The sequence below is a fragment of the Crinia signifera genome, chromosome 19, assembly GCF_055691185.1.
Source record: "Crinia signifera chromosome 19, ASM5569118v1, whole genome shotgun sequence".
Lineage (NCBI taxonomy): Eukaryota > Metazoa > Chordata > Amphibia > Anura > Myobatrachidae > Crinia > Crinia signifera.
The window spans coordinates 25,375,447-25,505,028 of record NC_139226.1 but is presented as its reverse complement, the minus strand read 5'-3'; the positions used below and the strand labels follow the sequence as shown (position 1 = coordinate 25,505,028).

At 46.9% G+C, this 129,582-nt stretch overlaps 1 protein-coding gene across 2 annotated transcripts; it reads left to right on the top strand.

Moving 5' to 3' along the window:
- Positions 1 to 50,267: 50,267 nt before the first annotated feature.
- On the top strand, positions 50,268 to 129,090 carry LOC146042250 (Fc receptor-like protein 5). 2 transcript variants are annotated; one of them, XM_083162176.1, is made up of 13 exons: positions 50,270 to 50,471; positions 51,706 to 52,020; positions 86,211 to 86,492; positions 88,471 to 88,755; positions 91,061 to 91,360; positions 97,124 to 97,363; positions 99,315 to 99,644; positions 102,271 to 102,387; positions 112,031 to 112,055; positions 114,112 to 114,137; positions 121,894 to 121,935; positions 123,679 to 123,713; positions 125,623 to 129,090. In XM_083162176.1, exons 1-13 carry the CDS (start codon positions 50,408 to 50,410, stop codon positions 125,731 to 125,733), a joined length of 2,172 nt encoding a protein of 723 aa, XP_083018302.1. In that variant the 5' UTR covers positions 50,270 to 50,407; the 3' UTR covers positions 125,734 to 129,090. The 2 variants fall into 2 exon arrangements, 1 of the variants encoding a protein (XP_083018302.1); XR_014463809.1 differs by lacking the exon at positions 112,031 to 112,055 and having other exon boundaries at positions 50,268 to 50,471; positions 125,623 to 125,641.
- The last annotated feature ends 492 nt before the right edge of the window (positions 129,091 to 129,582 follow it).

Here is a 129,582-nt window from a genome sequence, read left to right as displayed (position 1 = left end):
AAGTAAATCACACGGACACATGACCTGAAATAACTCACACGGACACGTGACCTGAAATAACGACACGGACAACCACTGCATAAGTTTAAAAGGTCAAGGGTATTTATTGTGGTATGACCCTATTGAAAAGGGATGGCCTGGAGAGCGCTTGGAGACCAGCCAGTCATAAAACGTTAACAATGGCGGCGACTAAAACGCCCTAACTTGTAACCAGGGCGATGAACCGCCCCCATTGAATTCAAAGCCAGCCTGCGCTGTGACTGTCTTGCCGCCCCTCCTAGGGCATGGTGAGGACAGTTCTAAAAGTGTCCGACGTCCCCCCTCGGGGGCGGGACTCACCAGCCTTCCTGGCAGAGGGTGGCAATACCTCACAGTGACCTCCTGTACTTCAAACTGGACTGCTGATCGAGAGCGCCCTCCCGCCACAGCTGGGTTCAAAAATTGCCACTTAAAGACAATTACTGTAGAACCCAAGCCCGCCAAACCAATCAATAAGCTAAGGCAACCAGAGTAAAACAACTAATCCCCTATCTGCAACAACTAAACAAGTCCTGAAGGAGAACGGCCATGCCTGATTCTGACAAATGGACACCATCACTTCTGTAGAAGTATGGGGTCTCCAGTGCTAAAGAGGTGTGTCTAACCGCTGTGCCTCCCATGGACGTGGCCACCTTGGAGACCGCAAAGTTAACCTTGTGTCTGATCTTTTCTAAGGACTTAGGGTTCCAGCAGCCTCTCCAGTTGAAACGAGGCACTATGTCAGACCAAACTATCCGCAATCCAGGCCAAGGCCAACCAGAGTCTTAAAATCAGCCTCGATCCTCAAAATGAGGCCCATGCTGGTTCCCTGGCCTAAGTCGTTACCCCCTAGGTGGACCACCAAAACATCCGGGCGACCCCAACGACGCTCTTTGTCTGACAACAATGGTAAAAGACCATTCCACCGGAGACCCCTGACACCGAAACCAATGTACTGCCCTCGCCCCTAGCTCTGCCCGGGCCCTGACAGCTAACTGATGATTGGATGCCCAGAAAATGAATGAATGCCCGACGAACCAGACAGTGGCATGAGTCGTTGAAGGGGGGGGGGGAGGGCTAAAAAAGAAAACCCTAACCAGTTAGCATTCAAACTTAAACTGTATAATGCACAACGTAGGGTTAGACATATAATGCACAACATAAATTAGTACACTAGAATCCAAGTGAAGGGGAAAACCTTAAAAAAACTCCGGTGGACTTGAGGGGGGGAAGCCAATTGTAATCAGCCCACTATCGGAGGAAAAAGTAAAAAATTCCCTTCACACCCTCGATTCCGTAACGCTGCCGTTACAGAACCGAGTGTAAACATCGTTTTTGGATCCAGCGCCAAAGGCGCGTGCTAAACCTTATCTAAACGAATATAAGATTTATAAGCGGAGGACTTCCAGCGGCCGAGTTCTTGTATGGCATTCACTGGAAGACCCTCCGCTGCTGCGTTGGTGGCCGCACCAATACAGACCGAATGCGTCCCGCAATCGGCGACCTCCAAACCCAACGCAGCCACACAACGCTTAAACACAGCAGTGCACAGTAAGCGCGTCACGGCCATGTATCAGCATGTGCGAGGAACTGGGCCGGAGCGGCAGGCCTCAAAGGCAGATATGCCGTGGCCAGCCGCACGGTGCAGATCCCCTTTCCAGCTGGGACTTAAGGGATACCCAGCGACCTCTGCCCAACTGATCGGTCTCAGACCGGCGGAGCACACAAAGGATGACCCATCCTGGAAGACCATGTCTTCGAACCGCACCTAAATCAGTGGCATTCTTGCCGGCCGCAACCAGCTCGCTGACCCTAAAGTCCCTAAAGAACGCAAAAGAGAACGCCACCCGAAAGAGTGACGTCTCTTCTGTGCTCTCCGCTACACTCTGAACACAGGCTACAATTTCCACCGTATCTACAGCTCGATGGACTTGCGGGAATCCGCTGTCATAGTCTGCACTCTCGCCCACCAATCAAAGCCCTTGCTAGCCCAAAGGCTTTGGTGGGGTCCCGTTCTCCGCGTACTTAGCACGGAATATATCTCGGCTAATGCCGCAGCCATGGCAGATGGACAGGCCCGCGCCATAATGCCCACGCCCGAAAACAGCAACGGTCATCGACCGACTTCCGCTGTTCCCCGGGGACTCCTAAAAAGGCCGCCCAGTCCTGCAGCGTGGCTGCACATGCCCTACTGGTGGAGGGGGCCAGGGATGGCAAGGTAATGCACCCATGTCTGCTCTACAATCTGCCCTACAGGACATGGATAAGTGAGCCCAAGGGGCGCAGCGATCGGTACCAACTCGCGAAACTTCGCAAAGTAGAACCGCGACAGGGCATCGGCGATGCCATGGTCAACCCCTGTAACGTGCTGCGCCATGAAATGTATGTTGCCCTGCAAGCAGCGTAATACCAAATGTCTGAGCAGTGTCAGGGGTGAAAAAAGGTGCCCTGGTTGTTAGTTGTGTGTACCCCTCCTAGGTTATATCACCATAACCTCCCGTCTGGCTTGCCAATATATATACTACAGCGATGGGAAAGAACTCTAATAGCAGCAAATTGGCTGTGAAACCCCTCCCAATCCATGATTGAGGCCATGGGGCTGCGCACCATTCGCCCTGAAAAAATGCCCCGAAACCCAAGGACCCCGGGGCCTGCATAAATAACTGAAGCCTGGCCATAGGCGAAGGCTCTGCGGTCCAAAGAAGTTCCCCATTAAAGTCCACCAGAAATGGAGACCAGACGACCAGGTTGTAGCGTATCTCCCGGGACAGCCTAACCATGTAAGGGGAGCCTTAGTCCCCGCTGTGGCCCCTACCCGCTTGTGGCAAAACACCGCCCCTGGGGGCGGCCCAGCACTCAAAGTTAGGGGACCCCCAGTAATGACTGGACCTGCCTTAGATTGGCCTTCTTCTTGGCCCGGCAGCCCTGGATAAGGACCTGAAACTTGCAGGCTCGGTCAGCCGGCAGGCTACAGCCGCCGGCCGCAGTGCCAATCTCTAATCATGGCCAGATATGACGCATGTTGGGCCCTCGGTCCTGGCGTAGGCCACCGATACCCCTAAGTTAGGGTGTCACGGAAGGAGGCAGAAAGCAGACTCCATGCCCGACTTGGCCCTGAGTGCACAGTGCCCAACTTATGGACTAGCCAGGGTATTTTATCAAACAGCTGATAAAGCACTTGCACGCCTACTCAGTAATAGCATCTTTAATGGATGCCCAGCGAGGGCAAGCGGGTGCTGGATTAACCGGTATTTACCCAGAGCCTTCTTGGGTACTACTCCCAAGGGCGAAAAACACATGTTGGGCAATGGTTCGGCAGTGGTGACTGGCCCCCCAATTCCAGGATCGGCGGCGAAAACGGCATTTGACGCCTCTATCGCCCTTTGAATCATTGAAGGCAAAGCACTGGCCTTTAGCGGCTGGCTTCGTACCCTACTTGCCAGGGGGAAAATGGCTTCTTGGGATGGTACTCAGAAGTAGCGTGGCCTTTACCCATGACCTGCAATCATATTCTGACGCGCTTAAGGCCCACGGGCGTAACCCGTGTGTCGGCGTGGGTCAGACGAAATTTCTCGTCCTAATCCCTCCGAGCCGTACCCTTGTAAGCGAGAAAAACCCGTGCCCAAGGAAAATGCACCGCCTAACGCTGTTGCGCTCCTTGAGTCTAGAGTTAAAATAGTCAGATGGAATATAAGGAACTGCTTAAGCTAGGGTGAAAACTCCGATAAGAGTTTTCACCGACACCGGCTGATTTCTTGGCCTTGTCGAAATCAGTTACATGTTGCTAGCAACGTGAAACATCCACAAACTCCCCCTTGGCTATTTTACCCTTTGTGCCCATATGAGCCCCCTGGACCCTGCAGTGTCGCTGCGATGGACCATGTCAGAGGAAATCTGGGACTCAGTGACAGATTTAGTCTTGCTAGCCCGCTAACCCCTTCCCCTGCTCGCTGTGCAACTGCGCGCACTAAGCTTGGCAAACCTGCGGGGGCGTCTAATGGTTCCTGACTCCTCGCAGCCGGCATAGGAATGGCCCGTAAAAGACTCAGAGGTATCATAATCATCATGCTCACCATCACCCGGAAAGTCAACAGCCTCCCGAGACCTGGCCTCATGCGACGCCCCTGCTGCAGCTGCCTGGAGAAGCGATCGCCATCGTTGCCTGTTCGCCTGTCGACCACACTTCAGCGCCTGCGGCACCTGCCGTAACGTTCTCTCCAGAATGATGATCCACTTCCGCGGCTGCCCTCCTGGCAACCGATGAGACCATCGATGGAGGAGCCTCCGTGCTCGCCAGCAGACGTAGCCGGGATTTCTGTTTCGGCTGAAGGTAAAGGAGCTGGCATGCCGGATCCACGCTTTGCGAGGTCGGTACCCGTGCTTGACATGGCCGCTTTGGGGAGCGCTTGCAGCTGCCGGGATGTGGCCTCTGTGGAGAATCTGTGGACTCCGCCCCCTGTTCGACTGCTGACGTCACCCGGGTAACTGCAGCCTCCGACACGGCAGGCACCGAAGTCCAGTGGTGATGGCTCAGCCGCAGAGGAAATACGATCTGCACCAACTGTGACCTTGAAAGAAAAACACAGGCATGAGACATCACAGCGCTAAAGACCCTGGGAAACAACATGGTGGGTGGTCGCCTCGACTGAACAACGGCCCGCCCCTCAGGGAGGGGTGCCCATTGGGAAACTAGGGTAATGTGTAGAGACCCTAGCTGAAGGGAAACTAGCCCAGAAAAGCTTGAGAATGCACCAGACTACCAAACGAGGGACTGCAGCGGGGATGTACCAGCCCACACAGGTACGTACAACGCACCCTGTAACCCCTTGTAAGGGGCGTATTTCTGATATGGAGCCGGCTGCAATGGAAATGCCTGGAAAACAAACTACTGTAGGCCAGTATAAACAAATAGGTGCCCAGCGGTCAGAGGTGAGGTAAACGACCATGTATTCTGCCAAATGGTGACCCACCAGCAACAAAAACATCGCTGGTAAACTCGTGGTAAAATTAAGAGGCATAAGACCCTGTAAGCAAGGCTGCTCAGACTGGGGCCCGGCTATGCCAGTGGGCAGGGAGGCCACATGGAGTGAGCCCTGGAGGGCATGATGGTTCCTGTAGTGCCACAAGGAGGATTTAGGGGTAACTCCTGATAGGCTGGCTCTCAACTCAGATATATTAAGTGATGTTATCATGTAGCCTTACAGTAAGACAAATATATCCGGTGTAGGACTTCCGGCATCAGAGAAGCCGTGACGAGGCCTGGAAGCTTATCATATCTTCTGCAAAATATATGTAACTAAGATCTCTGCATGACCCTCTATTATGTTGGTTTTTCATATCTTATTACTAATGCCCTTTGGTGTGCTGGGGGTTAAATCCCCCTTCTTTGCAGCACCCGGGGGGGGGGGGCATTACTAGTTTCATTGAGCAGCTCTCACCACTGTTTTAGCTAACAGAGAGGGGCAGAAATGGTGGACCAACTGTAACAGGCATGGCTGCACCATCACAAGTGAGGCAGGGAGCCCACAGACAGAAGGCCTTGTGCCTCAAAGACACCCCCCATTTTAAATGCCACAAGTGAAATCAAACCTAGTAACCAGGGCACCAGCAGGTGGTGCTGTAGTATCACCACTGCCAGCATGGAGATCCCCAGCCCTGACACTGTCTACATGTGGCTGTGATACAGGACAGGGTATTCTGTGCAAGCAGGAGCAGCTAAGGTACACAGACAGAAAAAGCAAGCTGTACAGGGAGGAATGAGAGAGAATGTGAGCACTTGAGAATAACTTATCTGCTTCTGCTTCCAGATTTAGCTGTTGTGCTTCCAGACTAATCCAGAATCCGGACTCAAGAGGAATATGGATCACCTGACTACCTCTTATATACCTCCACCTAAGCTACCACCCCTTCTACACCTGATTGGCTACCCCATCTACACTGCACTTCTATGGGTAAGTGACACTCTGATTTCTAGCTTTTGTCATACCATCCCAAACTGCACAGACTCTTATATACCCTCATGCCTAGGCAGCCCTCGCTCTCTCACATCTCACATCTTCCCACATACAGACCAATACACTGAGTACTTCCAGAAGGAACAAGGTTAGCTACTGGGACATTGTCACCACTGACAGTATTCCATAGTATTGTATATGTTTGGAATAGGAAAGTCACATGAAAGGTAACCGATCCCCCGAGAGCTCCATCCACCACCTGAGCAGCGGCAGCACCTGCAGGGGATAATGCAGCACATCAGCATCACTGCGCTTACACAAAAAAATACAAATTACTGGATTATTGTCCAATAGTACAATTACTGTGACAGGAGGTGTAGGCGGTGTTGGCAGTGCCTGGGTGCTGGCAGTGTCCTCAGAGCAAGGTGTCAGCAGTGGAGGAACGCTGGCTGTGTTAGCAGTACAGGTCTACCGGTTTTGTTGGCAGTGCAGGAGAACCAGTAGTATACACAGTGTGGGGGGTGAAGGTGTCGGCATTGCAGGAGAACCAGTAGTATACACAGTGTGGGGGGTGAAGGTGTCGGCATTGCAGGAGAACCAGTAGTATACACAGTGTGGGGGGTGAAGGTGTAGGCATTGCAGGAGAACCAGTAGTATACACAGTGTGGGGGGTGAAGGTGTCGGCATTGCAGGAGAACCAGTAGTATACACAGTGTGGGGGGTGACAGTGTCTGCATTGCAGGAGTGACAGCAGTGTCCTTAATACTGTATGTAGGTGCCTGCAGTGTCAGTAGCGCAGGGGGTGGCGACAGTGTTGACAGGGCAGGGATGCTGGTGGCCTTGTCCCCGGTGCAAGAGGAAGGGGTGGTTCTATCTTCCGCACGTTGTCCCATTAAAACCAATGGGAAAATGCTGATTGCCTGAGAGCACTGTCAGATTGCTCTCTCAGTCAATCAATGCTCGCCCATTGATTTTAATGGCCATTTTGAAAGTGGCACCACTGTCTTAATCCCCAGCCTGCCCGCTGCGACACCACGATTTTCCCATAGAGAACAATGTTAAATGAGTTTTAAAGTTAAAATCGCGTCGATCGCATCGATCGCATCGATCGCATGCCATTATAATGGCATGCAATGCGATCGACGCGATTTTACATAGGGAACAATGGGAAATGGGCCAAAATGGCCAATTTCTCATTGTATATGCCCCCTCATGGGTATTAAGTATGCTTAATGCCCCCCCCATTGTTAATGCCACCCCACTATTGACGCCAACCCGAAACGTGGCGAGCGCAGCGAGTCCTATGACCTTTTCATACCCCCACTATCCACGTCAGCGTGGAGTTGATGTTATAAAGTGTGGCGAGCGCAGCGAGCCACCGAGCTCGAAACGTGGCGAGGGGACGCGTATACCTGTGAAGTTATGCGCGTCCCCTCGCGGGGCTCGCCACGCTGCGCTCGCCACACTTTATAAAATCAACTCCACGCCGACGTGGATAGCGGGGGTATGAAAAAGGTCGGAGGACGCGTACCGCCGCTCCTCGCGGGCTCTCTGCACTCGCCACGCTTCGAGTTGGTGTCAATAGTGGGGTGGCGTTAACAATGGAGGGCCATTTCACCCATGAGGGGGGGTTTGCAATGAAAATGGGGGGTTTTGGGGCTTTTTACATTGAAATCAATGTAAAATTGGATCTCAGGGACCAGTTTACATTGATTCCAATGCAAAAATCACGTTGATCGCATCGCATGCGATTTGGTTGGCATGCGATGAACACGATTTTTGCAGCCGCGATCAATACAATCAAAATCGCGGGCGCCGTGCTAGGAAACAAGTACCAAAAATGGAAATCTGTGGATTATTGATTATTATTTATTTATTTACAGTCTCTTATATAGCACAGCAGATCCCGTTACAGTCTCTTATATAGCACAGCAGATCCCGTTACAGTGTCTTATATAGCACAGCAGATCCCGTTACAGTGTCTTATATAGCACAGCAGATCCCGTTACAGTCTCTTATATAGCACAGCAGATCCCGTCACAGTCTCTTATAATAGCACAGCAGATCCCGTTACAGTCTCTTATATAGCGCAGCAGATCCCGTTGCGCTTCACAATTATAAACAGAGATAAAACAAATTGGATAACAACAAACAGATTTGGAGGTAGGAGGGCCCTGCTGCAAGCTTACAATCTATAGGGATTTAGGAGGGAAACATAAGGACAGGCACCAGTAATAGCATAGCTTGTAGGTCCAGAAGGGAAGCTATATAATACATAAGTGCCTCAGAGGGTTATGTGTGCGGTATATAAATATGATAGGCTTGCCTGAAGAGGTGAGTTTTCAGGGAACACTTGAAAGTTTGGAGGCTAGTGGAGAGTCTTATTGTGCATGGAAAGGCATTCCATAGGATGGGAGCAGCCCGATGAAAGTCCTGTAATATTGAATGGGAGATAGTGATCCATGCTGAGAGAGATCTTGTGCAGAGCGGAGTGGTCGTGATGGGAGATATATTGTGATAAGTAAAGAGATATATGCTGGTGCAGTGTGGTTAATAGCTTTATATGCGAGTAGAAGTGTTTTATATTGAATATGGTAAGATACACCTGTGGCTGTCGCGTTCGAAGGAGTGAGTTAGGCCCGCTCCAACCTCGATGCAGCCAGGTCTTATGGATGGACAAAGGGTGAGCGATCGTCAGGGGTAACTCAAGAGGAAGAACTTACTAACGGGCCTGACTGCAAAATACCCCTGTCTGCCGGCACCAGGCCAATGACGGGAATGCGACCCAGTCGCAGGCAGAAGAGACAGATTACGGAGAATCTCCATACAACAAAATGACAAGGCTAGGAGGCGACTCCCCAAAACAAAACCAGGACGGAAAGGAGAGGCCCTGCCTATAAACTAAAAGTATAAAGGTAAGGAGGAAAAAAGGAAATAACGTAATTTACTGGTAAATACCAGAGATGGGAAAATGGGCTAAGCCCATGGCGGGGCCAAGTCCTGAACCCTAAAAAGAACTAATGGAACTGGCAGCTCTCCAAAAGAACGAATGGAAGATAACCAGGCTCCACAGGAGCACTTACTTGACCCGGGATGAAATACACCAGTGGAACTGGGCTGGGGCATGGAAGCTGAACACTGCAGGCTGACTCCCACCAGGAGACGAGGACTGGATGCCAGAACTTGAAACAGGAGGAAATCCGGCATATTGATAGTGGTAGCTCACTGAGTGGTATTAGTAACCAATCTTGAACACTACATGATAATAGAAAGCAGAGATATATTTTTTTTATCTCTCTCTTTATATATAGCTTCGGCAGGGCCGGTGCAAGACACCGGAGCGCCCCAGGCGAGTCGGGATGGGGGCGCCTCGGTGCCGGGGGGGGGGGGTGTGTACCTGTCCTGCGTCTGTGTATATAAAGCTTGCGGCGGCAACGGGGGGTCCCTGCAGTCAATAAGAAATAACGAGCGCTATCCGCCTGGCTACGCGGAAGCACTTCTGTTGTGAAAACACTGTCCGCACGGCGCACGCTGATTGGCTGAATCTCAGCCAATCAGCGTGCGGCCAGTGTTTCCACAAGAGAAGCGCTTCCGCGTAGCCAGGCGGATAGCGCTCGTTATAAAATTCTTATTGACTGCAGGGACCCCCGCTGCCGCCGCAAGCTTTATATGCACAGCCGCAGGACAGGTACCCCCGCGGCACGGGGGGGGGGGGGGGGGCGAAATGCCGCCCTCCAGTGGCCGGCGCCCTAGGCAAATGCCTAGATTTGCCTAGTGGTGGCGCCGGCCCTGAGCTTCGGCTTTCTATCACTAATTATTAACACTTAGTATCTCACTGGCATGCCGCACTGGGCTTTCTAGCTTATGACAGTTTTTGGGGTGCTGCACCCTGCACCTAGATATAGCGCTAGGGACCCCCAATATACAGAGAAGCCTTGACGTGGCTTGGGGGCATAGCATACACCTGCACAGGTATATGTAACCAATATCTCTGAATTCTATTATCATGTAGTGTTCAAGATTGGTTACTAATACCACTCAGTGAGCTGGGGGGGGGGGGGGGGGATGTCTTGTTTACTTAACCAGTATTAACCCCTCCCTCATGCACCTGAGTAATATTACTGAACTAATTGAGCATCTACCACTATCTGTATGTATGTTGTTAGAGGCAGAAGGGAGCCCATATTAGGAGGAGATGTGGGTCCTGATATGCCACATGGAGTAGTCTGGGGTTCAGGGCCGGCGCTGACCGCTCAGCAGATCCTGCAAAGCAGGGAGGCGCCAGCTGGAGAGGCGCTCCCCTACTCTGCTGAATCTGCTGCTGTGCACTGCTGCTACTGCCCGCGCCATGGCTGTCAACCTGTATGACAACGCCGAGAAGGCACAGCAGCTTGAACCGCTGTTCCCCCTTTTTGTCACTGCTGGCGCCATCCCCCCTTCTACCTCTCCACCCGGCGCCTACTGTCCGTGAGCAGCAGCCTACATAGCTCTGTGTAGGCTGCGGTTGACATCCCGGACCCTCCCCACAGCGCAGCTCAGCAGCACTATGCTATTTGCGCTTGAGCTGAGCCGGAGGAGAGAGAGCAGCTCTGCGCTGTATGGCAGCGCAGAGGACTGATGAGAGAGACCCAGCGGGATGAGCGTAGAGGCTGTCCGACGACGGCTCAGGCTCCTGTGCTGGGTGTAGTGGCAGGCAGGGCTGGGGTTGTGAAGTGCTTCGGTTTGGGGCTGCAGCCTGCAGGTGCACTGTGATCCACATAGCACACATCTTGCGGCCGGGAGGCATTATTCTGACTACACTTCCTGCCGCATTGGTCCCCTGGGAAAAGCAGCTTGACAATGATATTAACTAACGCTGGCTTGCCCATGGGACCAGCCATAAAAGCTGGACCCTCCTACCTCTCTGAATCAGGTGAGTGCCTGGAGGTGAGGGTGGGTGGGGGAGTTTATTGTACCTTCACATTTTATTTATTTGATACTGTAGGCATAAATAAATGCATACCTGTTCAATACATACATACATACATATATATATATTCTAATTGCATTGCCCTGCTACAGTAGCCGGCCTGGTGCTGCCACACCCAGGAGCCACAGTGTCCTGATCCAATGACTGCCACGTGAATAGATTCCATGTACATGGGCACGGCATCTATTTACGCTAAGGAAAGTCCAGCACATACAGAAGTGCTGGGCACACCTCCAAGACTGACATCTATGGTTCTGCCTTCCCCTCCCCAGCTGGCCATGCCCCCTTCTAGGTCACTCGAGTAGCAATTGGCATTAAAAGCTAAGTGCCATACTGTACATAATCATCCCCTGATGATGGGCTGCATCCTTAGCCTGGTTGTGCCAGGTACATTGCCGCCAGCCTGCCCACTCCAGCCATCTTCTCCTGCAGGATGGCACTGTACTGTGTATACCAGCAGGGAGATGAGGTGCACCCAGGCATAGCAGTCCCATGTCTGTAGTCTTGCAGGCATGGTGCACATGGCGATATATGATAAGCCAAATAGTGTAGGTGATTAAGGATACATTCAATATCCCTGAGGTGGCAATGGCAGCGGTCAACAGACCAATCCCAGAATCCCGATACGGAGAATCCCGACCCTTCTTACCCTAACCCCCCTTGTAGCAGCATAACACTCTCTGCTAGTGCCTATCCCTAACCCCCATAACCTAAACCTAGCAACCCCCACCCCGCAGCCTAACCCCCTTCTAAGTACCTAAACCTACCCCCCCTCCCCAAAGCCTAAGCCTATCCTCCCCTTTTCCACAGAGCCTAACCCCACATTGCCCCCACTAGTTCCTAAACCTAACCCTCCCTTCGCCGGCCGCCTGCTACTGCGCCCCGCATACTTACTGATCAGGATGCCCACTGTTGGTATTCCGACGTAGGCATCTTAATTCGTTTTCTAGTTGTTGGGATGCCAGTGTTGGTTTATAGAATGCCTGCATGATGCTGACTATATCTCAGTGATTGTAGCAGTATAACTGTGGATGGTGAGAAGCTAATATCCTGGTGTAATGTTCACACTCTTCCAGTATGTGTGTATGTGTATGTGTGTGTGTGTGTGTGTGTGTGGAGGGGGTTGCCATGGCTCCATGCAAGATATATAAAATGCTTTTGCATAGACGACGTGGACCGCACAGTACTGGAGGAGGCATGACCAGCTGTCCACATCTGCTCCAAGCTCAGCCAGGCCACACATGGTCCCAACTGCCCTGATCCATTCCTCCTCAGCTCACGTTTGACTTTCTTCCCCTACATGCTGGCTGGGTGTCTAACTGAGCTACAGTGGCAGATTGTGGTTCTTGGCTCTGACTTGGCATCAGTGGCGTAGCTACGTTTTTGGCGCCCCCCCGCCGTTAGGGGGGGGCGCCCATACCCACCCCCCGCCGCCCCGTAGCGGACCCCCCCCCCCTGGCCGCCCTGTCGCCCCGCCGCCTATGCTAACCCCCTCCCCCGCAGTCTTACCTATCGCGCTGGTCCCGGCGGCTCCGTCCGTTCATCTGCTGAGGACCACCACAAAATGGCCGCCCCCATACAGCAGACAGTTTCAGAGAACTGTTTGCTATATGGAGGCGGCCATTTTGTTGTGGTCCTCATCAGAAGAATGGAGCCGCCGGGACCAGCAAGATACGTAAGTCTGCGGGGGATTGGGGGGGGGTAACTATAGCACCGCAGCCCCCGGCGCCCCCACGTGCTACTGTGTGGTGTAATATGAAACGTGAGTACTATTGTGGCCATGCTTCTTGTAAGATCAAGCTCTTTTTTTGTTGCATGTGCCGAAAGTATGTAAGGGTGCATATTTATATTTCGCAGGAGGGTGCCAAACACCCTAGCACCGGCCCTGCTGGGGTTGCTCAAAGGTAGGTAGCTCTTAGTTCAGATATACCAAGTAAGGAGCCATTATGATGTGGCTCCTTGCTGGTTAATTGTAGATCTTATTTAGGGTAGTGGTGTGGGGTGCGGTGCCCCTGGACTGGTTGGGCTGGGTGGCTTTAGTGCGGCATGCCCTTACATTCTATAAACACTTTTCACTCACTAACACTATCTCCTATTTTAATTACACTTCATTTTTTTACTTTATATATAGCTTTGGCTTTCTATCACTAATGTATTAACACTTAGTATCTCACTGGCATGCCGCACTGGGCTTTCTAGCTTATGACAGTTTTTGGGGTGCCACACCCTACACCTAGATATAGCGCTAGGAACCCCCAATATACAGAGAAGTCTTGATGTGGCTTGGGGGAATAGCATACACCTGCGCAGGTATATGTAACCAATATCTCTGAATTCTATTATCATGTAGTGTTCAAGATTGGTTACTAATACCACTCAGTGTGCTGGGGGAAAAAATGTCTTGTTTACTTACTCAGTATTAACCCCTCCCTTGCATGCACCTGAATGGTATTACTGAACTAATTGAGCATCTACCACTATCCATACGGTTATAATGTTATGGTTGCCACCTGGGCGCTGAGTGGAACTACAGGAGGCAAGGAATTGGAGGTCAGGCGTGAGCCCGTAGCTGGGACCGCTGGTTAGGACGGCCACAGCGAACCCTACTCTGACTCTATTGAGTACCCCGGGCAGATGACAAACCCCTGCGGGAACTAGGCTTCACCTATGGCCGCCGCGTTCGAAGGAGCGAGTTAGGCCTGCTCCAACCTCGATGCAGCCAGGTCTTATGGATGGACAAAGGGTGAGCGATCGTCAGGGGTAACTCAAGAGGAAGATCTTACTAATGGGCCTGACTGCAAGATACCCCTGTCTGCCAGCACCGGGCCAATGACGGGAATGCGACCCAGTCACAGGCAGAAGAGACAGATTACGGGGAATCTCCACACAACAAAATGATAAGTCTAGGAGGCAAATCCCCAAAACAAAACCAGGACGGAAAGGGGAGGCCCTGCCTATAAACTGAAAGTATAAAGGTCAGGCGGAAAAAAGGAAAAAACGTAATTTACTGGTAAATACCAGAGACGGGAAAATGGGCTAAGCCCACGGCGGGGCGAAGTCCTGAACCCCAGAAAGAACTAAACAACGGGCTGGACAGCCTAATAACAAAAGAGCTAGGCAGCTCTCCAAAAGAACGAATGGAAGATAACAAGGCTCCACAGGAGCACTTACGTGACCTAGGATGAAATACTCCAGTGGAACTGGGCTGGGGCACGGAAGCTGAACACTGCAGGCTGACTCCCACCAGGAGACAAGGACTGGATGCCAGAACTTGAAACAGGAGGAAATCCGGGGGCTGGGCACAGACGCTGAGCCAGAGACCGGGACTTAGCTATAATGAAGCTATAACCGGCGTCTGTGCCGAGCAGACGCCGGCTCTTTATTCAAAACCCCCGCCGCCTGGCTGACGTCAGCTAGTGACGCAGGGAGCCACCGGGCAGAAGTTCAGGGACGTTGCCGGGCAACGCCCCGACACCCGCCTCAGAAAGAGGCTTGGGAAATTGCCCGGCAACGTCCCCGAAGCCCCGGTGCTGCGTGACATCTACAGATGCATGTAACATGATTTGGAGACAGATTGAATGTGGGGAACAAAAGACAGTTCAGAGTCGAGGATGACCCCAAAGCAAAGAGCTTGTAGGGTAGGGTAGATTGTCGAGTTGTCAACAGCGATGGAGATATCAGAATGGTAACTGTTCTTAGTTGGTGGGAATATAAGTAATTCCGTTTTGGAAATATTGAGTTTGAGATGGCGAGAAGACATCCAAGATGAGATGGCAGAGAGATATTCAGAGACTCATCATTGTACAATGTAGAAGCTTATCAATGTACTGTCACAGGGACATATGCCTGGGGCTGAAGGGGATCAGCTATTTCTCCCATGGGCAGCTTTACGTGGCTTGCTTAAAAGTTAGTAGCCCTAGTGGCAAATGCAGGATTTTTAGAGGGGGGTTTCCAAATGTAATCCAAAGTCTCCCACTCTGCAGCGCATTGGAGTAAGTACGGGAGTCTGGGGGAGAGGTAACAGCCCTGAAAATTGGTATTTCTATACACTGGATACTGTATGGAATACAGTATTAATATGTAACAGTACAGATGGTCTATATAGTACAGGCCGTTTCAAACATTTAAATAAGATAAGTGGTCAAGAAAAGGTTAAACATATCAGAATAATACACAAACATTATAGAACCAGTACTGCACTTTCTAAGCTCACAATCTCCCACTTCATGGTAAGGCTCCTGTTTCTTCCTCCTGGCAGCTGCTCTATGGTCTAGTGCAATGTTCGAGGGCTCAGATCCACACACACAGTAAATGCGGTAGAAGAAGCTGGTACACTGGGCATGTGCAGCTGCTCCGCTTTGTCCCTTACACTGAGATATTGTTATCACAATTTAAGGCACTTTACAAGAGGAGGGGGTTTCCGGTCAACCACAACCCCCCCCCTGTGTTTGCCTATGAGCCCCAATGTGTACAATATAAAATATACAGCACAATATAAGAGCCACTGCTGTGTTTGCAAAATGAGTTCCGCTGAGCAATAGCAGACATCAACGCGGGGGCTGCGGGCAAACCCTAGTATGTAATAATACTGCAACATAACCTGAGGAGTAATGATCTTATAGTCCAGTGGTTCCCAAACTGTGTGCCATGGCACCCAGGGGTTCCTCAGGACACCTGCAGGGGTGCATTGGGTTAGTGGAACAGGACCAATTCACGTTATTTATGTTAATGTAATAGGCAAAACCTGTGCTGATGGCTGTCAATCATTTTATATATATATATATATATATATATATATATATACTGTATATATGTGGACAAACGGAAGCAGATCTTAACCCTCATTATACATAGTTAAACTTAACGATGACATCTAAACACTATTCACTTTATTTAATATTAATTTCTCAATAATTTTAGCCTAGGGGTGCTGCAAAAGAAAATTGTGTTACTAGGATGCCAAGATTCAAAAAGTTTGGGAACCAGACTCCATGTTAGTAATCACCGTAGATGTTCAGCTGAATCTGTTGTGTGTTACTCTGTGAAAAGTCGTCAATTTGAGCATTCACTGTGTATGTCCCCTGATCAGTGTACAGCGGGTGTGGCCAGACATTTGCCACCCAGGATCTACTTTTTGTACACTTACTTAATAAGGATCTACCAGCATCTTCCCCAGTGTACAATATACCCCTCCAAATGCAATACGTCCCTGACACATTGGCAGGTATTCAATGCTGTTTGCGAGTAGTGACAGCGAGCAGGGCTTCCTGCTCGCTGTCACCACTCACCCTGACAGTATTCAACACACCCTCCGCATACGCCAGTTCCCCCTCGCTCCGTTTCTTGAGCGAGGGAGAATTGGCGGATGCGGCTCCAGAAGCAGCGAGACTCGCGGCTAAAAACAGCGATTTCCCCAGAACGTTGAATAGAGCGAGCGGCCGGCGCAGGGGTTAAACAGCGAGGATCGCTGGTTTTCTGCAATCCTCGCTGTTTAACCCCCTCGCCGGCCGCTTGCTGCAGCATTGAATACCCCCCATTGTGCCACATGGAATGAGACAAACTTCACATTACATTATGCCACACACGATGAGCCGAAATTCACATTATGCCAAACGGAATGAGCCAAAATTCACATTCTGACACAGAGAGCTATAAAGCAACATCCCATTCAACTGGGATCCAGAGAACCTGTCCCTGTCGTGTAAACCCCCCTCCCCACTGCACCATACCAACCACATTACATACTGTAATGTTAAATCTGTCCATGGCTGCCGCTCATCCTTCCCACCCCACCATAACCAGCACATTATAGTCTCACAATTTATTCTGGCTGCCGCTGCCCCTCTGCCTTCCCGCCTCCGCTGCTCAGCTCTCCCGCCTCCTCCACACAGCTTTCACGCCAGACAGCTCCTCGGTCCTATATTGCGCTGGTGCACGGTGATGTCACCCGTGCACCCGCGCAATGCACTGCTAGGAACACTGAAGCCAGAAGAGGCTTCTCACATCTTCCCACAGACCGACCATAACACTGAGGATCTCCACCAGGAACAAGGCTAGCTACTAAGACATTGACACCAGTACCACTGACTGACAGTATTCTATATCATTGTATATGGTTGGAATGGAAAAACCACATCAAAGGTAACAGATCCCCAAAGAGCTCTGTCCACCACCCGAGCAGCGGCAGCACCTGCAGGGGATAAGCACATAAATGTTACCTGTGATTACTGTCCTCAGCAGCAGCAGCATACAGGGGAGGATACACGTATAGAGACCCATTGGCGATCTGCCTCTGTGCCCCAAACTGGAACCTTTGTCCTCTACTCTCCAGGTCCCAGCCGGCTTCATCTCTGCTAAAGGGAAGTCTGTGAGATATTAATTAATAACCAGATGCTGTGGATAATGCAGGGTAATATCATATACAGTTCCTGGTAGCTCTGCCAATAACTCACATCCTATGTACATAACAGTAACCACTCAGTGATGTGTGGTCTGGGCCGGCGCTGGAGGCAGAATAGTTTGGTAGTTTGCTTTCATAGCTTCTACGTAATCAGCATGGTGACAGTGAGGTGCAGTGAGGTAATGTCACCCCCCCCCCCCCCCCCGTAGTGTCCTATATCTGTACCAGTTTTACTTGCTACCGATCTGGCTGGTGCAATCACCAAGTGGCGCTGCTGAATGGCTGTATGGGTGCTGTGCAGCTCAGTAAATATGTTTCCCATGTCCATGTCGCTCAATAGAGTACAGTACATCTAGTATATATCTGTACGTGTCCTATATCTGTACTGTATTCCTTGTCTACCTATCTGGCTGGTGCAATCACCATGTGGCACCGCTGAATGGCTGCCTGGGTGCTGTACAGCTCAGTAAATATATGTTCCCCATGTCCATGTCTCTCAGTAGAATGCGTCTAGTGCATATGTGTATGTGTGATGTATATCTGTACTGCCATTGTTGCTTGTTCTGATAACCCTTTGTGTTACAGTATGTGCATTATTATTAATGTCCGTAAAGCGCCTTGAGTCCTGTTGGAGAAAGTGCGCTATATAAATGAAACTTACTTACTAATGGCTGGGGAGGCACTGGCTGGTATCACAGCCACATCTACATACACACGAGTGGTTACAGTGAGGTGCAGTGAGGTAATGGCTGGGGAGGCACTGGCTGGTATCACAGCCACATCTACATACACACAAGTGGTTACAGTGAGGTGCAGTGAGGTAATGGCTGGGGAGGCACTGGCTGGTATCACAGCCACATCTACATACACACGAGTGGTTACAGTGAGGTGCAGTGAGGTAATGGCTGGGGAGGCACTGGCTGGTATCACAGCCACAGCTACATACACACGAGTGGTTAAAGTTAGGTGCGGTGAGGTAATGGCTGGGGAGGCCCTGGCTGGTATCACAGCCACATCTACATACACACAAGTGGTTAAAGTGAGGTGCGGTGTGGTAATGGCTGGGGAGGCACTGGCTGGTATCACAGCCACATCCACACGAGTAGTTACAGTGAGGTGCGGTGGGGTAATGGCGGGGAAGGCACTGGCTGGCATCAGAGCCACATCTACATACACACGAGTGGTTACAGTGAGGTGCAGTGAGGTAATGGCTGGGGAGGCACTGGCTGGTATCACAGCCACATCTACATACACACGAGTGGTTACAGTGAGGTAATGGCTGGGGAGGCACTGGCTGGTATCACAGCCACATCTACATACACACGAGTGGTTACAGTGAGGTGCAGTGAGGTAATGGCTGGGGAGGCACTGGCTGGTATCACAGCCACATCTACATACACACGAGTGGTTAAAGTTAGGTGCAGTGAGGTAATGGCTGGGGAGGCACTGGCTGGTATCACAGCCACATCTACATACACACGAGTGGTTACAGTGAGGTGCAGTGAGGTAACGGCTGGGGAGGCACTGGCCGGTATCAGAGCCACATCTACATACACGCGAGTGGTTACAGTGAGGTGCGGTGAGGTAATGGCTGGGGAAGCAATGGCTGGTATCACAGCCACATCTACATACACACGAGTGGTTACAGTGAGGTGCGGTGATGTAATGGCTGGCGAGGCACTGTCTGGTATCACAGCCACATCTACATACACACAAGTGGTTACAGTGAGGTGCGGTGAGGTAATGGCTGGGGAAGCAATGGCTGGTATCACAGCCACATCCACACGAGTGGTTACAGTGAGGTGCGGTGAGGTAATGGCTGGGGAGGCCCTGGCTGGTATCACAGCCACATCTACATACACACGAGTGGTTACAGTGAGGTGCAGTGTGGTAATGGCTGGGGAGGCACTGGCTGGTATCACAGCCACATCTACATACACATGAGTGGTTACAGTGAGGTGCGGTGATGTAATGGCTGGGGAGGCACTGTCTGGTATCACAGCCACATCTACATACACACAAGTGGTTACAGTGAGGTGCGGTGAGGTAATGGCTGGGGAGGCACTGGCTGGTATCACAGCCACATCTACATACACATGAGTGGTTACAGTGAGGTGCGGTGATGAAATGGCTGGGGAGGCACTGTCTGGTATCACAGCCACATCTACATACACACAAGTGGTTACAGTGAGGTGCGGTGAGGTAATGGCTGGGGAGGCACAGGCTGGTATCACAGCCACATCTACATACACATGAGTGGTTACAGTGAGGTGCGGTGAGGTAATGGCTGGGGAGGCACTCTCTGGTATCACAGCCACATCTACATACACACAAGCGGGTACAGTGAGGTGCGATGAGGTAATGGCTGGGGAGGCACTGGCTGGTATCACAGCCACATCTACATACACACGAGTGGTTACAGTGAGGTGTGGTGAGGTAATGGCTGGGGAGGCACTGGCTGGTATCACAGCCACGTCTACATACACACAAGTGGTTACAGTGAGGTGCGGTGAGGTAATGGCTGGGGAGGCACTGGCTGGTATCACAGCCACATCTACATACACACGAGTGGTTACAGTGAGGTGCGGTGAGGTAATGGCTGGGGAGGCACTGGCTGGTATCAGAGCCTCGTCTACTAACACACGAGTGGTTACAGTGAGGTGCGGTGAGGTAATGGCTGGGGAAGTACTGGCTGGTATCACAGCCACATCTACATACACACGAGTGGTTACAGTGAGGTGCGGTGAGGTAATGGCTGGGGAGGTACTGGCTGGTATCAGAGCCACATCTACATACACACGAGTGGTTACAGTGAGGTGCGGTGAGGTAATGTCTGGGGAGGCACTGCCTGGTATCACAGCCACATCTACATACACACGAGTGGTTACAGTGAGGTGCGGTGAGGTAATGGCTGGGGAGGCACTGGCTGGTATCACAGCCACATCTACATACACACGAGTGGTTACAGTGAGGTGCGGTGAGGTAATGGCTGGGGAGGCACTGGCTGGTATCAGAGCCACATCTACATACACACGAGTGGTTACAGTGAGGTAATGGCTGGGGAGGCACTGGCCGGTATCACAGCCACATCTACATACACACGAGTGGTTACAGTGAGGTGCGGTGAGGTAACGGTTGGGGAGGCACTGGCTGGTATCACAGCCACATCTACATACACACGAGTGGTTACAGTGAGGTGCGGTGAGGTAATGGCTGGGGAGGCACTGGCTGGTATCACAGCCACATCTACATACACACGAGTGGTTACAGTGAGGTGCATACCTCACAACTGTACCAATTTTTTTGGGCTGTCCTGCATTCCATCTGGGGCTGGCAGGGGAGAGGGGTGCAGTTGGGAGTCCACAGCATTAAACAGAGAGGCTGGGGGCAAGGCCAGCAGCTAACAGAGCCCTGCTCATACCCCCACAGTGGCAAAGACAAGGGCGTGGCCTCACGGGAGTTACATGGTTTGTAGGTCATGTCCTCTGACGCTAGGCTGCCCAATGTCCCGGCCGACATATAACAATGTTTGGGAGGTACGAATTTATGATTTGGTATGGTGTTTTGACTATAAAAATGATTATAATAGAAGCTATCACCGGCAACTACAAAACTACTGGGACAGGGTGACCAGTACTGCAGAATAGGTTTTCTCTTTGATTCCAAGTGAAAGACTCACAGTTGTTTTCTATCCTTTCTAGATCTCTTATTAATTATGGCAATTGTCATAAACACCAAGATCATCCCATCAATTAAATTAGATGTCTCCTCCCAGGTTATCACCCCCATGTTATCTCTTCATGTTACATGCATCTAAAAAACATATCCAAAATACGACCGTATCTCACACAAGACACTACCAAATCTCTTATCCATGCACTCATTATATCCCGCATTGGTTATTGCAATAGTCTCCTAACTGGTCTTCCCAAGAACAGACTCTCACCCAGGGCCGGTGCTACCACTAGGCAGCTTTAGGCAGCTGCCTAGGGCGCAGGCCACTGGAGGGCGCACCATTTCAGCCCATCATTTAAATTAATTGTATTTATGTGTGGCAGCAAGTCCCTTAAGCCACCGCATCAGTTTCCAGTCCAGTTTCCAGAGTAGGATAAGCGCCTCAGCGATAGCGCTGCCTGCACTATGGAGCCGCCGGCAGCAGCAGCAAGATCACCAACCAGCGCTTCAGCGGATGCACACACTAGTTAGGTGCCACCAACACTATGCACTGTGTGTGTGTGTCACCTCTCACCTGCTGCTGTGAGGTGCTGTGTATGCCATTGCCCGGGACTGCTACTGATGCGGGTATGCCGGCCATGCTGCTTCCTGTCTCCCCAGCACCCGGCCACTCGTCCTGATGCTGGCCACTGCCCGGACTGCGCTGCTTCAGTGTGGACTTGCTGGGGTGCTCCATGCTGCCTGTCACTAGGGGATCCCAGCAGACCCGCTCTGGTGCTACAGCCGCGCTCCGGCCGCTCTGTCATCCGGCTCAACACCAGCAGCACACACAGTGTAGGGGCTGAAATCAGTGTGTGCTGCTGGCTGTGTAGCGGCGGGGAGCAGGTGGAGAGTGCACTCCGGGGCAGCAGTATAACGCTGCTTCCGACCGGTCACCAGATGTGCCGAGGGAGCTGGACCGGCGTGTGGAGGGCTGCTGCTCGCTAAAGCGCTGGTAAGTGATCTTACTGCAGCCGGCGGATCCATAGTGCAGGCAGCGCTATCGCTGAGGCTAACTGCTGAGAGCGCCCTTTTGCCTGGGGCGCACAAAGACCTTGCACCGGCCCTGCTCTCACCACTGCAATCCATTGTAAATGTTGCTGCTAGGCTGATATTCCTAGCAAGATGCTCATCGTCTGCTGATCCGCTCTGCCAGTCCCTCCATTGGTTGTCTGTATCTTACCGTATTCAATCTAAAACACTTCTACTAGCATATAAAGCTATTATCCATACTGCACCAGCATATATCTCTGCACTTATCACAAAATATCTCCCATCTCGACCACTCCGCTCCGCACAAGATCTGCCTCTCTCTTCTACATGGATCACTAGCTCCCATTCACTATTACATGACTTTCATCGGGCTGCTCCCACCCTATGGAATGCCCTTCCATGCACAATAAGACTCTCCACTAGCCTCCAAACTTTCAAGCGTTCCCTGAAAACTCACCTCTTCAGGCAAGCCTATCATATTTAAATACCACACACATAACCCTCTGAGGCACTTATTTATGTACTGTATTATAAAGCTTTTCTTCTGGACTTGCAACTTGGTGGGAGTGCCATGCTGTTACTGGTGCTATGATGTCTTTGTGCTTCCCTCCTATGCATTCTACTATGAACAATTATCATGAACCCTGATACTGCACAGCCTATCAGAGTACAGCATCTAGATGTGTGTCTGTGTGTGTGTGTATGAACCCTCATGTTTTGTTTTTTAGTTTTGGCAGAATCCGCTCAAGTGTTTTGATTTGGTGCCAATTATAATTGGGTGCGATTTTTTTTTTTTTTTTTTAGCACAAGCCCGAAATCAATTGCAATTTCTGTCGATTTGTAAGTAATGTGGAATTTTTTAGACCAGGTGCAGTTTTTAGTAACAGGAGAGTGTGGTGTTTTGGTAAAAGTAAAAAATAAAAAAACAGTGCGGGTCCCACCCCCCCCCCCCCCCCCCCTTCCCCCCATGAGCTTAATGAGCCCCCGGCTCTTTGTGCTGGTCCTGTTTCCAGAAATACAGGGAAAAATTGGTGTGGGGTTCCCATTATTTCCAAAACCAGCACTGGGCTCTTGGACCAGTCCTGGTTCAAAAAATAGAGGGGACAAAAGGAGTAGGGTTCCCCTTATTTTTTAAACCAGCACAGGGCTCCAACAGTCATCAGTGTAATGCCACAGACAGGGGGACACTTTTTATGCAAGGTGGCATGGCCAAAGCAATTCCTAGTGACTGGTCAGCCCTGGACCGGGTCTGTGGGGGAGTGGGGACCCCCTCAATAAAGGGGTTCCCCGAAGGCTACCCAAGGCTAGAGATAAAGCCTGGGGCTATCCCCAGCAGCTCTGGGCAGTGAGTGCCCGGTTGATAGTTTTTAGTGTAAAAACAGAATTTAATAAATAATATTGGGTTATTCCTAAAATAATAATTCTTGGAAGAATAAGTACCCACAAGTCTTCTCGCATGTAGGAGCAACCACAAGTACCAGCATGTGGGACATTAAAGGGCCTGCTGGGACTTGTAGCTCCACAGCAGAACCAATACTAAAATAAACAAACACACCGTAGACAGTATAATTTTACTAACATACATGCACTCACACTACGTACATAAATACATACAAACATATACTCACCTATTTTGCCATGTAGATCAGTCCCCTTGTCCACGTAGAATCCACTAGGTAGGTACCTGTGGAAAACAAATCTAATAAGGCTCCTAGTGAATTATGTTGTTGTTGTTTATCTATACCATAACTTAACTCTTAAGCCTAGAAATAACTGGACAAACCTTATCTGAAATAAGACACGGACACCAACTGCGTAAGGTTAAAGGTCATGAATATTTATTTAAATGGTATGACCCCTATTTGTATAAGGGATGGCAAAGAAAGCACTTGAGACCAGCACCAGTTCCGGGTGTTGCCATGGCAGCGACCGTAGCGCCCCAATCTAGCAACACCCCTTCACGTGGGGTACAGCCCGCGCTGTGACGGACATACCGCCCCCTTCTATTGCATGACGCGGACCTTCCAGGAAGTGTCCGACGCCCCCAGCCGGAGCATGGGGACTCGCCCGCCTTCTTGGCAAAGGGGGGGCAATACCGCACAGAGACCACCTGACACCCCACCTGACTGCTGGTCGAGAGCGCCTTCTCGCCACAGCCTGGGTTCCTAAGACCCAAGGGGTCGTCACCTGGAACGAGGCCCCGCCATCCAACAAATATCTAACCTACGCTAAACTACCCTAAACTAGCAAAAATGTTCTGCAGAAAAACTGCCATACCGGTGTCCGACAGATGGACCCCGTCAGGCCTGTACAAACCGGGGGACCCGGTTACTATGGAGGGGTGCCTAACCGCCGTGCCACCTATGGCGACCACGTGCCTGGTAACCGCGTGGTTCAACTTCCGCCTGGCCCTTTCGATTGCCAATACATTCCGGCACCCACGCCAGTTAACGCGTGGAATGACGTCAGACCAAACCAGTCTCAAACCCGGCCAGAGTTCTAACAAACGTGACAAATCTTTCTTGATCTTGATCGTCAGATCAATACCCGTACTTCTCACCAAGTCGTTGCCACCTAAGTGGATGACCAGCACGTCGGGACGGCCCCACCTACGGGCTTTGGCGGACACAAGATCCCAAAAAACGTCCCACTGTAGGCCCCAAACCCCAAACCACCGTGTTTCTGAAGCCTTTGCTATGACAGGAGCCCCGGAGGCTAATGGGTGCCTAGCAGCCCAGAAAATAAATGAATGCCCTACGAACCAAACCCTACCCAGAGTCAATTCGGAGGGGGGAGGGGCTGAAAAAGAAGAAACCTAGAGGTTAACATCATGATATACTGTACACACAACAGAAATACATTACTACGACCCAAGTGAAGGTGAAAAACTTAAAAAACCTCCTGTGAACTTCAGGGGGAAGCCAATTGAATTAGTCCACCATAGGAGGAAAAATTAAAAAATTCCCTTCACACCGTTGATTCCGGAACGCTAGCCTTCCAGAACCGATTGTAAACAATTGTTTTTGGGCCTGCGCAACAGGCGCCTACTCTACTACTTATCTAACTTATCTAACCTTACATATTTCCTATAAGCGGAAGACTTCCACCTGCCAACCGCCTGAATAGCGGAAGGTGGAAGCCCTGCCGCCGCTGCGCAAGTGGCTGCCCCAATTCGGAAAGAGTGCGTTCCGAAATCCTGCTCCCGCAGACCTAATTCAGCCAAACATCGCCGAAACACAGCCGAAAACTGGAATCGGGTCAGCGGTAGCCCATCCGCATGTGCTAGGAACTGCAAGGCAGCCCCCGGTCTGCGGGAGCTATATTCCTCACACAAGGAAACTGGACATGTAGCAGCGTTAGCCTGCGCTCTCAGGGTAACCCAATGGCCCCTGCCCAATTGGTCCGTTTTGGACCTCCTGATTTTGCACAATACCTGTCCTCCTCGAGAGATTACATCTTCCTCGAGGAGTCCAGTGGGGGAGTGCTTGCTAGCTGCCACCAGCTCGCCGATGCGAAATGTGCCATAGAACGCAAATGCAAATGCAACCTTAAATAAAGACGCCTCAAACTCGCTCTCTGCTACTGAGGCTAAACATCCTATCAGCTCACCCAGCAAGCTCTCGTCTATGGGTTTGCGTGAATCCGGGGGCACCGGACGCACTTTAGCCCAACCCTTCATGGCTTTAGATAGGACAAAGGACCTAGTGGGGTCTGGGTCTCCGCGCAAGCGCGAATGAAAAGCGATGCCTGCCAAAGCCGCCGCCATAGCCGACTTTGACCTGCCTCGCCTATGATGACCCCAAACGAAAGCGAGTAACCGGTCGTTGACCGACTTACCGCTGGCTTCGGGAGAGCCCTGAAATGCCGACCAATCCTGCCAAGCAGCCCCATAAGCTCTACGGGTGGAAGGGGCCAATGACAATAAAGCCAGGTCCGTCATGCCGGCTCTATGATCTGCCATACAGAAGGGGGACACTTAAGCCCCAGTGGTGAAGCTTTTGGGGCCAAGTCCCTAAACCTTCCAAACTGAAATCTAGAAAGAGCATCTGCTACACTATTATCCACCCCCCGGACATGCTTGGCTCTAAAATGAATGTTGTGCCGCAAGCAGAGTAACACCAAATGCCTTAGGAGGCGCAAAGCCTCGGGAGATGCCGTTCGCTGATTATTGATGGCATGCACGACCCCAAGGTTGTCACACCAGAACACTATGTGCTGGTTCGCTAAACGCAAGGCCCAGAGTTCTGCTGAGACTATGATCGGGAAAAGTTCCAGCAGCAGCAGGTTGACAGTGAGACCACGGTCAACCCACGACTGAGGCCACTTTGCAGCGCACCATTCCCCATTGAAGTACGCCCCGAAGCCTGTTGATCCCGCCGCGTCCGTGAACAACTGCAGCTCAACGTTGGAGGCGGGGTCGGAAGGCCAGATGAGTTCCCTGTTGAAGTGTTCCAGGAATTTGGACCACACAAACAGGTCATCCCTCATTTCCCTGCACAGCCTAACGGTGTGATGGGGGTCCCTTACCCCAGCCGTGGCCCTTTCCAGCTTGCGGCAAAACACTCTACCCATGGGGATGATCCGGCATGCGAAGTTGAATGACCCTAGCAGAGACTGCAACTTGCGCAGCTGGACCCTCTTCTTCACTCTGCATTCCCCTATGAGGGCGAGTAATTTAACTACTTTATCCTCCGGGAGTCTACAACATCCCGCTCCCGTATCTATCTCTATGCCTAGATATGACAGAACCGTGGTAGGGCCTTCTGTCTTATCTGCTGCAATGGGGACCCCTAGGGCAGCCATGATCTCCATGGCTGCCGCTAGTATGTTCCCGCAAGTGCTCCGGTCTCCTGGCCCCATGAAGAGAAAATCATCCAGGTAGTGCGCAACTCCTCGACAGCCTGTGTCGGTTTGAATGCACCAATGTAAGAAGGAACTGAATTTCTCAAAATAAGAGCAGGAGACCGAGCACCCCATGGGCAGGCACTTGTCTATGTATATCCCCCCGTCTAGCCGGAAACCCATGAACTTAAATGACTGAGGGTGTAACGGGAGGAGGCGGAAAGCCGACTCTATGTCTAGCTTAGCCATGAGGGCACCCCTGCCGAAATCCCGGACCATGACGAGAACCTCATCAAATAATTGATATCGCACACTGCAATAGTATTCGGGAATGGCGTCGTTGATGGACGCCCCGTGGGGGTAAGACAAATGCTGAATTAGCCTATATTTGCCGGGTGTTTTCTTGGGGACCACCCCCAGAGGGGAGAAACACATCCCCGGCAATGGTTCAGTCTGAAAAGGCCCCGCCATGCGGCCTAGACCTATTTCAGCTTTTACCTTAAGTCTTACCACCTCGGGGAAGTCCCTCGCTGACTTGAGGTTCCTGTGGGACACCACTGACACTGACTCAGGGATGGGTAAGTGGAAACCGTGGGTAAAACCTTGGCCCAGGAACGATGCGTCGGCCCTGTTGGGATAACTGGCCAGGCGGCGCAACAGTTCCTGTACCACTATCGGAGAGGGGGCCTTATTTACTGCTAGTTCCTGCGTCGGCCTGATCGGCGTGGCGCCCGGGTGCTCGACACGATTTGCCCGGGTGCCCTGCCCCACAATGACGGCATTCGTGCCTGAAGCGGCATTTTGCGCCTCGCTCACATTTGCCGTCGTTGAACGCAAAGCACTTCCCCTTGCCGCCGGGTTTGGCCCCGGGTTTCCCCCCTGGAAAGGACTTCTTTGAGGAGGACTCCGTGGAGGGCTGCCCCTTGCCTATCACCTCCAACCATATCTCGACATGTTTGCACCCCATGGGCATCACTCTGGACCCGTCGTGGTTAAGCCAAAATTTTTCGTCATATTCACGCCAAGCATTAGCCTTGTAGGACATGAATGTCTCGTTAATTAAAAACAAATAACGGATGACATTCATGTGTTCCTCGGGCCTGGTGCTAAGGTAGCACGAGGCGAACACCAGGAACCCCTTCAGCCAAATGTGAAAACTCTTAAAGGCGAGCTCACCATTGCCTGGGGCCTTTTTGGCTTTGTCAAGGTCCTTCTTCATGTCCGTTGTGAGTGCGAACAGGTCGACAAACTTGCCTCTTCTAATCCTGTCCTTGACCCCCTTGCGCAAACCTCGCGACACAGCTGTGTTAGCGCAATGTACCATGTCCCCAGAAGGGGGAGCCTCAGCCGAGGCGGTCTCCCTCCTGGGGCGCTTGGTGCCCTTGACCCTCTTTGCTACCGCGCGGGCTACTAATTTGGCTAGCTTACGCGGGCGCCTGGGGGAACCAGACCCGTCACTACTGGCAGACGAGTGATAAGACGAAGCATCACACATAGAAGAACCAGAATGCTCACCACCCGTAGATGTCTCGCCCTGCTCAACCGCGGCTGATGTAGACGGTACTGTGTCGGCAGCCGCTGATGACACGCCCAGTGCAGGGTGATCACTTGAAACCGAGCCGGCGGATTCCATGCCTGCAGAGGCCGGTTGTGTGGGAGGTCGAGGTTGTGGAGCTGCTTGTCGTGCTGGCTCGCTGACTGTCCTGCGGGATGGCCTTCTAGGCACTGCATCCGGACCAGCACCTGCGTCATGCTCGGGAGACAAAGGCAAGATATTACTGGCTGAACCGTAACGTGAAGCCTGCGCCTGGTCGTACCCCCCAAACTGCCCGCCCGAAGCGCCACTAGCGGATGAAACTTGGTGCTGGGCGGGTACTACGTGCTGCTGCTGCCCCGTGGGGTAACTGGCACCCTGATAAAAGTGCTGCTGGCCGGTCGGCCAATGCTGAGCTGGCTGTGGAGGGTACCCCTGCCAGGTTGGGCCTGAAACCCCGCCTCCCAACCCGCCTGTGCCGGGGAAATATGGGAAACCCGGGGAGGGGCCCCAGGCTGGCTGCTGAGAGAACTGCTGCGGTATGGGCTGGTAGCCTTGGTTAGCACCTGCCGCTGGAGTGGCCCCGGACCACACCTGGGAAAATTGTCCCTGGGCCGCGTGGAGCTGAAAAGGACTAAACCCGTGGGGCCCTGCACCGGGTGCACCTTGCTGCATCTGGGGGGTGCCCTGGAAACCCGCGGAGTAGCCCGCCCCTGGGCCCATGCCCGGATACCAGGGCTGTTGATGTGGGTATGTGGGAGCTGTGGGAGGGGCAGGGGCTGCGGCCTGTGCCTGGCCCGCGCCCCCTGGCTGCACCTGGATTAACATGGCAGCTAGTGGAAAAACTCCGGGGGCTGTCCCCCCGCGGCCAGTGACGGGGATCCCCCCACCCCTGGGCAAAGAAATAACCTGGCCAACCCTGAGTGGTATGGGGCTGCTGGCTGGTCCCCCGGTAATGAGCTGGATGGGGCTCCCTGCGGGGGTGGATGTCACCCGATTGACCTGCGATGGACCTGCTGGGGAACCCGGCGTCTGTGTGCCGGCTAGGCCCAGACCCTGCCGCTGGTGGGGGCTGGAGTATACTGCCGTGGGTGCAAGCTGGGCGCCTCCGGCGGCGGGGGGGGTCCCCCACGAGGCCCCCGGATAGGCGTCTGCGCCCGCTGAAGTGCCGCTGTCGCCTGCTCCGCCGGCCGCGTGACTCGCGGCCTGGAGCAGGGACTCGGCGCCATCTGTGATGCTGCTGCGGCCGCCGGGTGAGCCAGGCGCGTGGAGCGCGCCTGCACCCGGCGGCAGCGTGTATGATCGCGCCGGCGAGCCGGCGCTAGACGCTGAGGGCGGAGGCCCTGTAGCGTATCTGGGACCGGCTGGCGTCCGCCCTCCACCCCGCGACGCCGCGGAGGATAGCGGGCGGGCGGCATCCGCGAGCCAGCGAGGGGGGGGGGGCGCTGAGCGGCGTGGGCGGCCAGACATGGTGCAATGAGAATGGAAAAAACTACTTAGCTGCGGAACAGGTCAGCTGCAGGTGATCCAGGATCAATCCAGACTCAAAGAGGCTCACTTCCTGGCTGCAATCCCAGATATACCCCTCTCTAAGCTGACGCCCCCTTGCACCCTGATTGGCAGGTCTACCTGCCACTCTCTGCTATTACCTACGGCTATGCACTGCTGTTGCTGCTACAATGCTTATGGACAACAAATTCCCAGGCTCTTAAATTCCCTCTGACCTATGCGGCCCTCGCTCTATCTACTCACCTACTTCCAGTGTAGATCACATTCCCTTCTGTCCATGTAGAGAATCAAGTGTCAAATCAAACAAACCGAGTGACCCGAATGCAGCGGAAAGAGGAGCCGCATGTGTGTTTACACTTGAGCTCCTCCCTGAAACTGAAGGGGAATCCCACTGACTCCAGAAAAGCCCTGCGTCTGATGTCTCATGGAAGCCTATGTTGGCGGTCTAGTCAAATTCATAATGTCAGCACTGGAAAAAATGGCATCATATTCAAAATGATGAGACATGAACAGTACGGTCAGGCTAACATAGGAATGTTGACCTTCACAAATGCCAGCATAATAAATAAGTCAAAAGTAAGTCCACATGTCAATTGTAGACATTCTGAACATGTCGGCATCCTGAAAGTCAACATGTCACAGCACACTGAAACAGGAACAAGTTATTTATTCTTCAGCTTGTTCAATGAACTTTGATTAAATGTAGAGGAAGTACCTACCATACAATGTCATGGCCTCTGATATGTTTATAATGCAAATGTTTTGCAATGTGGAACAAAAAAAAAATTCTTTGACGTGGTGCCTGGGATCTGACTCTGGGTATCTGTGTGCTGCTGATTCTGGTGATTCCATCCATTTTGTTCTACGAGCTCTGGCTTTTAAGATATTGTTGATGTCATTACACATTATTCGGTACTTATGTATTATCTGGGCTCCCATGTTAAATGCACCCCATTTTTTCATACCCCTACTATACAACTACGCATGGAGTTGATTTTATATAGTGTGGCGAGTGCAGCGAGCCACCGTGCCCGAAGCGTGGCGAGCGCAGCGAGCCCCGCGAGGGGACGCGGTCTCATAAGAAAAACGGGAGCCCAGATATTACATAAGTACCCATTATTCTTATGATTACTTAATATAAAAGTATGATTTTCCTGATGTTCTGTTGATGTTTGCATGGTATAGGGTCGCTAAGTTGATCACTTAAGGTCGACAGGGCTTAGGCCCAGAGTAGAGGTCCCATCCCCCTCCTTCCTCCCACATGTACAACATTTGCCATATCACAGAGCAGAGAACCTAACACTGCACACCTTCATCTAATACCCCTTTCACACCAGCCTGAATTCCCGTGTCGGCCCCGGGAACAACTAGCGCTGGTGTGCAAGGTTCCCGGACCAAATTTACCAGGATTCCACTGTGCTAGATAGTAAGGTTGCTCCCGGGACCAGCCTGGAAAACAGGCCGTTGTGAAAGGTACTTACCCTGCATCCTGGCTTGCTGCCATCTGGGCAGCGGGGTCCAGGCTGTGGTGATCTGTCAGCAACAGCTGGGCGGACTGCAAGCACCCAGCCACCGCTGTCGGATCCCCGCAGTCTGAACCCCAGACCCCACCCCCTGCTGCCCGGACCCCAGACCCAGCCACCCGCTGCCCCCTCACACCAGAAAATGCAAGGACTAGGACGATGTGAAAGGGGCCAACCCGGGAATGTCCTTACATGATCCAAGGACCATATTCCTGGGTTAAGTCCCTGCATTTTCTGGTGTGAAAGGAGTATAAGGCAGGTGCTCATCTATAACCATCTGTTATAGGGGCAGGAGTGGGTGCTATGTGGGGATTTAACAATTTCGGGGGTGTTTCTGGGCTGCACTGGGGGAAGGGTGGGGATATTTGGGGGATTATGGATATTAGTTGTTTTTTGAAAGGTGGTTTTGGGATCTGTGTTCAATCTCAGTGGGGGGGGGGGGGTATTTGAAATGTGGAGGTTTGTGTTTTTTTCACTGCAGTTTATAGGTCACTAGACAGTGTAGTGATGTGTTAATCCTGCCTATCTTTGTGTTGGCTCTGCCTACATTTGATTTGATGCCTCCCACACTTGTAGAATTTTTTTCAGGCCACGTTAGTTTGCAATCTGCCCCTGCAACTAGGTAACAAGCATGTAACCCCTGGGTAATGAGCATGTAACCTCAGGCAGGATCTTGGTACTTTGGGGGTGATTCACGTTGGTTCAGTAATTAGCATACATTTGGTGCTTACCGAGTTGTTAGATGGCGCCCGCCAGGTGTGTGAATGCACGCCCCTTTCCCTGTGTGTGTGTACACTCACATATCCATTCGAATGCGAGTGTACAAGGAAAAATTGTTGATTGTTCCAACCATTTGCAAATAAAAGTTACTCTAGACTGACTTTTATTTACGATCTCCTGGACGTACACAGTGTAGGCGGCTGACGTCCTATGACGTCAGCCGCCCACCCTGATCAGGCTTTGCCACGCCTGCATTCACATGGGGACACCCAGCCCTTCTCTGGGCGCACCCACCGTTTTTCTAGGAATGCACAGGAAACGCTGGGTATCGCCATACTTCAGTTCCCTGCCCACCCCCTGTCTGCACCGCTGTGTGTGAATGTATCGGTGAGTATAATACTCAATACAACAGAATAAAAGAGAGCGCACTGTGTTGATCTTTGTTATTATTTTCACTAAATAATTATTTAATACAGTAAATACACAATAAAAATAAAAACTATAAAAAACATACATTTGCACAATAAAAAATTGAATCCGACTAATGCTGTGTACACACGGTCCGATTTCCTTTCCGATGTTGATGATATAGTCAACATCGGATCGGCACCGGATCGGAATCGGATGCAGATCGCAAGGGTTTTAACCCTTGCGATCCCGATCCGATCCCGATGCGCATTCACGTATCGGAAGCCAGAAAGTCTTGGCTGCCTTGTCTATATAGTGCAGATCTGCACTATATAGTCAAGATAGGATGCAAATCGGATGTGCCTTAAGATCCTATCCACGATCCTATCTGATCAGATCGTGGATAGGATCTTAAGGCACATCTAACGTGTGTACACACCATTACACCACTTAAGGGCCCTACATATGCAGAGATGTGTGCCAGAGATACATAACGGGAGATTCAGCACAAGAGATTTCACTCTTGTGACTCATTTCAGACAATGAGCCACATACAGAGAGATTTGTGTCAGAGATTCATAATAGGAGATTCAGCACGGGAGATTTCAAATCTGTCACAGAAAGTGAAGTAAAACACTGCACTTCATCACAAAAATGTTATTATTACTGAACACATCTAGCACATAACTAATGTCTTCTTTAATAAGTATTCTTTCACCTCCCCTAATATGCTACCCCCCCCCCAAAAAAAAAAAATTAAATCACGGTGGCTAGTGGTTCCCCCTGAACCGAATGCAAACCCATATGCAAACTATTAAACGTTGGTGGTACAGTGGGAGCTGACAAAAAAAATACTTACCAAGTCCGGGGTCCAGCGTCTCATCCTCTGTCACACAGACAATAATTTTGTAAAAAAAAAAAAATGGCATGGGGTCCCCACACCCAGGCATGACCAGCCCCGGGCTTTTTGAGTGGTCCTGGTTCCCAAAATCCAGAGGACAAAGTGCGTGGGGTCTCCCGGATTTTGGGGACCAGCACCAGGCTCTTGAGCTGAGCCTGGTTTCCAAAATACGGGGGACAAAATGAATAGGGGTCCCCCATATTTTGGAGACCAGCACCAGGCTCAACTAGTAGGGGGTGTAATGCCATAGCCAGGGGACACGCTTGATGGTGTCCCGTGGCCAAAGCATTACCCACCCTAACTAGTCAGCCCAGGCCAGGAGTTTTTGGGGAGGTGGGGACCCCCCAAATAAGGGGGTCCCCCCTCTCCAGGGCACCCCAGGCCTGGGCTGCAGCCCGGGGCTATCCCCTGCACCCCTGGGCGGTGGGTGCAGGGTTGATAGCTTATTTAACAGTAATATTGTCTTTTACAGTAGGACTACAGGTCCCAGCAAGCCTGCCCCACATGCTGGCACTTGGGAGAGCCACAGGTACCAGCATGTGGGGCATTAAAGGCCCGCCGGTACCTATAGCCCCCCTGTAAAGGAAATATTAAAATAAAACAACAAACACTGGTTTTAAATGTTTTATTTAATAAAAACACAAACACAGAGTTTTTAGTATTTTATTAAACTGCATCTGGTCTTCACCTGGGGGCAGCGGCCCCCTAAGCTCTTTTGCATGGCCGCCGCCTCCCAGGGCTTCTGCCTCTTCATCTGTGTTCTTCACCTGGGGGCGGCGGCCTTTTAAGCTCTTTTGCATTGGCCGCGCCTCCCAGGACTTCAGGAGCTCTTCTCTCCTCCGCCGTCGGACTGACTGCCCCGACCCTGTCTCGAGCTGCGAGCCGTGATTGGCTGGCCGCGGCCATTTTGAAATTTGAATTTTTTTTTTTTTTTACATCTCCGTCCTGATGCCGCCGCGCTGCCGCCGAGGTGAGGTGGGGGTGGCGATGGGTGCTCCTGCTGGTGGGGGAGGGAGGTCAGGGGTGGCGGCGGTGGCGGGTTCTGCGGTGCGGGGTGCGGCGGTTCTGCGGTGCGGGGTGCGGCGGGTCTGCGGCGTCCGCAGTCGCTCGGTCCTGCTCATCTGCCCGCAGCCACACATGCGGGAGATGAGCAGGAGCTTTCTGAGCGACTGCTCTGAATTGTACAGCCCGTCCGTTCTGAATCTTGGACAGATTCAGAACGGCGGGTGCGCGCATGTAAATCGCTGTGTGGGCTATATACACAGCGATTTACATGCATCTTCAGGCATTTTATGAGCGATTTGTTAGAATCGCTCAGAAAATGCCTGAATATCGTGCTGTATGTGGGGGCCTTTAGAACCTATACTGGTATTTATGTGGCCAATAATAAATATGAGAGAGTTCCCAATTAATTGATAACAGTGTAACAGTTCCCTTTATAATAGAGTTGCTGTAGTGAGTATAATACTCGGTGAAGGCCTTTGCACTACAGGTCTGCACATGCGTATTTTCCCCGATACGCATTCGCAGACCCGAAACATCGGACCCCGGACCGAATTTGGCTCTTTACGAGCCAGCGTGAATCACCCCCTTTATTGTTTCACTGTGAATCTTTGTAACTTTCCCATTGTGACACTAGCAGCTAGCTGGACTCTGATACTAATTGGTAAATATTAATAATGCTTGTTACATTGTTGGCTTCGAGGTATCATTATGTGTACCTTCATTGCCTGATAAAACTTGTTCATGGTGTTGTCCTGATTGGTTAATGAAATTTTGGGTACTTATGTATTATCTGGGCTCCCATGTTAAATGCACCCCATTTTTTCATACCCCTACTATCCAACTACGCATGTAGTTGATTTTATATAGTGTGGCGAGCGCAGCGAGCCACCGTGCCCGAAGCGTGGTGAGCGCAGCGAGCCCCGCGAGGGGACGCGGTCTCATAAGAAAAACGGGAGCCCAGATATTACATAAGTACCAAATTTTGTTCTGTCATAGTTCCCACCCATCAGTAATGTTTTTGTTACTGTATTTTTATGCCTCAGAAAGAAAAAAATGTGCGCAGAATTAAACACAGATCATTTCTATTGAAACAATAGTTATTAGTTAGCAGAACATGGAACTGCAACTAATAAATGGCAGCTCTTTTGTAGCTGAACTCTCCCCCTGCTCAGAGCTTCTGGACAGGGCCATTTTAACGGCATTGTGGGCCCTAGGCAAAGCAATGCAGTGAGGTCCCTACTTAAGTAAATCCTTACTTCCCGCGGTGTCTCCACGTGCTATCAGCCATCCTACAATTAGCAGCTTACAGCCAGCAGCTAGCTCTGATTTTGTACAATTTACAATCGAAACAGCCGGGCAGCAATATCTACTAGAATCACAAGTAACTCCAGATGCACCAGCAAATCCTTGCTCAGAGGCCCCTAGAATTGCTGGGCCCTAGGGCAGCTGCCCTGTAAAGGGCCCCATACATCAGCAATTAATTGTGACAATTTTCAGATATGGAGATGATTGCCACAATTAATTTTAGATGTGTGGGCTCCCCCTTTTGGCAATCCCAATCAAAATCGCCAATCGATTGCTTAATCAGGTTTTTAAACATGTTTAATAATCTGGTATTATCTGCGGATCTTTTTTATATGTGTGGGCATTCCCAATTCGTCTTCTTCATCTATTTAAATTATGAACAGCAATCAATTGGGCAATTTCCCGATATGAAGATGCAATCTTTAGATGGAAAAATCTGCCGATCACTGAAATACATCTGTAATGTGTGGGCAAAGTCAGATAGATTGTAAAATCCATTTATCTGTCCAAAAAATCCCTGTATCTGGAAATCCATAAATTGTGATTGCTGATGTATGGGGCCCATTAGTTCATGCTTCTAAACCCTCTTCTCTGCTCCCCTCCTCTTGTCCCCACACTCCACTAGGGAGGTGTACTGACTGGAGGTGCTCTCAGGTGCACAGTAGAGCGATTTAAACATGCTTGGGATATTAATATCCTTACAAAGAAATAAGGATCAAATATGGTTTGAGGTAACATCTATATAATAAGTTGAAGAGTATATGTGTGTGTGTGTGCGTGTCTGTCGCAATGCAGACACACCGTGGCACTTAGAGCCACCAAATTCAGCAACAAGGTACCTCTGGACCCGGTGGTGTGCACTTCAAAGCTGTTTTTGGGAAATCTCACTTAGAAATTTTAAAAACACCAAGATTTAATTTGCCTTGATTGATGATCTGGGAAACAGATGACTAAACAGATGATGAAAATTTCCCATCAATTGGGGACCCCCTATAGATTTGTTTCTCAACCCACCCCCATCCAAACAGTTATCAATTTGAACTTATTTTTTAATCTTACTTTCATTTCTTGGTTGTATTTCTATGTACACCTATATTTTTTCACGATTTATTGAGAAACTTGGACACTTTAACGTGACAAATCTTCATCTCAGTTTTATTGCTCAAATTCTTACACTCATAACATTCAAAAAAATACCTGCAGCGCTCATGCCCATCTACCAAACATTATCAATGCATCTGTTGATGCTTGCAATGGCTGGATCGGTGGATTGGCCTGGCGGGTGTAGGGAAGAATTTGGCCCATTGCGTCGCGTCGTGACGTCACGTGGCTGGGCTGCTCCCGCACTCAGGAGCTGCCCCACTGTTTGGTAGAGACGCCCGATGCATGTGCTTTACTGATCCACAGACGTCAGACTGCTGCAGCAACTCTGTGAGGAGAGCAGTGAATTTTTAATTAGTTATGACGTGGTAACACCCACCCTGGTCTCCACGCACTCAGTGCCTGTAATTACACACCCTAGAAACTGTACCATTGAAAGTATAGAAATGGAGATGTGGCCACACCCCCTTTCCTGTGGCCCTGCCTCTTTCTGATTTTGTACCGATTTCTGACCCTCAGATGTTGGAGGGTATGTCATAGGTGCTAAATCTCAGGAGAGGATGTGGAATTCTTCAACACACACAAGTTATCAAGTCAGGAGCGGTGTGTTTCAAACAACAACACCACACCTGATTTCATTGCTGGCATTGAGTATCAATGCAAACACATTCTAACATTATGGTGGAATCTATAACAAATTACAATCTTAGGTCTTTGGCACAGCATAAGATGACATTTTACAGCAATTTTACAGCAAGGTTTTCTCGGGCAATACCGGGCAGTTCAGCTAGTGTTTAATAAAAGGGCAGACTAGATGGGTCAAGGGGTTCTTATCTGCCGTCAAATTCTATGTTTCTATGAGTGTTCCTATTTGGCTGGTGGAAGGAAGAGTACCTGCTCTTCCAGGTACTTTTTGAGGAATGATATTTTGAAGCTGAGAATGCTTGACTTGACTCGTCTCCATCATTGTAAACTCAAGTCTCTGTACACCTGTGCAGTTAAACACGCTGCAGATTCCTACTATTGTGCCCTTACAGTACATTTATGCAAATCAGTGGTAATGTGGAAAAACAGCTGTTGAGCATGTCGGCATCTTGTATGGATTGTACCTTGTATGGGGTTGAATGAAACACTTATAGAAACTGTTTTTTTTTTTTTTTATTGAAGCATTGCAATTGTACAATCACATTTGTTTTTCCAGTGCAATAAACAGTTTCAGCAAAGGTGCATTAGTTACATAGAAACATAGAATTTGACAGCAGATAAGAATCACTTGGCCCATCTAGTCTGTCCCTTTATTAAACATTTTACCTCAAACCATATTTGATCCTTATTTTTTTGTAAGGATATCAATATGCCTATCCCACCTCTGATGGGAGGCTATTCCACTTATCTACTACTCTTTTTGTGAAGTAATTCTTCCTCACATTTCCCCTGAATCTTCCTCCCTCTAGTTTCAGTGCATGTCCTCGTGTTCTGTTGCTCCTCTTTCTGTGAAGAATGTCTCCCACCTGTACCTTCCTCCCTCTAGTGTCAGTGCATGTCCTCGTGTTCTGCTGCTCCTCTTCCTGTGACTAATGTCTCACACCTGTACCTTCCTCCCCCTAGTGTCAGTGCATGTCCTCGTGTTCTGCTGCTCCTCTTCCTGTGACTAATGTCTCCCACCTGTACCTTCCTCCCCCTAGTATCAGTGCATATCCTCGTGTTCTGCTGCTCCTCTTCCTGTGACGAATGTCTCCCACCTGTACCTTCCTCCCTCTAGTGTCAGTGCATGTCCTCGTGTTCTGCTGCTCCTCTTCCTGTGACTAATGTCTCACACCTGTACCTTCCTCCCCCTAGTGTGAGTGCATGTCCTCATGTACTGCTGCTCCTCTTCCTGTGACTAATGTCTCCCACCTGTACCTTCCTCCCCCTAGTATCAGTGCATATCCTCGTGTTCTGCTGCTTCTCTTCCTGTGAAGAATGTCTCCCACCTGTACCTTCCTCCCTCTAGTGTCAGTGCATGTCCTCGTGTTCTGCTGTTCCTCTTCCTGTGACTAATGTCTCCCACCTGTACCTTCCTCCCCCTAGTATCAGTGCATATCCTCGTGTTCTGCTGCTCCTCTTCCTGTGAAGAATGTCTCCCACCTGTACCTTCCTCCCCCTAGTGTCAGTGCATGTCCCCGTGTTCTGCTGCTCCTCTTCCTGTGAAGAATGTCTCCCACCTGTACCTTCCTCCCCCTAGTGTCAGTGCATGTCCTCGTGTTCTGCTGCTCCTCTTCCTGTGACTAATGTCTCCCACCTGTACCTTCCTCCCTCTAGTGTCAGTGCATGTCCTCGTGTTCTGCTGCTCCTCTTCCTGTGACTAATGTCTCCCACCTGCACCTTCCTCCCCCTAGTATCAGTGCATATCCTCGTGTTCTGCTGCTCCTCTTCCTGTGAAGAATGTCTCCCACCTGTACCTTTCTCCCTCTAGTGTCAGTGCATGTCCTCGTGTTCTGCTGCTCCTCTTCCTGTGACTAATGTCTCCCACCTGTACCTTCCTCCCCCTAGTATCAGTGCATGTCCTCGTGTTCTGCTGCTCCTCTTCCTGTGAAGAATGTCTCCCACCTGTACCTTGGTAAAACCATTGATGTATTTGAAAGTTTCTATCATGTCCCCCCCTTTCCCTTCTCTGCTCTAAACTAAGAATTAGAAGAAGAAAGAAGATTTGTCTCTTTAGTGGTGCACCAAAGAATAATTTCAAGACTTAAAATATACCTTTTAATGGTTTAATTATTAAAAAGCTGCGAGATATGACAGACTACATAAAACATGAAACAAGGACAAGTGAAAAATAGTGCAAGTTAAAAACTTGGGCTCATGCGGTGTCCCTTAGCACTTTATTCCTGATAGGCTTTATTATAATATTATTGCTTCTCTACCCTATGTGTCGGCTATGTAGCCTGTATATCACTCGGGGGACGTGTTACACGTAATTGTATAAATAAATCTTGTAGATTGATACCCTCCTGTCTGTGTGCAGTGTCTCATTTTTGTCACAAAATAACACCATAAATAAACTTACATCCAGTATGAGATTGTGTCAGTTTGTGTTTTTACTTGGCAAATGCATCTGCAGAAAATGAAACATATGTCACAAAGTGCTGCAGTCTCTGTTGCAATTTTAGTTGAGTGGCAATGCTAATAATTTTCACTGTGTAGCGTATAGGTCCTGCTATTAGCCCAACACAGTGATTAGCGGGTGAGTTGTACTCAGGGCAGCAGGCAGATATCGACTGGTGTGTGCTGCTCAGCCTTTTTATTGCTTGTAGTATCTGCTCAATTCATACATTGCAAAGCATAGATTGCTGATAATTATATAAACTGTCTGGTGGACACAATCCCACCCGAGGTGGGTAGGTACGGCAATATACTGGGGCACGTGGCTATAACCCAGTCTGTGCCAGATAGTAGGGTTATCTATGCGGGTTACAGTTCCCATAACCGTATGCAGGGATGTGCAGGGTGACCTTTAATCAGCTCCGGTCACCGTGCCTGATGCTAGAGGTAGCGGTATCTGACAAGGAGACATATGCACAATATTCAACAAAACATTAGAGTCCTTAAAAGGACTAAGAATCAAACAATCAGACAGTGGTAAAGGAAGGCTGAGGGAGCGACCGCACATCTGTGGAGGCCGGCATACGCTTTGCAGTTCTTCTTCAGGGCAACCCTGAAAATTAATATCGTAATAAAATGATTTTATTTTATTCTATTAATAAATTCATATAAACAATGTAAATCCATGCATTAGAAACATTAGAATAAAAATAAAAATGAACATACACATACATACATTCTCTCAAAATTTGAATTGTGGTTGTCAGGGAAACCAATAGTTCTGAATGGAGGTTCCAATTTTACGGTCCCCTGTTGTATAGTAAATATAAGTTCCTTAGGGCCAGATGTATCAAGCTTCAAAAAGTGATTAAGTGGAGAGTGATAAACAGCCAGCCAGTCAGCTCCTGCTTGACATTTATCAAACACAGCCTGTGACATGGCAGGGAGGAGCTGGATGTTTATCACTCTCCATTTTATCACTTTTGAAGCTTGATACATCTGGCCCCTAGCCCTTAGCGGTTCATCCATAGCGGAAAAACGCATGGAGAAGTTGGGGTCTGCACATACTCCCTTGTCTGCAAAAAGTGCGGTTGTACCTGACTAACCACTTTTGACTGTACTCCATTTACATTTACAGAAACAATGAAATATAAAGTAAAGAATTTGTTTGCTGTACATTCAAGTCACGAGTTTGTAATCACAGTTGAAATAAAATACACTGTGAAAATTAAAACAAGGGTATCTGGTGTGATTCTTTCTGAGAAACCATTCAACTGTAGAAATAACTGGGAGCCCGGAGTCTTGAAGGGCCACAAACCAAGCCTAAGATTAAGAGTCTGAGACGATAGGGGGGTTACCAAGTAATCGCCTCACCTCATACCATTCAGTATTTTTAAGCATAGCCGCAATCCTTTTCTGAAGGAAGGGTGGACACATAACTGTCGCAAGTTTAAAAAATGTACTGGTACGTTTCTTCCTATCTAGGGTGGTCTCAAGCCAATCCCTCTGAAAAATATGATTGAATTTAGTTTTGAAAAGATTAAGAGAAGGGGGGTGAGGTGAGATCCAGTCCTGCAGTATAGTCTTGCATGCTGCAGCACGTACGGTTGATAACAATCCCTTTGTTACTGTACTCTCTGAGTTTCGGGAACAATCCTGACTAAAGCCCGTTCTGAGTTAAAGGGTATGTAATTGACTAAATGTTCCAGGACAAAACTACAGACAATGCAATAGTCCTGCATTTGGTTATGAGCACTGTTTTATCGGCAGGGGGATGTGCTCCTGATCATTTTCTTTGGGGGTGCAGCTGTCTGATACTAATGTGATGTGTTTGAAGTTGAATAAAAAATTGTTTGATTGTCATATTATGATAAAACTATTATTTGCATGTGGCAACAATGTATACAGTCAAAAGGTCGACATGGGTTTTTCACTTTTTTTGTTCCAAATGTCGACATGGACACCGTATCATACCCTCCTCCAACATGGCCCATTCTATTAGGTACAACATGCTCTGTTCCTGGACTTCCCTGCCAGTGGCAGTTACAGAGGTGAGGCTGCAGCACAGTCCAATATTCAAAAAGGGGAGCCACACCTACTGCCACCCCAAACATCACTGTCCTGGACTCACTGGCAGTTGATGTGTCCCCCCTATTTGAATATTGGACTGTAAGGAGTCCAACCTCTGTAACTGCCACTGGCAGGGAAGTCCAGGAACAGAGCATTTTGTACCTAATGGAATGGGTCATGTTGGAGGATATGCCGTATTGGTTCACAGCATCCCATATTTCATGTGTCAACTTAAGCCATGTCGACCTTCATTGGTTGACCCAATGCATGTCGACTTTATATGTGTCGACTCCAATGACCGTATACTGTTTGAATAGTGCCCCTGCATCTATAATTTTTCCTAAGTGGAATTTCCAATTCTTCTTTATTCTGGTTAATTCTCTATTTTATTGTAAATACAGGTTGAGTATCCCGTATCCAAAATGCTCGGGAGCAGGAGAATTTTGGATAACGGATTATTCCGTATTTCGGAATATTTTTATATTTCAATGATGTATTTTGAAGTATCTTGCATTTATGCTGTATAAACACATAAAATACACACAACTATATTTTATTACCACATAAAATACACATAAATATATTTCATTTGTATAAAAAACAAGGTTTCAAAACATGAAACAAAATGTGTGTACTATCTCAGATAGTGAATTTGAATGCCAAGCAATCATTGTCAGCACATATTTAGTGCCAGTTACATATCATGTCCTCAGTAGTGCTGTTACATATGTCCCCAGTGAGTTTTTAGCAAAAAAAAATTTTTTTTCCCACTTTCTGAAAAGTATGGTTTTCGGAATAATTCGGATAACGGATATTCGGATACGGGATACTCAACCTGTAATTGATTAGTTTCAATGCTTCGCTCAACTTTATGTATTTGTATGATGATCCTATTGTGACATCTTGTGGTAGTCTTTAAAATTACACCTCATATGAGGGAAGTTGTATATTGTATATACTTTATAGTATATTGCAGGGGAAAATTTTGAGATAATATAAGTGAAAATGGTAAAGTAACATAGAAACACAAAGGATAGCCCAAGTTCTATATTAAATGCAGACATGGAGCTACACTATACTGTAGTTCCTCCATTTCCAATTGTGTCACAGTGAATTGCCCCAGTTTTTTTTATGTAACATTATAGTTCCCTCCACGTAAGTTCGTTCCAGTTGCCCTGAGGCAAAATATATATTGGTGCCACCCCAAACACACACACACACACACACACACACACAACCCTATATAATCTTATATAAAGTATATATTTATTTTAATATAGATAGAGACATAGAGAACACATATATATTTCAGATCTCAGCCACAGAAGCAATACGTTGGCTTTTAAATAACATTTCAGAGACCCCTGGTCATATTGTTCCACATTCCGGGGGCCCCCAGCTTAAATTATGCTACAATGGAAGAAGGGGGGGGGGGGGGGCTTTGTCAGTCGCACAAGACTCAGATAATAGATCAAAGATCCCTTTAATATATCCTTCTACTGTCAGGGGTGTGCTACTGTAGCGCTCTTTCTCCAAAAGGACTCAACAACTGTCTCCAAGAGTTGATCTCCCCCTAAATGTACCCAATTATAATCTATCTCTGCATATAACTGGAAGTATGGTGGACACTCACACACAGAGAATATTTAATTAAATCACTTTTTATCCAGCAGTTCTGTTATTCATAATACCATTTTACTGTCCTTTAAGCATCCAGCTTCCATGGTCAACATTTTCAAAAGGTCAACACAAGCAATATGTTGGCATGGTGTAAGAGGTAGTGCCTGCTGCCGTGCAGTTGAAGACAGGCCTCTTACCTGGCACTGCACCCTCAAACCTTCAGACCATGAGATGAACCAACAGTCCTGATACACCGACTGGACATGATGACCTTGGAGAAAAGAAAAAAGGTGAATGCTGTACTTCCGGCATACTGACCGAAGCACCTACCATCCCAAGACGTATCTCCAAATAGGACCTTCGTTTTTAAGTGTTGGTCATACTCGACACTCTTGGCTACAGACCCAAATAATCACATACTGGTACTCGCACTGCAGGTGAAAAATAAACCTTGCGCTAGGGTGCAAGGTTCACTGTTCAACCAGAAAAAATGTGGATAGATAGAGACACACAAACACTGAGACAACTGGACAGAGTTGATACTCACCATCGCTTATCTTGTACTTCAACCACAACTCCCTGTACAGGTCCTGGTAAGGAGACAAGAACACCACAGCCGTACAGGGCCTACACCTAACTAAATGTGACACATGACTACAGGAAGTTCAACACCGAGCCCTAGAACAGACAATGTGTGTGTAGTGCGACACAAACTTTAACTAACCGTTCCAACCAAACTTTGCTCTGCACGGAAACATCAACCACTGTAACGCCACAGTACAAAAAACAGTTCTGTCCCTTTAAGTCGCTGCCTATCTACCCAGCTAGAGCTGGCCAGCCTGTTCAGAGCCCTGGATATTCCCACTATTATCGTGTGTGCTACGCTGATTTAAGTGGTGAACTGAACCACTCCTCCACCTAGAGGTTATACGTGGAAAGGTGACAGCCGCACAACCTGTTCACTTTACAGCACATACACATGAAGTAACTTACTGAGCCTGTTGTGTGCCGCCGTCCGGGACCCCCAGCACCCGGACGGTCGGCGGATGCTGGGCAGCGATGCGGGGCTAGGGACGCTGCCGAGCAGCGTTCCAAGCCTCTTTCTGAGGCCGGGCGTCGGGACGTTGCTCTGCAACGTCCCCGAACTTCCGCCCGGCGGAGCACGCGCGTCTGACGTCAGAAGCGGCGCCAGATTCGGATAAAAAGCCGGCGTCTGCCGTTCAGCTTATATATCCGTTCAGGTTATAGCGTTCAGCTTATATATCCGGTCCCCGGTGTCGTTGGTCCCCGGTTCCTTTGCCTGGATTACCTTTTCCTGTGTGTTCCTGTCTCCCAGCTTCTCGTGGGTGCCTTGCATCTCATCTAGTCCCGGGCCAGAGCCTGCGTCTGATCCACGTTCTCCATCTCCCCGTGGGTCACGTAAGTGCTCCTTTGGAGCTCGGTGATTCTTTCAGTTACATTGTTGCCCTCCGTGGCCTCGTTACCCTCCGTGGGCCTGTCATTGCTTCTTTTTGTCATCCTCCCATCAGTCCCCTCTGTATCAGTCCTTTATCTGTCTCACTAGTCCCTGTTAGGCAGGGGTTCCCCCTTCTTTTCTGGACCCTGCTTTGGGGAATCACTATCCTTTGTGTGCCTCTGTTTGGAGATTCCCCATTTGTTAGTTGTGTGTTGCGACTGGGTCGCATCCTGTCTTTGGCCAGGTGCCGACAGTCAGGGGTTTACTCCCAGATAGGCCCGTTAGTTAGTTTATCCTCTTGGGCTACCCCCTGACGATTGCTCACCCCTTGTCATTACCTAAGACCTGGCTGCATCGGGGTTGGAGCTGGCCTAACCAGCTCTTTCGAATGCGGCGGCTACAGGCGAAGCCTAGCTCTTGCAGGGGTATTGCATCTGCCCGGGGGACTCAACAGAGTCAGAGTAGGTTTCACTGTGGCCATCCTAAACAGCGGTCCCAGCTGCGGGCTCACGCCTGACCTTCCACCTCCTGTCACCCATTGTCTCACCTTGTGCCTCGGCAGGCTGCCTAACAGAGCCTAGCACCTTGTTTAGAGGTGGTAATGGAGTGATCTGGGCCTAGTGCCCAGGGTTAATGATTATTTGGTAGGCTCCAGCCTATTGGGCCTGCTCAATTGGGGACAAACTGAGTGACCTGGACCTAGTGCCCAGGGTCACCATAAAATGGTAGGTTCTATCATGTGGCCTTTCTAATTGGGGCCAGATCACCCTAATTGACTGGATGAAATCACTATACTGGGTCTAATGCCCCCTACTGGACCACAGGCCTAAGTATTGACTTGAAGCCCCGGGCCTAGTGCCCCCCTAAAATGAGATGTGACTTGAGCCTAGTGCCCAAAGCCACCTGTATATATGCAGATGGCCCCCAAGGCCTAGCGCTTTTTATGTGGCCACAGGCCTAGTGCCTGAATGTCCCCCACAGGCATATTTCCAGAACCCTGGTGGCCTAGGAAGTGGTAGAGGACAGGTGCCTTCACCGAGGGCCTCCCTGTTTGGTTGGGAGAGACTACAGTGGGGAACTTCCAGGGCTTTAGGCAGCTGCCTAGGGCGCCGCCCACTGGAGGGTGCTCTTTGTTCAGCTGGTGGTCCCAGGTGGTTTCGTTTCCATCCGCCCAACCTCATGACCACCCGCCGTCCAATCTCCCAACCTCACCACCGACCGCCCAAGCTCATGATCACCCACCCAACCTCACGATCGCCCGGCCGTCCCCAACCTCACACCCGCCGCAGCACATAGCGGGCATAAGGAGTGGAGGATAGAGGCGTGGGCATGCTGCAGCTACTCATTGTGCCGGACACATGTCTGGCGCGACGGCGCACAGGTTACACTCTGCCACTGGGCACTCCTTGAGGAAGCTGGAACTGGAAGGAGGAAGCAGAGTGAAGCTGAGCCGGTACAGGATGCTAGAAGGAGCAGCCTGACACTGTAAGCTCCTCTTCTTGTTTTACTAACCCTACCTGTGGTCCGTGGCAGGCAGCTATACCTGCACCAGACACCCTGTCTTCTACTCTGAAACCAGTGTTGTTTATTTATTTTGCCCCCCACAATTTGCTGCACACTGGACTAGTATAATACTCCTTAGTAAAGTGTAATTAAATCCATGTTTCAGCACTTTATTGCGCTTTTTAGCACAATAAAGTGCTGAAACATTGACTTAATTACACTTTTTAAAGTGGCCCAGAGTGCCTTCAAGCCTTCAATTGGGGGGGGGGGGGGGGGGTGGGTGGGCATGAATCAGCATTTTTGCCTAGGGTGTAAAATAACCTAGCACCGGCCCTGGGAACTTTGTCAGCTCTGTTGCATCCCACCACTGTAAGTCTCTCGGTCCTCAGCTTAGTTTTTCGGACACTGGCCAATCTTGGCCAGCAGCACTGCCTTTTCTTTTCTTCTTTATGTTGTCACCGGGCATCTTTCTTGAGCCTGGCATTATCTGGCCTCTTCCGCTGCCTCTTCCACGAGCATCTTCTCTCACTCTACACCTCTACCAGACTCTATCCTGCCCTTCCCTTTGCATCTGATATCATAGGGAAGTGGCCGCAGTGAGCTCCCCATTGGCTGCTGCTCTGCAAAATGTGATTGGCTCATGGAGGGCATTAAATGAAAAATGGCAATATTGCGGCGCTACCTGTCACTGCTTACTGTCCAGCATCATGAACCAATAGGTAGCTCCAGACCCTGGACACCTGCTGCTGCAGCACAGTCAGCACTGGGATCAGACAGTTGATTCCAGCACTGATTAAAGCTGTGTCCCACTGTGGATACAGATCCCCTGCTGCTCTTACATTGCTGTTAGAAAACATGCTGCCCCCGCATGTTCAGGAATTATGGAATATATGTGAATTTACACAATAGGCCAAATGTAATAGTGTGCGATTTTGTAAATGGTGCAATTTTATGGTCAAATCATCACAAATAGCATGTTTTCCGCAAATTGCACTCGTAATAGGGTGCGATTTGTGGTAAAAAAAACCCGCTCGTTTTGCCATGACCAATAAATCGCACAACAATCGCATCCAGATGTTTTCACATACAAAATCGCAAATATCATTTAAATCGCACACCAAACACTAAAAATTTGGCCAAAAATAGACCTACTTATGGCAGTTGAGATTGACAGAAGCCTGCACAGATCAGAGAGATCCATGCATGCTTCTGTCTGTGAAGGGTGTAAGTGTTAAGAATAAAAAAAAAAATGGTTTGGGTTCCCCCCTACGAACATAACCAATCTCGGGCACTTTGAGCTGGTCCTGGTTGCAGAATTATGGGGGAAAAAATAATAGGGGTCCCCTGTATTTATAAAACCAGCACCGGACTTTTGGACTGGTCCTGGATCAAAAAATAAGGAGTAGGGGTCCCCTGTATTTTTTAAACCAGCACCGGGTTTTAATAGCCAGCAGGGTAATGCCACACACATTCCTGGTAGTAAAAAAATGCCAGATTTCTGGCTTTTGCAGGGAAAAAAATTGTACCCTACTACATTTGGCCCAATATGTCCTTTAAAAATGCAGAAAGTGAAGAATATGCCTCTATGTTCCTTCATGACTCAATGTAATTGACATTTTTTTATCATGTGTGTTTTCCAGATAAATCTTTTATATCCTCTTGTCCCTGATACTGCTTTGGCCGATAGTCTTTACCATGGTATCCAATTAGCGTCTGACATTAGGGTCCAGACGAAAATGTCCCTTATTCCATATGTTATCGCAGGTCCTGGTTGCTGCTTCTTGGGGATTATGCTTTGCGTGCTTCAGGCACGCAAAGCACAATCCCTGATAACAGTGGGAATTGGGGCTCTACTATGTAGCATAAGATGTATAAGGGGTACTACTTTGTGGTGTAACATGTAGCATAACTTGTATAAGGCATAGGCGCCGAAACCGTGGGTGCTCCGGGGCCTGAGCACCCACGGAAAGTGAGGAGCACCCACGGCACGGGCAACGGCAGCGGGATCCCTGCGGCAGATGGGAAGTAGTAGCGGTATTAATACCTCTTTGAACTCCTACAAAGAGGGACTTGTAACAGACATCTAACTATACACATTGTTGATTACGCAGGGCACCTCTTATTAAGAATTTAGTGCCTCTGTATATAACATCATAACTCAATCGGTGACTGTTTTTATGTATTGAAGTGAGTCTTAGACACAAGGAGTTCAAAGAGGTCACATGACCCACTCCTACCTGGCACCAGACATAAGGATCTGGCAGCAGTGATTGCATTGATCTAAAAGACTGCAATAATTGCACAGACCTAGGTAGTCACACACTGCTCAATTGTGACACACATTAAACATCCAATATATTGGATTATAAAGAAACATCTGCCTGCCACCTTAGTTTTAAATGTGTGAACCCCACCTGTGATGTCTATTTTTGTTGCTTTTAATATTTTCGCAGCCTTTTAGAATGACTAAATTAAAGTTACATTTCACTTTCTTTTTTTGTGGTGCACCTACATAGGACATATCTTCTTTTTTCTTTGTGATTTGTTCAATTTTCTGTGTCCAATGGTACAGTATATAAATAAAATTATTATTATTATGTGAAAAGAGATAAAGTATTAACCAATCAACGTCTGTCATGTCTAAATCGACCTCTAACTTTAATTTTACGCACTGTGTTTCAGGAATGTCAGGTACTGTAGAAGCTGATTTTGACCTAATTTAAAAAAAAATCTAGAAACGAATATGATAAAATAATGGGTGTTTCATGAAGACACAGAAAACATCAGGATAGGATTATGGTTTCGGGGTCTGTGACAATTAAGACAAGGGGGGCTTGCATAAAGAGGGGAAGTGTATATTAGATTGTGCACACATGATGGCAGGGCAGGATTAAGATTTAGGGGGTCTGAGGCAATTAAGAGGGAGTCCAGGTAAAAATGATTTTGTCCCCCTGGAATGAGTCATTGATGTGATGTAAAAGGGGTAGGGGCGGGGCTTACAACAAAAGTACTGAATTGGTCAGTACGATGGTGTCACCATGACCACGCCCCCACAATACAATGTGGTATTACAGGCATTGCACATCCGTGGGTGAGGCTACTATGCCGCAATTCACGTAATTTGGTCCCTATGCCCCCCCCCCCCCCCTGCTGAGGGTGGGGAAGACAGGTGGCAATGCCGGGGGAATTGCCCACTTTTACTTGGGGCTGGTAGGTGGACCTGGTTTTCGGGAGCCTCCCAGCCATTCCAGGAGGGTAGGCAAGTATGATTTACCCCAAAATACATACGGAAAAATAAAATCTACCGTACAGTCTGTCTTGTCACATGCAGGAATAGCAGCAGCCTCTGTACTACTCATACACTGGGAAAGGAATCAGGAGAGCCAGTAATGTCACTGTGTGAAAGTCTGTCTGTTGCTGAGATAGTGGGGCCTGGGGTACAGTATCTCAGTATCTCCTGCACCCCCCCTTATCTAACTATGAAATAGAGTATGCCCAGCCCATGGCAGTTGTTATTACCAGTGAAGATGAGTTCTGTTGCCTGTGCATACTGTGGGTAGTGTTATGTACATAGGATGTGAGTTATTGGCAGAGCTACCAGGAAGCTGTGTACGATATAACCCTGCATTATCCACAGCATCTGGTTATTAATTAATATCTCACAGACTTCCCTTTAGAAGAGGTGAAGCCGGCTGGGACCTGGAGAGTAGAGGACAAAGGTTCCAGTTTGGGGCAGAGAGGCAGAGACTGCAGCACCAGACCCAGACAGGAGGCATCGCCAATGGGTCTCTATACGTGTATCCTCCCCTGTATGCTGCTGCTGCTGGGGCTGAAGCTGCTTCCAGGTAACGATTACTGGGATTTATTGTGTGAAAGTGTAACTTTGTTGTTTAGTGAACGTTTTCTGTCCTTACCTACTGTATTGAAAACTGATCAATATTCAGCAAAGTAAAGTAGTTACTTCAGTTCTGTATTCCAAATCAGATACAATTACACCAGGTTGTACAATAATTCAGTTTTATTTCTGTTTCAATTGACATTATGGGAAATTTACTAAAGGAAATGTGTAAAAAATAGGTGTAAAAATAGGTGTATTTGTATCCAGAAATACACTTAATTTTGACATTTTCTATCCCGAAAATACGGCAATTGGTATTGATAGCACATCAATACGAATTGCCGTATTTTCGGGATAGAAAATGTCAAAAATAAGTGTATTTCTGGATACAAATACACCTATTTTTACACCTATTTTTTACACATTTCCTTTAGTAAATTTCCCTATCCCGAAAATATGGCAATTCGTAGTACAGGTCGAGTATCCCGTATCCGAATATCCGTTATCCGAATTATTCCGAAATACGGACATTCCAGAAAGTGAAAAAAAAATTTTCTTTTTTTTTTTTTTATAAAAACTCACTGGGGACATTTGTTACAGCACTACTGAGGACATGATATGTAACTGGCACTATATATGTGCAAGACAATGATTGCTTGGCATTCAAATTCAGTGCTGATATAGTACACACATTTTGTTTCACGTTTTGAAACCTTGTTTTTTTGAACAAATAAAATATATTTGTGTGTATTTTATGTGGTAATAAAATATATTTGTGTGTATATTATGTGTTTATACAGCATAAATGCAAGATACTTCAAAATACATCATTGAAATATTAAAATATTCCGAAATACGGAATAATCCGTTATCCAAAATTCTCCTGGTCCCGAGCATTTTGGATACGGGATACTCAACCTGTAGTATTGATGTGCTATCAATATGAATACCAATTGCCGTATTTTTGGGATAGTATAGGGTGAAATGTAATAGGATGAGAGATTCAGAAAGTGAGAGATTTGGGAAGAAATCTCCAGTTTTTTTAAAGCGGCAATCATTTACACTGCAAAACCAGTGTGATTTTGCAGTGTAAATGATTGCCGCTTTAAAAAAACTGGAGATTTCTTCCCAAATCTCTCACTTTCTGAATCTCTCATCCTATTAAATCTCACCCTATAAATCTTTTTTTCTGATATGTTTTTTTAATAAGTGATGCTGATGTGCTGCATTATCCCCTGCAGGTGCTGCCGCTGCTCAGGTGGTGGACGGAGAGCTTGGGGGATCGGTTACCTTTCATGTGGTTATCCCATTCCAACCATATACAATACTATGGTCTTTTGTCAATGCTACTAGTGGCAGTATCCCAGTAGCTAACCTTATTCCTGCTGGAAGTATTCAGTGTTATGGTCAGTATGTGGGAAGATGTGAGATGTATAGGAATGGAAGCCTGAGACTGGATAATGTCACATATACTGATCAGGGGGCGTACACAGTGACTGCTCAAAATGCCGACATTACACAGAATAAAGCAGAAACTTATCAGCTCAACATCTACGGTGAGTACTAACCATAAATAAAAGAGTAATCATGTAATTTTAGTTTATAATATCTGAACAGAGACAGACTCATGCATTTGTTTTAGCAGACTATTGTAGCTGTTAATACTGTGTGGACCAAAATCCCATATACTGTACTATGAATTAAGATTTGATCATTGTGTGATCCAGAGGCGCAACTCTGGGAGACAATGGAATCATCTGCCGCTGGGCTCCTGCTCCCAAGGGGGCACCTCTCCTCCCCTGCCAGTTTGAATCAGCTCACTGAAACCTGTCATATCGCTTCTGTGGCTGACTCCTCCTCCTAGCAGGATGATAGATGTCACAGTCTCTTTATTTTTAACAAAATATGCATAAGATACATACATACACACATGCATACACACACACATATCTCTTATATATTTGGCTACATCTGTCACTCAAAGTGTGTGAGTGTGAGAACCATCCCAGTGAGCCCACAGACAGTGCCAGACACCCTCTGCCTCCCCATGTTGCCCAGCACTGCTACTCCACAGCCACCAGGTGAGCGCCCCCCCGCCGACCCCCCCGCGACCTCCTGCGATTCGCAGCAATCCCCCCGCAACCCCCCCTCCCGCGATTCGCGGCCAAAACACCACCTCCCCCGTGACCCCCCCTCCCGCGATTCGCGGCAAAAACACCCCCGTGACCCCCCCTCCCGCTATTCGCGGCAAACACACCCCCCCCGCGACCCCCCCTCCCGCAATTCGCGGCAAAAACACCCTCCCCCGCGACCCCCCCGCGTGATTCACGGCAAAAATACCCCCCCGCATCCCCCCTTGCACAATTTGCGGCACACCCCCCCTGAGCCCCCCTCCCATGATTCGCGGCACCCCCCGCAATTCACAGCAGCCCCAGGATTAAATGACACATGCAAAACACTGACATGGCTATGGTCGACAATGAAAAAGGTTGACATGAGTTTTTGAAGATGTATTTTTCATTTTTTTTATGTTTTCATATTCATTGTCATGTGTCGACATGGACACCAATGAAGTGCCACACTTATGTCAACATTTACATGTGTTGACCTTTCTGTGTTGATTTTTTCCTGTGGCGATTCGCGTAACACCCCCCCCGCAACCCCCCCTCCCGCGATTCGCGGCACCCCCCGCGACCCCCCCTCCCACAATTTGCGGCAACCCCCCCACCGGAACCCCCGTAAACCCCGCCCTCCCGCGATTCGCGGCACCCACCCCCCGCGACCCCCCCTCCCGCAATTCGCGGCACCCCCCTGCGATTCGCGGCAGCCCCAGGATTAAATGGCACATGCAAAACACTGACATAGCTATGGTCGACAATGAAAAAGGTTGACATGAGTTTTTGAAGATTTATTTTTCATTTTTTGAATGTTTTCATATTCATTCTCATGTGTCGACATGGACACCAATGAAGTGCCACACTTATGTCAACATTTACATGTGTTGACCTTTCTGTGTTGATTTTTTCTTGTGGCGATTCGCGTCACACCCCCACCCCCCGCAACCCCCCCTCCCGCAATTCGCGGCACCCCCCGCGACCCCCCCTCCCGCGATTCGCGGACACCCAAGTTGCAATACAGGGCATCTTTCATACAATTCTAGCTGCACAGTGTCCCCCACCCTCCTCTTTAGTCCCCCTTATGCCCTATCACTACCCAGCCTCCTATTTTCCTGTGTCGTGACCTCCGCCAGTGGGGAGCCGCTGACTCAAAAACACCCTACTATACTATTGCACACACACACACACCTAAACAACACGCACACACAGCCCCCCCCCCCACACCCACAAATGTCACTGTACCATCCACACTATCAATGTACATCTTACTCTGTAACCGCTTTTTAATTAAACAAAACAATACACACCCCCTTCCAAATCATACGCTCTCTATTTAACACATTTCACCTATAACTCAAGTTGCAATACAGAGCATCTTTCATACAATTCTAACCATATTTCTCACAATACTAATTTCACAAATTAAGGGGGCGCAGCCCCTTACACCGGTGTGAAGAGCGCCCGTAGGGCGCGATAAATCACCTAGTAGTAACATAAGTTATCAGAAAATAGGAAGAACTGTCAGAGGAAAATAGAAAAGGGAGTGAAAGAAATACAGCAAAATATGAGAGAGGAAAGTACATGAAAAATACCATTAGTACCTTCTCTTATATATTTAGCCAGATCTGTCACTCATCCCCTGTGTATATAACGTTCCCTCCCAGCGGGATACACAAACCTGCCCCTCTAGGGAAAAGACCAGTGTTCTATGTGTATAACGTTCCCGCCCAGCATTATACACAAACCCGCCCCCCCCCCCCCCCAAGGAAAAGACCAGTGTTCTACTCACCCCACCCCCTTGACATCACCTCCCCCCGCCCAGCCAGGGCTACAGTACACACCCACCATCCACCATTTCTCCACATCCACCATCCACCATTACTCCCGCACCCCCCTCCTCTCCCAGACACCTGCAAGCCCCCCTCCCGTGATTCGCGAGCCCCCGTGACCCCCCTCCCGCAATTCACGGGCCCCCCGCGACCTCCCGCTATTCGGGGGACCCCCCCAACCCCCCCTCCCATGATTCGCGGGCTCCCGCAATTCGCGGCCCCCGCGACTTCCCGCGATTCGCGGGCCCCGCAACCTCCTATGATTCGCGGGCCCCCCGAAACCCCCCCTCCGCAATTCGCGGCACCCCCCAGTTCTGTATAGGTCACTGGTGCAGCCTTATCTAGAGCACTGTGTCCAGTTCTGTATACTGTAGGTCATTGGTACGGCCTCATCTAGAATACGGTGCCCAGTTTTGTATAGGTCACTGGTGTGGCCTCATCTAGAATACTGTGTCCAGTTCTGTATAGGTCATTGGTACGGCCTCATCTAGAATACTGCGTCCAGTTCTGTATAGGTCATTGGCACGGCTTCATCTAGAATACTGTGTCCAGTTCTGTATAGGTCATTGGTACGGCCTCATCTAGATACTGTGTCCAGTTCTGTATAGGTCATTGGTACGGCTTCATCTAGAATACTGTGTTCAGTTCTGTATAGGTCATTGGTGCGGCCTCATCTAGAATACTGTGTCCAGTTCTGTATAGGCAATTGGTACAACCTCATCTAGAATACTGTGTCCAGTTCTGTATAGGCCATTGGTGCGGCCTCATCTAGAATATTGTGTCCAGTTCTGAATAGGCCATTGGTACAACCTCATCTAGAATACTGTGTCCAGTTCTGTATAGGCCATTGGTACAACCTCATCTAGAATACCGTGTCCAGTTCTGTATAGGCCATTGGTACAGCCTCATCTAGAATACCGTGTCCAGTTCTTTAGAGGTCACTGGTACGTCCTCATCTATAATACTGTGTCCAGTTCCTTATAGGTCATTGGTACGACCTCATTTAGATACTGTGTGCAATTCTGTATAGGCCATTGGTACAACCTCATCTAGAATACCGTGTCCAGTTCTCTATAGGCCATTGGTACAGCCTCATCTAGAATACAGTGTCCAGTTCTCTATAGGCCATTGGTACAGCCTCATCTAGAATACCGTGTCCAGTTCTCTATAGGCCATTGGTACGGCCTCATCTAGAATATCGTGTGCAGTTCTGTATAGGTCACTGGTACGTCCTCATCTATAATACTGTGTCCAGTTCTGTATAGCTAATTGGTACGACCTCATCTAGAATACTGTGTCCAGTTCTGAAGGATATAAATACATTAGAGATGGCACAAAGAAGGATAACTAAAATGGTGCATGGCCTACACTACAAAACCTTCCCCCGAAAGACTAAAAAGAAAAAATCGCAATATGTATAGTTTGGCGCAGAGAAGGGAAAGGGGGGGCATAATAGACACTGTCACATATACCAAGGGTTTTACCAAGGTCCAGGAGGGGAAAATTCTTTAAACGAAGACAAGTACTAGAACTCGAGGACATGCACTGACACTAGGGGAGGGAGGTTCAGGGGATACCTGAGAAAAATTATTTCACAGAAAAGGTAGTGGAATAGCCGGGTGATGGACGGGGTCCCAACAGTCGGGATCCCGACAGTCATTAACCCGACGTAGGGATCCCGACTGTTAAAACAGCAACGGCCGGGTTTCCGAAGGCCGTCGGCTATTTTCCCTCGTGGGGGTCCACGACCCCCATAGAGGGAGAATAGACTAGCTGACGAGCTACGCCCGCCACCGTGCCCGCGCTGGCCACGCTGTCTGAGAACGGCCAGTCGGGATAATGACTGCCGAATAGCCTCCCATCAGAGGTGGTAGAGTCTAAGACAGTAGAACAATGAAATCATGCTTGGGATAGGCATAAGGATCTCATTACAAAGTAATAAGGATCAATAGGGTTGAGATCATGCCTGAAGGATACCAAAAGGGTCAGACTAGTTGGGCATAGTGGTTCTTATCTGCTATCACATATGTTTCTATGTTTAAGAACTGAGCTGTAATGAACACTGATTTTTCAGATGAATAGAAAAATCTACCTGCATGTACATTATGGACCCTATTCTAGTTTACTTGCATGGGAGTGATTTTTCGAGACTGCGCATGGGCATAATCATGTATGTGTGTAGATGGGGGGGATGGGATGGGGGCGTGGGGCGGCCCGGGGGATGCACCCATGGAAACACCCAACGTTTTATGGGTGTTCCCATGAAAATGCTGGGCGTTCTCATGGTGATTCCCAGATGACGCGGGTGCTGGGGGCGGGCAGCTGACGACAGTGGATGTCAGCTGCCCGCCCGCTTTCCGCACAGGGCGCACACAGACCTAGGAGGTGTCTTAGGTCTGTGAGCGCTGTAGAAATCATTAGATGTTCGGCAACCATTGAATGATTTCTCCCCGCATTCAACATGCGAATGGATGTTTATGCTAAACATCCATTCACATGCCTGCGGGGGAGCGTGGCATGCAAGGGGGGGGGGGGGGTCAGGCAGACGTGTGGGTGGAGTTTGGTGGACTTGCAAGGCTGCAAAATTCGCAGTCTTGCGAGTCAACCAGAATAACCTGCTATATTAATTAAATATGGAGGGAAAAAAATAGTCTTTAATATTGATTGTTTTTATTGGTACTGCTTTCCTAGCACGGCGCCCATCGCATTAATCGTGTACATTTTTATATGGCATACAATCTGTGCGATACCTGCGATTTTGGTTTTTAAATCGCAGGTATCGTATGAAAAACAGTAGTATAGTAAGCTACGATGCGTGCGATGCGATGACTGCGATGTATGCGTTTAAATCGCATGCATCACACTCATCGAGTCAATTGTATGGATTGTATGTAGTTTTATATGTACAATGAATACGATGGGTGCGATGGGTGCGATATACTATGGTGTATGCAGGGGCGGGCTGGGCCGGGGGGCAGGGTGCCATCTGCCCCCCAGGCCGCTCTGGCTGGTGTGCTGCGGGCCGCGCCACCGCGGCCGTGTCCGAGGCCGCCTTACCAGGTTTTTTTTTCACTGCCGGCGGCCATGTTCCTGTGGTCTTTTAAATTATGTCTCCGGCCACAGGAACATGGCCGCCGGCCTCCACGGCTTCGTGGAGGAGGGCCCCGGCAGCCTGTTCCCTCTTATCCCCGGCGGCAGTGGCAGACCGTAGACGCTGGGTGGGGACGTCATGACGATGACGCCTCCCACCCACGCGTCAGCAGAGACTGGAGGAAGCAGGGGCGGATTGGCCATTAAATGCACCGGGAAGTTTCCCGGGAGGCCGATTAGAGTGAGGCCGAAATATGCAGGCTGGTGTGTAGCGCACCAGCGCAGCCCACACAATTCGGCTGGACCACACATCATTACACCTTAGCTCAGCGGCAGTCTGGGTGCTTAGGCGGCCCCACCTCCTCTGACTGCATAGAGCAGTGGTGGCCAATCTCCAGTCTCCTTATTGAGCTGCGGCTCTTCCATCACCCTCCCCGGCCCTTTCCCCTGTCGCAGAAGCAGTGCGCGCTTTTTCCCGATCACTGACACTGTAGGCAGCAGTGATCGGGCAGCCCTCCCCACATAGTTAGCGGCTGCATAGCGGGCAGCCGCTGGCCGCGACCTGCGGATTACACCCCCCTCTCCACATTTGGAGAACGCCCGGCGTCACCAAACCCCCCCACTCCCTGCACAGCATGCGGTCAATGCACGGCATCCTCCTCCCCTCCCGAATGCAGCAGGTCCACTAATACGACTATCGGCAACAGAGCCCGCGGCAGAATTGAAAGTGCCAATGATCATCTATCAGTAAGTTACTGTTTTTTAGCTGGCCATGTGGCAGGGTATCCGGGGGTTGTGTTAGGGGGGAGGGGCTGAATTTAAACATGTATGGATAATGGAGCCGCAGGAAAGCTGCGGGGGGGGGGGGGTTAGATTTTGTAGAGAAAGCTGAGCTATGTTGTTTGGGTAGAGTTTGTATATGTATAGTGTTGGAGGCAGTGTATGTATGGATATATGTATGTATGAAGAAGGCAGTGTATGGATAAGAGTGGTGGTGTATAAATGTATGTATGTATGAGGGCGGTGTATAAATTTATGTATGTATGAGGGTTCCGCGGTGTATAAATGTATGTATGTATCTATGTATGAGGGTGGCGGTGTGTAAATGTATGTGTGTATGAGGGTTCCGCGGTGCATAAATGTATGTATGAGGGTGGCGGTATATAAATGTATGTATGTATGTATGTATTATGGTGGCGGTGTATAAATGCATGTATGAGGGTGGCGGTGTATAAATGTATGTATGTATGTATGAGGGTGGCGGTGTAAATGTATGCATGTATGAGGGTGGCGGTGTAAATGTATGCATATATGAGGGTGGCGGTGTAAATATATGTATGTATGTATGTATGAGGGTGGCGGTGTATAAATGTATGTATGTATGAGGGTGCCGCAGTGTATAAATGTATGTATGAGGGTGGCGGTGTATAAATGCATGTATGAGGGTGGCAGTGTATAAATGTATGTATTATGAGGGTGGCGGTGTAAATGTATGCATGTATCAGGGTGGCAGTGTAAATGTATGTATGTATGAGGCTGGCGGTGTATATATGTATGTAAGAGGGTGGTGGTGGTAAAATCGCATGTATGTATGAGGGTGGCGGTGTATAAATGTATGTATGTCTGTATGTATGAGGGTGTGTATTGTACAGGGGGAGCAGCCTGTGGTGTCATGGCATTATGCCATGACACCACAGGCTGCTCCCTCTGTATAATAATAATGCCATGACACCACAGGCTGCTCCCCCTGTATAATATAAAAGTAATGCCATGACACCACAGGCTGCTCCCTCTGTATAATAATAATGCAATGACGCCACAGGCTGCTCCCCCTGTATAATAATTTGTGTCATGGCATTACAATTGTTATATTATACAGCGGGAGCAGCCTGTGGTATCTTTGCATTATTATTATACAGCGGGAGCAGCCTGTGGTGTCATTGCATTATTATTATACAGAGGGAGCAGCCAGTGGTGTCATGGCATTACTTTTATATTATACAGGGGGAGCAACCTGTGGTGTCATAATTATTATTGTACAGGGGGAGCAGCCTGTGGTGTCATGGCATTATGCCATGACACCACAGGCTGCTCCCTCTGTATAATAATAATGGCATGACACCACAGGCTGCTCCCCCTGTATAATATAAAAGAAATGCCATGGCACCACAGGCTGCTCCCTCTATATAATAATAATGCAATGACACCACAGGCTGCTCCCCCTGTATAATAATTTGTGTCATGGTATTACTATTATTATATTATACAGCGGGAGCAGCCTGTGGTGTCATTGCATTATGATTATACAGTGGGAGCAGCATGTGGTGTCATTGCCTTATTATTATACAGAGGGAGCAGCCAGTGGTGTCATGGTATTACTTTTATATTATACAGTGGGAGGAACCTGTGGTGTCATAATTATTATTGTACAGGGGGAGCAGCCTGTGGTGTCATGGCATTATGCCATGACACCACAGGCTGCTCCCTCTGTATAATAATAAAGGCATGACACCACAGGCTGCTCCCCCTGTATAATACTAATAATGCCATGACAGCACAGGCTGCTCCCCCTGTACAATAATAATAATGCCATGACACCACAGGCTGCTCCCTCTGTATAATATAATAATAGTAATGCCATGACACAAATTATTATACAGGGGGAGCAGCCTGTGGCATCATGGCATTATTATTATACAGGGGGAGCAGCCTGTGGCATCATGGTATTATTATTATACAGGGGGAGCAGCCTGTGGTGTCCTGTCTTACGCAGAGGTGCAGCCTGTGGTGTCCTGTTCTTTATTTATGCAGGAGAGCAGCGTGTGGTGTCCTGTTCTTTATATATGCAGGAGAGCAGCCTGTGGTGTCCTGTTATTTATTTATGCAGGAGAGCAGACTGTGGTGTCCTGTTCTTTTCATATGCAGGAGAGCAGCCTGTTGTGTCCTGTTATTTATTTATGCAGGAGAGCTGCCTGTGGTGTCATTGAATTATTATTATACAGCAGGAGCAGCATGTATTGTCATTGCATTATTATTATTATACAGAGGGAGCAGCCAGTGGTGTCATTGCATTATTATTATACAGCGGGAGGAACCTGTGGTGTCATAATTATTATTGTACAGGGGGAGCAGCCTGTGGTGTCATGGCATTATGCCATGACACCACAGGCTGCTCCCTCTGTATAATAATAATAATGGCATGACACCACAGGCTGCTCCCCCTGTATAATAATAATAATGCCATGACAGCACAGGCTGCTCCCCCTGTACAATAATAATAATAATGCCATGACACTACAGGCTGCTCCCTCTGTATTATATAATAATAGTAATGCCATGACACAAATTATTATACAGGGGGAGAAGCCTGTGGCATCATGGCATTATTATTATACAGGGGGAGCAGCCGGTGGTGTCCTGTCTTTTACGCAGGGGTGCAACCTGTGGTGTCCTGTTCTTTATTTATGCAGGAGAGCAGCCTGTGGTGTCCTTTTCTTTATATATGCAGGAGAGCAGCCTGTGGTGTCCTGTTATTTATTTATGCAGGAGAGCAGACTGTGGTGTCCTGTTCTTTTCATATGCAGGAGAGCAGCCTGTGTTGTCCTGTTATTTATTTATGCAGGAGAGCTGCCTGTGGTGTCCTGTTATTTATTTATGCAGGAGAGCAGCCTGTGGTGTCCTGTTCTTTATATATGCAGGAGAGCAGCCTGTGGTGTCCTGTTATTTATTTATGCAGGAGAGCAGCCTGTGGTGTCCAGATAGTTATTTATGCAGGAGAACAGCCAGTGGTGTCCTCTTCTATTTTTTATGCAGGTGAGCAGCCTGTGGCAGGGGCGGAGTGGGATGGTGGGAAGCCAGGCACATTATCAGTGTGCCGTGTCCCGCACCTCTCTCAGTGCCCATTCTCCTACAAAGCCGGGCTGATACATACAAAACCTCGGCTGCCACAATCGGAGCTTTTGCACTTGCGCAAAATCTCAGTTAACCTGGAGCCACATGACAATAATGTGCTAGGCCAGGGGGTAGTGTCACTAGTCCCCCTGCATAATATATTAGGCTTTTAATTTTTTTATTTAAAAACCTGCATTTAACAATGCGCTACCTATGGGCCACTTATGCGCTACTTATGGGCCAGTGCTCTAGACTTGCCCCCCAGGCTAAAAGTTGCCAGCCAGCCCCTGGGTGTATGTATGCCCCCTATACGTATAAATTGTATAATCACCCTAAAGGGTGCTTTTAAGCACCCAAATGGCTGCTTATGATGTTAAATGCAGCACCACGCCAACCCCCCGGGTGCTTTTAAGCACCCAAATGGGTGCTTACGATGTTAAATGTAGCCCCACGCCAACCCCCCACTATTAACGTGAATCCGAAGCGTGGCGAGGGGTGGCGGTACGCGTCCTCCAACCTTTTCATACCCCCACTATCCACGTCGGCGTGAAGAATAGAAAGTGTGGCGAGCGCAGCGAGCCACCGAGCCCGAAGCGTGGCGAGCGTAGCGAGCCCCGCGAGGGGACGCGGATACCCCTCGCGAGCTTCACAGGTATTTGCGTCCCCTCGCGAGCTTCACAGGTATTTGCGTCCCCTCGCGAGCTTCACAGGTATTCGCGTCCCCTCGCGAGCTTCACAGGTATCCGTGGCCCCTCGCGGGGCTCGCTGCGCTCGCCACGCATCGGGCTCGGTGGCTCGCTGCGCTCGCCACACTTTCTATTCTCAACTCCACGCCGACGTGGATAGTGGGGGTATGAAAAGGTCGGAGGACGCGTACCGCCACCCCTCGCGGGGCTCGCTGCGCTCGCCACGCTTTGGGTTCACGTTTATGTATGAAATGTATGAAATCGCGTAAATCGCGTCCATCGCATACATTGTATGTATGTTTAAGAGTATACAATGCATGCGATTTAAAATGCCCAAGATAAAAAAATACTTTCATCGCATCAATCGCAATCATCGCATGCATCTTATGACATTAAAACAGTACGACTGATGCGATGCATGTGATAAAAATAGGTACGATGAAAAAATCACTGTAGTCGCATTAATCGCAAGCATCGCATGCATCTTATGGTGCAGAAACACATTAGATGCATGCGATGCTTGCGATTAATGCGATGCTAATCGTGGGCGCCATGCTAGGAAAGCAGTACCTTTTTATTTAACAATTGACTACTGCATTATTTGAATTAGTCGTCTTTCAGGGTATAGGGTTTACGGGAAGGTTGCGCCATGGACGGTGGGAGGTTTCCTAGCTGCAGAAGTGTGAGGTACACTACCAGTACCTATTGAAGTATAGAAGGGGGGGTTTACACCTTGCGGTGTCACTCTGCGCCTCTATTATTTGAATTAGCACTGATAATCAATAGAAATAGTTTTTTTATATGCTCTTTGACATATCGGTCCAATCAGATTCTCAAAAGTGATCAGTATAGATTCTGGTAACTGAAGCAACCAGGACAGTTTCATTCAGAATCATAATCACTAGTAATTGTATCTAAGTGAATTGTATGACATTTTCATTTTGAAGCATGATTTAATTTGACACCAGGGATGCGTTTGATCTGCCAAATTGGCCCTCAGACTAAAAACTCTACATATCATGCCTTATATAAATGACATCATTTTTTTAGTTCATTGATATACAGTTATTTACTGTACCTTATGTTCCATTTGTAGACTAAAGCACCTCTACCCTACCTCAAATGCAATAGTAGCAGATAAGTTGCCTCAGCTTGGATATACTCCCATCATACAACATTATATTATGACAATCCCCATAGATAAAATCTACATCAATTCCCTCCCCCTAGAGTGTAAGCTCTCAGGAGCAGGGCCCTGTTCTCTCATGTGTCCTTCCTTCTCTTAAGAAGCTGTCTTCTACTCCATATTACTCCCTCCAACAGTATCTAATCCCCCTGTTTTTTTAATACCCTGAAACTTATTTAAGTATCAACTGCTGATGCAGATATGTTTGTATACCCTGTACTTGTCCTATACTGTCTTGAATATTATGTCATGTGGTTTTGGATATCCAAAGTTTTTTATAAATTATATAATATTTTATTGCATTGTGTTATGTACAATAAATTGTTCTTTTTAGAAGAAACCATCCCCCGTACTTCGATTAGCCAATCACTTTTTTTTTTGTCATAATAATTACTGCCAGTGTGTCACACCAGGGAACTAAGTCGACAAGACTGAGGCCTCTGGTGGGGACCTGGACCGGTACCTGAACCGGGGAGGTTGGAGAGGACCCTTGCGCATGGAGTGCGCGACAGTGCACCCAGAGCCAATAAGCAGTCAGAGGTAAAATACAACCAGAGTTTATTTGCAGATGGTTGTAATATAAACAGACAGTAAAGTATGCAGGAGAAATAACAGAGTTCATGCAGATTGCAATACTTTACAGATGTGATGTGATGTGGGATCGATGGTGGAACATCGGATGTGAAGACTGTGGGTCCGGAATGCCGGACGGAAGACTTGAGCTTGACTGTGGGTCCGGAATGACGGACGGAAGCTTGGCTTGGAGATCCGGAATATCGGACTATCGATGATGATGTGGGAACATCGGATTCGGGTATCGGATATGGAAGGAGACTGTGGGTCCGGAATGACGGACGGGAGATGACTGTGGGTCCGGAATGACGGACGGAAGCAGGAGATCCGGAATATCGGACTAGCGATGAAACATCGATGGTGGATGATGCTGGAGCATCGGAAGGACCAGAGTCCCGGAGCTAGGCTTGGTCGCTGGGCTGAAGAGGCAGGATCACAGGCGGTGGAATAACCTGGACTTCACAGGAGATGGTACAACCTGGAACACACTGCAGCATGGAAGACAACACCAGCAGAGAAATACACTTGCACGGAGACAAGGACAGCTGACCATACACTGGAGACAACTGAAGCACTAGCAATGGTTCTGAGAGCTCCCAGCATACTTATCCCCACTGGGTGGCCAGGATTGGCCGAGGAAGTATGACAGGGAGATCAGAACCAACAGGATTGGACAGCACAGACATGTGACTGGAAAGAACATGGCAGCCCCCATGTCTGCTATGGCGGGAAAGTGTGTTTGTGCACACCATGCTGGATACTGGGAGCAATGGCGGCGGACAGGTGGATTGCCGTGCACTGGGGACTGTCACTGGGAGACAGGAGGCCAGCAGAGATGACGTCTGGACCGCAAGCTGAACCTGCGGAGGCACTTAGCCGGTAAGAAAGTCTGTCTGACAGCTCGGATCGTGACAGCACCCCCCCCTTTAAGGGTGGCCCCAGGACACCTTTTAGGCTTGCGGGGAAACTTGGAGTGGAACGCCCGGATGAGTCTGGGAGCATGGACATCGATGGCATTGGTCCATGATCGCTCTTCGGGGCCGTAGCCCTTCCAATCGATCAGATATTGCAGACGACCATATCGGATGCGAGAGTCCAAGATTTTACTGACCTCATATTCTGTTCCACGCTGGGTGCAAACCTTAGGAGCCTTGGGGAGCTTGGAATGAAAGCGATTCAGAACCAGCGGCTTGAGCAGCGAAATGTGGAATGTAGCTGGCACTTTCAAATAGGGCGGCAACTTGAGCTTGTAAGCTACTGGATTGATGACTCGCTCAACTGGGAAAGGACCAATATATCGGGGAGCGAACTTCATCGATGGCACTCTCAATCGAAGATTCTTGGTTGACAACCAGACACGATCTCCTGGACGGAGGGCTGGCACAGCTCTGCGTTTCCTGTCGGCAAATTTTTTGTACCTGCTTGAAGCCTTCAGAAGTGAAGAACGAATGAGCTTCCAGGATTTGACGAACTGCCGGATGGTCGTGTCGACCGCTGGAACAGAGGACACAGGTTGCAGAGTGAAGTCAGGAACTCGAGGATGAAACCCATAATTGGCAAGGAATGGAGTGACATTTGATGAAGAATGATATTGGTTATTATGGCAGAACTCTGCCCATGGAAGGAGTTGAGCCCAGTCATCTTGGGAAGAAGAGACATATGTGCTTCAAGGTCCTGATTCACCCTCTCCGTTTGGCCATTGGTTTGAGGGTGGTAGGCTGTGGAAAACTTTAACTTGATTTGAAGCAGGGAGCACAGGCTTCGCCAGAACTTGGCTACGAATTGGACTCCTCTATCGGAGATGATTTCAAGAGGCAGCCCATGAAGCTTGAATATCTCTTTGATGAAGAGCTGGGACAGCTTGGAAGCTGACGGAAGACCGGTGAGGGGAACGAAGTGAGCCATCTTGGTGAACCGGTCAACAATCACCCAGATGGTGGTGAACTTGTCAGACTCTGGAAGATCAGTTACAAAGTCCATAGAGATATGCGTCCAAGGACGATGTGGCACTGACAGTGGCATCAATTGCCCAGGAGGAGACTGACGACTGGTCTTGTGCTGAGCACATTTAGCACAAGAGGAAACAAAGTCCTGTACATCCTGTTTGAGGGACGGCCACCAGTAGGACCTGGTGATAAACTCGTAGGTTTTCTGAATGCCTGCATGGCCAGCGAATTTTGAAGAATGCGCCCAACAGAGCAACTTCTTTCTTAGAGCTGGCTTTACATATCTTTTCCCTGTAGGGGGCGTGAGATTTGAAACTCTCGTTGCGGAGAAGGCCACTGGATCAATAATGAAATGTTGATGTGTGGACTTAGACTCACTTTCTTTCTCCCATGAGCGGGAAAGGGCATCAGCTTTTCGGTTTTGTGTCCCTGGACAGAACGACAGCTTGAAACGGAACCTGGAAAAGAAAAGTGTCCATCTGGCTTGACGGGGATTTAAACATTGAGCAGACTTGAGATACAGAAGATTCTTATGGTCTGTGATAATTGTGATCTCATGAACAGCGCCCTCTAGAAGATATCTCCATTCTTCTAATGCCAACTTGATGGCGAGGAGCTCTTGGTCACCGATGGCATAGTTACGCTCTGCAGGCAGGAACTTACAGGAGTAGAACCCACAGGGATGAAGACGACCATCGGGCGCTTTCTGCGAGAGGACTGCCCCAACACCCACGGAGGAGGCATCAACCTCGAGAATAAAGGGCAAGGTGGTATCAGGTTGTCTTAAAACAGGAGCGGAAGTGAACCTCTCTTTCAACAGATGGAAGGCTTCGATGGCTTCTGCCGGCCACTTCGCTGGATTAGACCCCTTTTTCGTTAAGGCAGTGATGGGAGCCACAATAGACGAGAAATTACGAATGAATTTTCTGTAATAATTGGCAAAACCCAGGAAACGTTGAATACCTTTCAGCGAAGAGGGAATTGGCCAATCTTGGATGGCCTGCAGTTTTCCTGGATCCATTTGAAGACCAGAACCGGAGACAATGTACCCTAGGAAGGGTATAGACTTCACCTCGAAGACACACTTCTCCAGTTTACAGTAGAGATGATTTGCTCGCAGCCGGGACAGAACCTCTTTGACCCAATAACGATGTTCTGTGATGTTATTGGCGTAGATTAAAATGTCATCGAGATATACAACTACATGACGATACAGAATGTCCCGAAAAATCTCATTGACATAGTGCTGGAACACGGCTGGGGCATTGCTGAGCCCGAAGGGCATGACGAGGTACTCATAGTGGCCGTCTCTGGTATTAAACGCCGTCTTCCACTCGTCGCCCTCTCGTATGCGGATGAGATTATATGCACCCCTCAGGTCGAGTTTCGTGAAGATGGTTGCACCGCTGACACGGTCAAACAGCTCGGTGATGAGGGGCAACGGATATCGGTTCTTTACTGTAATTTCATTGAGGCCGCGATAATCAATGCAGGGACGTAGGCCTCCATCCTTCTTCTTGACGAAGAAGAACCCTGCGCCAGCAGGAGAAGTCGAAGGACGGATGAATCCCTTTGCCAGATTTTCCTTGATGTAATTGGTCATGGCTTGAGTCTCTGGAAGAGAGAGAGGATAAGTTCTACCTCTGGGTGGTTCTTTGCCTGGGATAAGGTCGATAGGGCAATCCCACGGTCTGTGAGGAGGTAGGACATCAGCGCCAGACTTGCTGAATACATCTGAGTAATCTTGGTAGGGAAAAGGCGGAAGGTCTGCTGCATCGGCTGAAGAATGACGAGCTGGGAGTACCTTTTGGAGACAGGTACCGGAGCAGGAAGGATCCCAGGAAAGGATTTCCGATGTCTTCCAATCAAGACGAGGATTGTGAAGATGGAGCCAGGGTAAACCCAGAATCAGAGCATGAGTGGCTCGGGGTAAAACCAGGAAGGACAAAAGTTCAGTGTGCAGGACTCCCACTTTTACTGTAAGTGGCAAAGTTCTGCGGGAGACTGTCGCATCAGGAATCCTACTGCCATCCACAGCAGTAAGGAAGACAGTCTTGGAAAGACTTTCAGTGGGTAACCCCCACTTGCGGACCAGTTCTGCAGTAACGAAGTTGCCAGCGGCACCGGAATCAAGAAGTGCGGAGACAGTCTTGAAATGCTGACCAACTTGTAGGGAAACTGGAAGGACACAATCAGTTGCTGATGGAGAGGACTTAATTACTCCTAGCCTACCCTCTCCTTGACGGGCTAGGAGGAGGAGTTTTCCTGACGCTTTGGGCATGCAGAAATTTGATGTGCAGGATCAGCACAATACAGGCAGAGCTGTGCCAACCGTCGACGTCGACGTTCTCCTGGAGACAAACGGAAACGGTTTATCTCCATTGGTTCTTCTTTGGAATGGACCGCAGGAGCAGTGGGTAAAGAAGGCGGAGGAGTTGGCACTTTAACTGGAGCGCTCTTGTGACGTTCTACAGCCCTTTCTCGGAAGCATAGGTCTACTTTGATACACAATGATATAAGGTCATTTAGACCTGAGGGTAAGTCTCTGGTAGCGAGTTCATCCTTAATATGATCGGATAGGCCATGCCAGAAAGCTGCGTATAAGGCCCCATCACACCAGGAGAGTTCAGACGCCAGAATCTGGAACTGGACCAGATATTGCCCGACGGAGCGGGATCCCTGTCTGAGACGGAGGAGTTCAGTGGAGGCAGATGATGATCGCCCAGGCTCATCGAAGATACTGTACGCCGGAATGTTGACACGAAGTCCTTGTAGTCGGACAGGATGGCATCAGATCTTTCCCATAAGGGAGACGCCCATTCTAACGCTGCTCCACACAGGAGGGAGATGATGTAGGCGATCTTGACCCTTTCAGTAGGGAAGTTGCTGGGTTGCAGCTCGAAGTGAATCTCACACTGATTGAGAAAACCTCGACAGGTCTTGGGGTTCCCATCATACTTGGTGGGGACAGAGAGATGAAGGCGAGGTGCAGCAGCCATTACAGGAGGATGAACTGGACTTGGACGTTCTCTGACAGGCTCAGGGCCACTGAGAGTGGTCTGTAGCTTATCCAGCCGGGAAGACAGATCTTGCAGACAATGAATCACTTGGCTCTGCGCAGCCTCTTGCTGATCCAAGCGAACAGCCAGTTGCTGTACAGGGCTGGGTGGAGATGCTTGGTTTGCGGCTGGATCCATTTGGCTAGTGCTTACTGTCACACCAGGGGACTCAGTCGACAAGACTGAGGCCTCTGGTGGGGACCTGGACCGGTACCTGAACCGGGGAGGTTGGAGAGGACCCTTGCGCATGGAGTGCGCGACAGTGCACCCAGAGCCAATAAGCAGTCAGAGGTAAAATACAACCAGAGTTTATTTGCAGATGGTTGTAATATAAACAGACAGTAAAGTATGCAGGAGAAATAACAGAGTTCATGCAGATTGCAATACTTTACAGATGTGATGTGATGTGGGATCGATGGTGGAACATCGGATGTGAAGACTGTGGGTCCGGAATGACGGACGGAAGACTTGAGCTTGACTGTGGGTCCGGAATGACGGACGGAAGCTTGGCTTGGAGATCCGGAATATCGGACTATCGATGATGATGTGGGAACATCGGATTCGGGTATCGGATATGGAAGGAGACTGTGGGTCCGGAATGACGGACGGGAGATGACTGTGGGTCCGGAATGACGGACGGAAGCAGGAGATCCGGAATATCGGACTAGCGATGAAACATCGATGGTGGATGATGCTGGAGCATCGGAAGGACCAGAGTCCCGGAGCTAGGCTTGGTCGCTGGGCTGAAGAGGCAGGATCACAGGCGGTGGAATAACCTGGACTTCACAGGAGATGGTACAACCTGGAACACACTGCAGCATGGAAGACAACACCAGCAGAGAAATACACTTGCACGGAGACAAGGACAGCTGACCATACACTGGAGACAACTGAAGCACTAGCAATGGTTCTGAGAGCTCCCAGCATACTTATCCCCACTGGGTGGCCAGGATTGGCCGAGGAAGTATGACAGGGAGATCAGAACCAACAGGATTGGACAGCACAGACATGTGACTGGAAAGAACATGGCAGCCCCCATGTCTGCTATGGCGGGAAAGTGTGTTTGTGCACACCATGCTGGATACTGGGAGCAATGGCGGCGGACAGGTGGATTGCCGTGCACTGGGGACTGTCACTGGGAGACAGGAGGCCGGCAGAGATGACGTCTGGACCGCAAGCTGAACCTGCGGAGGCACTTAGCCGGTAAGAAAGTCTGTCTGACAGCTCGGATCGTGACACAGTGCTGGTATCACACTCCTAACCTTGAACTTTAAGTCACTACTTCCAGTTTTGCCTATTTGTTTATGTACTCTGTATTTGGCGCTGCAGATCCCTTGTGGCACCACATAAATAAAGGAAAGTAATAATAATCTCACAAGCATGTGACAGTAGACATCTTATTCTAGAGTCCATTGTTCTTATATTAGAGACAGTTTAACTAACCAGTCTACAATTATATCTGTAATAATTTACAAAATCTAATTATAAACTTATAAAAAACAAAATATCAAAGAATACAACTATAGTTTCAAATATCAACAACATACAAAAAAAAAATGTTTCCTCTCAAACAAATATCTATAAACCTTAAGCTTTCATAACTTGTATCCAGACACAGCTATTTAGTACAATGCATAAGTGCTTAAGTCTATTTCATTATAGAAAATTCTAAAAACATGGTATGGAGTGGAAATGGAGGAAAACTGAGACCCATCACAGGCATTAATATTTTTTACATATTTGTTGCCTGTTATTTGGCCATTAAGCATTGTTTGTCCGTTATGCATTTGGACACTGTTGGACTGATTTGGATGAAACAACGTGAGGTGGCTTGGTTGGGTTCAGATTAGGTTTACGGCCACTAAGACCCCCAATCCTGACCCGGTGGGGGTCCCAAAAAGGTGTCCAGCCCCAACCCAAAGTGAGTCAGGGAAGCAAGATATGGCAGAGTTGTATAACATAGAGGGGGTATAGGTCATGGGGTTCAAGGAAAAATGTGGACAGATACGGAAGCCAACCACATATGGATCATGTTCAGGGCCTTCTGCTGGATGCATTTTGATGAGAAATGGTCTGGGATGTTTATTGGAGTGGCGAGGACCTCTGTCCCATGTCAAGTTGGTGTTCACCAGGCAGACCTTTCACCCAGGGAGCATGTTCTGGGCCCTCCACTTAGATGGATTTTGATGGAAATGACACAGACAGATGACAAATGGTCTGGGATGCCTATCTGAGTGCTTGGGCTCCTGGTGTGACTTCCTGTTGATAGAAGCCATGGAGACTATTGACCATGGAAGCCTGTTCTGGGCCTGTCAGTTGTTTAGATGAAAACTTCACAGAGGAGTGGCAATTAGTTTGGGAAGCAAAATTGAGAGGGTTGGGAGTTCAGGTGAGCGACAATGCCTTCTAAACTAAATCAATCTCTGGTCAGAGCAGCTGAGACTTGCAAACAATTCCAAAAATAATAAAAAAATTCAAAGTTAAAAAAAAATACCAAAACATTTTTACACAATACAGATACAGAAAAAGGCAAAGACATTGCCCACCAAAAACATTGAAAAAAATGTTCTGCTCAGAGCAAGTCTGGGGATTATGGCTACAGGTGAAACCCCATCAATACAAATTACACCAGGTAGCCCCCTCCTGGATCTGTGGGAAGAGCTGTCACGCTTAAAACAAGAGAAGGATAAAGTTCAAGTAATGCTAATTGTGCAACCAAAACCAAGCAACACCGGGTACCTCAGGTAGTGCATCCATAGCTGAATAGATACAATAAAACTACCATAACAAGGTACAGTATAAACATCAACTTCAACACACAATCCAGTTTCTAATATACTGTACTACTTTATTAAATTTGTCTCATTATAGTAACTAATAATCCAAAGCCATTACACATTATTATTATTATTATTATTATTATATTAACTTGATCACAGGCAGGGGTTAAAGTGAGGGGGAACTGGGTGAAACTGAGGGGCAGATTTATTAAGCTCGGTGAAGTGATAAACTGTCTGTTTTTTATCACCGGCCAATCAGCTCCTACTTGTAATTTTTCAAACCAAGCCTGTAACTTCTCAGGTAGGAGCTGATTGGCTGGTGATAAAAAACAGACAGTTTGGGGGAAATTTACCAATATGAAAAACCTAGTTTTTCGTATTGGTATTTTCCCTACGACTGCATACGACTGTTTAAGTCGTATGCAAAGTCGTGTTCCGGAGGATCAGTTACAAAGCAGTCATATACGACTGCTTTGTAACCCTCCGATGGTGTAATGATTCGTATTAGCGGCCGTATATACGGCTGCTAATACGAATTATTTCTAGCAGTCTGCACGGATCAGTCAGATCCGTGCAGTCTGCAATGTGTAAAAAAAATAGAAAAAAAAAATAAATTAAAAAAAAAAACGGCGTGGGGTCCCCCCCACAGCCGAAACCAGCACCAGGCTGACAGAGCCTGGAGCCGGTAATTAAAAATCAGGGAACCCGACAAATAGGGGTTCCCCGATTTTTAACAACCAGCCCCAGGCTCCTGCTCTGGGGCTGGTTCCCAAAATACGGGGGACAAAATGACTAGGGGTCCCCCGTATTTCAAGAACCAGCCCCAGGCAAAACCAGCCAGCGGGTAATGCCACAGCCGGGGGGAGACTTTTTATGCAAGTCCCCCCGGCCAAAGCATTAACCCTACCGACCAGTCAGCCTGGCCAGGGGCCCTGGGGGAGTGGGGACCCCCCCAATAAAGGGGTCCCCCCCCCCTCCAGGACTTACCTGACCAGGCTGAAGCCTGGTGCTGTCCTCGATGCCCCTGGGCGGTGGGCATCGAGCTGATGGTTTTGTGTAAAAAATAGAATAAAAACCATTGTTTTTTACTGTGGCACTACAAGTGCCAGCAAGCCTCCCCAGCAAGCTGGGACTTGGATAACCACAAGTCCCAGCCTGCTGGGCATTAAAGGGCCCGCTGGGTCTTGTAGTGCCACCGTAAAAAAAATAGTTAAATAAAACACACTGACACCCGTTTTAAATAAAAGTTTAATACACACATTACATACATACTGATACTTACCTTTCTTGATCCCGTAGGTAGCCCTGGTCCTGATGTCCTGTGTCGTCCTCCAGGTCCATGTCGGCTGTCTGCGTCGTCCTCCAGGTCCATGTCGACGGTCCGTGTCGTCCTCCAGGTCCATGGCGGTGTCCGGGTCCGAAGAAATCCATGTTGGAGCTGTGGAAGGAAATCCTACTCACCTGTTCCTGCGCTGAAGAAGTCTTCTCTTGATCCGACGTAGTCCAGGTAATCTTCCTGCTGTCGCCGGTCCCCGCTGTCTGCGCTGTCCGTGCATCGCGCTGAGGAGAGATGCTGAAGTTTCATATTCGGCGCCTCTCCTCAGACTGAATTCTTTTGGCCGCCTAGCAGGCCAATCAGGAGCCGAGAAAGTCGGCTCCTGATTGGCCTGCTAGGCGGCCAATAGAATTCAGTCTGAGGAGAGGCGCCGAATATGAAACTTCAGCATCTCTCCTCAGCGCGATGCAGAGACAGCGCAGACAGCGGGGACCGGCGACAGCAGGAAGATTACCTGGATTACGTCGGATCAAGAGAAGACTTCTTCAGCGCAGGAACAGGTGAGTAGGATTTCCTTCCACAGCTCCAACATGGATTTCTTCGGACCCGGACACCGCCATGGACCTGGAGGACGACACGGACCGTCGACATGGACCTTGAGGACGACGCAGACAGCCGACATGGACCTGGAGGACGACACAGGACATCAGGACCAGGGCTACCTACGGGATCAAGAAAGGTAAGTATCAGTATGTATGTAATGTGTGTATTAAACTTTTATTTAAAACGGGTGTCAGTGTGTTTTATTTAACTATTTTTTTTACGGTGGCACTACAAGACCCAGCGGGCCCTTTAATGCCCAGCAGGCTGGGACTTGTGGTTATCCAAGTCCCAGCTTGCTGGGGAGGCTTGCTGGCACTTGTAGTGCCACAGTAAAAAACAATGGTTTTTATTCTATTTTTTACACAAAACCATCAGCTCGATGCCCACCGCCCAGGGGCATCGAGGACAGCACCAGGCTTCAGCCTGGTCAGGTAAGTCCTGGAGGGGGGGGACCCCTTTATTGGGGGGGTCCCCACTCCCCCAGGGCCCCTGGCCAGGCTGACTGGTCGGTAGGGTTAATGCTTTGGCCGGGGGGACTTGCATAAAAAGTCTCCCCCCGGCTGTGGCATTACCCGCTGGCTGGTTTTGCCTGGGGCTGGTTCTTGAAATACGGGGGACCCCTAGTCATTTTGTCCCCCGTATTTTGGGAACCAGCCCCAGAGCAGGAGCCTGGGGCTGGTTGTTAAAAATCGGGGAACCCCTATTTGTCGGGTTCCCTGATTTTTAATTACCGGCTCCAGGCTCTGTCAGCCTGGTGCTGGTTTCGGCTGTGGGGGGGACCCCACGCCGTTTTTTTTTTTAATTTATTTTTTTTTCTATTTTTTTACACCGAAGCCTGCACGGATCTGACTGATCCGTGCAGGCAAAAACGCAAATACGACATGAAAATGGTGTTCTATTTTCCTGTCGTATTTGCGTGGGTGTTTTACACCACTAAGCAGCCGTATTATCAGTACGGCTGCTTAGTAAATCAGAAACCACCATTCTTTTGAATGGTGATTTCTGTCGTATCCTATCGATGGTGTAGACATTCGTATTTGTAACTACAAATACGAATGTTCCATCTTTAGGACTACGAATTGTTGTATTTTTGGGATTGTAAATCCCGAAAATACAAATTCGTAAAAAAAAGGTGTATTTCTGCCTACGAATACACCTTTTTTCTACGAATCCATTTTGGTAAATTTCCCCCTAGTTTATCACTTCGCCGAGCTTAATAAATCTACCCCTGAGTTCCACCACCTCTAATGGTGAGGTGGAACATTTTATCCTCCACATTGACCCTGTACAGTAATTCTCACAGAAAAGCATTCTAGTTTGCAGGGGGGTGCTAAATAGCCTACCACTGGCCCTGTCTCTACCCGATGGGGAAAGGAGAGGGAGTGTAATTAGGTGGCATAGAGAAATGAGTTCCCCCACCTCTGCGTGACCACTTTAAGCCCTGATCATAGGGCAAATTTGTTCTCAAAATGGGCAAAACCATGCTGCACTGTAGGTGGGGCAGATGTTACAGGTGCAGAGAGAGTTATGGTGTTTACACACGGTGACATTTGACATTAGATTTTGACTACATAGTCAAAATCGCATGCACATCGTATGCAGATCGTATGCTGATCGCACAGGTTTTTTACATTGCAATCCCGATGCGCGCTCCCGTGACAGCACAAATCGAAACCCAGATAGACAGGGCAGCAATGACTATATAGTGCAAATCTAATGCAGATAGCAAGAATTGTATGTAAATAGTACAGAGTTAGCAAAGATTGCATAGCACATAGCATAAGTCAAATAGCAAGGGAATCTCATAGTGTGTACACACGGTACAATATGCCTCTCGATGTTGACGATATAGTCAACATCGTGTCGGCATCGTATGCAGATCGCAAGGGTTTTAACCCGTGCGATCTGTTTGCGATCCCGATGTGCATTCGCGTATCGCAAGGCAGATAGCCTTGGCTGCCTTGACTATATAGTCAAAATTGTGCCATTACATGCATGCCGCACGATGCGAGTCCCGATGCGATCTGATCGCATCGGGACTCGCATAGCACGGCATATCCTACCGTGTGTACACAACATCACTTTGTGTACACACCATTACATTTGGGTGGGGTGTGTTCAAACTGAAATCTAAATTGAATTGTAACATTAAGCAGCCAGTATTTACCCTGCACAAAAACAAATAATCTCACTCAAATCTAACTCACTCTGCACATTTTACATTTGCCCCACCTGCAGTGCACATGGTTTTGCTCATTTTGATAACAAAATTGGGTACTTGTGTAGTTTCACGGCGGCAGGCTACGCTTTCAGCGTAAAACAATGGCAGCCTAGCGTGATCAGCGAAGTGTCCCCGTCAGGCAGCGTAGTCCCCATACTGTCCCCGCGAGCTGACGCTCTGTCCCCGGCAGAGCGTGGCAAGCCTAGTGAGAGCCTCTCACACAGTGCCAGTAACCGCCAGATCCCCTGCGCTGGTGGACGCCTGCGGAGAGGTGATCATGCGTCTCATACGCTTATGCGTCTCAGTAATTCTTGCGGCACGGTACGCAAACCTGACCGTGTCCACTTCAGGGAGATGGACAGGGTTACGGGTTCGGTCGCACGTGCGTCTCATGCACAAAGGGGAGGTGCGGTGCACAAGTGCATCTCATGCACAATAAAGGACACATTTACATACAGGTTGAGTATCCCTTATCCAAAATGCTCGGGACCAGGAGAATTTTGGATAACGGATTATTCCGTATTTCGAAATATTTTAATATTTCAATGATGTATTTTGAAGTATCTTGCATTTATGCTGTATAAACACATAATATACACACAAATATATTTTATTACCACATAAAATACACACAAATATATTTTATTTGTTCAAAAAACAAGGTTTCAAAACGTGAAACAAAATGTGTGTACTATCTCAGCATTGAATTTGAATGCCAAGCAATCATTGTCTTGCACATATATAGTGCCAGTTACATATCATGTCCCCAGTGATGCTGTTACAAATGTCTCCAGTGAGTTTTTAGCAAAAAAAAATTTTTTTTTTCACTTTCTGGAATGTATGGTTTTCGGAATAATTCGGATAACGGATATTCGGATACGGGATACTCGACCTGTACTGGGAAATGCCTCCATTTCAAACCCCCACTATCCACGGCAGCCCGAAGCATGGCGAGCTGTTGATACCCTCCCGACCTGTTCATACCCCCACTATCCACGTTGGCTTGGAGTTAGTTTTATAAAGTGTGGTGAAGAGATAAAGTGGAAGGAGATAATGCACCAGCCAATCAGCCCATAGCTGTCATTTTCAAACACAGCTGATTGGTTGGTGCGTTATCGACTTCTACTTTATCTCTTCACCAGGATTAATACATCTGCCCCATTGTATCAAAATCAGTTAATTACTGTTGGGATGGGACAAAATTATATTTCCACACAAGTTGAAGATTTCACTTAATAGAAATTATGTGTATAACAGTATAATGCAATATTCAAAATTACTCAAGGGACTTCTCAAAGTCAAACAGAACACCATATGTCCTGTCACCATCAATCAAGCAGTCTCCAAGCAACAACACTATTTCTGAAGCCTCATCACCTGTTGCTGTCAATATAAGGGATTGTGAATTGAATGTATAGCTTAAATGTATATTCTAATTACAAAATGTCTTACGTCAGAGTCAACTAGAACTGCTGACAGAAGTAAAATACATTCTACCATGTATGTATATATTATAAATAGGATACTGTAGTTACAATGTTTCCTTATATGAAACCACCCCATGCTTAGAAAGAAATGTATAAATTGGACTGGAAGCTGAGCTGATGGGAGGGGGCTGGGCTGACAAAGGGCTGGCAACTGCTGGCTGATGGGACGAGCACACTTACCAGTATACTCCATGATGCTTGGATTGCTCACATCAGCTCAGCCCCCCATGTGGCATGTCTAATATAATATTTACTAATATAATCTTATCTGTCTGTTTTTGAATAAACGAATCACATAATTAAGGAAAATGGAGTCTATAATAAATCCCGTTTCATCATTATCCAACTACCACCAAGAACTGAACAAGTTACAATTACTGTATAATAATCCTTGTTCGCTCTGACGTCACATGACGTCAGCACCCTCCCCGTCTTCGGGGATCTGCAGAGGAAATAAAAGTCAGTTTAGACTGACTTTTATTTCCGAAGGAAGGAGAAATCATTCGATGGTTGGTGACCATCGGCTAGCTGCCGTTAGGGGTGGCCATTGGTGCTGTTGCCATTGATGGTTGCCATCAATGGCGATACTGCAACCAGCCATCAATAGTAATAAACTATGTTATGGATGACCATTGATAGATTTACCTATCGATGGTCATCCATTGTCTTTGACTGACTGGCCCATAGGCCAATCAGTATGTGGGGGTGGGGCTTCAGTGTTGTCAAGAGTCGGGGCTATGCTTCGTGTCTCAGCACCTTGAAAAAGTTTTGCTGCGCCATTGACGGAGGGAAACCATCTGGTTCTTCCCCATCAATGGCAAAAGTATTCGGCATCGGCCATAAACCATTGATAATTTTGACTCCATGGTCATCCCTAGCAGCTGCATGCGAGGCGATATTTTAGTGAACACATCCCCTCCCATGATAGTATTCGGTAGGACGGCGATAAGGTACTCGTTGAGCAGACCACTGCTTAGTGAGCCAACCTGAATTAGGCCCTCTAAGTATTGGTGACTCTTATTTATGGATCTCTAATGTCAGCTGGATAGACAATGTTTTGTTTAAATTATTTATATATAACATCATGGCAGCTAAAACAGAAAAAAGGGTGTGTATTATCACGGCACCCGCGAAATCAGCTGCATAACGGTTGCAAATTGCTTGCAAAAATCGGATACGATTTAGCACCCGATTTTCTGTAATTTTCTGCCGATTTGCATGCTATTCCATCCTTGCACACCCCCACTATCCAAGTTAGCCTGAAGTGTGGCGAGCGCAACGAGCCCCACGTGGGGACTCGGTACACGTCCTTCCGACGTTTTCATACTCCCACTATCCACGTTGGCGTGGAGTTGATTTTATAAAGCGTGGCGAGCCCGAAGCGTGGCGATCGCAGCAAGCCCCGCGAGTGGATGCGGAAAATGATCCCGAAGCGTGGCGAGCACAGCGAGCCCCGCGATGGGACACTGATTACTTGACGTGTATTCCGCGTCCCCTCGCAGGGATCGCTGCGCTCGCCACGCTTCGGGATCATTTTCCGCGTCCCCTTGAGGGGCTCGCTACGCTCACTGCGCTCGCCACGCTTTATAAAATCAACTCCACACCGATGTGGATAGTGGGGGTATGAACAGGTCAGGAGGACGCGTACCGCGTCCGCTCGCCACGCTTCGGGCTGACTTGGATAGTGGGGGTGTGCAAGGATGGAATAGCATGCAAATCAGCAGGAAATCGCAGAAAATCGGCTGAAAATCGGCCAGTAAATCGCATCGCGGATCGAATCGGCCGCTAAATCTTATGCGACATCGTATGCGATTTAGATGAAATTGGGCGCCGTTATAATACACAAGTACCGAAAAAAGTATCAATAGTTGAAACTAAAATTATTAAAACTAAGCAGAAAAAAATTCTGCGTGATAAAGATAAGATTATGAACAATATGTAGTTCGATCTTGGTCTCAAAGTAAAGAAAAAAATGAAAAACCTAATTAAATCTCGTCCTGAAAGACCAGTACGAACACTGGGTCAAACTAGAAATAATTACAGGACTAACAATCGTTATGGTCAGAGGAACCATTATGATCATAATGACTATTTTGACAATCCAGGTGCCAGTAGTCCTTCCGAAATATAGAAAGAACTCCCAAGCAAAAGACCCCAAAAATTACTGGAATAGGCCTGTGTTCTATGAACCTAGAGGATTTGTTCATAATAATCAATTTGAGCGCCTACGATCAAAAGATGAATATGGTGATCATTTTTTTTGATCAGGCCCCCCACCCAAAAACATAATTTACAAAAAACCCCGGTACATGTGTATTATTTGGGCGCCCGATTATTTCATTGTATGCCTTAACTTAAGGCATACAATCAGATGCGATGGACCCGATTTTTTCGGAAAAATCGGGTCGATCGCATCGCATGCAACCAAATCGCATGCGATGGACCCGATTTTTACATTGGATCCAATGTTAAATGGTCCCTGAGACTCGATTTTACATTGGGTCCAATGTTAAATGCCCCCCAGACCCCATTTTTAATTGTATAACCACCGTGATGGGTAATTATGTGAAATGCCCCCCCATTGTTAATGCCAAGCTACGATCAACGCCAACCCGAAGCGTGGCGAGCGCAGTGAGCCCGCGAGGGGCGGCGGTATGCGTCCTCCGACCTTTTCATACCCCCACTATCCACGTCGGCGTGGAGTCGATCTTATATAGTGTGGCGAGAGCAGCGAGCCACCGTGCCCAAAGCGTGGCGAGCCCCGCGAGGGGACGCGACATACGAGCCTGAAGCGTGGCGAGCGGACGCAGATAACTTAACATGTATTCCGTGTCCCCTCGTGGGGCTCGCTGTGCTCGCCACACTTTGGGCTCGTATTCCGCAGCCCCTCGCGGGGCTCGCTGCGCTCACCACGCTTCAGGCTCGGTGGCTCGCTGCGCTCACCACACTATATGAAATCAACTCCATGCCGACGTGGATAGTGGGGGTATGAAAAGGTCGGAGGACGCGTAAAGCTGCGCTAGCCACGCTTCGGGTTGGTGTTGATCGTGGAGTGGCGTTAACAATGGGGGGCATTTAACATAGTAATTACCCATCAGGGTGGGTATACAATTAAAAATGGGGTCTAGGCCCAATGTAAAATCAGGTCTCAGGGACCATTTAACATTGGATCCAATGTAAAAATCGGGTCGATCGCATCGCATGCGATTTGGTTGCATGCGATGCGATCGACCCGATTTTTCCGACCCGATGAAAAAATCGGGCGCCCAGATAATACACAAGTACCAAAATCCCACCCAGAACACCAGTAAGTCTCAAAAAAAAACTAGAGAGGGAGGGGATCAGGTATAACCAAGAAGAGAAACGAAAATCAGGGTTCTCTAAATAAACCTTCACCTTTGGTCGAAACTGACCTAGAAACTAATGGGATTTATAATCTGTCAAAGAAGGTGCTCACCCCTTGTGAAAAAATCATTATAGATCAGTGGTTCCCAACCTGGGGTACTAGTACCCCTGGGGGTACTTTGGAGACCAGTTGGGGGTACTTGTAAATAATATTGGTAATGGTGGAAGAAGAAGTCTCCTGATGGCATAAGAAGTCTCCCATTGCCATGGAGATAAACCATGTTGGGTCACTTCTGGTTCCATCTGCAGCATGATGCTGCAGATGGAACCAGAAGTGACCCAACATGGTTTATCTCCATGGCAATGGGAGACTTCTTATGCCATCAGGAGACTTCTTCTTCCACCATTACCAATATTATTTACAAGTACCCCCAACTGGTCTCCAAAGTACCCCCAGGGGTACTAGTAACAGTGAACTCAGACATCAGCGATCTTCTGCTCCACGCTGACATGGGTGGAGGAAGCAGCAGCATCAATCCTACAGATGTTAGCGGTACCTTCAGAGACAGTTCACAGCCTGCGGCCATACACAGAGGGACACAATTCCTGACTGCATACTATTTCACTACTCCTTAATATAAGGACACGCATAATGCTCACTTCCACTTCACTTGTAAGTACTGTAGATATTTCAAATTGAAAGGAGGGGGTACTCAAAAATTAAAAGCCTAATCAAGGGGTACAGGATAGAAAAAAGGTTGGGAACCACTGTTATAGATGAAGGGGTTATCCTTTGCGCCGTCCACATTACCCAATAAGGTTGATTTGCAGATAGACCTTAATTTGTTTATCAGAAAGATAACATTAAAATGTCACTTTCTCAAAAAGATGGAGACAATGCCTCTTTAGTAACACCGGTAGAAAATGACACAACTTCGGGTTTGAAATTAAAGTCAACTTTCTACCCTGTTGAGTCAAGAGGACCTTAATTAGATATGTTCTCTGAACTTGTCAAAAGATACTTTGATAATTTAAAGATCGCCTAAAAAAAACCCTCCAACTTAACTTTTAAAGAAAGAAATGCATTGAAGATTTGATGAGTGATACATCGATTGTTATAAAAAATGCGGACAAGGGGGGAGGAATAGCAATTATGGATCGTGATTATTATATTAAAGAAGCAAACATTCTGCTACTTGATGATATATCATACAAAAAACTAGTTAAAGATCCAACACAAATATATATTGGGAAATTAGAACTATTGTCATAATGAGGCTTATTAGAAAAATGTATAACATTGGATGAATTTAAATATATTTATAATGTGACACCTAATTTAGCCACGTTTTATCACTTGCCCAAATTGCATAAAAATCGTGAATGTCCCCCATATGTCTTATATGCTACAGATATTGGAAAATATCAAATGGAATGAAGGTTTTAGTTTTGGTACCATCGATGTTTCTTCATTATACACTAAGATCCCACACAAAAAAGGTATTGAGACCATTGAAAAAGTGCTGAGACAAAACAGTGGGTTTTCTGATGGAAAAATTATTTTTATCTGTGACTGTTTGAAGTTTGTGCTAGAGCACAACTACATTGAATTTTTGGGGTGCTGGTACCTCCAGACTTCGGGCACAGCGATGGGGACCATCTGTGCCCCAAGTCTCGCAAACCTCTATATGGGGGATTGGGAGAAAAACACATTGAGTCCCGATTTGATGAAAAATTTAGTATTGTTTAAAAGATATATAGACAATATTATGATTGTGTGAAGGGATGAATTGTCTTTTAAACTTTTTGTTGCCTCTTTGAACCAAAACTCTTACGATTTGACATTCACGTCTAATTATACTAAGAAATATATTGAATTTTCAGACTTATTTCTGAATTTAGAGAATTTTCCTGCGGTAAGAGAAATAGAAACATCTAACTTTTTTAAACTTGTGGATTGCAACAGTTATTTGCAACATTAAAGTTGTCACTTGAGCTTATGGAAAGAGAATATTCCTTTCTCTCAGTTCATTCGTCTGAGAAGGAATTGTTCTAGTATTTCCATGTTTGATTTTCAAGCTGATATATATACCAATAGATTTAATGAGAGAGGTTATCCATCACTCACGCACGGGAAAGAGCTAGGGTTCTGGAACGTGGAAATTTATTGGAATATAAACAGCCGTCTCCATTCAAAACAGCTCAGAAAAAAAGATGAGTGTCTATTTATTACACAATATAATGACAAAGAAAAGGAGATTAAACAAATCTTTGAAAAACTGAAATTGGATCCCATTCTCAGTGAATGGATATCTAAGAAACCGAGTATAGTTTATAAGAAGGCTAGAACATTAAAAAACATGATTGCAAAGAGTCAATTAGAACAGATTATTCTAGTCCCTCTACTACTACTTTTTTTTAGATCTGAAAGGTTGTTTTCTGTGCAATAGCTGTAAGGTGTGTAAACATATAGGAAAGAGGTTGAACTTGCACCAATTTACAAACTGCAATTCAACCTATGTGGTGTACTTGTTGTCTTGAAAATGTAACCTACATTATGTAGGTAAGACAAAGAGAGCACTTAAAATCAGAGTGTTAGAACACCTTCGTAACTTAAAACATGGCCTTACTAATCATAGTGTCCCCCATCAATTTAAGAATTGCCACAACAATGATCCCAGTGGTATGGTTATAAGAGCGATAGAAGAGATGCTCCCAGCCAAACGGAGATAGAGATAAATTGTTGCTCCGTCGTGAAACATATTGGATATTAAAATTAAATACTATAGCCCCATATGGCCTTAATGAGGGGTACGAAATAACCCCATTTATTAATCAGTAAAACATGCTAATTTTTTGGGTACGTGAGAGCGGAACTTATAAAGTATTGGCTATATACCATGTTTTGTTCTAAGTAACAATGGTTCAATAATCATTTTCATATTTTACTCTGGTTATAGGCTTTTATGTAGAGTTGTATAGAGAGGTTTTTGGGTAGGGAATATGGCGCTACATAAGATCAAACATAGATTTTGACGGTATGAATACTTAACTTCTTATGTTGACAATATTCCATTTCTTCTTGTTTTTCTCTCTATATTGATGATATTCTCGCAGATTTTATGTGGAGAAAAAAACAAGGAGAGATGGAAGGGTACTTAGTAGAGGCAATTTCCACAGAAAGTCCCTGTAAAGGAAGATGTGTCCCAGTATTTCAATATTCCTACCTCACTTACATAGACACGTAGTGAGGGTAAGCATATCTGGGTTTCTTTAATTGATATTTAGTTTTTCGTGGAGGCGTACCTCACTTATACGTGAGAGTTCTAGTTCTCCCTCATCAAGGTATCTTTTTCATAATGCGTACCGGTATTCACGGTTATATATGCAGGGTCATGATCATAAAGGTTTCTTTCTCACTCAATGGTGTTTTTCAAAGAATATATGAAGTTTATTTTAACATTTTCAAAACAATATAAAAGAGAGGCAGCCCTGTCCTCTTTGGATAAGGCAGGGTACACATACAGAGCTGCTGACCAGTATTGTAGACTCCGTATGGTGAGTAAAACACTCCTGTCCTACCTTACTCCTTGGAGGGCGGTATACTACCAAAAGCCTTCAGCAGAGAGTGTCATCCAATGAATAGCAAGTCCTCCTGCCGACGCGTTTCAAGATGTGCATCTGTGGAAATTGCCTCTAATAAGTACCCCTCCATCTCTCCTTGTTTTTTTGCCACATAAAATCTGCGAGAAAACATCAATATAGAGAGAAAAACAAGAAGAAATGAACCATTGTCAACATAAGAAGTTAAGTATTCATACCATCAAAATCTATGTTTGATTTTATGTAGCGCCATATCCCCTACCCAAAAACCTCTCCATACATTATCCAACCAGGGCTCAAAGGATGAGCCCTTCTCAGGTAGGGGAAGGCAGCATAACACGAGAAAGAAGCACCCGGGACTTTGTTTTACCTTTTTCACTATTCAAATTTTATGTTGAGTTGGCTATATGTCCTATATTTTAGGCTGCTCATTATGCTTTATTGTACTGTGATGTTATTTTATGAGTTAGTTATTATTGATGAATTGATTGTTGTACATGATTTTACAAATATTTTAAATCATGTATGATGGATGAATAATGTAATATATATATATATATATACAGTATGTTATATATTGTAGTCCCCGATAGAGGAATTTCTGCTTTGGACATTATACAACTTCCTATTAATTTATAAAAGTTTTTTCCTATATTAGGATATAAATAATTATAGATGGCACCGAAGCAGAATAATTGTCTGCGGTTAAAACTATAAATTATAAGTAACTGTAGGCCACATTAGAATTAGGTCCTATTAATTCATTGCGAAGTATCGGTGATGTAATCTGCCCAACAAAGTTTCTCAATGGTGGGACTTTCTTTATAACATTATCAGGTAGTCACGAAGCCACGCCCTCTGACGAAGTCTCTGACAAAACGTGTTAGGGCGTGGCTCGTGACAGCCGTACTTTGTGTATTCTGGCTTCTCTCTCGGCTTGTGTTTCAACGGCCCACGGCACTTGAGATCCTGCGGCGCAATCCAGCGTTGACAGTCCCTTTGGTTACGTAGAACTAGGAGGTTACAGTGGAGCAGTGTGCCCGGGTATTTATAATAAAACGTTGTGGTAGCAAGCCCACAGTGTATTTTTATTTGGTACAAGCATTTGCTATTACTTTTTCCTGGGAGTATGTGTCTTTGTGTCTCCTCATTAAACTCGTTTACCTGCACCATGGAGCGCCTCTTTTCTCTGTTTCATATATATATATATATATATATATATAGAGTCCAAAAGACCGGCACAATCCACGGCCATAAGTCACGAAATCGCCAGGTGCCTGCACAAATTGTAGATACTTCACGGGGGTGAGAGCGGCACTCGCAGCATAAGAATAACACTTGTACACCAGGGTTCAAAGCGACGTTTCAACGTCTTTTATTAGACGTTTTCTTCAGGCTAATGCAAATACAAAATATTTTGTATTTGCATTAGCCTGAAGAAAACGTCTAATAAAAGACGTTGAAACGTCGCTTTGAACCCTGGTGTACAAGTGTTATTCTTATGCTGCGAGTGCCGCTCTCACCCCCGTGAAGTATATATATATATATATATATATATATATATATATATATATATATATATATATATAATCTATCTATCAGTGGCGTAGCTAGACATTTTTCTCCCCCCCTGCCAAAAAAATTCCAGCGCTCCCCCCCCCAAAAAAAAGGGGTGAGTCGATTGACTATGGGTGCTGCTGGCTGAGCTGACAGGCGACCCAGGCAGCAGTGAGTGCTGAGCATATGCACGGGGCGGGGACCCACTAATTAAATATACACTGTGCTTGGTCCCCGCTCAATAGATATGCATGGAGCGGGAGCAGCTCAGTGCTTACTGCTGCCTCGGTTGTCTATCAATTCAGCCAGCTGCGCCCACCATGGACCCTGCTAACGCCACTTCCCCAAGCCACCGCAGCGTCTGCCACATATATAGCTACGCCACTGCTATCTATCTATTTATCTATCTGCTCTTTTGCTCCACCGCAGCGTCTGCCACATATATAGCTACGCCACTGCTATCTATCTATTTATCTATCTGCTCTTTTGTGTTCCAGCTGCCCTCACCGATCCACCAGTTCTCGTGGTCAATGCATCAGATGGTCTTATTGTTGCCGGCAGGAACGTGACCCTCCACTGTGATGCTGGCAGTCAGAATGTAACCAGCTACACTTTCCATAGGGACAAGGAGGACGTCTGCTCTAAGCCCCATGTGACCTGCAGGGGGGCATTCCTGTACTTCCAGCCAATCACAGGGAGTGACACTGGCACCTACACCTGCACCATCCAGAACCCGGTCAGCACCAGGAGCAGTAACTCTGTGTATATGTATGTAACAGGTAAGAGTTGAATACTAAAAATTGTGTAATTAACAAGACTGTTCTGGCAGACAGTGAGTGAGTTCATAGAAGTTCTAATGCCTGAGGATGGACATGGACTGAGTGAGCTTCTTACATATTTACTATAGATGCTTCAGTTTTGTATGACTTGGGATGACTAAAGCGTACCTATTTATCATTCATGGAAGAACCATCGATATATTGGAAGACATCCAATGAAATGATTGTATTTTACTCACTGCAGCTGGAGTAAAGCGCTTTGCCACTGTATACTGGAATTCGGATCCGGATGGTTCACTGACAATGTCTATGTTTACACCAAAGGATGGACATGTACTAGGTGGACACTGTCAAAAGGTCGACACATACAAAATGTCAACATGGCAATAGTTGACACATAAAAAAGGGTCGACATGAGTTTTTTTATTTCTTGTTGCTTTTCCATCCATGTGGACTCAGATTGGGAGCGTTAAAGTGTGCTGAGTGCCGCTATTATGGTGCTCGGCACCTGAAGCGATGCAAGCGAGGGTACGCACTACAATAATTGGGGGGCCACCGCTCAGGTGTCAACATTGACACCCAAAAAACATGAAAACCTCATGTCCACCTTTTCATGTGTCAGCCTTTTCCATGTATACCTTTTGGATGTGTCAACCTTTTGTCAATGTCAACCTATTGCACGTCGATCTTTTTTTGTCAGAGTCGATCTTTGGTGTTGACCTACCGTCAACCTTGACATTGTTCGAGATGATCCACACCCCTGGGATTCACAGAATATATTTAGAGGTAAATTCACTACAGCTGCTAAAAAAAGAAAAAAGTGATGTTGCCCATAACAACCAATCAGATTCTATCTATCATTTTATAGGTTGCAACAAAGAAATGATAGACAGAATCTGATTGGTTGCTATATGGGCAACGTCCCCCTTATTATTTTTAGAAGCTTGAGTAAATTCACTTCTAAGTGTTATACAGTACACCTTTCACACCAGCTTACATTTCTGGGTTGGGCCCGCGACTAGCTCTGGTGTGTAAGGTTCCCGGGCCAAAATCCCGGCAAAATTTGCTAGGATTTCAACCCTGCTATGGAGCAGGGTTGTTCCCGGGTTCAACCCGTGGACCTGGCTGGTGTGAAAGGGGTAGGAGGTACTCACACGGGTTGCCGGTTCTCAGGGTGTGAGGTCAGGCCGGGGATCCACAGTTCCACACAGGCAGGGGCGCAGATGACAGGACAGGCGGCGGATGAAAGTGACGCAGCTCTCCGGCGCCCTCACTGCAGCCGGAGAGCTGCGTCATCTTTGCCCGCCGTCTGACCTGTCATCCATGCCAGCCGCCTGTGTGGATCCCCGACCTGCACCGAGATCCGGCAACCCGGGGTAAGTACTGTCCACCGCCATCCCAACTCCTGATCGCCTCCTGTGTACTGCCCACCTCCTGCCCGCCTTCTTCCCACACCAGGAAATGCAGGGACTTTTCTTGTGTGAAAGGGGTCAACACGGAAATGCCCCGGCATGATCCCTGGGCTGTATTCCCGGGTGGGTCCCTGCATTTTCTGGTGTGAAAGGGGTATTAGTGGTGGAATAAGCACATACCTCCCATCTGCCATTTTGCAGGACTGGACCTTGTTTTGGGAGGGTCTCATGTCCTGCCCTGGGCTGGTGGTGTCGTGTGGTGGTGGTGGTGGGGGGGGGGGGGGGGGGGGGGGCAGTTGGGAGTCTTCCCACAGCAGCGAAAATGGGGCCTGGCCTTTGTGGAAGCGTAGCAAGTATATAATACTGTATGTTACACACACTTCTTTCAGTACATACTGTATTTGGTATACTGTACATAACAGACATACGTGACCAATGACTATATATATATAAGCACGAGTGTTTTATACCTGTTGTAAACCTCAGCTCCTTTTGTGATGGTTTCATGTAAATATTCCCTGTATATTACTCTTTGTGCAATGTGACCTTTGTGATGTCATCACCAGAGCCAATCTCCGGGGTGAATCTGACCAGTAACACATCAGACTCGCTGGTCTGGCCAGGAATTAATTCAGCGTTGCTGCACTGTTCTAGTGCCGGTACAAATGTCAGCTTCTCGTGGAGCCTCAAGGGGGCAGCACTGCCTCAGGACCCCCGATACCGTCTCACCGAGGGTAACTCCACCCTGATTATCAGCCCTGTCTCAGCCAATGATAACGGAAACTTTACCTGCACAGCTTCAAACCCTGCAAACAACATGACCAGCAATGGCGTGCAGCTCAGCCTGGCCGGTGAGTAATACATGGAGGATTTCTATGCAGTCACTAAGATAATTGTGTTTTTGTTTTTTGTTTCTAAAATGTTTATTGGTCCTAATTCAGCTTGTATCGCTAATCAGCGAATTAGCACATCGAGCAATTTTCAACTGAATTCGCATATACGTATCGCGCATGTGCGAGCCTGATTAGCGAAACAAAATGTATATGGGTAGCAAACGCAATTCCCTCACAAATGACTGACAGAAAGCTTTCGTTTTGGGGGTGGTAACCGGCCATTTTGTGGGAGTGTCCGAAAAATCACAGGCGCGCCCAAGCGTTTTATGGGAGGGTCTGGGATGTCAGCACCGGCCTTGATCTTCCTGTCTCAGTCGCAGATTAGTAGAAGGGTCAGCGCTACTCACATTTGCACAGACTGCGAAAACCTTTCGATGGTTCTGAATTGCGCATGGATTTGTGAGTCGATGCCAGCTAGCCATTGTTTTGCAATTTACTCGCAAATTTCCATGGGGCGAGATTTATTTCTGTCTGGGCAGCGGCTCTCTACTCACTGTCCCCTGCACCTTTGTGGATTAGTGATCCAAACTGAATTAGGCCCAATGTTTGCAGTTTTCCAAGTGCATCATTATACGTAATAGCCTCTGCAATTATATACCATGCATCCCTTCCTTCCACACAGATTGCCCGATTCAGACCTGCTCGCTAGCTTGATAGGGTACTTGTGTAGATTCACGGCGCCGTGCTACTTCCAGGTTCTACGCTCGCCACAAACTATGTTAAAAAAAGTAACTTAACTCCATGCCAACATGGATAGTTCATACCTCCACTATCCATGTTGGTATGGAGTTGATTTTAAATAGCGTGGCGAGCATAGCGAGCCACCGAGCCCGCAGCGTGGGCGAGCGAAGCAAGCCCCGCAAGGGGACTCAGACGCACGGCGCCATACTGGCGCCGTGAAACTACACAAGAACCCTTGATGGTTTTTGCAGCCTAGTGAGCAGGTTAACGACGCCCTGACAAACGCACACTCCCCCTGCCGCATTAATCCCTGAGCAGGGATGCGGCCCCACAGAGGAGTCATTCGATGGTTACTTCGTCTGTAGGCCAATGCAATCGGCATGGGGGCTGATGTCATATGAACAGGCAGGGGAACGCGTTTCTGTGGGCACCCCTAGAGTTTTCATGGATGTTTGGCATCCGAATTCCTTTTTCTGAGGCACAAGTCGGACCTGATTTCCCTTGAACTCCCCGGTAGCTCCCCAGGGCCATATCAGAAGGAATCGCTCCCAGGGAGCTACCGGTGAAGTTCAAGGGAGATCGGGTCCGACTTGTGCCTCAGAGAAGTCTGAGTAGTGTATGGGGCCCCTAGACATAGAGACAGCATAGTGCCGGTGCTGGGGGACAATACAGTGATACAGAAATATTCAGGTAATAAAATAAAGCACATTACTGTATTTCCCAAAAAATGGAAGCTTAATGCCTCATGTACCCCGCATTAGAACTAGTCCGATTTTGTTAAAAACACACACTCTAATTTTGGGGTTTCAGACCAAGACAAGTCCTGGCTTTGATCACTTTTTGGGGTTCCCCACAAGTTTGGATCTTAGATGTCAAAAACAGATCTTGGTGTTTTGCATGGCCGAGCGATTGGTGATGTGCGGTCCTGCGCGTTGCCATCGCCTGACTACATGTAGTCAAAATCTAGTCAAATTACCAGCCTGTGCTAACCAGAATACAGGTTAGCACAGATCGCCCATACACAGATCCCTACGTGTGTATGGGCGATCTAGCCACCGGGAAGCTCAAGGGTGATTTCCGTAGCCTATATCGCTCAGCATGCAGACCAGGAGTAATCATCCAGTGTGTGCAACTCTATTAACCCACCCTGGCTGTACGAGAAGGCCATACCATATTGTGGACTGTGGAAAGACCGTTGCATAAATGTTATCAGCGCCACACTTCCTTGTTTGATAAAGCTTGCTGTACAAGCACGCTAATGACTGCGGGACAGATGCACTAAGCTTCAAAAGTGATAAAATGGAGAGTGTTGAACAGCCAGCCAATCAGCTCCTACCTGCCATGTCACAGACTGTGTTTGAAAAATGTCAGACAGGAGATGATTGGTTGGTTGTTTATCACTCTCCATTTGATCATGTTTGAAGCTTAGTGCACCTGGCCCACCAACTTGTGTATTTTGTATTGTTATTAATCTAGGGGTCAGCTATTTTTTCTTGTAGAGAATAACCCGTTAATACTGTTTTTATACTGTTTGCCTCATAACTTTTGTACTGTAACGCCTTATTCTGTCTCTGGATTGCAGCTGCGGTCTCCGCGGTGACGCTGCGCAGTAACACATCAGACCTGCTCTGGGAGGGAGAGGATTCTGTGTCTCTGCATTGTTCCGCCCAAGGCTCAGCCGTCACATTCTCCTGGCGACTGAATGGAGAACTATTGGATGGGTCCCAGCATCCATCTTATACCATTACAAAGAGCGTCTCTCCCCCTAACTCCAATCTCACCATCAGCCCTGTCTCCAGGAAGGACAGTGGACAATTCACTTGTACAGGATCTAACTTGGCAAACAATGTGACCAGTCCTGCAGTGAGATTGGACCTGGCTTGTGAGTATTGCTGTATAATGTAAAACATTTCTAGTCTATCATTGGCTGTTGTGTTTCATAGTGGCAATTTGGAATAAATGTTTACGGTTTTGAAAATGTATTAATTAATATAAAACTTCAGAGATTAAATGTAATAGTCTCCGCGTTCTGTAGGTGCGGGACTTGAGTGCAAGTCTGACCAGCAATTATTTGCGAGGCAAAATCATGTGAGTTTTGCCTATTAAATGGTTGCTGCTTTAAAAAAAAAATGGGCAGACTCTCACAGAAGCCCCGCCCCTTCAGAACCGAAAGGCTATTACATTTAGGCCCAGGTTAGTTGGATTTAGGGCTTTTGATGCAGGATTGAGAAACTGTTGACTTGGGCATTGGAGGTTCCAGAGGGGGAGGGGGGCTGCAACACCGTTCAAATTTCAAATAAGGGAGCCACACCCACTGGCAGTGAGTCAGTTTGGAATGACAGTTGGTGGCAGTGGGTGTGGCTTACCTATTTTAATTATGAACTGTGCTGCAGCTCCACCTCTGGTTCCTCCCCTGGAGCTGAGGGTTTATTTTGCTGAAACGTTGTATTGTATAACCAGGAGCATCTGTTTGTGTTAATATAGTTCTCAATATATCAAAGAATAATGCTTTTACTAGCCATGTTCAGTAAAAGCAGCAATATAAAATATGGCAGCAGATGTGAACCACGTAGCGGCGTAGCCTATCTAGTCCTCCCTAAATACACGTACAGGCAAACACTAACACATTAGGGTTAATCTCTCCCTTCAGTGCTGTGAGGCAGGGTTTAAGTCCCGGATTGCTCGACCCGGGATGTCGCTTTCATACCGCACCTCGGCCCGGGTTGGTGACGCAACAACCCAACAATTACTTGGGTTGAGAGTGCTGTCTAAAAGGGGGTATTAGTGAGCTACTTGGTTGGCATAGGCCCTTATTCTGGTTCACTCGCAAAGGCAAACTCCTTCTCAAAGGGACAAAACCATGGGACAAAGCACCTGCACTGCGGGTGGGGCAGATGTAACTAGTGCAGAGAGAATTCGATTTGGGTGAGGTATTTTGTTTCTGTGCAGGGTAAATACGTGCTGCTTTATTTTTACACTGCAATATACTGTAGATCTCAATTTAAAGTAAAACCCCACCCAAATCTAATTCTCTCTGCACATGTCATCTGCCCCACCTGCAGTGCAGAGGCGTAACTATAGCACCGCAGCCCCCGCGGTCGCGGGGGGGGGGGGCGCTGTGCATGTGGGGGCGCCGGGGGGCTGTGGTGCTATAGTTAGCCCCCTCCCGTCCGCCCATCCTCCACCCGCCCATCGCCCACCAATCCGCCGCCCGCAGCCTTACCTGTCTTCAGTGGTGGTCATTCTTCTGCTAGTGCCACAATAAAATGTCCGCCCCATATAGCGAACTGTTCTCTGAAACTGTCTGCTGTATGGGGGCGGACATTTTGTGTTGGTCCGTCTCCATAGCAGAAGAATGAAGCCAGCAAGGGAGCCGGGACCAGCAAGACAGGTAAGGCTGCGGGCGGGGGGTGCGGCGGGGGGGTGGGGGGGCGCCCAATTAACGGCGGGGGCGCCCAATTCATAGTTACGCCACTGCTGCAGTGCACATGATTTTGTCCATTTGAGAAGGATTTTTGCTTTGCAAGTGAACCAGAATAAGGGCTATAGAGTACAGTGTGGGACAACTGTGGTCTGTTCACTTAGATTTACAGGTAAAAACATACAAAGAGGCTAAATTATAGATATGTCCTGGTCCGAAATAGTGATTCATTATACAGTATATAGACATGAGTCCAATATCAGAATGATTTGGCAGGAGATTCACCTTATTTCCCATTGCGCTCGGAATTTGGCAAATTTCTCCTTAACTGTTCCCTGTGAAATGATTGAATTATTCTAGTTTCACTCTGACCTGCACGGTCCCACCATAACCACAGAGCCTGATGAAAGGGCACATTGTTCCCACAGCTTTATGGTATTTATAGATGATACATCACCAGATTTACTATTCACAGTCATTGTGACACAATAGTCCCACGTGCCGATTGTAGCATCTCAACTTCCCATTTCTGTGAAACAGCCGCTTCTACGGCAACCTCCAGACCTCCAGTTTTATTTATTGCGGTAGATGTGATCAGTGGCGTAAGTTCATCACCGTTGCCCAAGAGCAGGATAAATATTGGTGCCCCCACCACACACACACAAGAGAGGTGCCCCCTTGGGAGCAGGAGCCTGGTAGCAGATGACTCCATTACCTCCCAGAGTTCCGCCTCACTGCCATAGAATTTTTACTTATGTCAGTGGCATGCAGTGACATTAGTGGTTGTGAGGCTCTAGCTTGGTAATGCCAGCACAAACGGGGTCTGCGAGGAGTGCTGGGTCCCCCCCCCCCCCCCCCCGGACATTGGGCACTGGGCTTATTGTGTAGTAAAAAATAGAACTAACTGCCCAGAGGCACCGGGGACAGCCCCAGGCTTCAGTCTGGGCTGGTAAATTCTGGAGGGGGGACCCCTTCATTGTGGGGGGACCCCACTTCTCCAGGATCCCTGCCCAGACTGACTGGTCAGGGAGTAAATGCTTTGGCCGGGGGGACTTGTATAAAAAGACTGGTGACTGCTCCGTACATGCTGCCGACTCATATTTTGTATTTAGTGACCGTATATACTGTATATATATATATATATATATATATATATATATATATATATGGCCGCTAAATATGAATTTGTATCAGACAGAATACGATTGGCTACGCCATTCGCCAAATATGAATTCATAAATAGGACAGATTAGCAAATCTTCCCTATTTATTGATCATATTTCATCTAAAATACGTAAGTTGCCAGTCGTATTCGTATTCTTAGTAAATTTCCCCCATAATATGTGCCATAAGTATTTTCTTTGTATTAATGACATGGGAGGCACTGCCTCCCCTGACTGCAAGTACCTGAGTTACATAGGGGGTTATTCTGCTTGACTCACTCGGATGCGAATTCACGCCCATGCAAGTCAACCGGAACCCACTGTGCGAATGGTGGTACGCCCGCCCCCCCTTGGCAAAACGGGTTAGTTCACCTGGCATGGAAATGAATGTTTTACATAAACATCCGTTCACAGGCCGGGGGGAACCTCCCACATCTAAAGATGGCCGCGATGTGGTGCGTGCATGCATATATATAAAGTGACTCTCACGTCACTTATATATGCGTGTACATTTTGGAGGAAATGGGCCGACAGCTGACATCCGGTGACGTCAGCTGCCCATTCACGCCACCTGGCGATTTCCATGGGAACGCCCAGCATTTCCATGGGTGTGCCCAGCATTTCCATGGGTGTGCCCAGCATTTCCATGGGTGTGCCCAGCATTTCCATCGGTGCGCCCAGCATTACCATGGGTGAGCCCAGCATTTCCATGGGTCCGCCCAGCATTTACATGGGAACGCCTATGAAATGCTGGGTGTTCCCATGTGCGCTCCTATCTGCCGCCGCTGTCTCCTCCGCCCACTATCTTGGATGCGTGCACCTGTTGAACAGTCTGTTTGCCGTGGTCGTACGCACACCCAGCATATGCACATGCGCAGAAATGCAGCTGCGCATGCACATACGCCAAACATCGGCCCAGTGTGAACGAACGCCCGCTGCGGACGGACCAGAATAAGGTCCGAAAAAAAGAACATTTGTCCATCGAGTTCAACCTACTGTATACTAAATAACTTAACATTTGGAGTTTCGCCTCGCTAGGCCGAGCCGAGGAACCCTACGTCTGAACTGAGTAACTAATTACACCAATTAGTAAAAGTGAAACATTTGTGGAAGGTGGTTAATAATAAGTGTCTATGTAGCATAATGCAGATGGGATTTATTTCATTGGCTACAGAATCTGTTGGATATATTTGTGTTATTTATTAAAGGCAGTATTTGGTGACCCTTACGGAGAGGGCACTGGGAGAGGAACCTACAACCTGGGATTTTAGATTGGGATAAAGCGCTTATCAATAAAGGTTCTGATATGAAGTAAAAAAAGAATTGACAAAGGAGCACCATATAAACGGACAAATGTACTAAGCCTTACAGAGTGATAAGTGGAGAGGGATAAAGTATGAACCAATTGGCTCGTAACTGTCATTTTAAAGAATATCTGCTAACATGGCAGTTAGGAGCTGACTGGCTGGTGCTTTTCTCTCTGCCCGCTTTTTATCACTTATTAAATAGTTTCCTTTATCTCTCTTCAATTTATAACTCTCCAAGGCTTAGTACATCTCACCTAAAGCCTCACCTGTCCTTATCTAGATCCCTGGTTCAGAAATGTACAGTGGTCTTCCTCTTCCCGTAGTAGTAATTGTGTGAATGGAGATGGTCTGCACAGTAGCATCATAGGACAAGACAGTTAGGTCGACACACAACTGTCAAAATGCATTGGTTCACCACTGAAGGTCAACATTGATGGAAGGTTGACACAAGCATTTTGTCGACAATGGTTTTTCACTTTTTTTTGAGCCGACAGGCGGTATTTCATGCCCTACTATACACTAGGGTGCGGAGGAAGAATAGAATAGTGTACCAACGGTGTCCATGTCGACTATGTCGACGTTCTGGACAAAAACATTGACAAACCCATGTCACCCTTTTGACTGTCAACCTAATGCTTCCATCCATGTCCTGGCCTTCCAGTGGTCGACCCAATGACCCATACCTGACAAGACAGGGACAGTAGGACATGAATCTGAATGGTATCTGTTTCCTGGGTGGACAATGTCTAGGTTGACAGCCATGAGGAACGACCACTATTGGTCCATGACAACACCTAAGAATGGTCTACTTACCTTAGGTCCACATGTGCTTAAGGTTGACATGGGCCTGGTCGACACTCAAAAGGTCAACCCCCTCTAACAAAACCAAGCCGCACGATAGCCATGCCTTTAGGAATTATAATTATTGTGAGCGTCATAGTTTAGAACAGGCATGTCCAACGTTGGCCCTCCAGATGTTTTGAAACTACACATCCCAGCATGCTTTGCAATAGTTTTAGCATTCTCTAATAGCAACACTGTGGCAAAGCATGCTGGGATGTGTAGTTTCAAAACATCTGGAGGGCCAACGTTGGACATGCCTGGTTTAGAAGTAGACGAAGGTCTGACGCCAGAGAAGACTCTTCTAGACCAGAGACATTCCAGACCAAAGCAATCAATCACTTGGAGGGTAGAGTTATCTATGTGTTATGCCGGTGACATTTGAACCCTAAAATCTTTCACATTTGGAAACCACTGAGTTTATTATTACAAGTAAATGATCTGCAGATAAAAAAACATTACTCTAAGTATTGAGGTTAAGGGTATCAATAAATCACTGATTAACGCTGGCGAGTGGGTGATTTCACAGGGTCATTTATTCTGATAGAATCGCTGATGAAAAATCTGCATTTTGACACTACCATAAAATGTATAGAGGAGAGCAGATATCATCAAGAGTGGGTATATCCAAACTGTGGCCCTCCAGCTGTTGTGAAACTACACATCCCATCATGCCTTGCCACAGTTTTACTATTAGGGAATGCTAGAACTATGGCAAGGCATGCTGGGATGTGTAGTTTCACAACAGCTGGAGGGCCGCAGGTTGGACACGCCTGAGCTAGAGGCTCAGTTAGTAATAATAATGTACAATGCGCACCCCCGAGCCCGGGCACAGATATCTAATAATGCAGAAGGTCAAATAACTGTATTTAAATCTCAGTATACTAATTGCTCTCCTTCATTTCTTCTCGCAGGGCGCCCAGCAGAGGGCATTCAATGTCTCGCACAACCTTACAGCCAGCGTCTCCAGCTCACCTGCTCCTGGCCGGGAGGGGAACCTCCAGCCAACGTGACCATGATATTTAGTAACACAACAGAGACCAGTCGAAACCAAGTGAGCAGGAACTTGACTTTAGAGAGTAATGTCCAAGGATCTAATCTGACCTGCCTGGGGGATCAGATGGGGAGAACCAACAGCTGTAGTTTGCAATTAGGTAAGCCAACCTTGTAATATGTAATTGTACTGCTCCATTATATAGCCACCTGCAGGGACTGTGATATTACATTAGCACAAAGCAGCGAGGAAGACAACAAGGTCATCCGCTATAATAATTCACTATTACAGTTACATTACTGTCATTGGAAAGAACCACCGAGCCCAAGTTCCCTCTACTCATCCACTACAGTTCCATCGGATGTGACCTACCCTCCGTGGCTTCCCCATCCTGCTGCCCCTCTGCCCACTGCTATCGCATGGCTGTCTCATATGTCACAGCTGCTCCTCCAGAACCCGTAGTGAACCCACACATCTCCTACCACCCTTCCTTGTACACAATCACTCAGCTCGGATCTCTGCCCAGTAGAGTCATTTCCTCGTACATCAGGCAATGTTCTACCCAGAGGAAGATCATGGCAGCCTGTCCTCTCTCTCCCTCTTGTTTATTTTTTCAGCATGGCCACACCCCTCCTGGAGGCCCCAACCAGTGGCCATGCCTCCTCCATTTTACTGGGGCCCAGCTGACCTGTTGGCGCTCCTGTTCTTAAATGCCCACATTGCCAGCCTGCCACCTTCTACCCCCTAACACACACACACCAGCATACCACCCGCCCCTCTACCCTGACCCGGCCCCAGGCAGGTCGGCCCACCGGGGATATTCCCTATGGCTTATTTTGCTAATACGCCCCTGCACATGAAAACCCCATTTTAGAAATCCTGCGATTGACTCTGAGGGATACATTTTCTAAGATGGCAGTTCTATTGAAGTTGGGCTGTTGCTCATAGAAACCAATCAGAGTCTACTTCCTGTTTACTTAGCGCCTTCCAGAAGATAATAGGATCTGAAAGGTTGCTATGGGCAACCTAACATCTTCAATAGCATACCCTCCAACATGACCCATTCCATTAGGTACAAAATGCTCTGTTCCTGGACTTCCCTGTCAGTGACAGTTACAGAGGTTGGACTCCAGCACAGTCCAAAAATCAAAGAGGGGGTTCACATCAACTGCCAGTGAGTCCAGGACAATGACTTTTGGAGTGGCAGTAGGTGTGTCTCCCTTTTTTTGAATATTGGACTGTCCCAAATCTGCAACTGCCACTGGCAGGGAAGTCCAGGAACAGAGCATTTTGTACCTAATGGAATGGGTCATGTTGGAGGGTATGCAATAGCACTCCCATCTTAGTAGATTTACCCCTGATCCGTGGTTATGGCAGCTACGGATGCATATAGTGGGTTGTCCGAGCCCTTGCACATTCTGCTGCCTGCAGGATAGGGGTTATACTTAAAGCTGCACACACACCTATGGCAGAAGACGGTAATGCGGTCCCAGCAGTGCTCCTCTCAGAATCGGGTCATCAGATCGGTATTACAGAACACTCAGATGTATAACTACTGTATATCTTATAGAAGAAACCCTTCCTTTCATAAGCCGTGTAAACACTATACGATATCCGGTGCTGCCGATATATCGGCTGTGCTGTAAAATGAACAATATTGTTAACGATATCATTCAGTGACATCACCGGGTCCCCCGTGGAACACACACATGTGCCTGCACTGCATATTTCCCTGCTTGCATTCTGGCTGGCTGAATCTGCTGCTGCACAAAAGGGAGTGCTAGTGATGTCAGTTTGCTCCAGCTAGGGGGCCCGGGTTACAGTATCACCTGCGTCCCCCCCCCTTAATCCGGCTATGTGTGTATTCCCACCTATAGTTGATGAATGTTGCTTTTTATTTTATTGCATTTGGACATTTTTAAGCAAACGCCGAAAAATTCAGTTTGCCTCTTAAATGTGCTATTCAGAGAGTATAGAATCGACCAATCACAGAATGCAACACACAGTAACCCATTCACCGCTATTGTTCATTATAGACATGAAACTGAGATTTCATTGATTGCTTTTGATTGCACTAATTGGAACTGTTCATTGTGATTTAATTCCATCAGTTGCCCCAGAGGCTCCAAAACATGACAATAATGAAATCACTAGAGTGGAAGAGGGGCAGCCGGCAGTAATGACAGTGACTCTGACAGCTGGACCCCAGTCCCGAACCAGCGCTCAAGCACTGCAGGTCCTCCCTGCTAAGTTCTTCTGGTACTTTGCAAATCACACTCCTGTACCAAATGGAGGTAAATTCTCAGTGATCTCTTCTAACGACACATCCAGTCTCCACATCTCCGATGTGACTGTTGAAGAAAGTGGGAAATACGAATGCAGAGCCAACAATTTTATTGGAAACGCCACCTTCATCTTTACACTCAATGTGACAGCAAAAGGTACAGTAACTCAATTAAGTCGGGTGTCAAAAAATTACATGATGTTATTAAATGGGCTCCATAGTCAATGGCAAAGCTGCATTAGGGGGTGATTCATAAGCTGTTTATCCAACCCAGAGGTGGGGGACCTTTTTTGTGCCAAGGGACGTTTGTATGGGGGAAAAAAATCCTTCGGGGGCCATATGTCAAAATTTCTCTTACAAATTGTCCTGCTGCAGCCGCCCCACGCTCCGGCGGCTGCTGCTGAATAGGACTGACAGTCTCCGGCTGCTGTTGATTAAGAGGAATGTCGCGAGAACTATCAACCTCTTGCGAGAATTCCCCTGTACTTGACTCCCGGCAAAGCGCAGAGTGGGTGGACGGGGCACTCAGACCGGCTACGGGGGTGGCATACGGCCCCCGGGCCTAAGGTTCCCCACCCCTGATCTAACCCATAAGTGCCGCCCGGCCAGACATGCACCCCCACCCCCGCTGCTGAATCCCCTTGCATGAGGCCATAGCGGAGAGAAATTATTTTCTTTACCCTTCGGAAATAGAAGTCAGTCAAAACTGACCTATATTTCCATCTGCCCTCCCCTTCCCGAGCGAATGCCTTGGTAACTGTGAAAGTCGCCGAAGGCATTTGTACAGCGGCCCGTCCCATGCTCAAATACGCGCATGCGCAGATTCGCACAATCAGGATCAAACGTTCCTTGGCGTATTCGTTCCAGGGACCGATTGATCCTGAATCAGGCCCTAGGTGCAAAGTAAGGGCCTTTATTCATGTTTGTCAGTGAAGCCAAAAAAACGCAAACTGGGCCAAACCATACTGCGCTGCAGGTGGGGCAGATGTAACAGGTGCAGACCTGATCGTTAAGCCGCTGCCATACTCCAGTGAAATCCCGCCTTACAAAATATTTATTAAATATATGTGTACTATATTAATGAATTGAATTTATGTAAAGCGCAGGCTCCTGAGTCGCTATACGTGCAGAGCACATATAAACTCTAAACAGATATACTCCTTATATATACTTATTGCATCAGCGCAGAGGTTGCTTTTTCTCCTTTTGTCCATTTATCTTAAATAGGGAGTCCTTTCACTAACTTCCTACCATGTTTGGAAAATATTAAGGAAATATCACATATAATCCTTTACATCATCAATAGCGCTGGGAGGGGAAGTGTTATATCGCTACCATCTTGTTCTTTATTTCAAGGACCCACCAGCCAATCAGAGGGTGCCATGCATGCAGTGCTCCCCTGATTGGTTGAGCTGTCACTGAAAGCAGAGCTCAGTGTATAGATATCATGGGGAAGAAATCCCCATTATAAGGGGCCCTTTGACCTGGGCGGCTCAAAGGGGATTGGATGGCCATACACTGCAGCGATACATCACAGTAGCTTTACATGCGCACAGCAACTTTTCAATGATCACCAGTTGCCTTGCCGAGCAGATCAGCGGTGAACACCGGCTCTCCCAACCAGATCCACTCCATTCCGTGTGGGACACTGCGACCGTTCAGCGACCGAGACAGCGGGAGAGTCTTTAGTCAGCAGAACTGTCCTGCTTTTATGGGGACAGTTGGGAGTTATGCTGTACAGTATGTTGTGGAACAGGGGTAAAGCTACTGTATTTGGATATTATCATGTAATGGGTTAGAACAGCAGATTACAATATGTATTGTTCTCCTCCTAGTGTTAGTAGAAGGATGTAATCATCCAGAGCAAATAATATAATCAGTCCTGAATGTATTTCATGTGACAAGATACATGTATACACATGGGGACATTTGCTGAGCGTTCTGAGCGTTGGTAGAGCGCTCAGCACACAGCGCTGCACAGCAATGTGTGCTGAGCGATCTGCCAGGGCCAGGGTCCTCTGGTGAGACCACTGGCTCTGATCGGCATTACAAGGGAGGGACATGGGCAGAGGTGGCCGGCGTTCAGGAATATGAGGTTTTGTCGAACCCATTTCCCAAACGCAACGAAGCCAAGGACTGCGTGACGTATTTCCTTGACCTCACCAGACCTCTTTGACTGCCAGCCTTCTTATAGGTGCATACACATGGGGAGATTTTATCTATGGACCTATGGTTTATGCGATTTCCCTTGAACATCTCGGAGCCCAAATCTATACAATTTTGACTATATTTACTTGAGATTTTGACTATGGCTGATTTTGACTATACTAGAACACTATACTGTACACAGTATAGTTCAAATTGACCTGCCAGACCAGTATATTTTTTCGTGCAATGCCGATCTCGCGGTGCTGTACACCGCAAGCTGTATACACACGGTGCAATTTGTGATAACTTTTTTCCGATTTTGACTACTGTATATAGAAGGGGATAAAAATCATTCTATGTTGAGCGATTATCGAATGATTTTTCTCCTGTATGCTAGTGAGCAGATTTGGGTAGCGGGGGGCGGCGTTTATCCGCTTGCGCATATACGCTGCCTAGCGAACAGCTCTGAATTAGGCCCCATGTGTATGCAGTTTAAGGACTATTTACAGTCACAGATGAACATTTCTCTACAGTATAATCCATCTGGTGTGTATAAGGCTCTGCAGGACTTGTTGCTTTTTTTTTCTTTTTAACAAACCGTTACAAAATTTGATGACGTTCCGTTTGCTTTACAGCAGTGGCTCCCGCACTCCCCAGCGGACTGGATACCGGTGCGATAGTTGGGATCGTCATCGGAGTGCTCGCTGCAGTGGCCATAATCCTCATTATATTGTTCTTCATATTCAGGAAAAGTAAGTGTTTGTGACATGCTTATAACATATCCTTATTTCCAAAGCACCTGATATAACGTGTAGATAATGTAGCTGTACAGGCATGGATCTATTATGCAGGACTTCTGGATCCTATATACTTGGAGGGCAATGCAAAAATATACAAAAATATATCGAATAACCCCCTCCAGCAGCGTTCCTCATAGTGACAGCATTAGGTGCACCTAGTGACTACACACCGCTGGCAAACAGCAGCAATTATTTACTAGTTTTCTGTGTCTGGATTTAGGATTCAGAAATTAACGCAATCCCAATTTTTATGCAGTTGGGTGGTGTCCTCGGGGGGTAAATGTATTAGTGATATTTATCATGCACTGAAACAACTCCCCCTGGTCTTTAGGACCCCGCACAGGTCTCCCGGCAGGTGACCTTTTAAACTACAGTGTAATGTGGGCTAGGTGACATGAGGGAAATTACTAGACTAATGAGGGAGAGAAGGAGATTGCTGTTATGTCAGGGAGTCTCCTGCAGAATGCAAGAGGGGAGGTAACTATCATGTAACAATGTAATGTGGACTAGGTGACATGAGGGAGATTGCTAGACTAATGAGAGAGAGAGGGAGATTGCTGCTATGTCAGGGAGTTTCCTGCAGAATGCAAGAGGGGACGTAACTATCATGTAACAATGTAATGTGGACTAGGTGACATGAGGGAGATTGCTAGACTAATGAGGGAGAGAGGGAGATTGCTGCTATGTCAGGGAGTCTCCTGCAGAATGCAGGAGGGGAGGTAACTATGATGTAACAGTGTAATGTGGGCTAGGTGACATGAGGGAGATTGCTAGACTAATGAGGGAGAGAGGGAGATTGCTGCTATATCAGGAAGTCTCCTGCAGAATGCAGGAGGGGAGGTAACTATGGGGAAACATGAACTGTGTGGGATCCTGAGGACCAAGTTTGAGAACCTGTGCCGGACATCATCTGTGTAACGTGTCCGTTTATACAGTACGTTACTGCAGTGTTTGTTGTTTCTCTTACTTTACACTAATACTAGTGCTATCTGAACTTGGCAGGGCTGAGATTCACGTATGTGTTTCTGTTATTTGTGCCCTATTTTATTATCACCTCTTTTCTCTTTTTCCCAGTATTTTTTTTATTAGCCCTGACCTATAAAACACATTTCCACTCACCACCCAGCCTGCCTTCAGTATCTATACTTGATGCCAGCGAGGCTGATAAAACGCCCTTCTGTGCCCTTCCTGGTATTTGTAACGCTTTTCAATATTTTATTTGGAAGCCTTACAATGCAAACAAGGCAGTTTTCATGCAATAACTCTTTTGTGTAGAGAGTAGAGACTGTAGACTTTTAAGTTACTGTAACATCTTGTAACTATTATTTCATAGTTTATTGTGAGAATTGCAAAATTTTCAGGCATCTCGCAAAATATCCATTAACAAACAGTTACTATGCCGGCAAGCAGTTACTATGCCGGCAAGAAGTTACTATGCCGGCAAGCAGTTACTATGCCGGCAAGCAGTTACTATGCCGGCAAGCAGTTACTATGCCGGCAAGCAGTTATTATGCCGGCAAGCAGTTACTATGCCGGCAAGAAGTTACTATGCCGGCAAGAAGTTACTATGCCGGCAAGCAGTTACTATGCCGGCAAGCAGTTACTATGCCGGCAAGCAGTTACTATGCCGGCAAGCAGTTACTATGCCGGCAGTTGGGAAGTCGACAGTCGAAATCCTGATGCCGAAATCCAGATTTAAGGGAACAACACCGTCATACCAATGTCACTCTCAATGCCAACATTGGAAATTTAGATCATAAGTACTGTATGTTGGTATGTTGTGGTGGGTTAAGAATAAACAGTACCTGCGCCACTGTAATCTGTCAGGCCCGGGAGGAGAGCATCCTGCTCTCTACAAGAAGCAGTGAGGGAGGGGGAGTGCTGGCCAGGTGGAAGGGGGAGCGGCGGGCAGGGTGGAAGGGGGAGCGGCGGGCAGGGTGGAAGGGGGAGCGGAGGGCAGGGTGGAAAGGGGCGCTCTCTGGCTGCCTCTGTGAGGCCTCACACAGACAGCCAGATAGAGCAGTCTGCGTGCGTATCTTACTGGCTGCTGCTGCTGCCGACTCCTGACCCAGGACTCCTGCCAGCCTCTGTGAGCTCCGTGACCCTGCGCACTGGTGGTGCCTGCTCCCCCCACCCAACGCTAGGACTGCGGATCCGTAGTTATGCCACTGGGGTTAACGTATGCTATGGTGGTGGGGGGGGCGCACCCTTACATTAGGTCGACCACTAAAGGTCAACAGGGCTTAGGTTGACGTATGAAATAGGTCGACATGCCAGGGTCGGAAGGTTGACATTACTTTTTCACGTTTCTTTAAGGAGGGAGAATAGAATAGTGTGCCGAGTGCAAAGAGCCAGGCGTGGGGACGCGGTACACTGATGCGGCGTCTATGTCGACTTACTTCGACACTCAGGACACAAAAAACGTGAAAAACGCAGGTCGACCTTTTGACTGTTGACCTTCCCATTGTCTACCTAATGCTTGTGTCAACCTTGCGACCCTGTTGACCTTAGGCCTGATTAACTACAGTATTTTATGTGTCGACCTAAGCCCTGTTTACCAATAGTGGTCGACCTAATGTATGTCGACCGTCATACTGTCGGCCCTATGACCCATCCCCCCTGCCCCTGCCCTATATATATTCATTGTCAATCCAAGATAGTATTAAATTAAACACTCCCTGTATTCGTGTCAGGATCCGAGAGGGGTCTGAGCGTCCCTTCAGCAGCAGCAGGAGGAGGAGGAGGAGGGGGAGGAGGGAACCATCCATGGTAATCCACCCCATCAGCGGTCATGGGAGACACTGGGTTTCTAGACATTTCCCACTGTGCATCTGTTTGTGGGCGAGATGAATTAAAGCGAGGAGAGAGATGAAGTAGAAAGTACTAACCAGTCAGCCCCTAACTGTCATTTTGCAGACTGTGGTTAAAGAATGGAATTAAAAGTTCTGTATTATATATTACAACAATTCATAAGAGCCCAAAACAAGAGTCTTCTCTCCTCTCCACTAACTTTATTGTATCGCGTCTGACTTTGGAAGCAGCCAATAGAGAGGGAGAACTCTGTAGAACTAGTTGGTATTGGGCCACGCATGCCACGCCTACAATAGTTATTGGAGTCACCTCTTCACTACCAAAACCTCTGGGAGCCTAGTGCACAACCCCATCCTGACCCCCCTGCATTTGAAAAATGCCAAGAGCTGATTGGTTCGTACTGTAATTCACAGTATTGCTCTCCAAGTGTTAAATCTCCCTTTATGTTATGATGTGACTACTTATAACTTGTGACCGTGATATAGGCTCTTGGTGACCTTATCCCTGGTCCCTTGATTAGACATCCGTTTCCCTGTGCTCCTCCTCTGAGACACACAGTACTGCACCTTAAGGCCCCCATACACTAGGGCGACTTGTCCTGAGGACAAGTCACCCCCTACTTCCCCCTGAGCTTCCCCAGCAGCTCCCCGGCGGAGCTTGATAAGATTGGCACTTGATGTGCCATTTTTTACATGTGATAAATTGTCTCGATTTATCACATGTAAACCCGGGGAGCAGGGGGGGCTGCAGAACAGGGCTGCTGGTGGGGGGCGCTGCTAAGGCAGGGGACGCTGCGGGGGACAGTGACAGAGCTGGGCAGGGGGCGGCGGGAGCTGTCAGTGCTGGAAAAAAAAGCCCATACAATGAATGAGCAGCCTGTGATTGGCTGAGCGCTCTCTCAGCCACTTGCTGACTGGCTGAGAGAGGGCTCAGCCAATCACAGGCTGCCCATTCATTGTATGGGCTTTTTTTTTTCCAGCGCTGACAGCTTTTCCTGCCCGGCTCTGTTACTGCCAACTCTGTGGCCCCCGCAGCGCCCCCTGTCTTACTAGCAGCGCCCCCCCCCCCTCCCGGCCCCCTGCGGAGGTAGTGCAGGCGGGGACCACAGGCGTCACAGAGCAGAGACTGTCGGTGCAGCGGGAGAATAGAAAGAAATCTTATTCAAAAGACTGGGCAGTCGCTGATTGGCTGAGAGCTCAGACCGCCCGGTCTTTTGAATAGGATTTCTTCCTATTCTCCCGCCGCGCCGACGGTCTCTGCTCTGCGACGCCTGCGGTCCCCGCCTGCACTACCTCCGCAGGGAGCCGTCAATGCGTGGGGGGGCGCTGCTAGTAAGACAGGGGGGCTGTATATAAAGATATATCGGATCTGAACATCGTGGGTGCTAAAAAGCACCCATGATGGCTCAGATTCCGATATATCTTATGTTCTGTAGGTCTGACGCCGTGATCCGATCCGATGCGTGCGTGCGGGACCGCGCATCAGATCAGATGTCAAACACATGCGATTTTGGGCTGATTTCACCCGATTTATCGGCCCAAAGGGCCGGAATCGGATGAAATCGGCCGAAAATCGCATAGTGTATGGGGGGCCTTTAGTATTACTTTATAAATTGCTACTCAAAGGGCGGTATTCTATTATCCCTGATTGGTTATCGCAGGAAAATGGCCACACTGGGGGTGGCCATTGAGCTATGAGCTCCATTAAGCCGGGGGCTTATCATGGATTTTGCTTCACCTGCCTCAGGAAGTCTTTTGCTCCTGATGTTTTATTGGGAGTAATTGGACACCCACAAAGCATCCTGCACCTCCCCTGATTGTGTGCGCCCTGCACCTTCCCTGATTGTGTGCGCCCTGCACCTTCCCTGATTGTGTGTGCCCAGGGGCGGATCCAGGATAAAATGACAGGGGGGGCACCATGATAAAAAAGGGTTTGGGTGGGGGAGGGGCGGTGTTAGTGGTGCCAGTGTACATGCTAAGAGAGCGGCAGGAGAGGGTGGGAATGGAATTAAAAATAGGCCCTTGCATTTAAAGTACGCAGGCTCACCATGGCGACAAAAGGCGCGCTCCGGAAAAGGGTGTGTGGCCACTCAACAGGGGCGCGTGTCAACACCATATACAACTTCTACACATTATGAAACAAAATACTAGACCCAATTATACTTGCCCCTTACACATGATGCCAAATGGAATGAGCCAAAATCGACATAATGCCACATGGATTGAGACAAAATTCAAATAATGCCACATGGATTGTGTCAAAATTCACATAATGCCACATGGATTGAGCCAAAATTTACATAATAACACACACGGATTAAGCCAAAATTCACATAATGCCAAATGGATTGGGAAAAAATTCACATAATGCCACACGGACTGAGCCAAAATTCCCATAATGCCACATGGATTGAGCCAAAATTCACATAATGCCACACGGATTGAGCTAAATGCATAAAATGCCATACGGATTGAGCCAAAATTCACATAATGCCACATGGATTGAGCCAAAATTTACATAATGCCACATGGATTGGGAAAAAATTCACATAATGCCACACGGACTGAGCCAAAATTCCCATAATGCCACATGGATTGAGCCAAAATTCACATAATGCCACACAGATTGAAACAAAATTCACATAATGCCACATGGATTGAGCCAGAATTCACATAATGCCACACAGATTAAGCCAAAATTCACAATACACTTCATAAACAGGGACATTGTCCACCAAAGCCTCGCATAAAACATTTACACCATAATATCCATTACACATTAAGTTACAAGCCATTATGTCCATTATGTGTTATGCCAAACACCATAATGCCTATTAAAAATTATGCTACATAAGTGCTGCTTCTCTTCATGCTCATTGCCAAGGGTTCCATGCTCATTGCCAGAGGTTCCATGCTCATTGCCATGTGGGATTACATGCTCATTGCCAAGGGGAAATACATGCTTGTGGTAAATGGGGGACAGCCGCCGCCAGGCAGAAGTGATAGCCACTGACAGTGGCAGAGCCTGGCTGTATTCAGAGCACTGCAGGTCCCGGCTTTTTGAAATAATACCCCTTTCACACCAGAAAATGCATTCCCAGGTTGGCCCCTTTTACACCAGCCTAGTCCCTGCATTTTCTGGTGTGAGGGGGAGAGAAACCACCCCTCCCCCCTTTAACCAGTTATCTCATTTAACCGGCTATATCTTCGGAACCAACTGACCCATTTACATGAGACAAGTATTATATTGAAGAACTTTTGAGTGGGCTTTGAATGATTTTGGTCCAGTGAAACTGGAACGTTTGGTTCCAGAGTAATCTGCCCTCAAAGAACATGAACAGCCATGAAATTACATTTCAAAAATAAAAAAATCGGTTTACACGCAATATCTCTGGAACCGATTGACCAATTTGGACCATCCTGGTATCATATTGAAGGCCCAGCGATTTGGAATTTAATGAAATCAACCACAAGCTTCTGTGATGCCAGGACGGGAACTGGCAGCCGTCGGAATCGGGTGGGGGTCGGAATTGACGGGTCCCATATTATCCTATGGGGAAAAAATGTTACAGGTTTGCCAGGCGATATCTCCGGTTCCCGGGGGGCTAGAGACACGGGGCTAGGCTCGTTGGAAAGCCCTGGTCCTTAGCTACAATAAATGACAGGGGGCACGTGCCCGGGTGCCCCTCCCCTGAATCCGCCACTGTGTGTGCCCTACAGATTCCATGATTGTGTGCCCTGCACCTCCATTGATTGTGTGCCCTGCACCTCCATTGATTGTGTGCCCTGCACCTCCATTGATTGTGTGCCCTGCACCTCTATTGATTGTGTACCCTGCACTTCTTGTAGCTGTTCTAGCTTACACTGAGTAACCAGTGAGGATGTTCTATTATTACACATATTAGTGTGTTGTAGATGTAGTAGATGCTGCGCATTCTGCTCTGATTTCCATGAATAGATTTTAGGAAATGAGACCAGCCCTAGTTGCTTGGGTGTCATCCTGTTACTCGCCATCACATTACTCCTGCTAGTGTATCTTGTCACTGATCACCTCTTATGAGTTTGAAGAAACTCAGGAGCCCGAGGTGTGCTCCCTACCACCAGTGCTGTGCCTAAACACGTGCAAAGGGGGCCGTGCGTTCGAAGTGGGCTTATCTCCTGAAGGAGACGGGCCCCGTTTTTCCCCTAACCCCTCTCAACCATAAGGCCGAAGAGGGGAAAATAGGGAACGGTGGGTCCTCTTCGCCGAAGCTTAGAGAGACCCTCATTCCTCAACCCCCGGAAGGGTTAGGATGGTGGGTCCCCCACACCCGAAGGTTTGGAGAGACCCTCAGTGGACTTCCCTCTGCCTTGCGGCTCGGGGTCATCCTCGGGGGGACCGCAGCTCTCCCCAAAAGGCGAGAGCTTTGGCACGTTGGGGAAATGGAAGGCCCGTAAGGGTCGACCACACAACTCAAAAAAACGTGACACACTACAGAAAACAGAAAACGCCCTGAATTAACAATATATCGTATTGTTGTGGGATTTGTATATAATAATGATGGCTACCATGTTGGGGTTGAGGAGCTGCAAGGACCGGATCCCAGAGACCTGGATTTGAGGACTTGGAGACTTGGTTCTAGCTTGCTGTATACACAGATGAAGTGGCATTTATTGCTGCATTTGGAGCACAGGGAATCTGTTTAGTTTCGTTTGGGATGCATGAAACGTTATCACCAAACACTACAATAATTCTTGTTCCATCTATAGAGCAATATAGAAATGTGATAATTCAGTAATAAGCGCTGTGTCCCCCACTCTGGTGTATACACTAGTGATTTGGCTCAATTTCACCTGATTGCAATGGATCGGGTCGAGAAATTTAACCAAATCGCATGTGTTTTACCATTCACTCTGACCAATGCGCGCCTCAGGTTGGAATCAGAGGTCAGACGTGCGGCACATAAGATAAATCGTGTATGTGCAGCCGCCAGCGATGAACTGGCCCGACTTGCGCCTCCAACAAGTCGGTCCTGTGATAGCAGACCCACTAGTAACTGTTTTTTAAAAGGTCAGTAAGTATGCCTTGTATTATTAAATCAAGGTTATACACTGTGTCATGTGAGGCCAGGAGGCATATTTAATACAGACCAATTTTAGTCGATGGATTTTGTATTGATTTCGGATCGCTTAAAATCGAGTTTAATCCAGAGCTAAAACACACATTTAATAACAGATGATTTAAAAATAAAAAATAAAATAATTGTTAGCAAATGTGAGTTCTAGCCCTGGAAGCCCAACATGAAATATAATTGGTTTAAAATCAAACACTATTGACCTGTAGTAAATATACCCTCAGGAAAGAGACTTCTGACCTTACGTTACAGCCAGGGCAGGTATGATGAGTGCCAGGGAATACATGAATACTGATTTTCCTGTTACATCGGGCTCCCTTCCTGTTCTGTCCTATATCTTGAATATACAATCAATTTGCATACTTTCTAAACAAATATAATCTTATCTTGTCCTGTACAATTAGCTCAGTGCCCATACAGTATATTTATTTGCATGTTTAGGAAAGAAGATAAGGATCATCTTCTCCCAGCCCATCTAGCCCAGTGCCCAATGTTCCCTGCTGATACAGATATTTTCTTTGTGTAGAGGTTTTATGTTATTTAGTAATAATAGAGCTCCACGTCCACAAGTTATTTTAAAAAGAACTCTAAAAAAAAGTATAAAAGAATATTAAAAAAGAACTCTAAATAAGTATAAAAGAATATTAAAAAAGAACTCTAAAAAAGTATAAAATAATATTTAAAAAAGAACAATAAAAAAGTATAAAAGTATATTAAAAAGAACTACAGTATAACAAGTATAAAATTATATTAAGGAAAAAACTTTACAAAAAAGTATAAAAGTATATTTTAAAAAAAGAACTATAAAAATATATAAAAAAGTATTAAAGTATATAAACAAAATTATAAAAAAGTATAAAAATATATACAAACACTATAAAAGATTATAAAACTATTTAAAAAACTATATTAAAGTATAATGGTGCATTAAAAAAGGTCTAAAAAGAGTATCAAACTATATAAAAAATAACTATAAAAAAGTATAAAAGTAAATGGAAAATCTATAAAAAAGTATAAAAGTATATGAAAAAAAAACTAAAAAAAAGCATAAAACTTGACTTATTTGACAGAAAGTATATGCAGTATAAAGGGGCAGATAGAGAGATCAAGTGAAGAGAGATAAAGAGTGAAATGTAACAGGATGAGATTGGTAAGAAATCTCCAGGGTTTTTTGAAAGCGGCAATCATTAACACGGCAAAATCAAACTGGTTTTGCCGTGTAAATGATTACCGTTTTAAAAAAAACCCTGGAGATTTCTTACCAAATCTCTGACTTTCTGAGTCTCTCACCATATTAAATTTTACCCAAAGTACAAGCCAATCAGCTCCTAACAGTCATGTTACAGGCTGAGTTTTAAAAATAACAGGAGCTAATTGGTTGGTTTTTTATCTCTCCCCACTTTGTCTCTCTCTAAGGCTTAGTACAGTACATATGCCCTGTAGTGCGATGAGGTTTTAATTTAAAGGTAAATAGTTGGTTTAGTGCCTCATTATTTTGTTTTCATTATACAGTACTTTACTGTAGAGCCTGTGGGGATAATAACAACTAGTCACTGTCTATGTTAATAATTATCCAGCTTTTGACTAGGGATGGTTTCTTATCTATTATTCCTGCCAACTTCTTGTTTCCAAATCCCGTGTCCAACTAATTAACCTTTCTGTATCATGCAGAAAAACAAAACACGGAGAGCTTAAGGTAAGTCTGCTATGTACAAACACACTCACTTCTCTCGTGCAGAGAGAACGCAGAGTCTATTTGTCACATATAGCGTGCCGCCTTTCTGTGTGTGGTCTGTGGATCTGTATTATATATATCAGTAAAATAATATCTGTTTTTTTAATTTCTAATGGTACTTGTGGTCATTATTTATATATATAATATTATTAATTCAAAATGAGGTTCCTAATACATTTTTAGACGTGGAGCTTTCAAAAAAAAAATATTAGGAGACAGATGGTTGGAATTTAGGGATTAATCATCCTTAAATTCCTGTGTTCTACCTTGATCAGGACCTGGGTAGAAGTCCTGTGTAAAGGGACATGGGTTAACCCCTTTCACACTGTAAAAAACGGTATTACTCAGCTGCTGTGATGAAAACAGGCATATCTAGTCTGGAGCTGACATCAAACACCCCCCCCCCCCCCCCTAAAACGCTCAGGCACGCCTAGTGTTTTCCCGGGCCCTCCCAGTGTTCTCCTGCGTTTTTCAGATGCCTACTTCCCGTCAATCACCTTGCAAACAGCGTGTATATAGAAATACTGTAGTAGCAGGATTTCATCACAGGACGGCTTCGCACATGCTTCCTGCAACCCGGACGCATGTGCAGTATTAATGACCACCCTTGCGACCAGGTCTGAATTACCCCCATGTTGGGTGTGCAGGTACATGCATGTCTAGGTAAGGGCAGCTGTATCCAACATTTGAAATAGGCTAATTATCCCTAATTATCACCCGATGTTATCCCTAATTATCACCCGATGTTGGGACTTATCGGGGATAATGCTTTGTGTGTTCGGTCACGGTGTCTTTCTGCATCGGCACACTGTTATATTCTCCCTTTATGTCCACTTGGATCATGAAGTAAGAACAAGCCATTTAAAGAAAAAAAAACATGATGAACTTGTGTCGACCTTTTCTTGTGTTGACCGTTGGCACATTGACTTTTTGGTGTGACAACATTTTGTCAATGTCGACGTAGAGCATGTCATCCGTTTTCATGTGTGGACCTGTCGGCCACTGTCGACTTATCGACCCATTACCATCACAGGGGCGTGGCATTGCTGCTCCCCTGAGTCTCTATGCAGGGAGGGCAAGCAAGTACCAGGATTCACAGCTTCCTGGCCAATCCCGTGTCTGTGTAAGCCAGGCAGCCAATCAGAGTGCTGAGCCAGTTCTGGTCTCTCTAGAGTGCCTGGACCAGCCGTTCTGGTATTTGCCAGAACTGCCAGGTGACCAATCAGGTGCTGGCTGCCGGATCTGGAACCTAAACCTCCATAGAAGGTCTGATAAATCTCCACCTTAGTATTGTGCCTCAATTCTAAATATATTTTTTTTTAGCTGAGGGTCTGTCATAGTCAATTCTTTGATCTACCATTGCAGATTATTACAAAAAGGTTAATTCCTATAACACACAATAAGAAATAATACAACTAAATGAAGCATGCTTCTAACACCGGATTGGGGAGGTCATTCTAGTTGATTGCGAAATTGCGAAATCGCTACGGGGACCAATGTTGTAGAACTGCGAATATGAGCATGTCCAGGTCTTCACTGCGGGCGTTCTCGGAGACTTGGAGGCTCAGCGGCCCACGGAGGCTTCCTGCCTTCCGTGGGCGGACAGCTTACATCAACGGAGGTCAGCTGCCCACTCTGTTCACGTAGCAGGGCAACGCAAATCCCCAGAGAGTGACTAAGATTTGCGAGTGATACAGAACCATCGGCGACCATTGAATGATTTCGGGCCCGCGAGCAAGGCTGCGAATGGATGTTTATGCAAAACATCCCTACGGGCACATTCGCCATCCAGCGGGGGGGGCGGGCGTTCATGAGGGCAGCGAGTGGCATTAGTTGGCTCGCGAAGAACCGAAATTCGCTGCTTTGCGAGTCAACCAGAATGACCTCCTGGATGTGTAATATACACAGGTGCACGCCAGTAATTGTGTATTTTTAATATTGCATGACTAATTCTCTGCATCCATGTGACACTCACTGTCTCAGCTTCTTAACTAACGGACAATTATTTTCTCCCCAGAATAAATGATCCAGATGACCAGACAGGTAATGTATACACAATGTTTCATCTATATGACTACAAATCGCTGTGCTTTTTGAATGTAAGGACTTGTACTCGCGGGTATTGGAAACAAAATGAGTTTAAAGTGTAAAGAAGACACAGAACTTAGTCCATGTGTTAATGGAGAGTAAAGTCTGTATGAATCCTAGTGCACGGTGTAATTCATGACTGATAATGCTAAAGAAGAAACTAGAAATATAATAAATATCTGTAAATATAACCCACAGAAAATAGGCAGAGCTAAAACTTTGCGAACTGCATCATTCCAGCTCAGTCTCCTCCCCACGGACGTGCTTAATGTGGCATTACAATCAGGCTCAGTCTGAATTGGTTCTCGGACCCCCATTTCTAAAATAACAAACTGTACTGTCCCCTCCAAAGCAGATTCCCCCAGACACCCGAGTTGTATTGTTATCTTAGGGGAATTTCCAGTGCTTGTAATAAATGCTTGGGTATCACTTTTCGTTCCCCTTTGAATGCTCCAGAGTTCCTTAAAGGATACCAGAAAATGGTACAGAGGAGAAACATTGTCATGTAGCGCAGTGAAAACACACTCACATTAAACATCTAAATGTACAGAATATAAAATATTGCACAATAATTAGCCCCCTAAACTCTACTGGAATAACATAGAATGCAAGCACAAAATGTCTATAAGCAAGGGTTCCAGATACCCCCTTCTACTTCACGGCTTACAAGATAAAAGATCCCACGAGTATATCTGGAAGTCTCTATGCTGACGCGTTTCACCTTTTTCAAGAGTGCCATTGGCTCTTTCATTTTGATCAAAATCTCATACTGAAGACTGAACACAAATGAAAGGAATACAGATTGAAAACACGATAAGGTTCTGTTTTTGAAACCCACCTGGACAACATTATGTGTACGAGTAAGTACAGAATCAGGGTGGAAGAAATGGACCACACACTGCTTAAAGTAACATTATATGTGCTATAATCGCACAGTGTTTGTGTCACATTATAAGATCTGCCCAAAGGCTTGAAGGAAATGGGGAAGTAAGAATAAAAATAATAGTTCAAAATCCAGGCTCCACCACCTGTACGGACCTTTAAAAGGAAGTGTTTATGAGGGAAATGTTGGGTTATTTTATTTTACACCCTCCATTGCACACCAGTGATCTGTGGACTTTGCTCAATACATACAATCATTTGCTGATGACACTGAATTAAAAGCAGATAAATGTGCATGAAAGCCAGTTAGAAAGGAAAAAAAATCGCTAGTAGAATTAATTTTATTTATACACAAAATGCTGTTAAAAAATACAGTGATACCAGCCGGTACAAAGAACAAAACATACATTAAATAAAACATCTAGTTGCTATACCATTGCCACCCAAACTAAGCTGAGTGTAATACTTGTTTATGGCTTCAAACCTTTGACGATAAAGTGCCAAAGATAATTGTTCTACCGTGTTTCCCCGATAATTAGACCTACCCCGATAATAAGCCCTACCCCAGATTTGGAACATTTGTCCAAAATAAGCCCTCCCCCGAAAATAAGACCTATGAAATTTCCCATAGATTTTTTTACAGTTGTTAAAGTGTAGCCCTGCTCAGCCCCGCTCAGCCCCGCTCAGCCCCGCTCACCTCGCCTGTACGGTAATACCGCGGCTCCCGTTCCCAGGGATACATTGCGGTAGGCGCGGTGTGACGTCACGCCGCGCACATCATGCCGCGCACAGCACGCGGCTGCTGAACAGTACAGCCTGTGCAGCACACAGCGCCGACGGATGTTTTGGGGCCATCAATACCGTACCGTACGGAGTTCCGGTAAACAAACAGGTTTGGGGCCATCAAGAATGTGGAGGCATGTGGAAGATGGATGACTGGGTTCAATTTTGAGATGGTGGACTGGGGCATGTTTTAAAGGAGCAGTGGGGCATTTTTTTAAAGGAGCAGTGGGGCATTTTTTTAAAGGAGCAGTGGGGCATTTTTTTAAAGGAGCACTGGGGCATTTTTTAAAGGAGCACTGGGGCATTTTTTAAAATAAGCCCTTCCCCGAAAATAAGACCTATGGTCTTTTTTGAGTGAAAAAAATAAAATAAGACAGTGTCTTATTATCGGGGAAACACGGTATTATAATTAGCAGAAGGCAAATACTTCTTTGAGAGATACTGTGGCAGTGGCTCAGCTATTTATATGGGATGCAGTCAAAATCCCGACGGTCAAAATCCCGGCAGGGTCAAAATCCCGAATGGGTCAAAATACCGACAAGGACAAAATCCCGACATGGACAAAATCCCGACATTTAAAATCCTGACAGGGTCAAAATCCCGACATTTAAAATCCCGACAGGCTCAAAATCCCGAAAAATAGAATGTACAAGTGAAACAGTCTACATGCCTTTTGGTCGACAGGTGCGAGGTCGACATGGGTTTTTTCACTGCTTTTTGAACCGACATGTGCCGACAGGCGGTATTTCATGCCCTACCATACACTATGGCGTGGTGGGAGAATAAAATAGTGTGCCAAGCGCAGCGAGGCACCGCGCCCGAAGAATAGCGAGCGAAGCGAGCGATGCGAGGGGCTGCGGTTCACTTGCAACTGTGTCCATGTCGACTGTGTCGACATTCGGGTAAAAAAACAGTGAAAAAACCCATGTCGACCTCGCACCTGTCGACCGAAAGTCATATAGAATGGATTGCGCAGAAAGGAACACATAAAACTGATATTTTTGTATCTAGCTGTATCAATCTGGTCTCATCTTCCTGGCAGCTACTCTCTGGTCCAGTGCACTGATTGACAACTTAGCGGCTATGCTCGGTCCCTTTAGGCCCCATCCAGAAGTGCGATATGGGCACTTTTTTTGCAATTCCGATGCATTATTAAGACGGATTGCATAAAAAGTGACATGTGAGGTGCGTTCCCGTGTGTCGCCTTGCATAGCAGTTGTCGATCTGACAGGCTGCCACAAATATTTGTTGCAGCCTGTAGCCCCTGCTAGATCACATATGATACATTGTATGCAAAAGGTGCACATACGATACCTGGCCCTAGTGGAGAGGGGCCTTTACACTGTATAATGTGGCAGCATCTGTAGTAAACGTAGAATATACCACTGCTATTATTGTCAGAAATATGCCACTTGCCAAGAGGCATTGGGGCAGATGTATTAAGCCTTAACAAGAGATAAATGCAAGAGTGATAAAGAGAGATAACCGTCCAGCCAATCACCTGCCAACTGCCATGTTACAGGCTGTGTTTGAAAAAAGTCAGTAAGGAGCTGATTGGCTGGACATTTATCTCTCCTTATCACCCTTGAATTTATCTCTTGTTAAGGCTTAATACATCTGCCCCATTGTTCTATCTGTGATCTAGCTAATTCATTGAGAAAGGTCTGAAAATTATAGCTGACTGGAGGGGCAACATGTACACAAAGTGCAAAGTATATAAAAATGTACTTTTAATTCATACAGTATTTATTTGAAATGTATGTCTATGAACATCAGCAAAATAATAATAATGAAAGGAAGTGAAAAGCTTTCACGAGCAGGGCCCTCTTCCCTCACGGGCTTTTCCTTCTCTTACATCTTTGATCCTGTGGTTTCTGCCATGCTGATACTTATGTCAGTGTTGTCTTCTGTGCAGCCATGTTTATGTACCCTGTAATTGTCCTTTATTGTATTCAAGTGTAAGCGACAGTATGTACAAGGAGGTAGTGAATATATGTATGTATGTATGTATGTATGTATGAGGGAGACATTGTATATATGTACAGTATTTATGAAGGAGGCAGTACATGTATGTATGTATGTATGTATGTATGAGGGAGACATTGTATATATGTACAGTATTTATGAAGGAGGCAGTACATGTATGTATGTATGTATGTATGTATGAGGGAGACATTGTATATATGTACAGTATTTATGAAGGAGGCAGTGGATGTATGGATGTATGTATGTATGTACAGATGGGGCCGGGCTCTTCTTTGCTGGCGAATCGCCAGAACGTCACCGCTGGCGATCGGCCAGCAGCCTGGCTCAGCATCTGACTGAGATGCGTGTGTGTCTCACGCGCACGCGCAACTCAATCTCCGTCGGCGGGGCGATGGGAACCCTGTCCGTCTCCGCTTCAGGGATACGGACAGGGTTAGTGGGGGGTGCGGGCAGGCAGCGGGGACCCCGAGTGACCGCCGACAAGCCGGCGGTGACCCGGGGGAAGTGCGGGAAGCGGGACGTGCGTGCCTCTCGTGCGCGCGCGTCCCCTTCTCGCTATACAGATGGCGGCTGGCAGGGGATGGCGGCTGGAGTCGCCATCGCCATCCCCTGCAAAGATGTATGTATGTATGTGTGAGGGAGGCAGTACATGTATGTATGTGAGATCCCATTCCCACCCATCTGTCCTTCTGCTTGTATGTCTGTCCGTCAATGTCTCCATACGGTCCTCTGTTGGACCATCTATGCCTGACCCCTGTCTGACTCTCTTTTTCTTCATGTCTCTCCAACTCTCTCTCTCCTCAACTCTCCCTGCCTGACACTGTCTCACTCCCCAACACTGTCTCTCTCTGCCCAACACTCTCTCTCTCCCTCCTCAACACTGTCTCTTTCCCTTCCTGACTTTGTCTCTATCTTGCACTGTCTCTGTCTCTCACTCTCTCTCCCGCTCTCCTTCTCTCAGCCTGATTCTCTTTCGCCTACCTCTTTCTGTCTCCGTCCCTTATGCACACTCTCTCTCTCTTTCACTCACATCGCTCACTCTCTCCCTTGCTCCTCTCCCCACTCTGTTTCCTTGATGTCCTCTCTCTCTCACCACCCCATCTTTCTCTTAGTCTTACTCTTTTACTCTTACTCTCTTCTCGAACCCCTCTTCCCCTTACTCACTCCTCTATCTCTCTCTCCACCTGATACCCTCTTTGTGTCTCACTCCCCTCACTCTCTCTCCTGCCCTGGGGGCATTGTAATGGGGGGGCTTTAAATATTTTGCTATGGGGCCCTGAATGCCCATGCATATAAACCTATTATTGAGCATATTGAGCCTCTTTGCCTTTATACTATTTTGTGGGTACAATAATAGTCTTGAATATATGTATGCTATTATTGCTTGTTAGGTGTGTGTGTTGTTGCTATATTTTTGTTATAGACAATTGCAGTTAAGTTTTATTTTTTTAAGAGTGCCCCACCCAAGGAGTTTTGTTCCCTTTCTGCATTCTAGATACCCTACTGTGCATATGTTTTACTCATGGCGCATCTCCTGTACTGTACGATAAAAAGTCATTTATCCTGTAACTTTTTCTAAACTAGCTCCAATGGCAAACACTATGCGGAACATTGAAACAAGTGCGGCACAGTAGAAGAATCTAGTATTGACTATTGGCTGCAGAACGTGGTCTTTTTATATTTTGGATATTGAATGGAATGTTTAAATAATATAAATAAGTGGTCAGTAAAAGGTTAAACATAAATAAATACACAAACACAATAGAACCAGTACTGCACTTTCTAAGCTCACATTCTCCCACCTCATGGTAAGGCCCCTGTCTCTTCTTCTTGGTAGCTACTCTCTGGTCCAATGCACTGATTGAGGGCTCAGATCCACACACAAGGGAAACTTGATAGAAGAAGAGGAGGGGGTTTCAAGTCAACCATAAACCCCCGCTGCATATGCCTATGAGCTCATACATTTTCTATCCCACATAGACCAGTGCTGGATTTGTTCCCCTTGCTTGCTTTGGTATTTTCAAATGTCTAAAGGTGCCCATACACTGAGGCGATTTGGTCTGATTTTGGGCGATTGCGATCAAACGGCCCGTTAAATCGGCCCAAATCGCCTCTCCCTGACATTCAGTCGGGTCCGATGCATGGTCCCGTGCGTTGGACAGGCTGGCCGTCCAACCACCCATTCTGGGACCTCCCTCCAGGCAGCGAGGCGGGCGGGAAGCAGGGACGCATGCGATCCATCACAACGGATTGCATGTGTCCCTGCCCGGCGGCTGCATGGGTATCGGACGTCCGAACACTGCTGCGAGACGTTGCAGCAGTGAATGGGCACCTTAACATTTTCCAAGTAATTTGTATTCACACAAAAAGGGAACTATATGATAAATAGAGAAAATAATAGGCGCACCGGTGAGTCAGAAGACGTCTTAATCACTTCTTTGTTCTTTCTTCACATTCTTTTCATATTTAATATTTAGCTGATGTTTGTAGGTATACGCTTTACTAATTATTGACCATTTGAGTGCCAACGTTGAGTGAGAGATCGTCAGAATATCCGCTACAAATGCCGGCGCCGCTCACAGCGGCTGTTTGCTAAGTATAAATAAATACAGATACAGCCAGGTCAAATAATTGAAGTTTAGTTAAACATCGCACCAAAACAGTCGCTGTGAGTGGCGCTGCCATTTTTACTGGATATTTTGAGGATCTTTAACAGCAACGCTGGAACTCAAAGGGTTAATATAAGTTGATTATTAATATTCTTTGCACTTTTGGGCACCATGTATGATCAATATATTTTGTCTGTTGTATATTATTATGAAACGAATGAATGATATTATAAAATACTTGGAACAATAATTATTAGGAGGGCTCCTTGCTACCTGTTTATATAAATACCAATACAGAGGGCATCCACATTTTTGTCTTGCAATCCAGAGATCGTCCCTAACACTTCAAATTTAAAGTTATACCACATGGACGGTGTAATGGTTAGCATTACCGCCTCACAGCTTGCGTGGGTTTCCACCGGGTACTCCGGATTTCCAGATATTCCAGAATACAGGCCATATGCTGAGATAAGTATACAGCTCCCATTGTGGCATACAAGTGCTTTACATTAGCCGCAGTATAACCACTTGGTGACTGGAACCTCACTCCCATCCCTTATGGCGAAACCTTGTCTAGCAGTCAGTGCTAGGTGATTGTTTTGTAAAGCTGTGACTGTTGGTGTAAAAGATGCTTTAAAAAAATTGCAATAGGCAATGTAAACACATTATAGTAAACAGTCAAAGAGCCCAAGTCTTTTGTAAACAAGTCACAGCATATTGCAGCATATGAGATGCTAATCAAAGAAGAATCAAATGGATTTTTATTTTTTAATAAACATACAGGCAGCCAAAACAGAGTAGTAAATGTACATTATTTTTGTAAAACGATTAATTATCACAAAGTAATGTTGCTTTTAAATTACAATTTTAGTACTTTTATTTAATTAGCATTATTGGGTGTGATGCACAGTGCTATAGATTTAATTGCCCTTAAAGATTTCCCTGTATCATCATCATCAGCAGCTCAAATCATGTTCCAGGGCAAATGTCCCACCATAAATCAGATTTAGAGCAGGCATGTCCAACGTTGGCCCTCCAGATGTTGTGAAACTACACATCCCAGCATGCTTTGCCACAGTTTTGCTATTAGAGAATGCTAAAACTATTGCAAAGCAGGCTGGGATGTGTAACTTCAAAACATCTGGAGGGCCAATGTTGGACATGCCTGATTTAGAGTATTGTTTATGCTAATTTTATTATTTGGTTCTTTCGCTGGTAAACTAAACTGAGGTTTGTCACAAGATTGCGCCGAATGTCTGCTTAACGATCAGTCGCAGGGCTCTGTCCGTTTAACCACACGCTGACCGTAGCACAGCGCAAATTCATATATTACTTCTATTTCTTATGATTACGTTTCTGGTCTCCTGGATGCGCCTTATTTACTTCTGTTTTGGCAGCGAGTCTCCACTGTCCGTTATCTTGTTTTTTGATCACAGATATTTATTCTGCAGGAACAAAGAACCCATCTGTCAAATTCAACACAGAGAATGGAGGTATAAAGTTATTCATATGGACAATTTACTGTACTAATTACGTTAAGTCAACTTAGCTAAAACCTTTAGTTAACCATTGATATATACACTGCATATTTTCTATAAAGCTGGATGCAGGCAGTGGCGTAACACAAAAATGGGCTCCCCCTGCTAGAAAATTTAGGCGGCACCCTCCCAGGAAAGTTGAGACTCCCTCAGAAAAGTTAAGACCTTCCCAACCCTGCCTCACCCCTCCGCTTGCTGCCGCAGAGTCTCTGGCTGGGACCTGCAGATATACTTGTCTGCGGTTGCGGCGTCCCTCCTGCTGCTAATGAAAAAAGCCCCATACAAAATGGCAGACAGTTTATAGGAATGCTAGAGGAGGCCGCCCCGCCATCTTCCTGAATGTAGGAGAATGGTGCTGATGACGCCCAGGAGCATGCATTGTCAGTGGCATGGTGCATACACACTGGCTGATTTGAGCGGTTTGTCGTTCTGAACCGTTTGAATCGGTCAAATCATTCAAGATGTCATCTAGCGTGTACCCAGCTAAAAGTTCTTAACATTCTTAGTCTCTGTATATTTACAGTATAGTCCCATTAAATCAATTATTGCAATTACTGTATGCTTTCTTCTATGTCTCACTGATGGGAACATCCCATTCCTGCCCACAATCTGTATTCAGAAATTACTTAGCTGTGGGGGCAACTTGGGGGGTGGGGGGGGGGGGGGGGGGGGCAGATAACTACAAAGTTAAAAGTACAGGAGCTAGAGACCTAACAAAGTTGTTAATGGAACATTAAAATACAGGAATCAGTATGATAGCAAAAAAAAATAAGATAACAATAATTGCTATGACTTAAAATCTTATGCAGGGTACACACCAGAACGACAGGGGTCCAATCCCATCAATCTAGATCCAATCCCGACCGATTGTATGTAGATTGTAGGTAGATTGGGCCCTCTTTTGCCTGTTCTGATCCGATCCCGATCCGATGCGCGGTCCCACGGGTCGGTTGGTCGTTATTCAGATCCTACCTGCAGCAGGTAGGATCTGAAAACGACCATACACCCGGGTGCGGGTTGCGATCAGATCGGATGCGGTGCACATCGTGAGCGGGTCGGGCGACCACGCTCACGATGTGCATCCTGAGCGGGTCGCCCTGGTGTGTACCGGGCATAAGGATCCTCGTGCCTTATAAAATTCTCCCAACATGAGGGTTTAAAGGTTTGGGTGTAGGGAAACAGCGAGGCCACATCCCAAACATATTAGAGTTTATTTACAGAACTCCGGGGCGAGATAGAGGAAGACACTAAAAACCGTTTGTGTCGCACCAATTTTTTTTCAAACTTCATATTCTACAATTCATATTCTTATGAATGTTAATGAATCTTATGAATATCTTATATATATATATATATATATACTGTATATATATATATATATATATATATATATATATATATATATATATATCTTATCTTATCGTATTTAAACAAGATGTTGCTGCCCAAAGAGGTTATTTGGGATATCTACTACAATTCTTCATAAGTAAATGAATAGAAGTTACTGTGTATTTCATTGGTCAATCTGTGCAACACAAACAGACAACTTTATTTCTCCTAGCAAATGAGGTTCTTTCTGTGTCTGTGGTAGCCGCCTCTATTACTAATACATGTAATGTTCTCAATATTTATGTACAATTGGTATCTTTGTGTAGAGATTACTATAATACTATTATTTTTTCATTACTATTATTGCAGGAACAGCAAACGCTTTAATGACAAACAACGACGACGTGAGTTTCTTTACATTGTGTAGACAGTAGTAAATATGTAGTTTCTTTTAGACACTTTCTTATCTTTTTTAAGATTTATGTATAGTCCACCTATGCCCACGCCCCAGGCTTCTGCATCCATGCAGTGTACTGCTCATTCAGGGGCTTCTGTCACACTTCCTGTATGTCCTGAGCACTTGTGAGGCAGAGGAAGTGTGACATTGGGAGGAATCTAGTAATAAGGGAGTATAATGAAGTCTCTGGTGCATGTGCCAAGTAGACCACGGCACCAGTGGAATATTTATAATGGGCGAGGTGGGTGTGGTGCACAAGGGTCCGTGGGTCTGGAGGGCCCCACATCACTAACCCTGCAGCATAGCTGCCTACCCTCCTGAATTCTGCAGGAGACTCCCTGACATAGCAGCAATCTCCCTCTCTCCCTCATTAGTCTACCAATCTCCCTCATGCCACCTAGCCCACATTACACTGTTACATCATAGTTACCTCCCCTCCTGCATTCTGCAGGAGACTCCCTGACATAGCAGCAATCTCCCTCTCTCCCTCATTAGTCTAGCAATCTCCCTCATGTCACCTAGCGCACATTACATTGTTACATTTTGAGGAAAAAAGGAATGAGAGACAGATACATTTACATTGAATCTTCAGCGCCATTTCCCAGCACATTACCAAGTATAGTAGCTCTTACTAACTGCTTTGGGGCTCATCTAATTTGTATATAAGTCATTCCCAGATGTAGCAGTACACACCCACGCTTCTAGGTGCCATGTTCACAATCTATTTTCACAATCTCTCCATATATGGAACTAGCCACGCCCTTTGGTAGGAGCATGACACGGCTTCTCAATGGGGCGCTTTGCAAAATTCTATTACCAACTATAATCTCCCTGAAACTAGTTTTCAAAAGTAGGCAAGTATGCCCTGCACCCATTTTTTCAATACTTACCTCTCTGGAGTACCACGGCATCAGGAGTGACTCGGAGCACTAGGGGGTGAGCAGGTCTCTTGGAAAATGGAGTTGCTGACATTTTCCATCCATTTCACGCATCCTCAATAAGAAAAATAACCTGGAGATCTGCACACCTCCTAGTCCTCAGAGTCCCTGCTGCTACCTGTTAGAGAGGAGGAAGGTCCAACAGAGACGGGCTCCCTACTCTCCTAATATGCCCCTGCCCAGCAACATACCAGTCTGCTTTGCATGGCAGATCTCGTGGATAATGGCACTGCTAATTTCCCTTCTGTGTAGATATCTGAGAAAATGGTGCCAAAAGGCTGCCATTTTCCCAGTGATCTCTGCAGAGCCGACACAGGGGTAGGTATAGTCTATGGGTGTGGAGAGTGCAGTGTGGGCCTTGTGCACTGTACATTATGCACCCAGTATATATATGCCCATGGGTGCGGCACTATTCACATGCCACGTAATGGCTTTCATGCAGTTTTCCACATAAAATGGGCACAGAGACGCTATTGTGTTCTGTACCTGGCATGTGTTCTGCTAGAGAGGAAGTCATATCCCTAAATGCAAAGAAAGAAGAACAGTCACCAACAGTCCTGGCAGCATAGTTTAGGAGTCCAAAATTGAACATCTTGAATATCCTGAGGGTTGTACAGATCATAGAAGGGGTGGGTGTCCTTTTACTCTAGACCAGTGATTCTCACACTCAGTCCTCAGGACCCCACACAGTTCATGTTTTCCAGGTCACCCGACAGGTGCTTTCATTACTCACTGACACATTTTAAAAGGAGGAGGAGACCTGCAAAATGTGCACTGTGTGGGGTTCTGAGGTCCTGTGTATGAGGACCACTATCATACACAAATTCCAAGCTGAGATCCATTGTTGGAAAGTTAGGACCAATGCAGAAAATTGTGTCTGTCCTTTCCTGACACTTTTTTTTTAAATCTCTTTTTCAGGGTGAAATTAAATATGCACAAATTAATTTTAATAACACACCCTCTACCAAACTGCCAAACGAAGAACCGGTGGAAACACTATACAGTGGCGTGAAAAAGGCAAACCGATAATAACTCCAATGGAAGACCAGAGTACTGAAATGTCAGCAAACACAAGTGGACTCTTGGACTGTAACCATTGCATTTCACCTCCGAGGTTTGGAATGCTTCTAAAATAATCACAGAGGAAGGATGCCAAGTGTTCTGCTCAGGTCTCTACCTTATGTATGTTCTGTCACAATTTTATATTTTAATAACTATACCTATAGATTTCTGCGGGACAGGAGAGTGGACCAGTCTTCGACCCACACACACTTCATTCACAGTTAATACATTCAGAGGCCAGTTGATTTTACAAAAAAACCCACCTACATCAATATGCTAACAGCAAAGGGCGCTGGCAGTGCTTTGTCTAAGAGCTCTAACATTTTAATCAGGCATTGTTAAATTCCATTTCTAAGAACAGTAAAATAAGTGAGTAGTTTTTTTAAACATTTAAAATCAATTGTAAAAAATATATCTTTAATATATTTTTAATAACTTTGCACTACGGGCCTTATTCAGTTTTGTTAGCGAAGCAAAAAAGCAGGCAAATGAGCTAAACCATGCTGCACTGCAGGTGGGGCAACTGTAATTTGGTGTACACACCAGGACGATATGGCCCAAAACGAGCCAATTTAAATACAATCTCGACCGATTGTATGTAAATCGGCCATGTTTTGGGCCATTTCGCTGCCCTTTTGATGCGATCCCGATCCGATGCACAGCCCCCTGCTGCAGGTAGGATCTCAGAAATGACCACTGTAGTTGGCGGGGGTCGCTATCAGATCGCGATAAGATCAGGAGCATTTTTGTGGAATTGCAGTGTAAAAATAAAGCGGTTTGACATCTGTGGGCTACCTACAAAAGCACCTAGTATTTACCCTGCACAGAAACAATATAAATGTATTTACTTCCCTTATATGGCAAAATGGTTTGTCCCAATTTTTTGCTTTACTGAATCCGTCCCTAAATAGCCAGATACAGTATAATGCACCTTCTACAAATAGTTGTAAATCTTGAGTTGATGTTTACACAGTGATTGTACGATGTATTACTGAGAAGTTTATCAATGGGGGTAAGGTTTTTATCTTATGCTGATCACAATTTGCGCTTTAAGCATTCAAACCTAAAATCTCAAATTCCAGTTTTGGATTTATGTATTTAAGCACTCTGATGAAAAGTCCAGTCTATAAGGCTATATTTCCTTCCACTTACTGTCCTCAGACTGTACAAAAAGCAATCACAGAAAATGTAAATATACACATCTATTTACTGAAGTTTTGTTAGTGTAAATCTGGTGTAGCCATGGATGACATTTGGGCATTTGTTGAAAGGAATATGCAAAATTCTAAAACATCAAGGATGAAAGATCAAATGCAAATGACAGTGACAAATAAGAGAAATGGAAAGGACATTAAACGTGACCTCAGGACTTTATGGAAAGTTGGAACGTCAGTAGCGGTACAAATTGTCAATATACTGATTATTATCTGTGTCCATTTTATTATCAGAATATTATATAAATGTATTTATTGTATATTGATAGATGACTAAAATTGCAAGCAAATTAGATATGTTTTGAATTGTAAATGATTAAACAATCAATAGAAGAGTCCTTGATTATTAATCAGTAAGAAATTGTTTAAAAAAACAAACAATTATATGTGGATTTATTTTCAGCTACGTTTCACTGCCCGGCACTAATTAGTGCAGAAGTACCTACAGTTATTCACTATACAAATAAGATGAGAGAATGTGCAAATTACTATATGGCTAATTACGGCTTAAATTTCACAATTTGTTCCTTTCGCCATGTTTCGTAACATGGGTATAAAACAGAGAAAAGCATTACAAATCATCTTATTGTATCTCTATGAAGTTAAAGAACAATGATCTAATTGTTATAGTTTACTCAATTCAGAATACTGTATGATGTTATTTTTTTTATAATATGACCGATAATATACAGTACAATTTTCCCAATAGGCCTTCTATAAAATATACAGTATATACCCAAAAAGTAAATTGTATAACCCCCCCCCCCCCCCCTCAGCAATCTATTTTCAAACTATGAAGAGCCTTAAGTGTTAAAGTAGAAGGTGATAACGCAGTGGCCAATCAGCTTCCAACTGTCATTTTTCAAACCCAATCTAGGTGGATATTCAATCTTTCCCGCTATTTCCCCAACGCCTATTCAATGCTGCTGTTTCCGACAGCATTATAGTTGGATTCCGACAAAACAGATCAAACTTTAAATCTAATCGGATCTGTTTTGTCGGAAACGGCCAAAGATTGTCAAATTCAGGGAAGTTTTTAACAATCGGCAGCCTTTTTCGTCATCACGCTCACTTTTTGATACTTGAAAGATGGAACAAGTATCCGCCTGTCGAGTATCTGTTGAGCAGAGTGAAAACGGCCCAGTATTCCGACTGTTAGGAAGTTTCAACAGTTGGAATCCCAGCTTGAATACCCTCCCATAACTTGATAGTTAGTGCTGATTGGCTGCTGCATTATCACCGGCCACGTCACCAGGCTTAATAATTCAGCCCCTGCATGTAGTTGTGGGACAGCCATGGTAAAATGAACTAGCTAGTGGTGTTGGTACACGTCCATTATGAAGGCATTGCAATTCGAAAACTCAACAGTTCTAGCTCCTGAATGAGTAACCGTGTTGCCAATTGTAATGATACTGAAAAGACAACATTGATACAATGATACAGTTCTCGTAAAGCTTGACTGTACTCTGAACTTGTTTAATGTCAAGGTTTTTTTTAAAAAACTCTTTTGGTGCCAAGGGAATTTGTCAAAATAGATTTGAAAATTGCCAAGTAAACTTTTTTTCTTATTAACCCTTTGAGTGCCAACGTTGAGGTGGGCGATCCTCAAAATATCTTTTAAAAATGCCAGCGCCGCTCTCACTTCAATGAATCGACCTGGCTGTATTTGTATTTATTTATACTAAAAGAACAGCCGCTGTGAGCGACGCTGGCATTTCCGGCGGATATTTTGAGGATCGCTCACAGCAATGCCGGCAATCAAAGGGTTAAATAGGCTTCGGTACATTATGCCCAAACTCGACAATTGTTACTTGAAGGAATGGAGATGACTGCGTTTCAATGCTTTGTGTTACTAGAGCTGTATGGGATTAAAAGTGCCTTAATAAATATATTTTTGGATGTAATTCGTTCTATACTGCTTCTGTATGTGCTGTAATATACTCATTTTGATGCTATTTAAACAGATGTAAATTATTTAAGGTTTTCATTTAAAAATACTTGGATCTTGTCCCTTACCCTTTACACTGAGTAAGCTGCTTGCTATTCCTGAAAAATGTCCTGAAGTACATATTTGTTGCAAAACATTAAATTCTTGCTGTCCTGCCCAACATTTCCTGAATTTTATTAATTCATTTATTTTTTTCTACTTATCTCTTCGATCTTTTCTTTTTCTCAACTTCTTTCCTACTTCCCGCTCTTTCTCCTTCTTCTGCTGTCTCTCTGTCACCAGGGCCATTGTAAGGCTACACTGTACCCTAGGCAAAACTTGATTACTGCATCTCCCCCCCCCATCTCACCCATACTGCCACCAATACCCACTTTCCAACCCCTAAGTCTACTTGACACACATTCTGGAAACGCTTTTTAGGCTCCCAAAAAATTAGGTGGTCCTTCTAGCCCCACCTTGGGAAGGTGGGCAAGTTTCCTGCTTTCCCTGGAGGCTGCCCTTTGCCACCACAACAGAGTACAAAGGGGAGGGGGCAGCAAAGTAGGGAAGTATGCCTCAAGTGAAAGTATGGGGTTGAGGTCTTATAAGTTTTGCAGCAACCACCTGCATTAAGTACAAAAACAATCCTCATAGACATCCTTCATTTTTGATAGG

What these genes read in the sequence shown, in the direction of transcription:
- LOC146042250 (XM_083162176.1), top strand. Translation starts at nt 50,408, where the DNA reads ATGGGTCTCTATACGTGTATCCTCCCCTGTATGCTGCTGCTGCTGGGG. An exon ending in AGTGAGATTGGACCTGGCTT is followed by an intron (nt 91,361 to 97,123) that starts GTGAGTATTGCT and finishes TTCTTCTCGCAG; the next exon opens with GGCGCCCAGCAGAGGGCATT. An exon ending in GTTCTTCATATTCAGGAAAA is followed by an intron (nt 102,388 to 112,030) that starts GTAAGTGTTTGT and finishes TGTATCATGCAG; the next exon opens with AAAAACAAAACACGGAGAGC.